This window comes from Melopsittacus undulatus, chromosome 5, assembly GCF_012275295.1.
Source record: "Melopsittacus undulatus isolate bMelUnd1 chromosome 5, bMelUnd1.mat.Z, whole genome shotgun sequence".
Classification (NCBI taxonomy): domain Eukaryota; kingdom Metazoa; phylum Chordata; class Aves; order Psittaciformes; family Psittaculidae; genus Melopsittacus; species Melopsittacus undulatus.
In genome coordinates this window covers 54367653-54485383 of record NC_047531.1, presented here as the reverse complement: position 1 = coordinate 54485383, position 117731 = coordinate 54367653, and the positions used below count along the sequence as shown (strand labels likewise).

The window sequence follows — 117731 nt, the reverse complement described above, 5'->3', positions numbered from 1 at the left end:
GGTATTAATCTGCAGGTGGGCACAATGTTGCAGAAAAATTACCCCCCCATAATATAAAGAGGAAAATTTACTGCATTACTTGTTAGTTCCTCTGTGGAAGGAGTTGCAACAAGGATTTTGTTATAGTTTCTAGTTTTATTTCTCTTTGCAAACACAGTAAACAAACCAGGATTTGAAATAAGTACAGATGAACCACAGAAAATATCGATTCCCTCTCCATTTACACAATTTTTTCTACCTATTTTATGATTATTTTTCCCCTGTGATTAACTGTTTTCCAAAACCTTTATTTTCCTCATTAAACACAATGCAGCGCCCTCTACATGGAGACAAAAATAACAGACTTTACCCTAAACTGTACTTTAATAAGAAATCACAACTATAAAATTCAAATTATAGGAAATCTGTAATTGCAGCTCCTACTGAATTCTTTTATATCAGCAACTTTAATAAGCACTGATATTTCTGCTTGGTAGCAACTTGTCCAAGAGTCCATCAAGTCCAGGGCTGGTAAGTAAAGCGATAGGCGTTGCCTCCTCTGGCTCTCCCTAAAGAGGATGACTAATACTGCCTCATTACCACGGAAGTGTTCTTGGAACTGTATGAGTTTCCTGACCTGAGAGAAACGGCACACTGGCCTTTGGTAAACATAATACTTGGAGCTTGTTTTCTTTAAATAAATAGCCCTGGAGGGTCCTGTGGTGTGTCAAATGAACAAGCAGAGGGATCCTTGTGATTGTGACTGTTTTGTCTTGGAGTCACTCACTGTCTGTCTCCTTGGCTCTGTGTGCTAGGAAGCCATGGTAATATTAAGCCTCATCAGACCCAGTTCATTTGGCAAATCAGGATGCAGCCCACTGAGCTTATTTGCTCGAGGTCTACCCCCTGTCTGTGTTGTTAGTTCCTGTTTCTCAAAAACATAATGCTGTGGTGTCATGTGCAGGATATCCTACCTGCTGTCTATCTTAAACTGTTACTATTTCTCTGTACTACAGCTTCTAACCGTCAGAATCTTATCAAGAGAATTAATTAAGAATTTTAGCCACCAAATCCCAATCTATTTTTGTTTGCTGTCAGAAAGCATCTCCTTACGGAACAGAGTCATAACTAAGAATGCAGAGCAAGACTTGGCTGTAGATAGATTTCTAGGTCCCAAAACCTCTTCACATTAATTTCACTGAATACTACCCTGCTTAACATGAAGTTTACAGAGGTTTCTAAATTTATTTTTTGCATTTGCAATATTAAAATAGCCATGGTTCAAGAAACAGAAATTATCTTGGGAGCAGAATGTGGGACTACCCTCTTTTTCTTTGGCCTCACCTAGCCTCATGTTCTCTTCTGTGCTGCCTACTCTGCTATCCTGGAGCCAGGCACTCATAGTAGTCTTGCTCGGGGAACATATGGAAATTAATGCTCTCTTAGGTCCACTAGACAGTGAACTTGCATTTCCGACTTTGTGAGCTTATGTTCTAAAGCAAGTCTGGATGTATGTACTCTCATTTGAACATGTTTCAACATAATATACCCACCTAGTTTTTCCAAACTCTGGGTCAGAGTCCCTGCTTCAGGGAAATGGTTTTCGGACTCCTATTGCTACTGTACTGCTTCCCACAGCACGAAATTCAATGAATGATTCCACAATGGAAGAAGATAAGATTTCAACCATAATTTTGTTTAGACCTATTACCTAGCTATGTAGAAATACTTGCTTTACCTGTCCTGCCTTACTCGCATATTGCTTAGCTTGCAAAAAGGAATCCAAGCCTCTTACGTCAAGGCTTTGGGACACAGCATTTACAAAAGACCTTTCTTATCTATGTCATATTTTGAAATTCTATTTCTGACTAGCACTTAGGCTGGTCCTATTAACTGAATGATCTTTAGTGGCTGAAGTGCATCTTGTAGTTCTGTTTCTCATGAAAAGTCTTGCATCTGTGCACTCCAAGACAACTCTTACCTGCAAAGCATAGCAGGTAAGATATCAAGTGTGCACTCCAGAACTGCAACCTTGACTTCAACTAAAAAGCTTAAGATACACTTGAGGTACCCATTAATATAATACACAGGCTGTGATGTTGTAAATCACATGTGCTTGATTATTTCCAATTTAAACTTAAGATTGTGCCAAATATAATACAAAAAGCAGCATGCATAAGAAAACATATATTATGAAAAGAAAAAATGCTCATCTTGGCATAAGATTTTATCTTTAAAACACCACAGGAGAGAGCCCAAATTAAATTTTAGATCTAGTATTTAAAATACTAGAAGTAGAAGATACAAGCTCAATTCCTCCTTGAATGCCTGCAAGTTCTGGCTGGGGTAAAGTTCTCTTTGTTTTCTATTTACAGTACATCAGCTAGCAGCTAATCAAGTATTCATTTTGTTGTCCAATAAAAACTTACTATCTTGATAGCAGACAGGAAATTATTGCCTTTATTCCCAGAACCTTGGTCTTTAAATGTAAAAGGTCTTCACCTCAAAGTTGGACTGCAAACCACTGGAGTGGTGAAAATCATTAACTGAAGCAGCTGTTTCTTATTCCAAGAAGTCTGGCCATCCCGGTTGCAGGGGTGAAGGATCACTGTTGTACAGCAGTTTAGAATGATGCAAAGGTTATTTCACCTCCAGCTAAAGCTTTTACCTCTATTGGTCTTGTCAGAAATGCTGATGTCTCTCCAACTCCAAAGTACTCGGGCTCTGTTACTGACTGATGAACTGTGTGATTGCTGTGTTTGCTTGTGGCTCCCACCCTCTGTGCCCTGTCCTTTCCTTAACTTGAAATCTACTTTCAGTTCTGCAAACATGTTTTATAAGAAGATGTGTGACACCCCATATATTCAATGAATTTAGATGCCTAGCATCCCTATGGACAGAGTGAGAGAATAAAAGGAGCTCTCAGTTGTTTAGTTCAATCGTACTGTCCAGCAAATTTGCATCCCTGCTGCAGGATTATTTTGTTTTCATCAGAGACTGGACTAGGCACAGGTAACAACCAACTTGTGGATTCCTGTCAGCAGTGTGACCTTCTTAAAACCAGATGAAGTGTGCAGGAGAGCTCACTTTGCCAACTCTGCAGAATCCCTTCACTATGGATTTGAAACCCCTAATTCCTGTTTCTTCTGTGAAAAAAACAATCAAAAAAACCCACTCCCCCTCCCAAACAAACAAAAACCAAAACCAAACAAAAAACAAAAAAAAACAATAACAACAAAAAAAAACCAAACCACACACACACAAAAAACCAAACAACAACAACAAAAACCATCAACAACAAAAAGCACCCAAAACCCCAAGGTTTGGAATCTGTCAGATTCTAAAATTTGCATAGAACATCCAAACAAAGGGTCATTCTGTCAATGGATTTCATAAACTTATCTTGGCTTCTAATGGTGTTCACTGTGCAAATGTCTGGTATAAGTACTACGACAAAGTGTTAAATCTGTGATGAGGTTGCTCTGGAGAACACAAAAACACCATTCAATTTGGCTTCACATAAAATCAGGCTCTGCCAGGCCCATATAGTCATTGTATTGCATGGCTCCAGAAGGTGACATTACCAAGGAACAATTTACAGAACTATTTTGCTAAATGTGCAATAACAAACAGTGTGACTACATATACAGGGCAAATGCTGTGTTACATACTTGATATATTTCAGTATAGTAATCAAATATTTATTTCTCTAGACAAATACGATGGCAAGGAAATATGCTTTACTAAGGTGCTATTTTGTGGCCATCTTGTCTGGCATAAATGAGTTAAATGGTAAATGACTTCTCCGCTGCTGTCAGTATGTCAGTATAAAGAGACTCCAGCTGTCTGAGCAAACATGGAAGCAGATGATGATGCAAAACTAGAAAGAAATTCATATAATGGAGGAGAAAGACTGGAAATTTTATTCTCCTGGCTTTCTAACATAGGAAACATAGTGAAATTAGATTAGAAGATGACAAATTTAAAACTGACACCAAATTGTTTTTTTGCACTATGCATAATTAGATCATGAAATTTACTGTCACAGGATGTAATTGAAGTCAACACTGTAGCATGATGGGCAAAATACCTATTATATGGTAAATAAAGCAATCTAGTTTCCAGTAGCATAAACCATAAGAAATATTAAACTGTCTACATCAGGTCATACAGCAATATCAAAAATATTTAATATACAGTTTTGGAATCAGAAAATCTTATTACTGCATTTTTATATTTTCCCCAGAGGGCTGATGTTGGACAGTCTTAGAGATGAAATTTTGAGGTAGATTGATATCAGGTCAGATTCAGTGTGGCAGTTCCTGTTTCCTGTCAATTAACTCTTAGTAAATAACCAGTGTGATGACTACTGCCTTTTATCAGATCTTTCTGTTCCACGTTTGGTACAATATAAGTTGGCCATGAAAGTTACAGTTAAAGCTACACATGGCCACTGCTTGTTAAAACGTTTATTACTTTGTCACAGTCGCCAGCTGGGCTGAGGCAAGTGCTGGTGTTTGTAAGCTGGTGCAGGACATGACACTTCATAGCAGAGGGATTTCCATCTCTCATTTTTCAACTAGAAATGTAAAATGTATTAAGCTTTGCATTCTGCTGTTTCTTAGCCTCGTATCTTCTTCAGTACCTTCTTGTTTTCCTTCATTGATTCTCTTCCTCCACCTGCACTTTGTATCTCCCTTTGGGTATCCAGCTCTAAATAGGCCTTTCCACATCTCTGCAGTGCAGGCTAGCTTATCTCCACTTGGTTCAGCATCTGATATTTTCTCTGTGTGCTTCCTGAAGTATTATACTGATAAAATTCTAAGAACAGACATAGTGGGACAGACTAAAGTTTGAGCACACACAGTGCTTCTGCACGACACTTTCCAACTACTGTCAGCTCATAAACATCCAGAGCTAGATTTGATTCCTGCATAGCTATTTATTTACATGCAGTACATTTCTCTTCCTTAAATTTGTCCAAATACTGTCTGAATCAATTTAAACTTTTACTGTCTACAACATCCTTTGGCAAGGAGGTAAACAGGTCACCAACCCACCCATGAGGGGCTACTGTCTTTGTTCTGTTCTGTCCTGTCCTGGCTCCTAGTTTCATTAGATACTTCCAAAATACTTGTATTGGAAGGGAGAGTAAACAAAACTGAGACTTTTCTTCCCACTCCAGGCTGCTAATGATTATACAGATGTCTAATCCTCTCCAGTCCCCAGCATTTCTTTTGCTAGGAGTGATGACTACTAGTTACTTAGTTGGTTTTGGTGTTGAAGCACACTTTTCATCATCCTTGTTGTCCTTCTTTGACTCTTTTCCAGCTCTACATTATTTCTGAGATGTCCCAGTTCTGGTCTAAATTAAAATATAAACCAGGTTGCACTTGCTCCATTTCACAGTGGTGTCCATGGGGTTGTATGGCAAAATGAAAGGAGCAGGAGAAAAGAGATTTGAACAGAGAAATAAGCTGGTGTTATCTACCTACTTTGGCTGTCTGCAGCTTCTATTCCTGTGCAAATGGAATTCTTTCTTTTCTTTTCCTTCCAGCGACTCAGTGAAGGAGATGAGGCTCCACACTACACAAAGAATGGCAAACCATTTAGAAAGAGTATTTTCTGTGTCAGATGTACAATGCAGGGAGCATTCACTGCTTTCCCTGAAGCTGGAGAGGCAGATGCCAAATGGCATCTTTGTATTAATGAACTCTGAGAGCCATTGGCTGCAGCACAATGAAAGCTGACAGGTGAAACCACTGGCTAAGTGTGCCAGAGTGGCAATGACAATAACCCCTCACCAACACATAATTCAGGACCTTCTTCGCAAAGTTTTACATGCATTAACTGTTTCTGTCTGTGATGAATAACCTAATTTTTTAATGTTTCAATTTGCTTAGCCATCTTTATGCTTTTATCACAAAATATTTGTCCTCTGATAAGCAGTATGACATTTCCTGGGTAAGAATGAGAAACCTTGTAATAAAGAAATACAGATAAGAACATACTTCTTTTGCATGTTCTTTTTGTCAACAATTGAAGGTTTCAAGACATAAAGATTGGCAAAGCCTAATCTATATAGAACAAGAATACAAATTCTAATGCCATCTAGAACTTGAAACTTTTGGAAATGTTTTCACTCCGATGGCTTACAGGAACGGACAAAGCCAGAATTCAATTCAGGGCTACATGCATTCAAGGGAAGGACATTTAAATATCAGACAGCTTCGTGCTACAAACTCTCATCACAAGTCATTCTCCTATGAGAGTTTTCTTCTTTCTGTATAATGCACCCCACCAAAGAGCAAACAGGATAAATGGTACCGTTTAAAAAGTTGTGTTGTTTTGTTAATTTATTTATTTTGCTTTGTGACACCAGTTGCTGACAAGGTCTAGCAATTTGCCATTCAGCATCCTTCCTTGCCATATTCAGGCAGCCACGCCGACATCCCCACATCTGGCAAAGTAGTGGCAAGGGCAGTGAGGGCACACGTTTCGTTCTTTCCTGCTCCTCAAGTGTTAACAAAACATAGTGCCTCGAATAAACATGACTACTCCGTGCTGCTTGCTGAACACAGCTACCTAAGGCAGCTACGCCCGGGGGGCGATGATCATGGGTTGCCTGTGGCATCTCAATCCGGAGGCTGCGCCATTACTGGGGATCCCTGGAGATGATCAGCTTTATCTGTCCGTACCGACGGATAGAATAAACCCTGGGAATGGCGACTACGCTGCCTGAGCATCGAACACCTTCATCCCACGGGCGCTAGCTAAGGATCAACTCTTCCCCGTGCGGGTGGAGCCGATGCACGTTGACGATTGACGGTTGATGGCCGCCGCCCCAGAGGGCGCCCGCGCGCGCCCTCACCCCGCACTACAACTCCCGTGATGCCTGGCAAAGGAGGTGCTGCTCCCGGCGGGCGCGCAGAGGCTGCTGGGGGCCGGGCCGTGCGCGGGGGCCAGCGCCAATGGCGGTAGGCGGAGGGGGCGGCTGACGGGAACCGTTTGCCCGTCGCGCTCATTCATCGCCGACGCCTTTCTCGACCCTTGCCCTCCCCCGCCGCTATGGAGGCGCTGATCCCCGTCATTAACAAGCTGCAGGATGTGTTCAACACAGTGGGGGCCGACATTATCCAGCTGCCGCAGATCGTGGTGGTGGGCACGCAGGTGAGGCAAGGCGGGGCAGGCCAGGCCGGGGTGGGGGAGCAGGAGCGAGAGGCAAGGGCCTTCGTCACTCTGAGGGCAAAGTCGAGGCGTCCATCGCGCCTCCGGTGTTGCTGACCTGAGGTTGCCCCTGCCAAGGGCATGGGGGGACGCGGGCAGCCGAGGGCGGGCGGGACGCCTACGGCTGCCCGCACCTCTCCTCCTTCTACCCCCCATTTGCTCGTTGGCTTCTCCTGCGTCCTCACCATTTGTAACGGTGACTATTTGTAATTGCAACCTTTCCCACCTCCCTCCCTCCCCTTCTCACTTCTCCGTAGCGGTTTGAACGGCGGAGGGGCTTTGACGGCTGCCGGGATGGCCTACCCCCCTCCTCCCCCGTGGCCCCGCGTCTGCTCCTTACAGTGGGTGGGCCCGCTGCCGGCCCTGGGCTCCTGCGTGACCGCCGTCGCTAGTCGTTGGCTTTCCTTCTCTGGCAGCCGCCGTGAAGTGAGGGCTGGATAAAAGGGATGTGGGTACAGAACGGCATCTTGCAGGCGTGGATCGTTTTACCTTTCTGGGAGTTCTACAGCAGTTTGGACCTCCTTGTCCTAGCTGCTGGTAGGGGATGAAGGTTAGAGGCAAAGCCAGACTTGGTTGGCTGTAACATTTACCGTCTGTGCTGCTCAGCCCGATAGTGCTGCTGCTGGGCTCGAAGATAGCTCAGACTCTTTTAGATCTATGTCAGTGGGATGCCCGTCTTTAGCAAGGCTTTTGGCAGCAGAGCATGTGTGACCAGAACTGCAGCAGTCATAACGGAATCGAAACCAAAAAGTTAAACACAACTAAAACTTAGTTGTGACTAACTGAAGTTAATGGATCTCTCTTTTTGTTTCTGTGGAATTAACAGTGTTTTTTGAATGTGTACTATTACTTGACAGTAGCATGCCTGCCTAAGTAATGCCAACTACTCTCCACCCAGGGATCTGATTATATTACTTAAACCACATGAGCTGTAGAATAGAGTAGGTTTTCTAAAAGCCAGCTATAGTGTCAAACTGGTTGTGAGGCAACCAGGTGTCATTCTGTTTTATCAGTATAAATTGGATAAAGTAATTCACTTTATACCAGCCGCTTTATAAAATAGATTAAAATACTTGCATTGATGTGAGAGACTTTGTACTGGTAAGCTCTGTTAGGTATTTGCTAACAGGAGTTGATCACTTTAGAAAGACATTAAAAATCATACAAGCAAGCTTATTTAAATTCTGCAACAGAAAGTGCAAGGCAGGGGTGTGACATTTAAGAAAATGTTTTTGTTTCACTATATGAAATGCATTGAAATGGTATTTTTTAAAAAAAAACAATCATCCTTTTAAACAACTTTATAGTAGTTAACTCTCAGCATCTACTGTACGTAATATGAGAAGTTAAGACACACCTTTCACTTCAGTAGTCAATACCATCAGTATTAAGATGTATTCAGTGCTGTATACAGCATATTCATAAAACCCCTTGAATTAGTATGGTATTTCTTAGCATGCCAAAACAAAGTCCTTTATAGACTCTGGGAAAATATGTAGCAATATATCTAGCAAGCTGTATCTTGTGAGTGTTTTTTGTTTTGTTTTTAGTCGGGGTTGTTGGAAGAAATAAGTGCCTTTATTGACATAGTAGTTCTGTAGATGGTTATTTTATGCAATCAGTCTTAAAAGAATTTAAATAAAATGTTATTATTTCGTTCATTTGAAGTTAGTTTATTTGTAGACCAGATTTTTTGAGAGGTCTCACATACGGCCTTGGAGCTGATCGTTTTGCTGCTGGTAGTTTGCTTCCATGTTTTTTTGAAATATGCCTTGAAACATGTGTTTCTTGGAGGTAGTTTTGGCTAAGTGCTATATGGTCTTTAAGTTCGTTCATACCATTGTTTTGTCTCTAGCCTACTGGCATATGCAGTCTTTACTTTTTCTTCCTTAAATCATCTGCACAAATAATTTTGAATTTTGCACTTACATTTTTCTCTGTAGGAAACAAATGCTGCCATTTAAGATTTCTGTATCTCTCTGTTAATTAATTTATATTTGGTTTTGTGTTTTTTATTTCCCTTCCAGTCTGTCTGTTGCTTTTCTTAAATAACCTTTTTTACATATTCAGCAAGGAGAAGAAAAATGCTTTTTAAAATAGCTTTGCTGGTTTTTTTTCTCACCTGTCTTCTGTGTCTCTTTTCTACCCTTTTATTGGTTTGTGTTCGTGTCTTTCTCCAGTTCTCATTTACTTCTGTGCATCAAGTTAATTCTATTCTAGAGTATGTAGAACTAGAAACTGCCTATAATTCTTCATTTAGCTTTGAATGTTTTCTGTTTCTCATGTCCTCTTTGTCCCTCCTCTGTTATTTCAGGATTCATTTCCTACTGTCTTTTTATTGTGAGCAGTTGAAGTGGCCTCACACTTCTAGTGGTATTCCTATGACTCAGTCATATGAGAATTCCTTCTCATTCTCCACATAAATATCATGTAAGTTATTCCTGTATCCTAGTACAGGGTCTGTTAAAAAATTGAAGACTTCGATGCTAATAGAACTAAGAGAGCACTCTCACACTCCCAGCTTTTCATCTCTATTTCAGAGAGGGTTTTTTTGCCATTCCCAGTTAGGTGTTCTGTTGTTCCCCTTTCACCTACCTTCCCCTGCCTCATTCAGTATTTTACTTCAATTTTTAGAACACAGAGGAGTACTGTATAACCAATATTTAATAATACTGTAATAGCCAGCTTTCTGATGTTTTATACAAATGCTTTATGATCTGTGCTTGTAAGGAATAGCAAGGTGGTATTGAAATGCCTCAACCAAAACCATTAAAACTATGATAAAAGTAAGCAAGGTGAAGAAAAAAAAGCTTGATTAGCATGGCCTTTTGTATGTTAAGGGCACATAGATACTATTACAAAAATGAAATCCCCAAGCTATGAAAGTGGACATGAATTTTAGAATATATATAAAAAAAAACCCCAACAAAATATCTATCTGCCTAGAGATGTATAAAAATGAATTGTCTTTATCTTTTTCAGGTCATTAATTCTTGAATTTGTTTTGGTTTTTTAGAAGTCATAGACCTACTTATATACAAACTTTAGTGTCAGTTTTGTAGTAAGGTTCTTCCAATACTGACATTATAAAGACAAGTTGTGGGCTTTATCTGCACTTGGAAGTGTTGATTCTAGTAGAGACATCAGGTTAAATTGATATAGCAACTAATGAACTTCAAAATGAGAATTTTAAATGACCTTCCAGGTTAATGCTTATATAGACTTTTGCTCAGTCTTCAGATAATACTATTTTTGAAATTTAAATTGGGAAGGTGTAGTTCATAGTATTTAACATAGACTGTTCTGTTGGATGTTTCCATCCAAAATAGCTGTTGTTAGCCTCTGTGGTTTGCTCACAGATGAGCATTACATTTATTTCTTTATTTGCTGTTTGGCATATCATGTTTGATGTTTCAACAACCAATTTTTGTTGCCAAAGAGGAAGGTTTCTTGATCTAACAGCCTGAGCATTTGAATATGTATAACTGTATATTCTGTTAGGCTAAACAGTTAAGAAGGTAAAATGCATGTTAAGAAGTTGACAGCTATGGCAACCGAATGTATGGTCCTAGGTTCTGTCATGAGGAAGAGAATCCGGTGGATACTGTATCAAAGCATCCAGTTTGAGAGAGACTAGCACTGTGGTCTTAAACTTCAGGTTCTCTACAGAGCTTCTGTGATCTTTCTCTGCCAGGCAATATCAAGGGAACCAAAATTTAAGCCACTTCACGTTACTCACTTAATGTAGCCTACATTGTGGTGGCAAAAAGTCAGTTTTAAGTGAAAGAAACTTCAGCTTGTATCAAGCAACAGGAAAACCCTGTGCCAAGCCGAACTTAGGAACATCTTCCTCCCCAAGACATTTGTAAAAGGGTATGTGACTAGAGTATAGCTTCAGTGCTGGCTGTGCTGGCTGAGGACAGCTTGGTTTTTCACCTAAATGTTTTTTAACTTCCTGGTTTGTTTTTTCGTTTGTTTTGATATATGACGTTCACTATATCTGGTTTTGGGCGCAACTCTTTTCCATTTTACCATCCCTTGCTCCTGTCGAATTGTGCCCTGGCTGTTCTGGTGTGTGTTTCGGACAAGCAGCAAAGTGAGTCTGACATTTATTAGCTGTTTACAATTACCAGATGTAATATAAATTTTGCTGCTAAAGTTACATAGTATGAACAGTGTTTGGCAATGTGCAGTTTCTTTTCTCTCCCAGTTTTTGAACAAATGTAGTGTCTGGGCCCTGAAGGTTTCTGTGGTTGGCATCTTTAAATCAAGATACTGATTTTGTTTGCAAATGCCCAGTTATTTTGGAAGAATGGAGAACTGTAGAAGAACTGGAGAATTTTCATCCCTACTGCCCCCCCTCCCCCCCCCCCCCCCCCCCCCCCCCCAGTTTTGTATGCTTCCTGCCAGGGTCCTGTTCTTATGATAGGCAATTGTTTTTCCTGGAAAACCTGTATTTTAATTAGAACAGATTGATCTTATATCTTATCCATGGAGGACAATGCAAAGGAAACATTTTCAGGAAAATGAAGGGGAAGAGCATTCAGGCAGACTGCCCTGGCAAATGTGTTTTAGCATCTGGAGAGAAAATGGCTTGTAGTGGTTCTTTGAGCAGATTTGCTCATATAGCAGTCAGAAAGTTGACTTTTTTTTTTTTAAAATCTCTGTTGTTTGTAACTTTTTCATTTTAAAGGTACAGTTTGGCTTTGTTTTGAATAATTTTACTGAAAAAGTAGTGAAAGTAGCAGTATAAGCAATAAGAGGTCAGTCTACATGGCTTTGAAATATGTGACTTCAGATATCATAGTTGCATGATCTAACATAGGGAAGTTCTATACTTGTTGTTTCTAATTACATGAGGTATTTTTTTCTTAAGTGAATTACTGGAAGACTTCAGGATTTGATGCTTTGAGAAAGAATTTGCCAATCTTTTATCTATTTGCTGTTGTTTGATGTGTATCTACGTTTAGATATGGTATAAATAGAGGATTCCTGAAGAAGTTTGACTGAGCTATGCAAATTACGGCTTTTCTTACTGCTTGTGCATAAGCTGTCTTTTGTGGAGGGAGTTCCTGTGGCTTCAAGTTTCTTCCTCACTCTTTCAGGGAAGCTCTCTATTCCAGTGAATGGGGAATGGCCTGCAAGAGCAGCAGTCTTTCTGATCCAGTCAAGGTCTTTCATGGAGAAAATGTATTTTGCTAAAGCCAGCAACACATTATGCTGGTTTCCCTGCTTTCTCAAGGTGAAGTCAGCCTCGTCTGCATCTTTTTAGAAGTATAATTTTGTTTCAAAGAAGGTATTACAATGATTTGTTTTGCCTGCATGTAACTTCAAAATTCCCTTCTGATTAGTAAATACATTTTCAGATTTGTTTTGTGTTTAGAACCAGCTTAGCATGGTTCACATAGTTCACATAGGAAAATTTTTCCACAATCGCTATTCCAATCAAAGCAGTTCCCTTGTGGAACTGCTCTGGAATTGCATGTGTGCTGATTTTTTTATTTCAGAATAATTGATGTTTGCAAAACCTGGAAAGAGAAAAACCGTAAAATTTGCTGTTCTTTAGTTATAGCATGCTGAATTCTTTCAGGATAGTTACTGCAGAGAACTTCTTTTCAAAGCACCTATCTGGCTAATATTTCTGAGGAGATCCCAGCAAAAATGCATTAACTTGTATTTTCCAATAAAATAATTAAAATTTAGTAAACTGTGTATGTATGTATTGCTAAGAGCATGATTTAGCCATCAGGGCTTTTACAATTCTTGTATGGCAGAAACTGCAAAATTGCAACCATTCTGCCTTGGTTGTCAAAATAGATGCATTGCTTTTTGTAAGAGAATTTTTCAGGAATTACTGTGTCTGAGAAATTTTTCCTACTTCACAATTCGTTACTGTCATTCTTAAAGGTTTGTTATTGTTCTGCCACTGAAAAAGACATAGGGAATACTGATACCACTGCCTCCTTATTTTCTTGTGCTCTCCTGAGTACATCTGTATTGTGTTGTAGGAGTTCTTTTCAGTTTTTCCTGTTTGATCAGATAATAAAATAATAATCAGTTTGGCCTATCAAAAGCAAGAAACAAAGTTTATACCCTTTTAAACCAGTTTTCTCACTGGACATTCACCAGTACTTTATTGGACAGATTTCTTTATGAAGGCTTTTTCCACAGATGATTTATTTTACATTGGCTCCACAAAACGGTTAAGAAGTCTAAAGATAGACAGAGGGAAGTCAGCAGATTGTTGTAAGATGACTTGGAATTTGTTGCAGCCAGTATAAGGCCCTTATAATTTTGATAACACTTGAAATATGCAACAATCAAGATTCTGAGCAAAGGACTGTAAAAATCTCATGATTCTTGTGCATCAGTAAGAATCCAGGTGAGTCTTCTATTTATGCCTTCTTGCTGCATGAACCTCTTAAGAATAAGAGCAGACTTTGGCTTATTCTCTGAGCTAAGTAGCAGGATACAGTGAGTTATAGGACAATGAAGCTCAAGAGATCTGACATGCCTTTAAGGATAATCTCATTGGAGCACAAAACAGTAGTCCATACAGATGCTCAGGAAAATGAGTAATCATGTAAGGAGAGCATTGTGGAGGGAACCCCTGACTGAGCACCAACACAGAAGACTTGTGCAGGAGATAGAAGTGAGGACAAGCTGCTCGAGGATATAAAAGCATGGGCTGCATATGCAAAGATGGTATTCAGGCTAACGTTCCACCAAAGTTGAAACTGGTGGGGGACATCAAAAGCAACAAGAATAACTGTGTATGTGGTGCTGGAAGTTCAAGAGGAAAAGAGTAATAAGGAAAATACAGGCTTGCTGCGATGTGATGGCTGATTTAGTGACAGTGAATATGGATAAGGTTGAGGCATGTGGTGCTTTTTTTTTTTGCCTTGATCTTCATCAGCAGGGTCTTCTAGGCCCTTGTACTTACAGATGGGACTCAAAGTAGAAGATAACTATCAACAGAAAGGTGATGGAACAACTTATTTTTGACACCATCTCTAGACATATCAAGGATGAGGGGGTCATTAAGAGCAGCCAACATGGTTTTACCATGGGGAAGTCATGTTTGACCAACCTTACAGCCTTCTATGAGGAAGTAACTAGGAGGGATGATGGTAGAGCGGTAGATGTGGTTTTTCTTGATTTCAGTAAGGCATTTGATACTGTCTCCCACAGCATCCTCATAGATAAGCTAAGGAAGTGTGGGCTTGATGATCAGGTAGTGAGGTGGATCAAGAACTGCTTGAAAGGAAGAAAGCAGAGAGTTGTGATCAATGGGGCAGAATCTAGCTGGAGGTCTGTGACTAGTGGAGTCCCTCAGGGGTTGGTGCTGGGACCAGTGCTGTTTAATATTTTCATCAACGACCTGGATGAGGGAACTGAGTGTACCCTCAGCAAGTTTGCCAATGACACTAAAGTGGAAGGAGTGGCTGACACACCAGAAGGCTGTGTTGCCATTCAGCAAGACCTGGGCAGGCTGGAGAGTTGGGCAGGGAGAAACTTGATGAAATTCAACAAGGGCAAGTGTAGAGTCTTGCATCTGGGGAAGAACAACCCCATGTACCAGTACAGGCTGGGGGTTGACCTGCTGGAAAGGAGTGAAGGGGAAAGGGACCTGGAGGTCCTGGTGGATAGGAGGATATCCATGAGCCAGCAATGTGCCCTTGTGGCCAAAAAGGCAAATGGCATCCTAGGGTGCATTAGAAAGGCTGTGGTTAGTAGGGCAAGAGAGGTTCTCCTCCCCCTCTACTCTGCCTTGGTGAGGCTGCATCTGGAATATTGCGTCCAGTTCTGGGCCCCTCAGTTCAAGAAGGACAGGGAATTGCTTGAAAGAGTCCAGCGCAGAGCCACAAAGATGATGAAGGGAGTGGAACACCTCCCTTATGAGGAGAGGCTGAGGGAGCTGGGTCTCTTTAGCTTGGAGGAGACTGAGGGGTGACCTCATCAGTGTTTACAGATATGTAAAGGGTGGGTGTCAGGATGATGGAGCTAGGCTTTTTTTCAGTGATATCCAGTGATAGGACAAGGGGCACTGGGTGTAAACTGGAGCATAGGAAGTTCCACGTTAACATCAGGAAGAACTACTTTACTGTAAGAGTGACAGAGCACTGGAACAGGTTGCCTAGGGGGGTTGTGGAGTCTTCTACATTGGAGATATTCAAGGGCCGCCTGGACATGTTCCTGTGTGATGTACTCTAGGTTACCCTGCTCTTGCAGGGGGTTGGACTAGATGATCTTTCGAGGTCCCTTCCAACCCTTGGGATTCTGTGAATAGTGGAAGCAGATTGGGTCAGGGTTCTCTTGGATATGAAGAAGGCATCTTTGCATGCTGTTGGGTATGGGGTGCAGGTCTTCTAAAATTAGGAATGCAAATGAAGACTTGGAAAAAAGAGTAAGAAAGATAAGTAAATGTTTGGGACAAACGGGAATGGTTCTTCATAGTGTTACTTAAGTTTTCAATACAAACTCTCTTCAATTTGGCCTATCAATAACTCTGAAGTGTTTTTAAAGTAACATATCTTTCTGTTAATGAAGCTGGACAATTTTAAAGTCATGTGCTGTGTCTGCTTCTGTCATGCATTGCCGCTGAATTCCTGAAAAATGTGGTTAGCAGTACAGCAAGTTGCAAAACAAATTTTCTCATGAGGATTAGCTTAATGGATGGGAACATATGCCTTTTGACACTCAATAAGTGCACAAGGTTGAAATATACAGGAACAAGTAAAGAAGAAATGAAGGATAGGGAAGCATAAGCAAGATCATCGGGACTGTTAAAACGTTAGCGATGCTGGCTTTTTGGAGTGGATCACAGTTCTTACTGAGTTCAGCTTTTCAATTTGAGAGAGTAACTGCATAGTTGTTTCTGTGTTGTTCTGCCCTTCATCCTTGATTATTGTAGATTAACCTGAAGATGGTGTTGGCAATGATGAAAATATAACTTAAGGATGCAGTGCAAAAGCTGATGAGATTTACATCATATATATGTCAGAGTGTCTTGAAATAAAACATCTAAGCCTCGGTGTGCCTCATTTCTTACTGTCTTGGTACTTCTGGGAAAAATGATTTTACCATTCATCAGACTCAGGTGAGTTATCTGTGAGACTGAACATGGTCAACAGAGCAGAGTAACGTTAAACACTCAACAGTGGAAGTTTGGTACAATGGTTAAAGAATCAACAAAGATAGATGCTCCTGTATTTGCCCTTTTTTTCTGTGCAATCTTATAAAGTTCCTCTGAATATCATAGCTTTTAGATATTTCAAATAAGGGTCAAGTGTTAGGGTCCAGAGGAAAATGTAACTGACCTGCCATAAGAAGTTAGAATTTGTTAACGCTTTTCTGCACCCATCGTAGAAACAGTTTATGGATTTCAGTCCATGGGTAAAATTGTGATGAGCCATTCCCATGACAAAAGATGACAAAACAAGTGTGATGCTGCTGCAGACTTATTCCTAAAAATTCTGTAGTACCTCTGGTCATCAGTATTAGTCTCTGTCTAAATTTGCTGCATGAATGACTGGCTGAACTGAATTTATATTCTGAACAGACCCATATACTTCACTTCCTCCTACTGGCAGAAAAGCACAAGCTTTGTGTTTATTGCTTTCCTTACCACTTCCCAGGTGGTTCTTGGTAATGGATGTGTATGGGGCCCAGGTTAAGGAGTGCGTCATTAGACAGTGTATTATGTTCCAAGAACAGATTATTTAATAGGGAACATAATGCAATTTGAAACAAATTTCCTGATGTGTGGAGTTCTGTGGTGTTTTATCTAATGCATGACATCATATTTGCAAAGGATCCCTATCGTTCTTTTTACATCCAAAGATAACTGTGAGAATGGTGTAAGACATAGCTTTTTAGTTCTATACATGGTTTTGTGTGTGCCCATCTCAGCTTCCTCCAATACTGCTGTTTTGGAAAGATGAAACAGTGAGCAGTAGTGTGCAACACATGGTGCCATGAATTTTGGTTTCCTGTCTTGTTGAGGTTTTTGGTGAGGACTTCAGCTATTTAATACTAACTCTTCTTTACTTGAATTATATGCTCAGAAGAAGCCATTTCCTCTGAGTCTCACTTCAAGCCCTTTTTAAGACTGTTTGTTCTACCCATGAGTAAGAAATCTGGCTCAAGAGATGTTAACAATATTTTTTATAAGTGAAACCCTGGTGGGTTTGCTTTTTTTTTTTTTTCTCTCTCAGTGCCACTGATGAACTCTTAACCATGTCTGATGTTTTTGCATAGGCATTCCACGTGTTTTAAATTATGAAGTTTGTTAAGAAATGGTTTGTTGTTTGTCACTCTGAAATAAATGTTTTTTTTTTTCACATTCTGTAATATTAGTAATTCTTGAGAAGTTTGCTACAATGGCAGTTCTTGCAAGGAGTATTCCAGAGCTAGTCTATGCTTTGGCCAGATTGTTCTTCAGTGACTTTTAGGTAAGATTTCAGTGCCCAATATCCTGTCATAAGCTCCTTGCATGGAAGGTGCCCAAAGTTCATTGGAGAAGATCAGGTGAATAAGAAAATTATTAAAGAGAGGTTTTTGAAGCAAAAAATCTTCATAAGGTGGCATTTCTGTTTCCTGTGACCCCATCCTCCCTGCTTACTCGAAATAGTTGATCTCACTGCTGTAAAATTTGACTTAGATTTGCTTTGAAAAATATCCACAATCTGCATTGGTTTGTTAGTCACCTCTTGGGACAAATGATATTCTGTGCCATAAAGCATAGTTACACAATGAAATGTTAGAAGAAGATTTTCATTTGCTGTTGTTCAAGCTTTCTAGGGGTTTGACCTTGTATTTTAATATTTGTTTTTTGCTTCTGCATTTAAGTTCTATTTTAATAGGTTCCAATTCTCTCATGTTCCTATTTTGTCTTATGACACTGTTAGATATGTGCTGTTTGATATTGCTGTGTTGCTTAATTTCTGCTGATCTATTTTTCATTTTTAGAAAAGTCACCTATGATGTCATCAAATGTATAATATTTAAAATATATTTAACACTGCTTTTTATGGTATGCTACATTATGTACACATTTTATGATTTACTTGAAGGCTAGAATCTGTTCTTTCAGAACTGGAAAGCTGAATTGAGCTTGTAGAGCAGTAATGCACATTCAAGCTGTCAGAAGCACCTGTTGGGATTTTTTGTTTCGTTGCAGTTTTTAAGAGAATTGTTTGGTAGAATCCTTATTATAGAAACAGTTCCTGGCTGATGGCAATGATTGTCAGAGCAGGTTTTCCCATGGCATGCCCATGCTGACTGTCCAGCTGAAGGAAACTGTAAAAGATTAATACAGTTCTGTTAAGAAGACAAAATCTTCATTGGTCAAACTTTCAAAGCATTAGGGTGACATATCTGGGTCTGTTGTTGGCTTATGGTTAGTTTTATCATGGTAGTAGTTTTGAATCACATTTAAAACCTATATATTCACAGCTGCTTATTGGACCATATAGTCCAATTCTGCGTTTTATACAAAAATTCTACAGAAGAACATTTTAAATGTAAGACTAATTTCGCAGCTTTGTAAGTATTTCATAACTTCTTACAGTTTCTTATTACGTAGACAGATATTTGCAGTCAATTTAGTTGTAAATACTTCTATGTAGACAAAGTTGGAGAGACAGTATAAAACAATGTTTATATATATATAGCATATCAAACACTGCACTTATGAAGCTGATTTAATACATTATATCAGAAAAAAGCAAACTGAAAGGAATGTAAGATTGCAATAGCTTAATGTACTCAAGTGTACATAGTTAATATCTTCTTATATAATACTCTTGTTTAGTATTAATATGGCTAGTCCATGTTAATACTAACAGAAAGTTAAATTTCTTAGTCTGCAGAGTGAAGTGTTACTGCAGGATGTTAGAAAGTGACATAGTAGAAGACACAGAACTTCTTTGTGAGCATTAGTAAGAAAATGTTTTGTTTTCTAGAAGTGTTTCTGTAGAGATTAATATTTGGGGTAGAAAATGTTCAACAGGATATTACTTTTTTCTGAAGCCTATTATATGTTAAATTTAGTCTTAAGAGATAGAAAATGCATGAGTTTACATGGCTTCTAAGTGTCCCATGGCTTTTTAAGTATCCCAGTTGTGTTTAGACAGTTACTGGTTTGTAGCTGACTTTTGTCCTTCAATGCCTATGCAGTGTGATACCGCTGTTATATGCAGCAAGTCTGTATAGCAGGCACTGTATAGCAGAGGACTGTGGACCGCTGTTTGCAGGGGTGATGAAAGCAAGCTAAAACTAGAATATTACAGCATTTTGATGTTTAAGAAAATCATGTAGCTGTATTCCAATTTTCAGAGCAGTGGAAAGAGTTCTGTGTTGGAAAGTCTTGTGGGGAGGGATCTGCTCCCACGAGGTACTGGAGTTGTCACCCGGAGACCCCTTATTCTGCAGCTGGTGCACGTTTCCCCAGAGGATGGTCGGAAAACAGCTGGAGATGAAAATGGTAAGTATGATCCAAGAGTGTGTTTTGCCTTGTAGGAAAGGGACTTTGAATCTTTCTTGTTCATTTGACTGAAAAATCAGTTGAAAAAAATGGCTCTTGTCACATCTGTTCTGTCCATTTAGAAGTGTCATTTAGAAGTCAAAATCTGGATGTTCAAAATATCTTTAATGTTTTAAGTTTTTCTATTCTTAGGAAACACTTGAGAAAAGCATACCAAAGAAAGCATTTCAGTTATGATTTTGATTATCTAGATTGTAGAGAACATGATTTTCTTGTATGTGTTTTTCTTCCCCTCCTCTTTTGCTGTATAAATAAGGTTTTTCCTTGAGAAGATGAGTATGTGACTTCTTAAAAGGAGGTTAGGAATTACATAATTTCTGAACAGCGGTGGTAGAAGAAGAAAGGAAAACAATTGTAGTAGAAGCAGACGAATTTTAATGGGCATGTTCTGTAGTGTACAGATGCTACCTTACTGAGCTGCACTGAGGTTCCAAGCACATGAAGAACTGCACACAAAATGTTCTGAAGTGGTTTACTTTGAAACTTACCTCTAGCAGATCAAGAAAGTAATCTCACTTGTCCCTTGGGAGTTTAAATACTCGTTCTATACAAACTAGTGCATTTGATGTGAAGAGCAGTGGAGTCATAGCCACCTCGTGATTGTAAGATAAATCTTACCTTTTTCATGTAGGCAGTAAAAAGTGCACAGGCTTTTGATGGTGTGGTAAACTTGGGGCTATAATTATTCTCATTGTATTCAAATTTTTGTTAATGTATTTTTAGCGATAGTAAGTCAAGGTATCAGTAGTTCTTTACAGTATTTCTTTTAATGTAATCATAGAATGATAGAATAGTTAGGATTGGGAAGGACCTTAAGATCATTTATTTCCACCCCCCTTGCCATGGGTAGGGACACCTTACACTAGACCATGTCACCCAAGGCTCTGTCCTGGCCTTGGACACTGCCAGGGATGGAGCATTTACCACTTCTTTAGGCAACCTTGTTCCAGTGCCTCACCACCTTCACAGTAGGAAAGTTCTTATATCTAACCTGAACTTCCCCTGTTTAAGTTTTAACCTGTTACCTCTTGTCCTATCGCTACACTCCCTAATTAAGAGTCTCTCCTCAAGCATCCCTGTAGGCCCCCTTCATATAGTGGAAGGCTGCTATGAGGTTTCGATGTAGCTTCTCTTCTCCAGGCTGAACTACCCTAACTTTCTCAACTTGTCTGCATATGGGAGGTGCTCCAGCCCTCTTATCATCTTTGTGGCCCTCCTTTGGACTTGTTCCAACAGCTCCTTGCCCTTCTTATGTTGAGGACACCAGAACTGCACACAGTACTCCAAGTGGGGTCTCAGGAGAGCAGAGCACAGGGGCAGGATCACCTTCTTTGACCTGCTGGTCACACTCCTTTTGATGCAGCCCAGGATACGGTTGGCTTTCTGGGCTGCGAGTGCACACTGAAGCCAGCTCGTGTTAAGTTTCTCATCAACCAATACCCGGCAGGGCTGCTCTAAATCTCTTCTCCGCACAACATGTAGCTGTGCCTGGGGTTGCTCCGACCCAGCTGAAGGACCTTGCACTTTGCATTGTTGAACTTCATGAGGTTGGCACTGGCCCACCTCTCAAGCATGTCACAGTCCCTCTTCATTCCATCTCTTCCCTCCAGCATATCAACTGAACCATGTATCTTAGTGCCATCAGCATCCCAATGTCCATGTTGCCAACAAAGATATTGAACAGGCTCTTTCCCAACACCCAAGACCGCTTGTTACTGGTCTCCAGCTGGACATTGAACTGTTGACAGCAACTTTGTGTGCTGCCATCTAGCCAATTTATTATCCACCTAATGGTCCATCCATCAAATTTGTATCTCTACAGTTTAGAGACAAGGATGTCATGTGGAACAGTGTCAAATACTTTGTACAAGTCCAGGTACTACACAATGTTAACTGCTTTGCCCCTATCCTAGTGTTCTGTAGCCCCACCGTAGAAGACCACCAAATTGGTAAGGCACGATTTGCCCTTAGAGAGCCAGGCTGGCTGTCACCAGCCACCTTACTGTTTTTCATGTGTCTTAGCATGAGTCCCAGGAGAATCTTCTCCATGGTCCTATCAGGCAGAGAAGTAAGATTGACTGGTCTATAGTTTCCCGAGTCTTCCATTTTCCCCTTCTTGAAAATGGGCATTATGTTTCCCTTTTTCCAGTCACTGGGGACTTCTCCTGACTGCCATGGTGTTTAAAATATGACGGACAGTGGCTTAGCAACTTCATTCGCCAGCTCCTTTAGGACCCATGGATGGATTTCATCAGATCCCATGGACTTGTGCTTGTTCAGGTTCCTAAGATGCTCTCCAAGCCAGTCCTCCCCTACAGTGGGCCTAAGGTCTTCATTCTGGCAGTAGTATTTATAGCCTTTGGTTTCTGAAGAGCAGTTACTAATATTGTGCAGTTTAAAGCTCCAATTTGCATTCTTGCAACAATCAGTGAACACAATTTGGGTTTATAATAATTAAAAACTTCTAGTGTCTAATCCAGGGTGTGCTGGTTTGTGAAAAACTGTAGGAAAACTCAGGTTGGAAATGGTCTCTAGTCCAACCTCCTCCTCAAAAAAAGGCTAACTCTGAACTCAAGGCGAGTTTGCCTGGGGCTTTATCCAGTTGGGTCTTGAAAGCATCCAAGGGTGGTGAATTCAGAAAGTCTCTGGGCAACCTTTTAGAATGACACATTTGATCTCTTTAAATGTGGTTTTACATTACTTGTATTGTGCAGTGTACAGCTTCCAGTACTTTTCAGAATGCTTTGATTCTGAGTTGTTGGGTAAAACATGATTTTGTTCTGTAACTTCACAGGTATAAAAGATAGTTTCATAATCAAAACATTCTGAGTCAAGGCTTAGCCTTTCTCTTGTGGGTTGCATTTGATCTGGTGTTTCAGATTTTAAATCTAAAATGGGACAATATGATTGCATAATAAATTAATTTAACTTGATATTTGAGGCCCATTTAGACCTTTTTTGGGTATGTGTGGGGGGGAAATCAATTTTTAATACATGCATGTTACAATTTCTTGATGTTCCTTTGAGAGAGCTTGTTTGCTAAGAACAGACAAACCTTTGTGACTTACCAGTTGCATTTGAAATGTCTCTCTCCTGCCTTCAAAATCCAAGTAAATCACAGTCTAAATGGTTTTGTCACTGATCTGGTTTAGCATATGTGCAGATCTGAGATGGGATCAGGTAGCTTGGAAAGCAAAAAGATGGCAACCCCTTATTTGGGCAATGCTTTCTGGCATTGTAATAAATCACTGTACTGCTACAGATCATAATTGTGTTATGAGGTGCATGTTGAGGTAGGGTTGAATGCGTTTAGGATTTCTCGGAGGGAAATCCATGGTCTTGCAGAAAAAGTTTTTCTCTGCAGGAGGGTTTTCTTCTTTACCAACTGAATATTGGACTAGAGAGTATCTAGTCTTGGCCACTGTTTCCTGAATGTGCTGGCAAGGAACTCTCTGTATGCACAGATAGTTCTTTTGCAACTGCCTCTATTTTATCATTTCTGTTTTGTGATTTGTGACCTTTTCCCATCGTAATGCTTGCTCTAGGTATGTACTAGTATTACATATGAATATGTCCATGTAAAAATAGTGGTTGTTACAAGCTTAAATTTTACCTCTGTCTGAGTGTTTGCTTCCAGAAAGCTTCCTGGTTTTTAGTGCAACGCTTGAGCAAGAATTGCAGCCAGGCATCTGAATTAACTTAGGATTTTCTAACATGCAACACTGAGGAACAGCAGATACGATCTTTAAAGTCATTGATGAGCTGTGTGATACCCTTTTGCAGTGGTCACTGCAAGAAAATAAAGATAAAAAATATTTCTGTTAAGTGTGAAATGCTGTGTTTTCCTAATATGATAGTTCAGACTGAGATGTATGTGGTATCATATGAAGGAAATGTTCTAATTATGCTTTTGCTGTTTATTAGTCTCCAGTGATTCATCACATACGGCGTGTTGGTGGTGTTACCACAGTATGGTGTTATCTGATCAGATTGCAAGGGAAGTGTCTGGTCTCATGAATTATTAAATTGGTATTGTAGCTAAGACCTATTGTGGTAGCTTATCCATTTGTTAGGAAATGGAAAAGAAGTTGGAACATATGAATGGTCCATTAGTAAATGTTTATAGGTTCTTTTTTTTTTTTGTCCCAAGATGGGAAGCTAAACGTTCAAAACTGAACAGATAGAATTGATATGGAACACAGGAATAATGAACAGAGATCTGTTGCTTGATAAATCAACACTGCTTTGTCAGCTTTTTGCTCTCTACTTCCAACAGGAGTCTCTTGTGCCTAGCTCCTAAACAATGAGAGCTTCATTGCTCTTAGCTTCATAGAAGCACAGCAGGAGAAGAGCTTTCACTCAAGAGCTTGCCATCTAGTTATCATCAAGGATAGAAAAAATGGTGCAACATACAGAAGGGGTTGGAAGATGTGCATGTTTTTTTCACAAGTTGGATAATTTTCTGTGTGTGTGTCTGTTCAGAGCTAGGAAGAGATGAGATGCTGGGGGAGATGGGGTTGGGGAAAATAGTTTAGATGGTAGTCTTCTGTGTCCAAGAGCTGTGAAGATATGGGAATTAGAATGCTACGGTTAGGGTTAGGGTTTGGGTTAGGTTAGGAAAACAGCTAAGATTCTTCATGGTTTGTTGATTTTGTTCTTTTTAGTATTTGGAAAGTTCTCATTCCCATTTGCAAGAAATCCTTTATGACTCCGAACAGCTTCTTTGTGCTCCCATTGTGTATGAAGAACATTTCCACTGGTTTAGGGAGAAGAGGTACATAGGTAACTGAAGTTAGTTAGCATTGTACAGTATTTGAGCTTCTTAAAGGTGCATTCCAGTATAGGAGATATAGGAGTAAGAATTTGGTGGAAGGCAGTCTTGAGAAAAATACATAATCTAGCACGTGTTGCCCAGAGAAGCTGTGTCTTCCTCATCTCTGGCAGTGTTGAAGGCCAGGTTGTACATGGCCTTTAGCAACCTCGTCTAGTGGAAGGTGTCCCTGCCCCTGGCAGGGGAGTTGGACCTAGATGATCTTTAAGATCCCTTCCAACCTGAACTATTCCTTGGTTCTATAAAGCTTTTAGGTCTCACTCAAAGATATAAAAAGCCAGAAAGCAAATGGACTGTTGCTTTATTCAGGAGATGTTTTTTTGAAAGGCAGTATCCATTTTTAACAGCCACTGTTTAAATAATTTCTTATAATCTGTAATACTTAATTTTATAATGACCACAATGTCATTTCTGCACACTTTTTATCTAGCATTGACTCTTGAATGTAACAGGTGCTTACTTCAACTGAAGCTTTGCCATAAAGAAAGTAACATAATGTGGGGAAGGTTGATATACCAGGGAAACTACAGTGATTAAAAAAAAGTTCTACATATTAACTAGAATACTGGGTTTTTCAGTGTAGCTTATTTAAAATATTTCCTCCTTGCCTTGCACATTCTTGCAGTTGGAGTAATGCAAATCCTTCCTCCTTTCCTAAAAACTCTTTTGCATTAAATTCAAGCTAGTGGGTAATTTTTCTCAGATATTAAAGGGGTTTCTGTATAGACTTCCTCAGAAGCATGGGGCAAGAGTTTCCCCAGTGTATAAAGTGAAATTTGTTAAAACTTATACGTGGACCAGATGAGATTCTTTTTTTGTTGTTGTGTACACTTCAGCAGACTGCATTTATTCCTTCAATTTTTTTTCCCTTCTCTTTATGTGCACCAAGGCTGAGGTTAAGACTAAGCCATTTATTTATGGCTTCACTCTTCTCTTGTGTTACCGATAGCAAAGAAAACATGTGGCTTATTAAAGCTTATAAAATGTTGAGTCTCCTTTGATCCATAGATATTAACAAGTTAAAACACAATGCTTCTGATTACTTTTTTTTATATGTATTTTAAAATATTAACAGGTTATACTGAACCAAAGCATTTCTTTATACATAGAACTAAGTCTAGTACTTAGCTGCACATTCCAATACCACCAGCAACCCGGTAGAAGAGAAATTCATGAGCCTACCTCACAAGTGTGTCAAGGTCCCTCTGAATGGCATTCTTTCCCTCCAGTGTATCAACAGAACCACACAGTTTGGTGTCATCATCAGACTTGCTGAAGGGGTACTCAGTCCCACTATCCATGTCACCGACAAAGATGTTGAACAAGACCAGTCCCAATACCAGTCCCTGAGGTACATACTCATTACTGGTCTCCAGCTGGACACTGAACCGTTGACCACAACTCTTTGAGTGCGACCATCCAGCCAGTTCTTTATCCACCGAGTGGTCCACCTATCAAATTGATGTCTCTCCAATTTAGAGACAAGGATGTTGTGTGGGACTGTGTCAAACGCTTTGCACAAGTTCAGGTAGATGACATCAGCTGCTCTACCCCTGTCCATCAGTTCTGTAGCCCCATCATATAAGACCACCAACTTGGTCATTCAGGATTTCCCCTTAATGAAGCCATGCTGGCTGTCACCAAGCACCTTGTTGTTTCTTATGTGCCTTAGCATGCCTTCCAGGAGAATCTGCTCCAAGATTTTGCCAGGTAGAGGTGAGACTGACTGTAATTGCCCTGGTCATCCAGTTTCCCCTTCTTGAAAATATGGGTTACATTTCCCTTTTTCCAGTCATCGGAAACTTCACCTGACTGCCATGATTTTTCAAATATGATGGTCAGTGGCTTAGCAACTTCATTTGCCAGGTCCTTCAGGACCCATGGATGGACTTCGTCAGGTCCCATGGACTTGTGTACATTCAGATTCTTAAGATGGTCTCGAACCAGATCCTCTCCTACAGTGGGGCCAAGGTCTTCATTCTCACAGTACCTGTGGCTGCCTTCCAAGACTTTGGTGGTGTGGTCAGAGCCTTTGCCAGTGAAGACTGAGGCAAAGAAGTCATTCAGAACCTCAGCTTTCTCCAAATCCTGTGTAGCCAGTTCTCCCAATAGCTTCCGGAAAGGGCCCACGTCATCCCTAATCTGTCTTTTATTCATTGCGTACCTATAGAATTGCTTCCTGTTATCCTTAGCATCCCTAGCCAAGTTTAATTCTAACTGGGCCTTAGCTTTCCTAACATGATCTCTAGCTTCCTGAACAACATTCCTTTATTCTTCCCAGGCCACCTGTCCTTGCTTCCACCATTTATAAGCCTCTTTTTTTCCCTCTAAGCTTCCTCCTTTCCTCAGCAGCTCCTTATCCATCCAAGGAGGTCTCCTGGCTCTCCTGCTGCACTTCCTTCTAGCTGGGATGCAACTGCAGTAGGTGATCCTTGAATATCAGCCAACAGTCTTGGGCCCCCACTGCCTTCTAGGGCAGTAATTTAAGACTAAACCAGTGTGTCCTAGCAGGATACATCTCCCTCTGAGGGACATAACAGCAGAGTGCTTGGTCTTTATCTTTTAAATTTAATGGTGACAATATCTTTCTGTATCTCTTCCTGGCTTTATGCCTGTCTTTATTATATTTTATTTTTAAAAGGGGATGAGCAGTGCAGTCTTGAAGATACTGTAGTTAATTGAAGATACTGTAGTTAATTCCTGTATGCGCATTTTGCTTTATTTTCTCTGAACTATAAATAAACTAAACCTGTTTAATAACCTGGAATTAATGAGCCCTTTCATTTTGCACTTACTTTGGAGGCTGGTATGTAATTTTGCGTATTTACCAATAAAGACAAGCAAATGCTGATTCCCAGCAATGGTTTCTTCATAGCCCAGGTGCCTGCAGAATAAAAAGGATAAAAGTAGTATGTTTTTTCAATTTTTTTTTTTCCTTAATGGACTCAGTCCATCTAAATCATCAACCTTCCATTGATGATAAACTTTTAACTTACTCACCTGAGCAGGATATTAAAATAACTACCCAGATGTCCCGGATTTTCTAAACTGATGAAATGATTGCTGCTGTGTTACTTACATTTTGTGCCGAACAGGCACATGCCAAAAGTGTCTTCACCCATTTGTTTTGATTCTTGCGTTTCCATGGTTCTGTACTGCCATAACATAAAAAGAGTTGTAAACTCATCAACCTTTCAGTAAAAAATTTGGATTTTTTTTTTGGTAACATGATTTCCATAAAGAATTTAAGAAAATTAGAAATTGAGAAGGGTGATAGCTGATGTTGTCTCTTCTCAAATCTGTCTCAGAACTGCCACGATATTGTTTTTTTTTAAAACTGAGCATTAGAAAGATTAATGCAAAGCCTCACGTTTCTTTCCTGTACAGTACTGTTACTTCCAGTGACAAGAAAGTATAAGTAAACATTTTTATTGTTCTTGCCATGAGTAAATGATGAGGGACATACTCCACCAAGAGAGTTCAGCTTTGCAGAACCTAATTGGTGCTGTTTCTTGTGCTCTGATAAAAATGCTGTGAGCTGTTGGAATTAGATTAACAGCAATAATAACATTACCATTAAGTAAACTTTGTTGTATAGAGTATCTGAATAATATGCATAATTTATCAGTGTTTTAGTTAAGATCTTATTTCTGTGCTTATTGTTAATATGCTACACATTCTCATCGATAGTAGAATACCATGCACATCTGTCTGCATGCCTTTGTGATCTTTGTAATACAGTCTGGTAAAGTTAATAAAATGCTATATTAAATCTGATTAAAAATTTTAAACATCATTCAATGCTGTTTCTCTTTAACTGCAGACCCTGCTACATGGAAAAATCCAAGACACCTTTCTAAAGGTTGCCTTTATCAACTTGCTTTTTTTCCCTATGCATAAAGTGCATGCTTATTATATACACTAATCACATACATATCATGGCACTTTATTGTTGTTTACACTTTTACTTTTACACTTTGGCTACTGTGTTGATTGATTATTTTGCTGAGTCTTGTAATCTGGTTGATTTTTAGTTTTCTGATATTGTTGCATTAGAATGAGATGATTTTCGCTTCTGTGCTGTTGCTGCTTCATAGAATTTCCTGCACTTTTAATTCCCAAATCCTTAAAAAAATTTACTGATCAGCATCTTGAAATTCAACTTGAGTGGAAAAATGTTTTGCAAGATTACTTGATTACTTTACAAGATTACTAGGTAAACTGTGTGTTTGCCAAGTGGCCGCATTTCTTGTAGGTTATTCTTCTAGAGCAGATTGCTGTACTGGGGAGCAGAGCTGAAATAACCACAAACTGAAAATTTTAAATGGAATTTATCACTACTATTTGGAAACCTAGTTGTGGAAGTGTCAGTATCTCACAGTGTGACTCAGACTGCTGCCTGTGCTACCAAGCAGGAACTGGTGAAACTTTGCTGTTTCTGGGGCTTCTCTTGAATAGCCCCAAGTCATTCTGGACATCCAGGTGACTGGCAAGAGTTAAGATGTTTGGTCCTTGACAGATTTGGGAAGAGACATGTTCTCCTAAGACTACATTGCTATGCAGAGTTCTTACGTATTTTCTGTTTGCTTGGTTTTCATTCTACAGGTGTTTCTAACTTTTTCTTTCAGCTGTAATTTGATCTCACTTGCATGGTAAAGGAAAAGATGCTAAAAAGCTAGTGTTTATTTCAGGTTTTTTAGCTACTGCTGATAATTCTTTTGTTTTCTGTTGCGAGCTGATATTTAATGGACTAGACCATTTCTGAAAAATAGTAGGATAGCTTATGACTGGCTCAGTCACAATTGAGAAGATGGACTTGGGCAAGAGAGGCAAATTGAAGAGATGCAATGTTTACATAAGGAGAATCATAAATGTATGCAATCATACTTCAGAATCATACAGTAATAAGCGGAATTATAAATGTATGAGCTATTTAACATCTAAATGTGAAAAGCAGACTAATTTTTCACTTGCTGCTTGGGGGAAAAATCATATTGTAGTTTTCAACAAACAAGTTCTTGGAAAAATGAAATTGAAAGATCCTCAAGTATCCTCATGTATCAATTATTTGTTTTCAGAGATAGATGCTGCAGAGTGGGGTAAATTTCTTCACACCAAAAATAAGGTACGTTTACTCTGATGATGGAGTAGTAGTGTCATAAATATACTATCATATATATACTTAATTACATACCTTTTTCCTTGACTTTCCCCAGAAGGAGGTTCTTTTGCCTGCTATACTATATGCCAGAATATTGAAGGTTTTCTGGTTTGCTTTTTATGATTAGAAAACTTCTGAAAACATACTTTTAAATTCAAGATGGAAAGTTTATTAATGGTTGTCTGTAGTGAGGGTTGTTGATTCTGCCAAGTTATTTATCTTAATCCTTTTTGTGCTATTTTGTTAGTTTTTTTTCTTTTTCGTGTGTTGACAAAATTACAAAGGACATTGTAAAGACAAGGAAGTATATAATCACAAGTCATTTCAGTCGTTTGAAGAACTGGCTACTTCAGATATTTGTCAGAAAGCTATGACAAGGAAGGAAGAGCCTAATGATCATCAGGGGGGAGAAACAGATGAGATGACCTAGTACTTCAGTAAGAGAGTCAAAGCTTAAATCTTTATTCCAAGAAATTAATCTTTTTGATGGCAAATGAATTTATTACTTTAAAATGGTTTCCTTGCCTTCTAGAGAGTACTAGTAATTGAAGGAAGTCTAGAGAGGAATGCAGAAGGAGCCTGTGCAAGGCTAGCTCTATGATAACATATTTTGAATTGGTGCAAGGAGAATAGTTTTGCAAGAGTGGAAAAAATTTTAGATGAAACTGCCCTTGTTCTTCCTGCTCTTGTATCCTGAACCTCTTCTTTTCTCTATGTTGTTTATTAACTTCAGAGGATCGCAACTAGATTTGATGTGGAATTAAGTGTTTGAAATTCTCTGTAAGTCAACACTATTTTATACATTGTCTGACATCAGTGGGTTATTAACTGCATCTCACAGTATTAATCAACAGATTAAATACGAAGATTACAAATTCTGTAGTTTTTTTAGCGCTTTACTGCTGTTAGCATTAGTTTAGGGTCTAATAGTCTTTTTCTCGCCTCTTGTGTACTGAGCTACAGAGTGTCTCTTGGAGAAGAGAGCATTATTTTGCAATTGGCTAAGTGGATGCTGTCTTTGATTCTTAAAAAATCTTTCTCTTACATACTTCAGATCTATACAGATTTTGATGAAATTCGTCAGGAAATAGAAAATGAAACAGAGAGGATTTCAGGAAATAATAAGGTAAATGTTGCGCTGCCTGTCATTGTCTTGTTGTAGATTCTCTTGCTGCTTAAACCTTTATTCAACAGTTTTGGCAGCTGGAAGTCAAAATCATTGAACTATTCTAATGAAGAACACAGTATTGCTTGCTGTTTGAGATTTTTATTTTTTTTTCACTAGGTTTGTAAGGTAAATGACTTCAACTAAAAGAAAATGCAAAGAATTGCTACTGCTTTACTTCAGAGCTTCCTTAATAATAGTGCAAAAATGAAACTTTGGGTTAAACTTGCTTTCATTTTCCACATACATAGCTTTACATGTAATTAGAAAATTGAGTATTCTGTTCTTGCATATCTATATAGTCACTGAAATATGATAAGCATTTATGCATTATATTGAGGAGGAAAACAAAGCTGCTTCCAGAGATGAAGGAATTGTGCAGATGCAACTGTCTTTTTCTTCACCATATTGTTGTAATGTGTATGATGGAAGAATTCTAGTATGAAACAACAGGTTTTGGCTTTCTGAATGGTGCATTTACATAATCCACTACAGTGATCAAATTTTACTGTTTCTAGGGGATCAGTCCTGAACCTATTCATCTTAAGATTTTTTCATCTAATGTTGTAAATCTGACTCTTGTGGATTTACCAGGAATGACAAAGGTAAGATGCAGAATGCTTCTCTTTTCACTGTGAACAGTGTATTTTGAAACAAAGAGTATATGTTCATACTTTGGCGTTATTCTGTATTATTGAAGTTTTCCTCAGGTTAAGTAGTTGGTTATATAAATTTGAGATGTCACCATCTTCTGGTGTAAGATTTTGGTTTCTGGTGCTCTTTGCTGTTGTAAAAGGTAGATTTGCTTAAGTTCTTCCTTTTCCTATATATAGCTGAGGGATTGGGAGCATTGTGCGGACTGCATGTTGTTTTAGTGGAAGAGGTAGCATTGGAAGTTTCGAAGTTGCACCTGCAGATATAGATGGGTTGCTGACAAATTTGAAAATGTTTTCCCTATTGCTTTTCCATAACTTGCTATGTATAGTTTGCATAAGAAGTTGTGTAAAGTAAGGATAACTAGAAGAAATATTCGAGTTGTGTTTATTCAGGTTTTAGACCAAGTAATCTTCTGTGGCATGAAGATGAAAAGATGACTTCCTGCCTTGCCTGTGCACATATACACCCTACTCTGCTAGTTGTGCAGGTGGTTCTTGGGTCCTGGTAGTTCTTAACTGAATAAGTTAGTTAATAAATTCTTAACAACAGTATTGAATAATTTGAACTGATTCTTATTTCTTTAAGGGTGGTTTTGATTTGTATACCTTTCAAGATCTTTCTTTTCTTTTGTGTTTGTCTGTGAAGGGGGAAGGAAAGGGCTGTAAAACACATGGTATAGGATATAAATTTTCACTGAGTGGTCTCTCACAGGCATAAATATACAATTTTTGAACAGTTCTGCATTGGTTTTTTTGTTTTTGTTTTTTCTCCTCTAGGTACCTGTTGGTGATCAGCCTAAGGATATTGAACTTCAAATAAGAGAGCTAATCCTTCAATTCATCAGCAACCCAAATTCAATTATTTTGGCAGTCACAGCTGCTAACACAGACATGGCGACTTCAGAAGCACTTAAAATTGCACGGGAGGTAGATCCAGATGGTAAGTAGTAAGAAAAACTGGATCCTGTAATTCAACTTCTTTTTTTAATTAAGTCGTAAAACTGAAGTTGTTTGAGCAAAAAGTAGTAAGCAAAACAAATGTCATTGCCTTTCCTAGAAAACGCAGTTATTCTGTTTACCTAGGGACTTCCTGCTGAATTCTCTGCAACTTGGAGAACACTGTGATGAATTAATATCAAATGGATTTCTGGCTTACAAACAAGTATTTTAGTAGTCACAGGCCAGATAACTATTTTAGTAGTCATAGGAACCACTTCTGTTTCCAGAGCAGCAAAATGGCATTACAGAATGTTGGGAGGTTTGAGATATATGTTTGGTTGGTTGGTTTTTGGTTTTTTTTTTGTTTGTTTTTTTGTTGTTTTATTTTTAGTAGTTTACATCAGTCTGTTAGGATGAATTCATGCTTTAGTGTCCAAGGTTTTTTCTTTTACTAGAGAATAGGCCATCCTGTAACTAATAATTGACTGACTAGCTGTTAGTCTAGTGTCTTTTACTAAGAGTTAATTTGCCCCTGTAAAAATGATCAGCTGTGACTTCTGGATCACTTCCCAAAATTCTAAACTGTAAATGTCTGGAGTGGCAGCTCATGTTGCAGGTTCTGTTGGAATAGTGGTATGTAGTGAGAACCTGAACTACTATAGTGGGTAGACTTTCTGATTTGTATTCATGTGAAAGTTTCAGGACCCAAGAGCCTTCTGTTTTTCTAGAGGTAATGGTTTATTTTTACATCCTAAAAGTGTGTTATATTTTAAAGAAAAAGTTCGTTCCATATTTTTGTCAGACCCAAAAGCCTAGGAAGTATCAAGGTCCCAGACAAATCCTCTGTCCATTTTAACCTCCATGTAGATGTGCAATATTTACCTGTTTAGTGTATTCAGGTCACATTTTCCTCCATAGTGTCCAATATGAGGCTTAGTTTTAATTCAGAAAACATTCAGTCACATATTCAATAAAATATGTTTCATTAGCAAAATTAAATCCCCTAAAGCTTCTTTAGTGGATGGATTCCAAGGAATGGAATCCATTCGGTCTCTTGGAGCTTTAAGCCTGTGTGTATGATGCACTGTGCTGGAAGTGGGCCTAAAACGTTTTCTCCTTTAGCAGCTTCTCCAGTGGGTAGTTGTATTTCAAATACAGTTCCAAACAGGCTGCCATTTTGTCTGGTCCTATGTACATGCTAGAAATGTGTTCAGTCTACTCAGACTTGAGTCCCCTGCTTGCCTTACTTAGTCTTCTCTGCAAGTTCTTCACAACACCTGTAACCTCACGTAGTATGCAAAAATGTTTGTTGTAGTCAGTAACGACTGTAATTTCAAACTGCGTGGTGCCTAAACCTTTTTCTTTACCAGGTATGTGAGGAGAGTAGTACTGGATAAATACTTTCTTATACACCTGTTAATAAGGGGCTCCAAAGACAAATACTGCATGTTCAAACCAGTCTCTGCTGGTTTGTAGTACTAAACTTTATGCAGCGAAAGAGCTTTTTGAATACTGAGTTTTAGCTACCCTGATCAAGACAAAACTTTGGAGTTTTCCTTTTTGTAGGTCGAAGAACCCTTGCTGTTATTACAAAGTTGGATCTCATGGATGCTGGCACTGATGCTATGGATGTGCTCATGGGAAGGGTGATTCCAGTCAAACTTGGTATCATTGGAGTAGTGAACAGGTTGGTCTAGCACATTAATGTTATTTTTTAGATCATGTTAATATGAAATGATGCTTTCAGCCTTTTTTAACCGTGAATATGGTTTTAAGAATAAGATGGTTTGATATTGAAACATACTTAAGAATAGGCAAGCAAGAATTTTGTTGCCCACTTACCAAAATCCTGTCTGTCCTTATTCCACTCCACCAGCAGCTAATTTAGAAAGGATTAGGGATGCTGCCTCTAAAAGAACTGTAGTGTCACCACTTCTTTCCACTCTTGGTCTTTAGCTTGACGGATCCTTGTGGTCAGCTGTTCACATTAGCAGTGATCCACTACAGATCTTGTGTATATTAGCGTTAACTACATATAGAATCATAGAATAGTTAGGGTTGGGAAGGACCTTAACATCATCTAGTTCCAGCCCCCCTGCCATGAGCAGATACACCTCACTAAAGTGTGTCACCAAAGACTCTGTCCAGCCTGGCCTTGAACACTGCTAGGGATGGAGCATTTACCACTTCTTTGGGCAAACTGTTCCCTATCTCACTACCCTCACAGTAAAGAACTTCTTCCTTATATCTAACCTGAACTTCCCCTGTTTTAAGTTTAAATCCGTTCCCCCTTATCCTATCATGGCAGTCCCTAATGAGAGAGGGCTCCAGCATCCTTGTAGGGCCCTTCAGATACGGGGTCTCCACACAGCCTTCTCTCCTCCAGGCTGAACTTCTTATGAGAGCAGAGTAGAGGGGTAGGATCACTTCCTTTGACCTGCTGGTCACGTGTCTTTTGATGCAGCCCAATATATGTATAGCTATCATACTGTTCACTTTAATTTTTTTCATTAGCTAGGTTGAATCTCATGTAGTTTTAATAAAAGCCTTGCTTAGTCTGTGTACAGCTGCTGCCCATACTGATTTGTTGACTATTCTGCATGGAACAACAAATAAAACCATTTGTTATCTCAGGAAGACGAGTTATGTGTGGAGACCAAAAAGCAACTGTTGTCCTGCTTAGACAAGCAAAAGTGTAAATTATTTTTACTTTGCATCTATTAATTAGTGTATAACTCTCCCTTTTAACTTAAGGAGTCAGTTGGATATTAACAATAAGAAGAGTGTAGCTGATTCTATTCGTGATGAGTATGGTTTTCTTCAAAAGAAGTATCCTTCCCTAGCCAATCGAAATGGAACCAAGTATCTTGCTAGAACACTGAACAGGTATCACATATTACATAAAGTAAAATTAATGTGCTTTTAAAGATACTCTCATATATTGGTGTGTTAGAAATATGTTTCCTTTCTCTTTTGGTAGTGTACAGTGATACATTAAGGAAAACTTGATTTCTGAATTTACTGTAATTTTCTGGAGTAAATGTTTTTCCTTTGGTGATTATATTCTGTCTTTTCTCTGTTTTAATGGAGGTTATAAAGCTGAAATTTTTCCTCCCTTCTAATGAGGGACTGTTTTTAATTTTTAGGCTGCTGATGCATCATATCAGAGATTGCTTGCCAGAACTGAAAACCAGGATCAATGTTTTAGCTGCTCAGTACCAGTCTCTACTGAACAGCTATGGAGAACCTGTTGAAGACAAAAGTGCCACTTTATTGCAGCTTATTACCAAATTTGCCACAGAGTATTGTAACACTATTGAAGGAACAGCAAAATACATAGAGACTTCAGAGCTGTAAGTACTAAGTGGTTTTCTAGAATATTGACTGAGCAGGATATAGTGGCTCTTAATGGCTTTCAGTGGCAATATTACTATACTAGAACATAGCATACTCAAAAAAGTTTGATTCCAAACTGTTTGCAATGAGAACTGCTTTCTTGTTTGCTACTTCAGTTGTTATTTTATAATTTCAGATGTGGTGGAGCAAGAATCTGTTACATTTTTCATGAGACTTTTGGAAGAACTTTAGAATCTGTTGACCCACTTGGTGGCCTTAACACAATTGATATTCTGACTGCCATTAGAAATGCCACTGTGAGTGTTCTTCTGTATTTCTAAGTGTTGTTACTGTACCTTGGCTTTGAAGATAAGGTTTCAACAAATTCATGCTTCTTCAGTCCTATGAATTAATGATCTCAGCTGAGTGAGTTAATATGAAGAGACAGAATCCTGCTTATTGATATTTTAAGTGGAAAAATTACCATATCCAAATTTTCAGCCATTATCTTACACATGGAATAAGTTTAAAGCAAATGCTTATTCTTACAGGCTGAAAGCTCATGGCCAACTTTGGCAACCCAATACTAAAGCTCTTATGTGTTGCAGAAATGGCGATGGAAGACTGCCTCAGTTATTTTGCATTAAGCAGTTTTGTTAATTATGAAGATTCAGCCTGAGATGTATGGGCTAGGTCAAGTTCAGATCTTTTAATTCTGTGTAAAGACGCAGCTCTTCAGTGGTTGAGTGTTCATGGGACAGATTTGATGTCTTGTGAATATTGGAATTGGTTTTGCTAAGGATTAACAGAGTACATTCACTTTTAAATTCTGTAGTATATAGGATGTTAACATCTTAAACCTTGACTTAGGATGTCAAACACTTATGCCTGCTTTTGTACTGTGTCCTTTTAGGCATGGACAGACAGGTTTCTGCATGGTCAGTAATTACTCTAAATTTAGTGTTTGGTACTCTGCGGCAGTGATCTGTGTGCATGCTTTTATCCTTTTGTAAATGTAAAATGTAAAACAGCATTTAGTAACATAAGAAATGTCTTATTTTATGTGACATGTGTTTCTAAAGCTCATTAAATAAAAAAAAAGTAAATTTCTGGTAAAAAATATTTTACCTATAGCTAAGCATTGGTCTGCATGGTCATAAATTAAATTATCCCAAACACTGTAAATCATTGACATAGTATTATGATTATACTTAACAGAAAACCCACCTATCTTGCAATAAGAATTATATGCTCAGGACTGTCAAACTTAGGAAGAGGATGCCTTTGCCTTTATGATTAGTAAGTTCATTTAAACTTGGATCCACAAATGTGGAAGGAATTGTCATAGTTTTAAGGCTAGAATGACATTAGCAGGTACAAAGCTTCAAGATTCTATAAGGATGCTGCCTGATCATTATTTAATACAGAGTTTGTCTTAAAGGTAATAACTATTATTTTATAGTTTTTGTATTTAATTATTCTTGTAACTTATTTTACATATAAGACCTTTCCTGAGTGTTCTTTTGGGTGCAAGCACCGTGATGTGATTTATTCTGGGCTTCATCAGCTATAACTACTTAAAAATACATACTAGTTTAATACAGGATTTCACAGCTTTTTCCCTCCTTATGAACTAGGGTCCCCGTCCTGCCTTGTTTGTTCCTGAAGTCTCATTTGAATTGCTGGTAAAAAGGCAAATCAAACGTTTAGAAGAACCTAGCTTGCGCTGTGTGGAGCTAGTTCATGAAGAAATGCAGAGGATTATTCAGCATTGTAGTAATTACAGTACACAGGTAAAAAATGTGGCTAGAATTATGTTGTAAGTATTGGGCTTTTTTTCTCCCCACTTCCCTAAAAAGTTCTGGAAGTTTCATCACTAATTTTTTGTTTTGTTTTTAGGAATTATTGAGGTTTCCTAAATTGCACGATGCCATAGTTGAAGTAGTGACTTGTCTTCTGCGTAGAAGGCTCCCTGTCACAAATGAAATGGTAATTTGCCGTCTACTATAACTTTGCTGGAAGAAGTGTGTTTTCTGGAGTCTTTCTTCATGCTTCTGTTTCCTCTGTAATGTCAGGAACCCAAATCATTAAAGAAGACTTACCTTTCTTGAATAGCTAGGTATTTAATATCTACATGGTTTGAAATTTCCCCTATATTAAAAGTTAGATATATAAAAAAGCTAAGGGATGGAGGGAAGCCTCTTTATCTTACTGTCCTCTATGTTTCAATTTGCCAAGAAGAATGCTGTTAAAACTTGGATTTAACATCTCCTAGTCTTTCTGATGTGGGTATATTTCCCTCCTTTGTAACAAAAGCTATGCATTTACTGTAGAGTTCAGGATGCAATGATGAAAATTAATTTATAGTCCTTACTCTGTGTGCTTAGGAGATAAATCAACAGAAAACGTTGATTTTTCCTTATAATGCCTTTTAGCTAGTGAATACAAAAGCTTCAGCTTCTGAGTTTGAATAAATATGTTTTAATATGGAAGTCTGCTTTAGGCTGTTTGTTGGGGATGAAACAAAGTGTTTTATTTATTGACTATGCTTGCTGTGAAAAGCAGATTTTTTTTTTTCTATGCTCGTTATCCCCCATATTGAGACGTCTCTCACCAGGTCAGATGTTATGTGGCTTGTGGCTGAAGGTTGAACAGCTAACTCACTTCATTACTATAAAGCTTATTAAATTGCTATAAATTGTTCTGTTTATTGCTGGAGAGGGGTTAGCTCGACAAAGCAAACTAGTTAAACTGATGTAACATGCAAAACAGCTGAAGGTCTGAATGCATTGTGATGAATGAATGAATTCCCTTCTAGCCTTTTGTATCAGAACTTTAATGTCTTTGGGGCAGCAAGAATGGTCTTTTGCTACAGACAGTTTAACTATACTTTCTAAGATTGTAGGTCATTGCTCTTCACTAGCATTAGATATACTCACAGAATTTTTGAACTCTGAATCACATTGCATTGCAGGTTCATAATCTAGTGGCCATTGAGTTAGCTTATATCAATACCAAACATCCAGACTTTGCTGATGCCTGTGGGTTAATGAATAACAACATAGAGGTAAGAAAATATGTTCTCTTACGAAGTCTTTAGACTCCTTTAAGTGAGGGCCTAAATAATCGGTAAAAGAACAAATGCTTCAGTTCATTTCAGTGAAACATGGTTCTGCATTTTCAAGTATAAAAATGTGATGCATTACAAATATGGTGTATAGTCTTGTGACCTGTTGATTTGTTAGGTTTCTATTACATATTACATTCAATAACCGTGTTGATATTTCACTGAAAAAAAAATCTGTATTTCTGTCTGGAAAACAAGATGGGCACTTTAATTGCATATTGGCTATTAAATGAAATTTTGGGAAGAGAAACCTTAAATAGACAGCTGTGAAATACTCTGTAATGTTGAGGTAAGTGCATTTTGTTTCTGACAGAATGCATTAATAGTTACAATGTGCCTCTCATTTGTGAAATGATACCGCAGATATTTTTTCCTCTATTCAGGCTCTTGAATCTGTCTTGACACGCTTCAGTCTCCCTAAAACAATTATCTCCATTAATCTCCCATAAGCCGTTTACAAATTTAGCAATATTTCTTTTTTACATGCTCAGTTTTGAGAATACTTGTTGCTGTTATCATCCTAGAGAAGCAGTTGTTCTACACCTGATCTGAAATTCTTTCTTGCAGTATTTGATCTAAGAGCTCACTAATATTCTTCTGTTCCCCTGCTTATCCAACACATTCTTTCATAGTACTGTTTTTTTGGGTTTTTTTTAATGCTTATGTTATAATTTCTGCTCCTTAGTTTTAACATTTAACTTTTTTCTATATGTAAATTTTGTATTGACTGGGTATGAAATTGAATTAGCTTTGATAGACTGTTCTTGAATTGAATTCAGAAACAACATGTATGCAAAATGCCGTGAGTTCAGAAATTAGGACACTGTGAGGTTGGACCATATGAGATTATTGTATTATCTTGTGTTATTTAAACTGGTTCCTTCCTAACATTTTTCTGAACTGGACATTGAAATTTTTGAAGAAACAAAGCACATAAAGCATCTTATCCTTCTTTAGTACGCAGCTAATTCTTAATTTCAAGAAAAATCAGACCTTTGTCCTGATTGCTTCACATTCTGTTTTGCTATAAAGTGAATTCTGCCTCCTCCTTCTTCCTTTCGGGTTAATCATAGTTAACCCTGATGACAACAGAATAACATCCTTTTAGAATACTGTGGAGATTTAAAGCTTAATAATGGCTGTAGGGCCTGTGGTGAGCCAAACTGTGTAGCTTTGATCTTATTTTTTTAAAGGCTGTAGTTTTTTGCATAGAATCATAGAGCATAGAATCATAAATAGTTAGGGTTGGAAAGGACCTTAAGATCATCTAGTTCCAAGGATATGATTGGCTTTTTCTGGGCTGCAAGTGCACACTGTTGTATGTTGCACTGTTGCAACAGCATGTTGCAAAAAGTTTTGCAAGAATTTTTATATTAAGAATTTAATTTTGACCAGGTAATCAGAGGATTTTTATCCAAATAACAGAGTTTTTCATAAGATCATAGTATGACTATGTGACAGTGGAGGAGATGAAATTACTAGTGTTGTCTCTAAAATGTAAGTCATGTAAAATATGAATCTTATGTATGTGTTGATACAGAGCAATACATAATTGAGGTCTTGCTGGATTGTTTTTAAAGGAACAAAGGCGTAACAGATTAGCCCGGGAATTGCCTTCTGCTGTGCCACGAGACAAGGTAAGTAGATGTTGGGTTTATTTATTAATTTAAAGTTTAATGTATTCCCCTTTGATCCAGTCGAAGTATTGGAAACTTTGATATGCTACCCTGATAAGTTTTGGCAGCTTCCAGGTATTGTCTTTCTTCTTTCCGTTGCATAAGATAGAAATGGAATGTTATTTTTTCTTCTTTGAAAGATTCAGGTTTTGGCAGGTTTCAAGTCTAGGATTTCTGATGACTTGGGTCTAAATTTACATTAATGTTACACTTGCTTGAATGTCATCTAAGGTAAGGTTTAAGATGCCAGCAGATGTTAAAGAGGGAGTCAAGGCTTGCATGCTTATATTTATGGCCAAAACACTGATTTTGGAAGATAAATTATTTACAATATTCAGTGTGCCACATAGTGACTTGGTGGTTGTTTTGTTGGTTTTTTTTAAGTTTCTCTTAAAACTGCAATTTATTGCAGTCTTGTTTTCTTTAGAAGATGGTGGAGTTGGCATTTTCAGTTGATCATCATAAACAAGTCATGTATTCTGTATCTGGAGCTTGCTTAGTTTTACCAGTTTTTGGGATTATTTCAGTGACAAATAAGTATGTGGATCGAAGAACCAAGTGTCATGGGAAAGATTGCTTGGCTGTAGACCTCAGTGGTCTGACAATCAGCTGGAATTTTAGACGGTTAGGTATTTAATATTATGTGACGTATTTAGAATCTAAATAAACATAATATACTCTAAGGTCCTTACAGTTTGTAAAAGGAGTTACGACAGCCAACAGAAATTGGTTCATTAAATTTGTTAGCTTAAAAAGTGAGGCAAAGTCACAGGATAAATCTAGTATTACTGCTTTTGATCAGTAGAAGCCAGCTGATGGATGAATTAGGAATTCAAGGTAGCTACCTAAAGATTGTTTTCAGTGCTCTTTTCTTGCTTTTTATGGACTTCATATTTATATCATCAGTGTAGGAGCTGAAATTAAATTGAAGGCTAAATGAATTGAAAGTCTAGTAGCTCTTTTGTCTTGGAGATGCTTTTCTTGGGTTTTCTTTTTTCTGCTTGTATTAATGTTTTGCTTTCAAATTCAACCTATTACCTTTTCCAGATTTTTAAAGATGCTCGTAGGTAAAAGTGTGTGAAATTTGCTAGGTAGATTTGGTGTTCAGTTGAATTTTATTTTTTTTCTCCCCTTCCTGCATATTTTACCTCCCTTAGTCTGCTAAGGCTCCAGGTGTATTGACACCTGCTTCCCAGGAGACTGTTACTGCTGCTTCTGCTGAGGCTGATGGCAAGGTCTGTCTCAATTTTTTTTCCTATAAGCACTGCATGCACATTTCTGTTGTGCACCACATATAGTATGGAAAGCAGTTTGTATTTAGTGCTCTGTCACTGATACAGTATGCCCTATGGAGTATAGACTGCTTGGCATTACTGATTTTAGTACGTGCAGTGGCAAGATGTGCCATTAGGTGGCAAAGTCACTGATTTCTGAACTCTTGGTTGCAATATATTGTGGTGTAAGTACATGGCATGATTTGCCTCAAACTGTAGTCAATGGATTGTTTGGTGCAACAGTATTCTAATCAGAAGTGTTCAGCATGATTGTTAAACTGCATGTTTTTAATGTGTTGACAGTTAAAGAACAAGAACAGAAGTTAAAAATGTGAGTTTCCTGCTTCCTGCAGCGAATCTTTGTAGGCTTTGTTCAAACTGAACCTCCTTTTTGTTGTTGGGCAGTCCCTGGTTTACTTATATTTGTGAAATGTGTTTTGTAGTGGTTTTTTTTACACTTTAGATGTGCTGTCTCTCATGTTAAAATAACAGGAAATTACTGTAAAGATTTTTTTTCTAATTGCTTTCACTTGGAGTCAGAAAAGATGAGTAGTCACAAGTTTGGGTATTAGGAGTTCCAAGAGGTCTCGGGCTTTCTTCATTATTGCATAAACACATTCAGCTTCTAGTGCAAAGCTGCCATTTCTGTCCTGAACAAAGGTTAAAGTCAAAATCCTGTGAGTAGTAAAATTTTAACTGTTACTTTTGTCCTAGTATAGGGGTTCTGATAAGCTGCAAAATTAAGGAGAAATCAAGAGCTACTGTGAGGATACTGTTGTGACTTATGTTGCAGGAGGCTGGCAAATTTAGTTAAATTTATGTTTCCCAGAATAACTGTCCTTTACTAGGTAGTACATATTCGCCACTTTGTCTTGTGAAAGATCGTGGCTTCATTTCTGAAACTACTTTGGAGACAGAGGAGGCTACACAGTAATACTGAACGAGAGTGGCATAGGGATTTTTGCCATTTTGAGTATCTGTCTTGCAATCAGAAATAGTGTAATGGAGTTTTCCTTCTAGTGGTTCCCTCTTACTAGCAGAGGTTGATTTGAATTCTTACAGTGTATTTTTTACACTGCTTCTGAACAGCCGCACAATTTTAATTAAATGTTGATGTGCACAGTTTAGCAGGATTTCCTCCCAATATGCAGCTGTTGGTGCTCTGAAACAAGGCATAAGTAGTAGTTCAGAGCCTTGAATGACCTTGAATGTATAATAAAGCACAGTAGTAAATAGAACATATGTGAAGCTTATGGAAAGGTACACAATAAAAATTACCTCTATTCCATATCAAAATAAACTGGAGGTTTTAGTTGTTGTTGTTTTGTATGTTTGGAGATATTTTAAAATTTTGGTTTTGTTTGGTTTTGTTTGTGAAGTTTTGGGTTGGGTTTTTTTGTTCTTTTTTTTTTTTTTTGTAATAATACTGATTTATCCTGTGGTGGATGCCATCTTCTAACAATCCTTTCATCCAGTGATTCATGATGGTGAAGAGTTGGGTGTTACATCCTTTTATCAGGAGATCAGCGAATCATTCTTTTCCTGGTATATTCCAGAAACTTTCATCTTCCAGAGGACAGGGATTTTTTTTATTATTTTTTTTTAATTTGATCTGGTTTGGTACACAAAAAAAAAACCCTTCTGGAAACTGAGGTCTGGGAGCACAAATATGGTCATAACTGTAGTACCTGAAAGCATAAATGTGCATAGAATTTCTATTTTTTTTTAGCTGTTATTGCAGGAACCTTCAGTTTAAATAAAATACCAAATCACTGTGGTGACCTTCAAAAATTACTTTCAGAAGGATCCTGATAGTGTACATTCTATTACCCCAAGGATGGGTGGTAAAAGGTGAAAGATTTAGGAAGACCATTCCATATTTCAGAATAGATTTATAGACCCTTAAAATGCTGGGGAGCTTCTCTACATGAAGGTTTTTCATACTGTTATGAGGAAGAATATGAGTTTTAGAAGCCATCTTCTCACTGGTACTTTGTGTCAGCTGTAAGCAGCAAAGGGAAAATAAAGGTGAATAATATGAAGAATAGAATTAAGGGAATATACATATGAAAATTTCATTTTTAGTGAGTCTTATCTATAGCTTAATAATAGATTTGATTAGACAGTGCTTTGTAGTTCCCAAGTCCTAACTCTCCAATGTTTCTTGATTGTGCTGTTTGTGCAGGCTGCTTCTGGAATGGGAGATACCTCTCAGGAGCCTGGAACAGGCAACTGGAGAGGAATGCTGAAATCAAAAGCAGAAGAGGCACCGGCAGAGGAAAAATCTAAGCCAGCTGCAGCCCTACCTGCTAGTCCTCAAAAAGGACATGCTGTAAACCTATTAGATGTGGTGAGTTATGAACTTTGTAGTTCAGGCTCAGGAAGGAAAACACCTGACATGCAGATCTTGTAACTTTGCTACTAATATGTATATCTTTGTAAATAATTACCACTATAGCTCCAGCCAGTCTCTCTGCTTTCCTTCTTGGCCAATCCTTTTATCTTTCCCCCCCGCTCCAGTTTCAGCTTATGATTTGGGATAACTGGCTTCCTTTCACAAATTTCTGTGCAAGTGAACTTGTCTAAACTGCTGTTTGTACAGGAACAAATCTCAGGTCATGTCTCAGTTCAAATTCCTGCTTTGTTTTTTCTGAAGTTGGCATTTTTATATTAGAGGAGAGGAATCATTAAAGACAAAAACCACTTAAGTTTAAAATAGATGTTGATCTTTTAAGTGTTTGGAGAACTTAGTTGCTTTAGTGAGCTTTTAAAAAACGGCAGTGGTGCCTTCTGGACTTTGTTCCACAGATCTGGATTTTGAAATGTCTCTAACTTTATCACTGAAGAATCAGAGCTTTGTTAGAAGACAGGTTACATCTATCAGACTGAAAGAGCTTATTTTAGACTCCACAGTTTGAGTTTTATTTACTTATGCAAATGAACAGAATTAGTAAACTGAGGTTTTTAATTTTTTATATAGCCTGTACCTGTTGCACGCAAGCTTTCTGCCCGGGAGCAGCGAGATTGTGAAGTGATTGAACGACTTATTAAATCTTACTTCCTAATAGTCAGGAAGAACATTCAGGACAGGTAAAACAAAACTTCCTGGAAATGTTTAAGCCATACAAATGTTGTGGTATCTCAAGAGTCATGTATATAATCTAGTTATTTTATCATGTTCTTATGTCTATAAGCAGAGAGAAAATACAAATTTGTTTTTTTAGAAGGGGCAGCTGTAGTAGAACTTGACCATTCTCAGAATTAAGTCTGAAGAAGCACTTACTTCCTCAAATGGCTTGCTCTGTGTTATATTAAGTAAGTAAAAGGTTAATTATTTAGCAGATACCTAATTTTCTGGAGGATACTGCAATTCACATGGATGATTTGCAGCAAAAGAAGAGAATGAGCTCTACGTGCTGTGTAGCCGTGACAGAACTTAGCTTTGCCATCCTGGTATTTCAAAGGCAAAGATCAGATAGGAACTACTGTGGCTAAGCCTTTTAGTACTTTATTATAAGGATGGAAATAACGTAAAAGTATCGTTTTTGCTGTGTGCAACTATGGAAAATGCCTTTAAAGTTTTGTTTAACAATTGTCATACTTTTTCAATGAAGAATGAAAGCTTCACTGGGCTTGTGTGTATGTGTATAAAAATATGGGAAATTTGGGGGGAAATACAGGAATCTGTAAACTAGGTTTAGAGCAGATTTGTGAGGCTATAGAAGTCTTATTCTATCCAGCAAGCTAATATTCTCCTCAATATAATTTTGAGTATTGCATGACAGGGGTTTAATTTTGACACACATGATCCTTGTCAAGTTAATTCTGCAGTGACAGCTGCAGCACTCTGAGCAAAAACTCTTGATTTGGGCATGAAAATTACTTTGATATAGATCTAGGGCTATGGACACTTGAGAAGAGCGATGTGGTCGCTACACTTAATGAGTCAGTCCTGGTTATATGTCAACTCCCAGTCCACTCTACTTGCAAAATACTGCTGCTAAGAATTACAACAACAAGGTTGTAAAAACTAACATGTTTTATTTTTCTGTTGGGAGCAACTTTACTGTCAGTCTGATGAAATAACCTGATGTTGTGGTTTAAACCCAGCCAGTAACTCAGAACCATGCAGCTGCTCACTCACTGACCCCCTTTTCTGCTTCCTCCATGCGGGATGGGGGAGAAAATCAAAAGAATGTAAATCCCAAGGGTTGAGATAAGAGTAGTCCAGTAACTAAAATATAATGTAAAATTACAACTACTACTGATAATGGCAAGGGAAATAATGAGGGGAAAGAATATAAAACTAAAAAGGGAGAGGTAAAAAACAATAAACAAAAATGATGCACAATTGCTCACCACCTGCTGACTGATACCCAGCCTGACAGTGATCTGTCCCTTCCGGGTGACTCCTCCCAGTTTATACATTGGGCGTGATGTGCTGTGGTATGGAAAATACCCGTTTGGCTAGTTTGGGTCAGGTGTCCTGCCTCTGCTTCCTCCTGGCTTCTTGTGCCCCTAAGGAGAAAAATAACTTGTAGCAGAACCTAAAACATCTGAGCTGCACTAACTCATTGTTTGATCCTGTGTTAAATACCCTGAAATTTTGGTACTGCATTAGTATGATGATTTGATTTTTTGCCAGTATTTATGTAAACATTTCCCCAACTCCTTCAGAAAAATACTGCTATACATATCAGAACTCCCAAAGAAAATCAGGTTCTGCTGCATGCAATACTTCGAATTCTTTTAAGGAAGCTTAGTGGCATGGAAATCAAAGCTGAGACAGTGGCTTCTTTCAGGTATCTTAGCCTGACATGGAGCTTAAGTGTTGCTCTACAGATTTTGTAGTATTTTTCTGCGGGATTATTGCTGCCTGCATCCATTCCAGACAAATACGTTTTTCACACTCACTCTCCAGCTGCAGTTTTAAATTGCTCTTGTGTTATGCTCTCAGATATCAGAGATAATGTGGCCCAGTGTTTGAACTTGAGTGATCCTGTTTCCAGTTCATCTGCTAAGTAAGATCAAATACATTAATTCTTTCTTTGCCTCTCTCCTTTGTCATTCACACAGTAAAACTGATTTTAGGGTTGAAATACTTAGCTTTTTGTCATGCCTAGCACAGTGGAGACTCTGGTTGGTCTCTAGTGAGCAAAGTAATTTATTCTGATTTTTTACACAATATATATCCATGGTCTTTACAATGCAGCTATACTATTTGGAAGGCATTCAACAGTTCTTAAATTGTATATGATACTATAATTACTTGAGAGAGGGGTTTTTATTTATGATGGTGGTAAATTCCTGATAATTTGAGCCAAGATTGTGTGTAGCTACTTGCTCACACTGTGCATTCTTCGATCTAGGCCAGAGCTGGTTTTGAATAATCCTTTCTGAAGAAACAATCTTTTTGTGCTTGTAGTGTGCCAAAAGCAGTGATGCATTTTCTGGTGAACCATGTGAAAGATACTCTTCAGAGTGAGCTGGTAGGCCAGCTATATAAATCCTTGTTGCTGGATGACCTTCTGACGGAATCTGAGGACATGGCACAGCGCAGGAAAGAGGCAGCTGACATGCTAAAGGTATTTAAAAAGATCAGGAACTTATGGGAATAGTTAATTAAGTTGAAGCCACATAAATGTGAGATTTTTTTGAAGACTTGCTTTCCTTTTTTCTTTACTGCTTTTAAAGTATGCCACTATATTACTTCTCTCTTAGAATTAAAAGCAATATGTGACCAGAAAGTGTCATGTAGGTTGAGTACTTCAGAAGAGGTGACTTAAACTATATTTTGGGTAGAAAGCAGAAGCTCTAATCTGCTGTTATTATCAATTTTATACATTTGGTTTTAATAATTTGCCTTTAATTTTATAATTTCCAGCAGTTCTCTATTGGAGAATGTCATGGTTTAAACCAATTCCGCACAGCTCGTTCACTCACTCCCCCCCTTGCTCCCCTGACTCTCGGAGAGTTAGGAAGGAGAATCCAAAGAATGTAGCCCCGACGGATTGAGATAAGCACAGTTTAATAGCTAAGGCACAACACAAATCACTACTGCTACTACTACAACAAATAATAATGATAAAGCCAGTAACAAGTGAAGAGAATACAACACCTCACCCCACCCTGCCCAACCAAGCACCGACCGATACCTCCTCCATCCCCCCAGAGCTCCAGCCCTTCCGGGTCTCTCCCGGTTACATCCTGGGTATGACGTGCTATGGTATGGAATACCTCTTTGGCTAGCCTGGGTCAGGTGTCCTGTCTCTCCTTCCTCCCAGCCTCCCTCCTCCCTGGCAGAGCATGAGCTCAGAAAAAGGCCTTGGACAAACCAAACATTTGAGCAGTAACTCAAAACATACTTGCTATCAGCAACCGTTCTCAGCCTGAAAGTCAAAACACAGCACTGCACCAGCTACCAAGAAGGAGAAAAATGACTGCTACTGCTCAAACCAGGACAGGGAATTAAGCTTACAGTATTTTAAGTGCTGTTCATGTATATGCTTCACACAGAGCCTGCTGGCCAATGGCTGGTATATCTAGACAGCACCCCATAATATGAACAGTGGAATGTTGGGACTCACTTTTGATGACCCTGTGTGCTTCTGTAAGACAGTGCATTTGTAACATGCCTGTGTTACAGAACTGGGTTCTTCATTGTTCATTTGTGTGGTGTATCAGTTTCTGCATCATCTGCATCAGAAATAAGCTGTTTTGCACTGAACTGCAGAGAAAATCGTCCTTCTGCCATTTCAGCTCACTGAAGGAGCGAGAGGTGCTTCTCTCTCACATGCAGTGCTTCCAGACTGCGTGTGTTTGAGGGATTTGGGTATTCTGAGAATATTGCTTGCCCAAGACCACCTGCAGGAAGTTTTGCTATATAAGATCAATGTCTGAGTGAAGGCAGGTCTCTGTTAGTAGTGTTTTAAACTGTGATGTTCACAGGACCAAACTCAGACCAGATTTATCCAACTTGAAGTAATACTTTAAATAATATTAATATTAGTTGGTATTCTAAGCTTTTTCAATTTGCAAAGTTTAGCAGGCTTGACTGTAATGAATACATCAGAATGCTGAACATGATACAAAATACACACACTTTCTCTTATTCTGAGAAAGGTTTAAAGCTTTAAACCTCTGTGCAGTGAAAAAGTCTACCTTTCTTGCGGATTTACATAGAAATACAGAATGTTAAGACAAACAGGTGTTGACGGTACACCGAGTATGTAGAAGTTGCTCGAAACGATGATGAGTTCTAAGTGACAAAGTTGTTGAAAGATGACAGTGAGTTCTAAGTGGAAGATCAGTTCTCAATTTTTAATTATTACCTAAGGAAATTTTTTAATGAGACCTGTTTTATTATGTTTTGCTTTGTAGTTTTTTCTACATGCATACTCTTTTGCAGATAGAAGGCTTCAGAGTTAGCTATTAATCAGTGTTGTTGCAGGTACCACTCATTTCATAATGAAAATTATTTGCTTTGATTTTTAACATTGCACTCCCAAGACTGCTGCTGTTACCTCTGAGAAATCTCTTTGTAAAAACTGACTTTGTTTTTTTCTGTCTTTGTGTGCAGGCCCTGCAGCGAGCCAGTCAAATCATTGCAGAGATTCGTGAGACACATCTGTGGTGAAGACTGTACTAGCCACACTGTTTATATGCATTGGAGGTTATATTGACTTGAAAATTGCTAGGCATGGTATACGGAGTAGAATTTTATTTATGAACTCTTCATCTGTGTACTGCAACTGTGTAAATCTGCTCATGTAAAGACAGCTGGTTTGATTTGCAAACAGAAAAATATGCTGTATCTTGCAAGATAAGTTGTATTTAATCTACGTAATAAATGGCTCTAAGTGTTTCCTTACCAGCTTTCTGGAGCAAATTAAAGCAGACCAAGTCTACTGTTTCAGTGACAGTCTCATTTGAACTTGGGGAAAAAACATTAAAGTTCCAGTGCCTGACTTGCTAAACAGGTTGCCTGTGGTTAAGATGGATGGTGTAGTCTTGTGGCATAGTTTTAAGATGCTTTTACAATAGAAGTTTAAATACTGTGAAGAGAGCACAGAGTATTTTCTTTCATGACTATATTGCATGCATTATGACAGATTGAGGTATCAATTTTATAGCACAGTAGAGATGTCTACCGTATTAATATGTGTGTGTCCCCATTTTTTTTTCCTCAAATGTTAAAACTGCAGACAAAACTTGGAACTTCATTAATGGAGTATTGTGTAGGAAGGATTAGCCTGGAGCTTGCGAACAACAGAAGCCTACTAAAATGTAGGTGCAAAGTTACTTCATGTGCACTGGATCTTGTGTATGAATGTTGGGGATTATAATCGCGTTCAAGAACACCTTCCCCTTTCTCCCCCGGGACCAAGCCCACGGACTGTCCAATAGTAAATTTGTTCTGTCAGAGTTGAAAAATAAAAGTGGATTTCAAAACTGTAACAGGATAATAAGTGTTTCTTTAAAAAATAGATTTAAGTTGGCCAAGGAGAAGGGGAGCCCCACAACTTCTTCCAAATTTTGGAATGTATGACAGAAAGTCTGTTGTATTGGAGTATTTATAACAGAGATCATAGTTACTTGTGAGGAAATACTACTGTGCTGTAAGGAGCATGCTTTTTTTCCCCCTTTTTGAGGACAATCCTAAAATGAGGGAATTTTATGTTGGAAATTAAGTTGATGAGTTATGTTCTTCTGATTATAATTTATACAGCTAAATATTGATCACACTAGCCTTTACAAAGTAAACATTTTTAATTTTTATGAATAAAAATTTATTTAAAATCCAGTCAGCAAACTTGCATGTACTTTTCAAGTAGATTCACTTTTGTACAAAAAGTGAAAATGTTTACTATGGTGTTGCCAATATTTTAACACAACTTGCATGAAAAATAGGAAGCAAAAGGATTTGAGTCTGACAGATGCAAGTTTTGGACACTTTATGCATGACCCTAAGAGCAACCTGTGCAGAACACAAAAATATATTCTTTAAACAGCCTAAAAAGTCATGATGTATGCATTACAAGTAATGAATACAAAGGAAGTAATTTAAAATTCTTGCATTGTATCCTGTGATGGTAGTTCTCAAATTTAGGAAAAATGTGTCTGTAATGAAGTGCAAGCCACTTTTCAAATCAATTCTGGTGAACAGCAAAAGCTCTTAATAATGTTGTCAAAAGCAGTACATTTCTGTTTGGAATTCACATGACACCTCTCTTCCTTTTACTTTTGACATGGAAGAAGTATGTTTGCAACAAGGTAGAGCCATCCACAGATGAACTACCTAAGTTTTAACTCTCAAAATTCAGTCAAGAGGCTCTTGTGACGAAATACTCTGACATGTTGTGTTTTGAAATGCTGCTGCATAAAGCAAATTAATTCATTTATTTAAAAACACCCTGTAACTTGTAACTGGATCTGTAATCTTGTGAAACTTCCAGTGTAAATTTGTTTTGAAAAGTTATGACTTTTTTGTTTCACAGACCCTATCAATTCGGTAATGTTTGAGTGGCAAGAAATGAACTTGATTTGAAATCCTTAATTCAAGTCTTTAAAAATCCATCCTGTAACAATCCTGATATTAAATAGGTAATACACAAAATTAATTATCCCGGAAATAAAGTTTTGAACTGACTTTTAGTTCACGTGGCAGGACGTACATGGTCTTACAAATTAATGGCATAACTAGCTATATTTGTACAGCCTTATGTATGTTTGCATTTGCCCTGGTGCAATTCTACATTGTTAGTTCTTGTATAGTTGCAGAACTAATAGTGTAGACAGGCTTCTAGTGACTATTAATGATTTTTAAACAGCTTGTCTGGTATTTAGTGAAAATACTTCTGTTACTGCCACCATTAAAAGAAATTATGGGAAAAACACGGAAAAAAAAAACCCAAAACATAATGAAGACAGTGGTTGAAAAAAATCTCAGATTAGGTTGATGGTTTACAAATGTTTGCAAGTCCACCTTACTTAGTTTAAACTTGAAATATTTTTTGTCATCAATGCACAAATTTTAGCTACCTTAACTTGCTGTCCGGTGAAATACATAATCATGGGGGAAAAAAGCCACTGTCGCTAAGTTTAGATAAGTAAATGTTTGACATTAATACCTGACCTGTCTGTGGTATTACTGTAACTAAAACTTAGTATCCCTCTGTGAACAGAGTTTGACAATAAATTACTTGGGGGTTTTCAGTAGTCAGTTCAAATTTCACTTAGAGGAATAGATGGGTAAGAGGGAGTGGCTGTGTGCTGCTTCAAACTTGCCTAACAAAACTGATATAAAACTTGCCTTACTCTGTGGAGGACTCTTTGAAAGATGCCAGACTGGATATTGTAAACTCAGGTCCCTGTTTTATGGAATACAAGCAGGGTAAACAACTTGTCAGCCTGCTTTGCCCCTGTTGGTAACCTGAATTGAATTATCTTGAGATTTTGGGATTTGGTTTTGTTGGGGTTTTGCTTTTTTGTTACAGTTAAATTGTTCAGCTATGAGAGCAAATGCTAGCTAGTGCTTTCTGTAGATACTAAAGATCTCAAAAGCATGTGCTCTTTATCTTGTTGCCAAGAACTCTGCTTTGAGTGAGAGCTGGATGATTCTTCAGTTTACAACAGAACAGACCACCTGAATATGGTTTTATATCCTGTAACACCTAAACTGGTGAAGGTGCTTTCATGTTCTCATAGCTCCCTTGCTGCATGCCCTCTCAGTGCTTACCTCTTCATTGCTAGCTGCAAGAATGTTAAATTCAAGTCCTCCAGGTTTTGTTATCCCCAGGTACTGCACTAATGTTGTTTTGCTTGTTTTTTATTTTTAGTACCTGGCCTAAATAATGACTTCTTCTACTTCCAAATCACATATTTGTAGACATGTTAAATACTTTACTACTGGTTTACATTTGAACAACCAATGTGTCTCTGATTACCTGAACAGGCCTGCTTTGGAGTATACATGAAATGAGACTAGGCTAATAAAGAATACCCAGATTTTTTGGTCATCCTTAATTCTCGTCTTAAGTGTTCTGTTCTGATGGCCCTGTACAGTCATAAAGAGTAGTGGTTGTATCAAGCTGTTTCTTTGTAAAATCAGGGAAGGGTTTGAATTGCTAGGAGCTGATCAAGAGGAAGCACAGGCTAAATTGCCTTGAGTTTGTGGATCTTACGAACGATCTTGTATGCAAATAATTTAATTCCCTTTTTTATTTTGTATTTGTAAAAATAAATAAAATCCTTTTAATGCTTCAACAAAGTGGGCACTAATGCTTTTTTAAAAAAGCTGAAATGTGGTGATATTTGTATATCTGCACCATTTAGAGATGAAAGAAGAAAGGCATGAGAGAGATCAGATGCAAAACATTTTTACTAGGAATTTATTTTCTGCATCCATAAAGTAGCTGTCAAATCTGATTTTTATTTCTCTGGAGGCTAATGTGAGAGTGTACCAGTATATTTAGTTCCTAGGTGCATATTTCTGTATTGCTATAATGCTTCTGCCATTCAAGGAACAAGGCTGCTCTATGAAGGGGATGACCTTAATTCTCCCTTCCCCTCTTCTACCCTTTGTTGTGACTTTTTTCCTCCATGTTTTTTCTAGAATAGTTCTGATTATTACTGCAGCTTAAGACAAAGTCAGAAGCAACACAGACTGGTTCCATGAGCTACCTTTTTTTTAGGGTGGGAATAATTCAACTACTTTTCATTGTTCTTTATACAACAGTGATTAGATAGAGGTACCTCATTAACAAGCAGATAAGTGGGATCTAGAAACAGATATTAATACTAATAACTCCATGTGGTAAGCTACTGAAAGTACTACCATATTACAGTTCAATCATCTGAAGAAACTGATATATAAGCAGGAAGCCACTATATAATTTATTACTATTGAAATCTTGAGTAACAATGTAAATAAAGCCAACATCAAGTTGATCAAGTAAAAAAAAACCCCAAAAAAACAAAAACCAAACAAACTCAACAGACAACTCACAAAATAAAACCTACCTAAAAAAACAACATAACTTCCCACCCAATTATAGAATGTCTATTCTAATTTCCTCATTCTTCTTGTAGGTTGGGGTGGTTTTTAAACCAGCTGAAATACTGTGACTTTACTCATCACCAGCTCTTACATTGAGTGACAACATTCAGGTGTGCAAGATTAAGGCCTCTCCCCTTGTGACTGTGAAACAGCATTGTCTAGTTCATGGACCAGGAAATTACTCTCCTTAGCCCAAGAGCAAGGATTACCCTAAACCTTGAAAACAACACTGCAGTCAAGACCCAAAGCCATGAGTCACTTCATAAATCAGACTGATGGTTTGTGCTGGGGCAGAAAGGGTCCCTTACTAAAAATGCAGTCAGTTAACCAGTTCTGTGCAATTCAAGTATGGGCTTGTAGTTACCAAATAATCTTGGGTAACTACATCTGGGCTGTGTTGTTCAGGTGACCTGCCTCCGACTATTATGGCACCTGTACTGCCTGAACAAACCAATACCAAACCCCCACCAGCGGAATTTAGCAAGACATGGTACTCCATGCTTATTTCAGTCCAGGTGTGTAAGCATCTGTAATGTCAGGTAACAGAAACGGGCACGGGGAGTGTGCTGAGGAGTGTTTTGGAGCAATTCTACCTTGATGTGTAGATGTTGCTATTCTATGAACTCTTTGAAGTACAGTCTCACTTTCATGGTGTCTTTACAAGAAAATGAGGAAGCTACAATTCTTAATGTTGGCTAGGCCATAAGCAGTAGGATTGCTTTTGGCTCTTTTATGAGCCAAAAAGTGCAGCTTCTGCACACTGCCCTATCCGAAAGGTCTGACTTATTTTAATTGCAAAAGCATTATAGCTTCCCTCACATTTCCTAGTCCAGATACACTTGTGCTCCTGTTCACCCACTCCTAGGCAGCTAAAACTGAACAGCTTTCATATACGTGCTTCAAATCTTAATAGTATAATATACTATCTTGCAACCAACCATAGAGCCCGCCAAACTAGTACCGAGGCATACCTTCGACAAAGATTCTAGATAGCACAGATGCATCCTGGTAATTCACAGGACTGAAGAAGCAGAATGAGTGTTACCCACGTTGTAAAGTCACACTAAGCACACAGAACACACAGAGGGATTCATCTGGTTGATTTAAATTTTGAAAGGCTTTATACTCTTACATTTCAAAAAGTGAATTTGCTCTGCATTACTACATTAGGGCTAAAAAGCTTTTACACAATGTGCTCCCGTACATAACCAAGAATGAGACTACATAATGGGTCTTAAATCATTCTGCTCATTTATTGTGAATATCCTGCAGTTTCCTTCAAATCAAACTTGGTCAGAAAAGAACATTGCTCGTAGATTGGTTGTCCTTACCCACTTACATGGATTTCTCTGCTAGGGTGACGTCAAATTTGGACAGCAGCATACCATCCTCCATAAGAAGTACTGGTTTTGAGAATATACTTTTGCTCATCTTGCTGTAGAGTCCCCAGCCACTGTTCTCCTACAACACAAAAGGTTGTTAAAGGAGGCAAAGGGCATCTTCATCTTTGGACTTTGAGATTAATCTTTTCATCTTGTGCCTGTCCTCTTACAAACAGTTCTTTGAGTAAGGCAGAGTATCTAAAAATATCTTCAGTGGTTTAACTTAGCTGCCTTTATTGAAACTCTGTTGATGTATTCTAAAAATGAAACTACGGTAACAGGCAATTTGTGAGCTGTGTCCTAATGCACAGTATAGAAACATCTTCAAGCAACAGAGTCGAAATGATCTGTCATTTTATGGAGCTATTTCGTTGTCACAACTTCAGCCATCTTATAATGTAGTAATTTTTCTTTCCAATCCTAAGCAACGATACTCCATTCTTGAGAATATGCTGTCCAAGAATAAGAACAGTCTCAGGATCAGTTACGCGAATCCCATTTATTGAAACTCCACCATGTGTAATTTTCTGGTACCTAAAAAAAATCCAAACAGGGAAACTGGTAATTGCAAGATGAACTGTAACAAGCAAGTTGTAAATTATTGTTAAGTACTGAAAGTTCAGATAAGGGCTTTTTCATTTGATCTATTACACGGTAAATATTAATTATCTTGCACTTACTTTCAGTCCAGGTCAGGAGTGACTGAAATTAATCTTAGTCTTTACGACTCCCATTCTTACTGAGAGGTATAAGGAGACAGGCTGTTATCTCAGACTGTGCCTTCATCAGGGGTAGATTTTACATCTAAGATACATGAGGCTGCATTATCCTACTTTTACTTCAAAATGGAATAAGGCTACCTGCTCCCCTCTTTTTAATGCTGGTATGTAGATTGCTAGCTTATTTCTACTTGACTTGGCTGTTCTCATCTTTTGTTTAACTGCTGAAAGCATACCCCTGTTAACTTGCTCAAGTGAGGTATTGCCAGAGAGCACAGGTGATAACTTACCCACTAGGTCCATCTGCAATGGCATTTGCTTTGCGACACAGGTCAAGAACATTCATTCCAGGTTCAAGCATCAATTCAGCTGAAGGAGCTTGTTTAAAAAGTTCTTGTAACTCTTGGTCAGACATAGCTTCCAATGCCTCCACACTGCTGTGATAAAGGGCCTTAGTGCACCTGTGAGAACAAAGTCATTCAAAATACAGGGCTAGTCTTATCTTAACACAAAGAGCTACTCAGCTCATCAGATTCCTTTCCCCAGCTTGCTTTGAGGGTCCACATAGTAACAGGGGTACTTTAAGTGTCATAATCTGCTGCTCTGCAATTTTTTTATATAATGTTACTGTATTTTTAAGTCTACAGAACTATAATTTTTTTTTCTAACAGCTGAGCAACAACTAGCCACATGAAAATAGTCCTTGAAAAGCTATGGATAATTACCATTGAATAAATCTAAAAGAAAACTGCTTGACAAATCAAACTTCACCTCTTAGCAGATTCTAGCCCTTCTCTACCATGAACCAGCTTTGTAACTTCTGCAGCAAGTCGTTTCTGAGGGCCCCATTTTTCAGGTTCTTTAGCATGCATTTCCATAATGTGGTCAATCTCCTCGAGAGGAATGAAGGTGAAGAGTTTCAGGTATCTATGAGCAGGGAAAAAAATATTTTGTCTATATAGCCACAATTAAAACATTTCCTGCCTTTGTCATTCAAGCTTCATTAACTAAACTAAAATGATTCTTAGTCAATTTAAGAAAACTATTACAAATGTTCTGTCTTTTCAAACAACTCTTTCATTTTGCTCACATACTTCCGCTTACTGGCATAGCTCATGTTTAGTTTAATATTCTGCCTAAGGTTATGTCTTCAAACATAAGACAGTGTGAAATGCTTTTATGAAGCTTAGAATGCAATCAACAACTTGGTTTTCTCTTGAAATGTTTACATGACTTATGCAATTGCGTGTCAACTAACAAGGCTTTAGATTATATTCTTACCAGTTGCACAACACACTAATGCAAAATACAACACCCAGCCTGTGGGACAGAAGTATGTGATGTATTGCAAGTATCTCAGCAGGAATATTATTTAAGGTGATCAAGAATTTAAAGGTGTGTATCTAACCATACTGTTCACTACAAAGTTCATTTTAACGGCCTTGCAGTACCATGAAATGCAGTGTATTAAAAAAGGTATTGGTACAGAGTCCGAATGCATGAAATATTGTAACATTAAACACCCACATACCCTTCTTTTCAGTCTGAAAAGTGCTGTGGATTCAGAACCAAAGTCAGAAATACCAGCCAATAAACCTTTAGGAAAGGTAACTGAGTTACGAGACATGTCACAATATGAAACATCTCTGAGGTTTATAAAGACACAGATTTGACAGTGATACTGAAGTTAAAAGCAGATTTAAAAGAGAGCATATAGCGACTTACTAAAGTTTACGTAATGCCCTGAATAAAGCTGTTGGTTTTTTATTTTCAGCCATGTCCCTGGCACACCAGCATCAGTGAAGGAAACTCAGATGGTAAAACGGTATTTCTCACATTTTCCCTACCCTTTCCTGTTCTTATATGATTTAAATATTTTTACACGTTCTTTGGCAGTAAGAATGCAAGTTATGTGTGGTTGACTTGGATTCAGAAACACCGTAAGACCATGTTTAGCTCATTGGAGTTGCTCTGCCTTAAATAATGACAGTTCAGAATTTTGTCTTTTTACATTCTACTGCTTTAAACAGTAGTTGGATATCCTTCCAAAGTTTTGGTGTAGTCTCATCTTCCTTACAGATCAATCCACTTGCCATTATAATTGTAAGCAGAAATCTTTGCTTCCACATTCTGAAATGGGAAAGCTGAGCAATTAACTTCAATGAAACTGTCAAACATTAAGTAGAGTCAGGATCATGCAAATTGTTCCTATCTGCAATTTTTAAGATCCACTAAAATTTCCATGCAAGCTATGAAACAGCCTTAGGGTTCCACCATGTTAGTACTACTGGTCATTTATGTAATAAGCACTCCTCCCATCATCTAAATGGTTTTAATTAATGCTAGTGTGAGTTATGGTACATGGACAGAAAAAGATGTTACGTTTCTCCACAAGTGGTCAAAACTACATGACATTTTTACCACAGTCACACTCCTAGGACTCTTCATCAGGGACTAGCAATGGGACAAGGGGTAATGGGTTTAAACTTATATCTAACCTGAACTTCCCCTGTTTAAGGAAGAAGTTCTTTACTGTGAGGGTGGTGACACACTGGAACAAGTTGCCCAAATAAGTGGTGAATGCTCCATCCCCGGCAATGTTCAAGACCAGGCTGGACAGAGCCTTGGGTGACACAGTCTAGGGTGAGGCATCCCTGCCCATGGCAAGGGGGCTGGAACTATATGATCTTAAGATCCTTTCCAACCCAAACCATTCTGCCATTCTATGATCCTACTAAACTGTAGCCTAGAATGCTGACTACTAGCTGTCCATTCTGGTCTTCTCCTTTCCCTTATTTTGTACTTTCAGTGTCTTTAAACTGATCCCTGAAAACCTCTACCTTACGAATTCCTTGAACACTATCCTGTATACTCCCTGCTGTGAGCTTAGAATGGTATAATGTTTTTCCCTTTTTACCTGAACTACAACCACAGTCTGACTGTCTCTTAGGCGTGTTTTTATCTAGATCAGCAATCTTCAAAGCAGGGTGCCAGCACCCCAAAAGGTACGCAAGATGATCCAACAGGGTGCTGGAAGAAAATATTACAGCTTCAGCAGTAGATTTATATAATCTATAAATAAACAAACATACATGTACTGAGAGTGAATGCTCAGAATTATTTTACTGATAGGGGCACACAGAATCATAGAACAGTTAAGGTTGGAAAGGACCTTAAGATCATCTAGTTCCAGACACCTCACACTAAACCATATCAGCCAAGGCTTCATCCAACCTGGCCCTGAACACTGCCAGGGATGAAGCATTCACAACCTCCCTGGGCAACCCATTCCAGTGCCTCACCACTCTAACAGTAATAAATTTCTTCCTTATATGCAATCTAAACCTCCCCTGTTTAAATTTTAACCCATTACCCTTTGTCCTATCACTACAGTCCCTAATGAATAGTCCCTCACCAGCATCCCTGTTTTGATCCCCTGATCAGAAGTCTAGTGATCACTGATTTAGAGCCAATATAATCATAATTATGAACATACTGGCTTTTCCTTAACAAGACACTATTTAAATTTGATTAGGGATATGCACTTTTCCATGTGATGTGGTTCTAGAAGCTGAACTTTACATGTTTGTTTATAACCAGTTAAGTAGCTTCTTGCTATCTTAATGTAGTGTTTCTGAATACCTTGTACTAAGTAAAACCTTGCGATAATTAATATCTATTAAGCTGAAGCTGCTTATTAATCAGTAGGAGAGATTTCACTAAATACTGTGATGTTACAGTACTGAAATGAACATACCTCATAAAAATCACTCCACTGGCAGAACAAAGTGCTTGCTTGTTAATCCACATTCTCATTTTATGATGCATATGATAGCATATAGAGGCAAGTTCCACTATCCTATATACTTAAGAACCAGTCATGCCTGTTTAGTTAATGAATGTATAGTTATAATTAACATTTACGTCTACATGGACCTTGTGTTTCACATATCCAAATGAAACAGTTACAAAGAACAGTTAGGATCAGCTTTTAGGAACAATGATCAAAAAAACCCAAAAACCTACTTACTTTTCAACTATATTATCTTGTTGTCTGACAAAAAACTGGTATAGCTCAAATGGAGAAGTCTTATCTCTGTTCAGCCAAACTGCATTGCCGGCAGTCTTTCCCAGTTTATCTCCAGTAGTATTGGTAATAAGAGGTACAGTAATTCCAAACACATCTGTCCCTGTCATCCTGAGAAAGAGAAGAGTAACCGCATGTTGTAAAAACACTTACAAAAATAAAATCTCCTCTTGGTAAAGATTACTAAAATACAAACATCCTGTGAGATTCTATCCTGTATACAAACAGTTAAATAAGATGAAGTGTGAAGGGCAAATGATGCCACAATATGGTGAAGAGTGATTTAGGAAAAACAAACAAACAAATCATTGAATTTAAAAATACACATTCTTTTGTGTGTAACAAAGTTTATGTACCTAAGTAATTTCATGAACAACAGCACTAGCAAATTAAGATACGCTGTACCTTCTGTTTTCTGCTCTAAGCACTAACTGAGGCTGCCTGCATGACTGGGACACTTGTAAGGCTTTTCTTGTGTTGATTCTCTTGTCTTGTAATAGTCCAGCATGTGATGAAGTAGAAGCACTGTGTCCGATTGTTACCCATACTCACTGATTTGCTTGTGTACTTCTGCCAATTTTTCTGAAACTTACACCAAGTTTGGTGGATAAGCAAAAGCTCAGCATCATCAGGTTTTGTTAAGAAGAAATGCAACTATTTTTACCAATCCACTACTGCTCTACCTTGGTGCGACTGCACTAAAATGTGTTTGTGCACAGAAGACTTGTCTCAATATTGTCCCTTGTTTAGGATACTTCATTTTGGTTCTCTGATTAATTAATAAAAGAACCCATTCTTTTGGTTAAAAAATCAATAACATTTCATGGAGAAGTCTTAAAACCATGGCCAAAACATCCATATCTGCCAGTCTTATCATCAGGACAATTCATTATTCTTTTCATATCCACATTTTATGCAATGCCAACTCTTGGAGCGGCAACTTCTGCTCCTCGTGCTGTAGAGATTTTCAATAAGAAGCTGTGTGGTTTAGGGTGCCTGATAGATACACCATCGCTGCAGTTGTGATGTAGATGATGTTGCACAGAGGTCAGACACCTGCTGGGTGCCCTGACCCTGCCTCTGAGCTAGGACACCTGATGCCCTCACCCTGCAGTGACACGACGCCTGACAGACGCCCCGTCCCTGCACGGAGCTGGAGCCCCCACAGCGCCCCAGGTAGGATGGGATGCCGGAGCCTCGCCTGCGATGCCCGCCCGCCACCCCTCCGTACTTGGTGACGAGCTCGTAGCCGGACATGATGTTGCCCATCTGGTCGGCACCGCCCAGCTGGACGCGGCAGCCGTGGTGCAGGTGGAGGTGCAGGAAGTCGTAGGCCTGCAGCGCGGGGTACAGGAACTCGGCGAGGCTCATACCGTCGGGGCTGCGCAGCCGCGCCTGACAGCTCTGCCGGCTCAGCAGCGTGCCCATGCGGAGCCGTCCGCCGGCACCGCCAAGGAAGTCGAGCAGCGGCTCCCGGTCGAGCCAGCAGGAATTGTCCAGCAACACAGCGCGGCCCAGCGACCTCCCGCCCGCCGCCGCCGCCCAGAACAGCTCCCGGTGGTTCTGGAACAGCCGCTCCAGCCCAGCGCGCAAAGACCGCGCGTGTGCGCGCACCCGCTCCGCCGGCAGCGGCTCCCGCGCCCGCTCCCTGCCGCTGGGGTCGCCGAGACGTGCCGTGGCCCCACCCACCACGGCGATGACGGTGTGCCCGGCACGCTGGAAGTGGAGCAGCCCCATGACGGCCAGCAAGTGCCCGACGTGCAGCGAGTCGGCCGTAGGGTCGAAGCCACAGTAAGCAGTGAGGGGCGGACGGCCCGGCTCCAGCAGCTCCAGCAGCTGCTCCTCCGCGCTCTGCGCCGGGAACACCTCCTGGAACAGCCCACGCTCGCACTGCGCCGCCAGCAGCCCGCCGGCACCAGGCGCCCGCCGCGGCTGCTCGTGGGCTCGCCGCCGGAGACTGAAGGAGAGCTGCTGCGGGGCCTGGCGCAGGCCGCCCCACAACCCCGCCGCTCGGCCCCACCGCTGCCGTAGGACCGTGGGCGCCGCCATCTTGCCCCGGGACCGCTGGGAGTGGGCGGAGCGGAGGCGATGGGAGGGCCGGACCCGGCTCGCCCGAGGGGAGGAGTTTCTTGCACCGCCCCGGGGAGCCGGGGTCCTGGGTGTGTCAATGAATACCCCGTCAGCGATGCTGGCCTGTGTGGTGCTGGTGGGTGTCCTTCGGGATATTAAAGTTGTAAACGGAAACGGTATGGGTTGGGTCTTCTGTCATGGTTTGTTTGTTTTTTTTTTCCAACCCGTAAACCCGAAATAGCGGGATTTTAAGTTGCTTTCAGGCTAAAACACGTGTTGGAAATCAGGCTTTCGGCTTTGAGTGAGAATGGGTACCAAATGCTTAAATTGGTAGCAGTGTGGCTTCAGCACTCACAAAATCCAGAATTCATGCACTTTAAAACCCCGAGTGTTTAAAATGTCTTGGTGGGATTTAATAGGAAATTGGGTTCACTGTCTTCACAATGTGTTTTATTTGCCCATAAACTTCCACATTCTTCCCAGTGTCTTTTAGTTAAGTAAATCTCTTCTGGTATGGCAGCACCTAAGAGGGCTTGCACCCCTTATATACCGCTTCCAGCAGTTGCCAGCTCAAGGAAAGCAGTGTTCATTCACTGTGTTTCTTTGCTAGCGTTTTACAGAATCATTCATTCCTTCTGCTTCAGTTTACCCAAACAATTAATCTACTTCTATTTAGTGACAGTAGTAAAAGATGCTAGAAATTTTTTTACACTTGGTATGCTTTGATGCTTCCTTAAAGCACTGTGGTAGGAGAAAGTCACGAGTAGTTAAAAATGGTGTGAAGAGCATGATTGAGAATGGAAAATAATATTGTTTAGGGAAACTCAGTCTTTGCTGTAACAAGTCATTCCAATCTTGGACAGCCCTTCTTTGTATATTGATTACATGGGAAAGTATTGGCAAACTGTATATCTGCATGCCATAAAAATATTGGCAGGGTGGGTCAAGGGCCGTGTCAGAAGTGAAAACAGAGGGTATACAAGACTATGACTCACACGAGAGAAGTATACAAGTAGTAGTTCATTAAGGACAATGACAAAAGTGAAACAGAGAGTGTACAGGACTATGACTCACAGGAGAGTAGTATAAAAGTAGTAGGTTCACCACTTGAAAGTTGTTGGAATCGAAGACTTAACTACTGACAAGCGCAGAGGTAAGTGAAGTACAGAATCATTATGTTATACCACACTGGGGATAAACATGATGGAAAAAAATGAGGGTTTGGTGGAAAATAACAGAAGCAAAAAAGAAAACCCAGAAAAGGCTGTTAAGGATCAGTGAGCTAAATCCTGAAGTGCTGAGGTATCTGTCAGTGGGAAATAATGGTTGGGCTAGTGGTGTTCTGTAAGAATGGGAGCAGGTGCTGTGAAATACTGTAATTGGACTGGTAGTTGTGTGCTTCACAGGGCTGGTACGAATTGTTTTTGTTTTTCTGAAGATTTATTGTGCTGGCAAAAAAAAATGAGATTGGCAATACAAGATAATAGTTTCTTTTATGTTTTATTTGCTTTTATATGGGGTGAGGGATGTTTATTATTTTTTAAATGTGAATAAAGACAACTTACATGTTCATATACACAAACGTACATGTATATCCTCTTCACTGCAGCACTTTTGCTTCAAAAGTAGGTTAAAAGGAAGACTTTTTTTAACTTGGAAAACGAGACCTTCTGGAGCTGAGGACATGGAGGATGGTTTGTATCTCTGCTCCAGTTAATCATCTCAATATAGCTGACTGAAACAGACACATCTCTTCAGCTTCAGAGAGAATACAAAAACAGGACATCACAACTGAAGTTTGACTGCTTCTTTGTACATAGAATGAGCAGCAGCAGGAGTTTAATCACAGCCCAGAGCTCTTCTTTCAGTATTAATATCTTTGGGATGTATTAGTTTTGTAATTTCTGTCATTGTATGTATTACTTTATGGCTGTTAATCAGCAAAGTGTTCCTTAGCAATAAGTGGTGTGCTCCTTAGGCAACGCCACCACAAGCTTTTGTCTGTGTCACTTTTATTTTCTGACAGGTAATCTATATGTGCAGTACATTAAAAGAAATAATTCTGTATTCTTTATGGAAATACTCTGCCTTCATTCCTTATATTACTGAAAGTGCAGTAATCAAACAGTGTTTTTTCTGTAGCCTGACCATGTTTGAATTTGCCTACTAATTATGACCTCTTTATTTGGACCTGTTCAGAGAGTCATCCATGCATACGCTTAGAAAAGAAAGATTTGTGCATGTTTCTAGCTCGTCTTTTGGAGGAGTCTCCGGAGTGTCATGCCCCATCTGATGAGGTATGTAACAGGGTATCATTCCTAGGAAGTATTTTTACTGCTTATTTTACTGAGAGATGGCCTTTAAAACATCTAATGGCATTCATCAAACAAAACATTCATGAACATCTATTGTGTAATTGCCACTTTTACGGTGCAGTGAATCTGATTAAGTTATCCAATCTAGTCTTGTGTTTTGAAAGTTACTGCTAGTAAGCCATGCTATTAAAGTTTTCATGGAAATCTGATTAAGTTGCATAAAGATACTGGATTCCTAAGAATTGATTAATACCAATTTTTCTATTTCCCTGTGTCATACTGCTGAAGCATACTGACATGTCCTAATTGTTCATGAATACTGTAATGAAATCATAGAATCATAGAAATACGGAATCATAGAAATGGAAGGGGATTGCTGGGAAAAGTGGCACTGTCATGTGGTTGCTTTTCCTGCCTGAAAGATGGAGATAAATGATGTTCAGTTTTTACATGTAAGGACATTATGAAGAGCATTTGTGTTTACCTCTGACTTAAAGTAGTAAAACATTTTATGAGGCAGTTGTTGGCCTCCCTCTGTCCTTCCTGTGGGTACTGAACCAGATTCAGTTTCTGTCCCTGATGGTCCTGGGGATGCACCTAGTTTCAGTGATTTAACCAGAGCTGTCATTGCTTTTGGGAATGGCACAAAGCATGTGAAACACCCAGCTAAAAGAAGACTCATATATTCAAATTGGCAGTCTTGTCAATAGCTGTAATGGTACTAGACAGCATGGACAGTGGTAATGTGTTTCCTCTTTGGGGATGTTACTAACTCAGGGAGTACAATTCTTTGACTGTCTCTGAAAACATTTTAGTACTTTATCCATTTATATTATGAGAATAGAACCTATCACACATAGTAGCAAGACCAGCATGCAACTCTACCTTTTGTGTGCCAGACTTTTTCAATGTTGTGAGTCCTACTCAGATTCATCTCAGCAGAGCTGTAGACTGTGAACTCATTTGCATAAGGATCAGTTTAGGGATAGCATTTGTTAGGTGAGAGAAAACAGAAACCTTAGTGCTAACTGCAGCTGTAGCAGCAGTCGCTTGTTAAGCAGAGCTCTTTTAACCCTTTCCTCATAGGATGAGAGTGACGGACTTTGCAGATCAGGCTTGGATGGTGATAGCCATTTTGATCCCAGACACTCTAAGAGCCATTGCACTTTTCTAAAAGAAAAAACAAACTCCATTTTATCATTTATTCATTTTCTCATTTCCACAATTAAAATGCACCCTGGCTTAATTTTAGTTGTGAATATGAAAATATTAAATATTTTATCTTCAACTCCATATGCTGATTGGCATGTATAGAAAGTTTTTCCTATTCCAAGTCATCTGAGAATGGTTTATAAAACTATCGATAAAATACTACACAGGAATCAAATTATCAGGTAACAGTAACAGTGGTGGCTACACTCCTGCAAACTTTAATAACTACTTTTTAAATATTACTGAATTTATAAAGAGTTGATCTGATAGGGGACCGAATAATAACAACCAGCTTTGAATGTAAAACACTGGAATCATAAAAATGGGCTGAAGTAATCTAATCCATTTCCTTGCTGTGAAGCAGATTTAAGTCAAATTATACCACCCATATCATATACTTGTCTAACCTGATCTTCAGACTTTTCTAGGAGCCATTGCTCAACCTTCTTAGGTGAAGCTTCAGTCTTTCTCTTAGATTTTTCTTGTATTTCGGTTTTGGGGTTTGTGCTTCAGACCGAGTAACTACAGTTGTGTGATTCCTCTAAACGCCTATTGTGCGAGGAGGTCAATAGTAACTTTGTATGTTGCTGGTCTGTTGAACTGTAGTTCACAATAGTCTCCTGACTCTTGTGGCTATCAGATGTTTTCTGTATCATGTTTGCTTGTGCAGTTTATGTTTCCAAAGCAGGATCTTGTTTTGTTTGGTTTTAGTTTCAACTTGTCCTTGTGTGACTTTTCCGTATTCTTATTTGCTCTCCTTTCCTGTTGTGTAATGTAACTGCCTCCTTTCACTTTCTTCCTGTGATTTTATATATACCCTTTTCTTTTTGCCTTTGGTATCCCTTGCTAGTGAAAGCATCTGTATTTTTTCGATAATTTAGTCTTTCTATTTTTACCTGTATCTGCTATACTATTCCTTTATTCTTATTCTTCACATTGCCTTTACTTCCTTCCTTATTTTCTGATTCTACTTTTGGTAAAGATCTGTTGTTACAACCAAAGTGGTCTCATGGTGTTACTGACTTTTCCCTTACATCAGGATATTTTACTGCTGATTGTCTTCAACTAAGTCAGACTCTCATAGTCCTTGGAATACTTTTCCAAGAGATTTCCTAAAAGTTGCTTAAATTTGCTGGTATATATCTCTCTGAAATCATTATCATAATTCTATTTTTACAACATCCTTTCTTATGTATAACATCATCATATTTTTTATTGGAATTACTTTTCATTTTTAGATTTTTGGTGATTTCTTCTGTGTTACAATAAAATGTAAAGTATCTGCTTTCTCACTCATTGCTGTAATAAAAATAGGCTGCAGTATGCTCCCATAGCTGCAGGTATGTCCTGAACATATTACTTTTTTAGCTGCTATTTACAGAATTCAATCTTCCATTATCAAAAGGTCCTTAAATACATCAGAAAATTGCTTTAAGGATTAAAATAAACAAACAAAAAAAGGCACTTTAGCTTTTACCTTTTGGTCAGGTGGTCAGTAATAAATCTCTGCAGATATCTCTATTTTCTTCATTCTTGCTTTGCTTAATGCTATTATTTATTTAGGAAATTTACAGAAATGCATGTTCACAGTCTTCTTGAAAGATGTTAGTGAATCCAAAAGCTGCTATTCTTTTCTGAAAAATATCACAAGGTATTCAGTTCTCATGCAGATATCTATCAGGGCAGGTGGAGCAGGCCTTCATGTGGTGAGGGGCTCCCTGCAGCTGTTACTGAAATTCAGCACTGCTGAATCTGTAGATGATCACCTGAAGTAGGTTATTCCAACTGCTTCTGTGATAGAGGAGGCAAAACCCCATTATCTAAGAACTGAATAATTTGGCCTAATTTTGAAGTTGGCCCTGCTTTGAGTGGGGAGGTGGATTAGATAACCTCCATGACGTGGACAGTGGGACTGAGTGCACCCTCAGCAAGTTTGCCAATGACACCAAGCTGTGTGGTTCTGTTGATACGCTAGAGGGAAGGAATGCCATCCAGAGGGACCTTGACACGCTTGTGAGGTGGGCTGATGCCAACCTCATGAAGTTTAACCATGACAAGTGCAAGGTCCTACACCTGGGTCAGGGCAATCCCAGGCACAGCTACAGGCAAAAAGGAAATTTAGTGCAGCCCTGCAGAGAAGAACTTGGGAGTGTTGGTGGATGAGAAAATGAACATGAGCCAGCTTCAGTGTGCGCTCACAGCCCAGAAAGCCAGCTGTATTCTGGGCTGCATCAAAAGGAGCGTGACCAGCAGATCAAAGGAGGTGATCCTGCCCCTCTACTCTGCTCTCATGAGACCTCACTTGGAGTATTGTGTGCAGTTCTGGTGTCCTCAGCATAAAAAGGACATGGAACTGTTGGAACAAGTCCAGAGGAGGGCCACGAGGATGATCAGGGGACTGGAGCACCTCCTGTATGAAGAGAGGCTGAGAATGTTGGGGCTGTTCACTCTGTAGTGGATCCATCAGACTTGGGGGGGGGGGGGGGACTGTATCTAGAGACGTTATTAACTTTAATACCAATGTGTTTTTCTCTTTTTTCCTACCACAGCTAATACAGGTTTATGAAGAACCTACTTTTATATGTGTGTGTGTGTATGCTTGGACAAATTTGGCTAAGAGAAACAAATAATTCTGAGAGTGTTTTGGAAATCTAGAGTTTGATCTTTCTGATTGATTTCAGTTTTGGTTTGATGTGTCTCTTAAATGGAATTTTCTTGAGAAGAAGTGTGAATAAAAAATCAATTAATACTAGTTTTACATTAACTTTTCATAAAGGGAAGTTGTCACCTAAAGATGGTGGGACTAAAGTCTAAAGTGCAGTTAAATGCAGTGCAATGTTTCAGAACTTAGAGAATATTTTTGAATCTGCATGCTTGTAAAATAAAATCTGCTGTGAAAAATCAGCTGCCTTTCCCCCCCCCCCCCCCCCCCCCCCCCTCCTTCAGTTCAATAAGACCGGGATTGTAATATGTGAATCAGACAAAGTTCACAAAATGGTAGCTATGAGTTTCTCCAAACCTGGGCTGCATGCTGTACAACATATCATTCTGTGTCTTCCCGTTTCTCTGCGTGACCACACTGTGTATTTGTCAAGGAAACCATGCTCAGCTTGTACGACTTTCCTCATTCAAGGTATAAAATACATTCTTAATCAATCTATCTGTGTTAACTACAGTTTTAACTGAGTAAAAAGTTTATAAGTGACCCAGCTAAACATCATGCCTAGGAAAATGTGCTACATGGCTCAGTTCAGTAGTGATGTAATTCTTTTTTTATGTGGATAGTCTCTTAAAATAAGTGAGACTGCTTGCATGGGAAAGGACTCGCAAACTGTGGGAATGAAAGTTAGGTACTTACGTTAATGAAAGTAAGGTACTGATTGTCCATATTCAAATTGAGATTTGGAATGAATATACAACTATTATAGTGCAGTGGTTTAAGCCTGTGGGTAACAAGATAGGCTTTGGACTCTAGTGCCTACACAGAATTGCAATGCAATAGAAAATTGGCCCACTGTTTCAACCAAAAAACATGTGAACTTAAAGTCCCACCCAACTGTATGGCACCTTTTGTGACTTTCAGTGCTTGTCTCTAGGTTCAGTTTCTTCAGTCTATTACTGGCCAATAGCTCCTGAAAAAAAGGGAGATGATTCAGTGGTTAAAGAAGATTCTCAGCAAGCTGATCGTTTGCTTCTCGGAAGTCATATAAGTAGCAGTGTGCTCTTACCCACAACAAGCTTTGAAACTGTGAAAATGATTGCAAAAAAAGCACGATGCAAAGGACAGGCAAACAGCAAATCTAAGTCGTCCAGTTATCAAACTGAAGACTTTGAAAATTATCATTCCCTGTTTAGCATAGATAAAGACATGTGTGTCAAACGGATGAAAAATGCTTTACGTTGCTATGATTTTTTATTGGAATGTCCCCAACTTGAGAAAAAAGAACCAAAGGAAAATGTTCATCGACATGCATTGCAGCTTTGTTATTTTTTAGCATCAAGATCTGGTAAGTTATGGTCAAAGTATATAAAGAATAGTAACAAAATATAAAAAAAGGGTTACTGTCTATCTCTTTTTTACTATTGCCATTGAGTCATTCAGCTACTTCGAACAGAAAGTATTTCACAACATATCCCTGGCGGTGTTCATGGCCAGGTTGGACAGAGCCTTGGGTAACATAGTTTTGTGTGAGGTATCCCTGCCCATGGCAGGGGGTTTGGAAATAGATGATGTTAAGGTCTGTTCCAACCCTAACTATTCTATGATTCTATGATATGTGGATATCAGAGGAATTGGCACGATTTCCTAACATAACTGCTCAAATGTTTTCTATTAATATATTTGTTACACCAAAGTTTAATGTTATTGTTTATAATGTTTGTTGTAATACTGAGCTAAACCTAAAGTAGAAGATGGAAGCACATGTTATGGAAACATAGAAAAGAATGTTTCATCGCTTAATCCATTTTGAAGGGGGGAAAGAATATTATATATTGATAGATTTAAACATTTTTAGTATATTGTTAATGTAACTTGGTGAGCTTACAGCAAATCTCATAAATGGAATTTTATAACCTTTTATATTGTGTTATTAAGATTTTGTATCAAGCTAATACTTACATTTACTAATCAAAGAATAAGTGTACCTTGAGTCGGATTTTAAGTTGTAGTGTTCTTCTGAAATCTGACATTTGTTGTACTTGATAGTAGTTATGCCTTGTGTTACTGTTTAAGGTTATCTGTCTAGAATTGGGTAATGTATCTGCATGGAGGGATTCTTTCAACATATAACCAGTCACTTAATGACCATGCGTTAATGTTCTACATGTTAATCTGTGGAGATATGTTTTAAAGTATGAAAGAAGTATGTTTTTAAGTGACCTAAAAATCTTTCTCTGTTCTAAAAGATGATCCAAACCGAGGTGTGGGGTGTACACTCTATAGTCAGGATGGATATTTTGTAAGTACATTGAATTCTCCAACACTTGTAAAATTTCTATTCTGTGCTCAAAGAGGTGCAGTTTATTTGATTCAGTGTAGGTATCTGCAGTGTAGATGCCTATTTCTGAGATATTTGCCCTGGCTGTCTTTCATAGCTGGTGGAGGTTTAGAGTGCCTTTCATCCTAATCTGGAGTCTGGAATAGGCCAGGTAGACTTGGTTAGACTTTCTTGAATATAAAGGGAATCTAGTTCAGATGTAGATACGTAAAGAAGTTAAGTGAGATTAATTTATTTCATGAACACCTTCCCCCATAATAAATATGCTTATAGTAATGATAATATTTAATCATTTAACTAAAAAAAAAAAAATCTGTAAAGCCCATTAAAAAGGAGGAGCCTAAATTTCTTGCACAGGTAGAGAGACAAAAAGATGGTGATGAAATTGATGGAGAACAATGAGCTCACTCTGCAAAAGCAGAATTAGATTCTGACTGTGTTGAAAGGGATAACATAATGGGGTGGTGAGATGCTTGTGGCAAAGTGTTAAATCTGATTAAAATCTTATATAAATAGCTGTAAAAACTTAGAAGTTAGATGTACCTAGAAATATATAGAGTGCATATATCTAGATTTTAAAGCTGTATTAGTAGGTGATTAAAATGTTTGGAAGGATGTCAGATTTTTATTATTTCTTTCTTTTTTTTTTCAGTTTGGAGCAGGGTATAATGGATATCCCATTGGCATATTATATGCAAACTTGCCCTTTAAAGGGAGAAAAAATCGAAGGACTGAACTTGCAAAATCGGAAGTTGTTCTCCATGCTGAAGCAAATACTCTCCTGTACAGGTTATTGTTACAAATCTAGTAATGAATGACTTCACAGGCATTCTTTATTACCATAGATGTGAATAGTGTGCAGTGTAAGTCAGTGACTAATCATGGATTTTCTCTTTGTCCTTTCCAACTGTTCTTCACCCATTAATCCAATTTAAAGATGATTTTTAGCTTTGCAGAAAATGAGTTAATTTTGCAAATACATATATTTTTCAGATCAAAGTCTAAAATAGAAGAGAGCGATATACTTTACTGCACCAAACCTCCCTGTCATGACTGTCAGAACCTTTTGAAGGATATGAAAATCAAGACAATTCATTGTGTAAAAGAATCATCCAAACAAAGTGAAGAGGTATGCTTATGTAATTTTATTTATTTATTGTCATAGTGTAATTACATGTTTGAGGAAAGTGTGGTGAGTTTATTAATAGCTGACTTACAGAAAAATACATCAGTTCTTACCCTTCTGTAGAGGAGAGGAATTATACCAGGTCATCACCTACATAATGTTTAATTCTTTATACTCATCACAGCTGGAATTTTATGGCATGCTTTCTGCACTGGAGATCTTTACACTTCGATACTTCTGAAGTCAAAAAAGGAACAAGTTACATATTTTAAGATCTCACACTGGGGAAGTCTATATTCCTGTTCAAACTATATGTCAGAGCTCTGAATGCATCTGGCTGTGTCTGAACTTTTATGGTGATGAGCCCTTGATATGTGTCTTGGTTGAAGGACTTGGAACATAGATACCGAACGGAGCTGTGGTATTCTTCATTAATGAAGAATAAAATATTCTCCAGTATGAAGGGGTACCTCTATCCTGCATTGCACACACTTTTTATCCCTCAGGGTAAATGCAACATCTTTCTTTCTAAGTCTCACATTCACATATTTGAAGCATCTGATGAGTTCAGCTTTACTGCTCACAGGTCTGTGCCAGACAACATATATTCAGATTCATCACAAGTTATCACCCTTGTGATGAATCTGAAGTGGAAGGAAGAATTATTTTCTGAGTTTGCAAAGGAGTATTATTCCTTTCAGGGAAGTCCAACAGTTGCTTAGTAGGATTTAATCAGATGTGATTTAAATCAAATGATTTGTGAATGCCTTTGAAGAAATCTATCTGAAAGACAATGTCTCAGTGTTGGTTCAGGCTCAAGTATCCAGTTAATTCTCATATTCTAGATTAAATTCTACCCCTATAAAGACAACCATGGCCAAGGTATTAAAAATCTTCTTTGCCTTGTTTTCTGCTGGCAAGATTTGCACTCAGGAATCTCATGTCCCTGAGACTGGTGGGAAGATGTGGAACAATGAAGGTAATAGAGTAGAATCTGATTATAGAATATTTAAAGAAGTTGAATGTGCACAAGAACATGTGACCTGCTAATAAGATGACTGTAAGTAGTTAGCATGGTTTTATGAAGGAGAAAATATGCCTGACTAATCTGGCATCCTTTTCTGATGAGATGACCAACTGGATGTGTATAGAGCAGTAGATGGTTTTCATCTTGAATTTAACAATTGCAACAGCATGTCCCACAGCATCCTAATAGACAAACTGGTGAAGAATGAACTAGATAAGTGGACTCTGAGGTGGATTGACAGCTACCTGAGGTGAGGTAATGGTTGTAATGCTGTGTTCAGTTCTGGCCTTTCCAGTACAAGAAAGATAAGGACATATGACTGCAAGTCCTACTAAAGGCCATGAGGACAATTAAGTAATGAGACCATTTCTCCTATGAGAAGATGCTGAGGGAGGTGAGGCTGACCAGCCAGGAGAAGAGAAAGTTCAGGTGGGATCTTATCCATGTGTATACCTGATCGGAAGGTGTAAAGAAGACAGAGCCAGAACTTTCTCAGTGGTTGGACAGGAGGCACTGGGCACAATTTGAAATACAGGGAATTTCACTGAAATGTAAGAAAAAGCCTTTTTGCTGTGAGGGCGATGAGCCCTGGAACACGTTGCCCAGACAGGTTAGAGCCCCCATCTTCTGAGATACTCAAAACCTGAGTGGACATGACCCCAACAGATCTGCAAATCTGTTCAAAAAGTTCACCCTGTCTTGAGGTCTCTGGACTGGAGACCTCCAGAGGTGGCTTCCGATCTCAGTGATTCTGTGAGTGCCTGGTTTATTTGTTTGCTTCTCTTTTTTTTTGGTTTAGGATCATCTAAATGATTTAAAGAAAAACTTTGACTATCATGAGGTAAGTTTGAATGTTGAAGATTAGACTCAGGGTGGTATTACTAAAAGATAAATAAAAATAATCAAGCAGGTAGAAGGCATATCAGAAGTGGAAGCAGATAATGTAGAAAAGTATTGCTTCACTTTCAAGATACATCTGATGGAATTTAAGCAATCTGAGTTGGGAAAAGAGAGAACTGGGACACACAAAACTACTGATGAACTGGATAAATATTTAGAGGAGAGTAGGACATGTAGCTGACTTTTATCTCCCTGTAGAGAACAAAAGCATTAGAACTGGAACAGACAAGAATGACTTCAAGGACCCATGTATGTCCAGTTGTCCAAGAAATCTTCGTGTTAGATTGATTAATAGCTGTTACAAATATAACGGCAGATATGAGCAGATAAATTGTGGAATGTATGAACTAAATGTTCACATTTGCTTTAAATACCTTTTTTGTTTTTTTTCTTTTTATTCCAGTGGAAACAGTGTGAAACTCAATTTATGGCAGGTATGGTTAAGATTAATTTCCTCCTTCTTTTTACCATTTCATTTGGCTTCTTTTGGTATTAGTTGGTGTTTAAATTTAGGAGTATGGTATGTTGCTAAGTATTTTTCTTTAAAGCCCTTTTTGCAGGATGTAATGACTACATCAGAATCTGTTCATAAATGGCATATAATTACTGTAAATTGAATTGAGTTACCCTTAAATTAGTTCTGCTTGTTCCAACCTTCATTTTGAGCTATACATTATAAGTATCTGTACCCTGCAGATTCCATTTCTGCCATAGTACTTCTGAATATGCAGAAGACAGAATTATACAGAAATATCACCCTTTTGGTCTGTAAGTGGCCAGACCCTGTAACTGGTTACAGTTGAAGATACAGAGGAATGACATAACAAGTTTCTGTGGTTATGGTTTCTGCTCTTTTGCTAAGTCATTATTTTTTTTCCCCCAAAATGACTAATCGGCATCCTTCACAATAGTTTCCTTATTTCATGCCTTTTCATGAATTTATTCCAGCCTTACATGGATATATCCAAATCTGTGGAGGTATTGGGCTTGACTCTTCTCCACATGCCACTGGCTTTATGCCATTTAGAGAGTCAGGTCACCTACCACAGAATAATGTTATCAATATTGAAATTTTCTTTAGTAACTTACAATCTTACTTAGAGAACCAGTAAAAAGTAACAGAAGTTTTCTACGAACACCACACATTTTGAGAATACACAAAATCCTTTATACTTCTTGCTTGGTTTAAGGAAAAACAAAGTTAATAACTGAGGTAGAAATTTGAAATCTTAATGATGTATAAGCTGAAGCACCGTTGCTCTTACTAAGGGAGAAAGATTTGAAATAAACATTTGAAACAAAACTAAATTAGAAGATAGAATCTCCAAAAACATTGCTGACCACATCTTCATGGAATGTGAAGATACAATGGACAAGTGAACTGGGGAGAACTATGTAGTTGAAGAGGAGTAAGTGTTGGGGGTCGAGCATGGGCGCTTTAACAGGCTTACAGCAAGCTGTGAGAAAGTGAACCTCTGACCCCAGGCTAAAAGAAGAAGCGTCGAGATCAGCAAAACAGGAATGCAATAACAAGATGCCAGAAGCATGATGTAACGCTAAGCTGAAGCGAAGGTGTGAAACCAATCAGGAGAGGCAAAGTGGAGCGTGTACCTCTCGTGGGCAAAGTGAAGCAGCCAATCAAGTAATGCGTGATCGCGTGTAAGACAGTATATTAAGAGCAGCCTTGTAATCAATAAACGGAGCATTTTGTGAATCTACATCGTATCGGTGTTTTCTCCCCTCCACCTGGCCGCGGCAAGTAAGGGATAGATTACTTTAAAATTGAAGAGAAAGTGTGTATTTGTAGTAGAATGAAATCAAACTGATGGGAAGAACAAGAACCAGGAAGATGACAGTATGGCAGAAATGAACAAGCAGAGACTCAGTATCAAAGACAAGAAGAGGCAGTCTTGAGTCTGAGAGAAAAGGGAGAGAGAAGGCAGTGTAAGTATTGTCCATTCTGTATGTGAGGAAAACATTATGCATTTGGATGTCAAAAAGACAAAATTCAAACTTTAAAAAGATACCTAACAACAAAAACACAACCCATCCTCTTGTCACCACCACCACTGGGCAGCCGTATTTATTTCTACATGAAATTCAGTTAACTGTTTTATATTTGTGCAATTCCCATTCATCTTAATAGATTGTTTCTGAATAAAGTATCAGAGTCCAGCCTGACTGTCAAATATTTTCCTGAATCAATTGTGACTTCTGAGATGCCCATCTCACAATGGGTAGTGTGGCAGTGTTGATAATAAGAGGGGGAGGGGTGATAAACTTCTAAACTTCATGCAATCTCTTTTTATGTGCTATTTCAAATCCAAACTTTTGTGTTTTCCAGTACTCAGTGATTCAGAAGACAGTGAAGGAGCAGAAGGAATGAGTGATGAAGGCAAAGTGAAATAAATTCAGTAAACTCTTCACTAATCATCATAGTTTTTGGTTTCCCTAATTTAATTTAATTAAACAGGGTTGAATAAATGTAATTGTCCTGAAAGTAGTGAGCTGGATATTACACAGCACAGAGAGCTGATGTGCAAACTTCTGACATATCTCTCTGGCAACGTTTGTCTTAATTTTAATTTTACTTTCAGTAAAAGTAATTGTATCCATTTTTTACCAGTCTTACCAAATGTTATTGAAATCTTAACCAAAAAAAAGCATAAAAAGGGAAAGTTTTTCAGCCGTGATAGTTGAAATATTTTGAAGAAGAGTATGACATAGGGCAAGAGAATTGGTCTTTCCAAACTGGCTAGATCTCCTAGACTATGTCTCCTAGACTAAGATTGCACATTGGATATTCACATACTGTTTCTTTCCTCTTGAAGTCAGTAGAAATCATTGCCTGTGACAGAAGAGTAGATAGCATTAAAAACAACAACAACAACCCCCCCCAAAAAACAAAATCAAAGAAACAAAACAGGAAAAAAAGGAGATCCAGCATAGCTCTGACACATTATTAAGAAACAGTTCTTTAGTTAAACATGCATGGAAATTATAACCCTTTTCCCCAACTTTCCACCTAGGACCAGAGAGCTAAATAATTATCCTTTCTATCTCATTACCAGTAATTATTTACTAATTGTGTGACATTGCCTATTTTTTCTGCAGGATTGTTTTGATTAGCTTTTCTGTCCACTGTTTCTTTCTAGGTCCTCCCATTCCTCACCTGAAGAAAGAAGACCTGTGCATCTTTCTAGCACTACATATGGAAAATTTACCAAGTGAATCCCTGGAATCTGTGAGTTACTTCAACTCAAGCATATTCATTGTTACCAAGGCTGAAAAGGGCCATATTGTCAAATAGGATCTTGATTTAAAAATTACTGACTTGGTGTTCTGGACAAAGTGAACTCAATTTGGAGAATTTTTACTTAATCCAATTTATTGCCGATAAATACAAACTTCTGTTTACTGAATTGGGTATTGAAGAAAAAAAGAGAACAGAAAGAGTTAAATACTAAAGTAAACATTTATCTCAGCTTGACCTAAACACCTACCCTCCCACTTTCCTAGTCTCGACTTCCATTGTTTTTACCCCATGTTACTCTCAGTGAGGTGGTGGGTGTTGCAGGAGATTGGAGCTGTGTATGTGATGGCTTGTCTGCAGCTCTTCTGTACTTCTTCCTAGTTTGCTCTTCCATGCTTCCTACTGGCCATGCCCTGGCATAAATTGTCTGGCTGTGGTTCCTCAGGAGTGTCTGTTCCCCAGTGTGGGTTGCTTGTGGGCCACAGAGCTGCAGTTAGGATTTTAACCTATTGTATGCTTATACTCTGGATTTTTAGTAAATCAAAGCTGTTTGAAGCTTTGAAGTTACATAGATGTCTGGTGGTTCCCACCATGAGTATCCTTTGAATAGTGTTGTCATTTGTTTGATGCTACGCCTTGTCACTCCTTTCTCCTGTTTTGGTAGTCTGCAGTAGGCCAGTTATTTGAATATCCATCTCCCTGCTTTTTTTTCATGATGTTACACACACTTACAGACTTTCCAAAGGTCTGTCTACCTCTTAACCCTTTCTGGACTCCAGTGAAAGTATTTGCCCTGTTGATCTAGAATACAACAATTGAGTTAGGTGCTGTAGACACACCAAAACTGTCTGAAAATCCACAAGAATTTTCTAGACTGCTTTATCCCTACCCATTCTTTTTCCTGCCATTCTTTTTCCGTGAGATCCTTTGATTGCTTTATCTTTATGTACACATAATCTGGGTGGACTTTCATTCACTGAATGGTTATACTTTCATTTGTATACCTGTACATTTCTTTGTGTCTGTATATGCAGCATTACAGAACTGGAATTGTCATCTGTGAACCAAGCAAACCCAAAAGGATTACTGCCCTGGGCTGCTCAACAGGGGAACTTCATGCTGTGACAAAAGTGTTGTTAAGGTTTCCTAATGCACTGAAAGGCTGTGAAGTTTACATGTCTCGGAAACCTTGTAATTATTGTGCAAAATTGCTGGTTCAAGGTCAGTATCAAAACTGAAATATCTCCTAGACTAAGACTGCACATGTGTCTTACTTATAGGCTAGTAAACTAGTCACACCAGTTATTTCTCTTCTTCTTCATTTGCTTCCGTTTTGATCTCTGCATTTTTCCTCAGCTGGTTCTTGTATGAATCATTCAGGTTCCTGTCAGAAGCTGATGTAGCTAAATATCTCATACAATAGGTAGCTGTGATTATTAGAGAACATTAAGATGTGATTAATAATGTCATTGTACAAATTGTTGGTATTTACGTTCATGGATCATGAAGGAATAGTACAAATCATTAATGAAAAAAAGAGCCATCAGAGCTTGTTAAATGAGAAAAAAAATATAAAGGAGACAAAAATATATGTTTTATAAATATATGTTATATATGGCAGGGGGGTTGGAACTAGATGATCTTAAGGTCCTTTCCAACCCTAACTATCCTATGATTCTATGATTCTATGATATACATAAATATATGTTATATATGATATAAATTTTTTTCCTCTACAACAACTTCAGTAACTTCCTGTATCTTTTCAAAACAATCACCTTGCTTTGGAAATCTTTACAATTTGGTAAGCATAAGTAGAGATAAAAGTTAAATCACCTGGAAAAAAATATGAAGTATTCAATTGTTTAGTAAGTTTCCCTTTTGACTCTGAAAATAATGTGATAATAAAAAACATTTTAATATTATTTTACTAATGTGAGGAAAAGTTGCAGCTTGCTTAAGTATATTCTATACCACTTTATGTTTGTTAGTGGAAAACACAACTGCTAGTATATTTCATATTTAATATTAATCTTACATATCTGTTTTCTTTATTCAGCACAAGTCTCACATGTGTATTACTGGCCAAATTTTGAAATTAAAATGGCAAACTCAAAGCATGATCTGGTAAAACATGCTAATGCCATCTTTACAGAAAGCAATGTTGTTGCAGCAGTATATGTACCAACAATAGCCAGCCAAAGAAAGATGGAAATACTTAATTCAAATGAAAAAGCATCTTCTAATGATGATTTAGTTCCAGTTTCATCTATATTTGATGAGAAAACTACTGGGGATATTTTAAAAGAATTTAACTTGGAACACCTGAAGGATGACCAACTGAAAAAATACAAAGAAAATCTTACTACAGCAAAGAACTGTTTTAAATCTCTTGCAAGTTGCAAAGATGAAAAAATAAAAATCTTGGAAGAGAAGGAATCCACTGTAAAGAATAATCCTAAATACACCCATGCTTTACAGCTCTGTGATTTGTTAGCATCCAGAAGCGGTAAGTAAATTGATATTACTAAATTTAGTTCCTTAATTTACTCAGTGTGGAAAAATTCTACACAATTGTTAGTCATATTCCTGGAGACGTAATATACTGAGCAACACCCCCTACCACCATCTTTAATTGATTACACTGCTTTCTGTTAAGTAATTAATGAAACGTTAGAATTAATGAAACTCTGGACATGAGTAAGAATGTCATACTCTTTGACCTGCAGGTTTGTTGTAATATCACAGTGTTGTGTGAATTTATAATTGCGATTATTTGACTGTTTATTCTCAGACAATAATAATGGAGTGGGGACAGTGATTTTCAAGGAAGACAACATTGTAAGTAAAGGTTTATGTGGTTTAGGAAATTGTGCTTTTCTTCTAAAAATGTCTGAACTGTTCATAGGAAAATGTATTTCTGGAAACAAAGACCATTTTTCCTTTGGGGAAAAAAAAGAATTCGTGATTTTCTGAAACTCCACATTTCATACAAATATATGATTGAGATCTATAATCAACCACTTTGAAATGGAGATCTCCATAAACCTTATCAAACAGCATCACATTAGAACTCTCCCTGAAGTTATTAACAATTTGAGATCTATAATTAATCAATTTGAAATGGAGATCTGCATAAACATACCAAAAATCACATTAGAACTCTCCCTGAAGTTATTAACAACCTTTAGGAGTTGGATTAGGCTGTAAATAGCTAAAGGTCTCAGAACAACATTACTTTGTATGTTGTTTCTTTCTAGGTTGCTGTAGGCTACAGCGGATATCCAAAAGGGGCAATGAATAGTTTATTTTGCAAGAAGGCAAGTGCTGATTTTTACCAGCATGCAATTGTATGTGCAGAAGCTAATGCAATTATTATGAGGTAGGAACTCATTAAATATTTTGAAAGAATTAAACAAAAGAAGTCTTGGTGTTGGGTGCTTAATGAAGTAATAGTTCTCTGACTAATCTAGCATGGTAATTTTAAAGTGCAGTAAAGAGAAGTAATGCTACATAGCATGGAAAGGAATATAGTCTTATAAGCCACTGAATACAGTTATTTTTGCAGAGATCTTGGTCCATGTGATCTTATATTCTAATACAGGCATTCAACTTATGTGACAGAGCCTCAGAGGTTTCTGCTAGTCCCATGACTTTGACCCTATGTAAGCCTAGTTCCTGTGGGCAGTCATGGGCAGGGGTCTTCATACATGCTGAGAATGGGAGTAGCCAGTAGTAGAGCTATTGCTTCTGTGTGGGCTCTTGTATTACTTAGCCGTTGGAAATGCAGAGCATTACAGCTGGGTGATCAACTTGAACTGTGTCCATTCACACATGCAGACTAAGTTTTATGAAGTTTCCTGCCCATGGGAAATTTCTCTCCAGACTGACAGTGGTGTTGCAAAAGCTTGTGCACAGGTCCAAGACACATCCCTCTTCTGTCTGCTCAGTGGGCAGTGTGTTGACTGAATGCTCTGTTGTCACCTACTCAGTTATGCAGGTGATTATGGTTTGGTGGTGAAATGATTCCTGGATATGCATTTCATAAACACTGTGTCTGTCTTTATAGTGCTGTGAGTACACAAAGAATAGGTAGATCCATTTCCTCAGTTGGCAAGCTCATGGTACGAACTACAAGTATTTGCTTGTCATAGGCTGGAGATCCCTTACTCACTTCTCTTGGCCAATCACAAAATCCCAGAATCACAGAATCCCGAGGGTTGGAAGGGACCTCAAAAGATCATCTAGTCCAACCCCCCTGCAAGAGCAGGGTAACCTAGAGTACATCACACAGGAACTTGTCCAGGCGGGCCTTGAATATCTCCAACGTAGGAGACTCCACAAGCCCCCTGGGCAACCTGTTCCAGTTCTCTGTCACTCTTAAAGTAAATAAGTTCTTCCTTATGTTCACATGGAACCTCCTATGCTCCAGTTTACACCCATTGCCCCTTGTCCTATCACTGGATATCACTGAAAAAAGCCTAGCTCCATCATCCTGACACCCACACGTTACATATTTGTAATGATTGAAGAGAAAATAAGAGAAGAACCCACTCTAGATTCCAAGAGAAATAACTCCTTCTGCAAGCACACCTTGTTTGTAATTGTGACACTATTGGGTTTTTTTCAGTTCTGAGAGAGACCTGTGTAATGCTGAACTCATCACTACACGTGAACCCTGCCTTGACTGTCTGAAACTCATCCGAGCAAAGAATATAGCAAAGGTCATTTGGCCTCTCCGAGACAGAAATGTAGGTGATATTAGGGATGGTTAAAATCCATGTGTTGTGGTTCCTTTGTCTTGTCCCTTCCCTGAGGACATCTTCCTAAAAACCTTGTACTTTCCCTTTGATGGAGAGGAATTGCACACTCTTCACCCTTTCAGGATTCTGCATTGCCAGCTTTTTTGCAGCACTGAAGGTGGGGTGTGTGCCCAGGGGATGAGTGCCAGGAGAAGGACACTTATCAGGGGAATATAGATAGTAGAGGTGGCTGCTCCCACTCTGAAGGGGAAGAAGATGGGGATGAAAGGTCATGCGCACAATCTGTCGTTCATCTCCTTCAGCAAGTGGGGAAGGTCAGCATATAGCCTTTTGGAGCTTCAACAGGCCCATCCTGCCCTCCTTCATGCCAAAATGGTCTCTGCCCTCCTATCTTGGGATAGGATAGGTGAATACCTACCTGTTATCCACCTACTGACTGTGGCAGTTCCTCCCTCTTTGTGGAGCCACATACTCTTTCTGAACAGGTCATGCTCTGCTAAAGGCATGTGTATGTCTTCCTAGAAATCCAGGGTCTACAAGCTTGCCTGTGTTACAGTCTAAATACCTTAACAGGGACAGCTACATTCAAGATAGTAGCAAGTACTTTATAAATGTTGTTAAAATCTTTGTCATTCTTAGAAGTTATGTGTGAAAGTGATAATACAAGGGGGGAACAGGAAAATACTATACAGAATGAGAAAAAAATATTCACTATCCAAATAATACTGATAAGAAGAGAATATCTAGTTGTTGCACGTTAGAAACAAAAAAAATAGACATTATCTTGTAAAGGGTCTGGTGATGCTCTCCCATGCACCACTTTCACACAAATTAAGTTGCTATTCTGTAACACATCTAACTGTTACTGAAAGCAGTGATGATGGAAAGTTACTACTTGCTGTGGATTCAGGTAAATGTCTAGCTTAGAAGTGGATGTTGAGTGCTGGTAGCACTAATGTAGGCAATTACAAGTGTTTCCTTATTCATCACCAAATCTAAGCTAAGAATAATACTTTTTTTGGTAAGGGCATATTTAATGCTTTTATTGAGACTGGCTAGATGAGAACAGGGTTGGATGTAAAATACCCAGCATGACATGTATGCCATTATAGGGTAAGAAGCCTCTTATGTGCATTTGCCCAAGAACTGTGATGCCAAATAAGTAGTGCAAGGTAGGTAGTGTCACATCTTGCACTCTTCTGAATTCATAATTTCCTGAAGCTGCAAAATTCTCACTAGCAGCACAGGATACTTGGTGGTCTGTGAGCCAGAAAGCATGAGAACTTCTCAACAAAGTGGCATTCAATATAAAACCATGGAAATGCATTTAATTAAAAAAATGCATTTAATTCAAAGACTTTCTTTTCCAACAAGGAAGTGATGTTCCATTTCAAGAAGTCAAACAGAGTTGCTGCAGAAAATCAAAGTCTGAATATATATATCACTGGACATAAATTGTGTCACAATGTTGAATTTACATTAACACAGCTGTATTTCATAGAGTGCATTGGGACTACTGGTTTTCATTCTTGCAAAGAATTATCTCAGTGGATGTGTGCACACAGGTCTCTGTAGAACTGAGATAATACAGTTTTATTGAGATGAGATGGAGTTAGTGGAGTTCTTTTTTCCTATATCAAAACATAGCTCACTAACACAAATTATTTTTAATGAGCTTGATTTTTAAAGGCTTTTCAGCACACTATTAGTGTACATCTTAGATGATTTAATTTATAAAAAATAAAAGACTGCCAGACAATACAAAAGAAACACAAAATCAGAAAATTGTCTTAGAAAGTTTTCCATACTGTTTAATGGTGTGTAATGGTTATACATTTGTCACTTACTGTGTTGTTTTCTATCAGCAATCCAGAGGATTAACTGAAGATCCTTCAGGTAATGATGTCCAAATGAGATGACAGCAAATATGAAAAGGACAAGTCATATTAACTTTCAGCTACAATTATTATGGCTCTGAAATATGACCATCCCAAAGGAGAAGTGGAAGAAAATAAATGGAGTGAGGTCTTGACATGTGCTAAATGTGAGACCAAGACAGACACAGTCTGTTGAAAAAGAGACAGTTTACACCAACTTGGAAGCACAAAAGATACAGCAATTGCATCAAATTACTTCTTTGAAATCTTTGGGATGCTGCATCTTGTTAGCATCCTCCCCCTTTGCAATGAACTAGTTATTTAGTTACAGAGCTCATTTTTGCCAGTTGTTCCTTATTCATGTCTCCTGCACTTCTGTTTTAATTTCAGAGGGATGATCTGTGGCTCCTGCCAACGGTGAATCAATATGAAGCTCCACAACATCAACATGAGCTTTAGGATCAAATTCCCTCAGTACATTCAGTGGTGTTGGAATAATAACCTTGTAATGGCAGTTGCTCTGGTTGTTCCAAGCCCATTCCAGAAGGGCTATTCCCATACCAATACACCTGCCACCTCTTTTCTCATTATTGCTTCTGCTGTGCTCCACCAGGATTTGTTTCTGTCTGTGGCTTAGGGGTAGAAAAAGCATTTGCTTCTAATGTACCTCTAAGGAGTAGTCATGCCTAACTCTGTGATGTTTGTAGCCATGAAGGCAGTGGTTATTTTCTGTAGTTCTCATTCCCTCTGGAGGAGGTTTTCTTCTCTTGGATTAGTCAGATCATTTGAAATGAAGAATTTTCCTTTACTGTGGTTTCCCATCCTTACTCACTTTCATAATTATTTTCATTTAATTTAATTTTATGTTATTTTAGTTTATATTTTATGTAATTTTATTTTTTATTTTATTCTTGTTTTCTGAATATATCTTTTTTTTTGTCCCATCATCTTTATTCAACTGAAAAATAATTAATTCCCTGTTTCCTTATTTCTCTCTGCCCAGGGGTATTTAGTGCTTATGTGTCCTTTCCTCTTCCTTCTCCTCTTTTTCTGTGGTGTAATATATTGTCTAAATTTGTTTCTTATTCATGGACCTCTTTATATGTGTTCTGAGAGGTGCATGCTTGTTTTTAATTGGTCTTTGTGGCATGTTGATCATGTTTTAGACTTAAATTTGATGTCCGTCCTTGAAACACCAGACCAATTAATGTGCACTATGCTTTTGTATTTTTCCAGCCTAAATCATTTTGCTATAAATGAGCCAGGGGTTTGCAGACTGTGTTGCTGACAGCTGCTTTTGTCCTTGCCTTTAGAGTCCCTCAACTGCAGTTTCAATACTGTGATTTTCTAGGACAATCCCAAACCCAGAATCAATTGTGCAAATCCTCTTGATTTTTATAATATCATAGTAAAAATGCTATTATATGTGGCTTGTTACTTTTCAGCAATTATTCCTTTTATACATCCTCTTTAGAGTGAGATCATCAAAGTGTTTTGCATGGGATTAAATTGAAGGTTATGTCATTAAAAAAAAATAAACTTGTTTGCAGTTTCAGCATATGACCTCTGACTGTGTTCCCTCTGCAGATGAAAAGAGCACACCATCACAAACCAAATGGCAAGGCCTATGCCATGATAGTACTTGCTACTCATGTTAGATTGGATGCTGCTATGACTGGGAATATGTTTGTTTTCCTCACACAATGTACACGCAAGTCTTGGGCAAACCTCTATTCTTCATTTCCTCTGTTAGCTGGTCTGAAAACAGGAGCAGGCTCTGTGCTTAGTGCTTAGTGTGGAAATGGAGAAGGCAGCAGCAAAAAAGGATTTTGAAACAGCATGGTAATGTGTGCATGTGTGTGTGTATGCATGCAACAAAGACCTGAAGAGTGGACATAATTTCCAAGGACATGCCACTTATACGATGTAGGTATGAATAAGCCATGCTACAGGCATCTTTTAAGAGCACTTTTACAGAGCTAAATGCTGTATGTAAAAATAACATGATAGTATAATAAGTCAAAAATCTCTCCATTCTCCACAATCAATCATGCACAAGCTCAATTTCAGAGTAAGAGGAAGTCTTGGGAAGAAAGCTGTGCATCTCCTATTTTAACTGCAACAGCTTTCCTTGGATGGTGCAGAAACCCATGAAGCCATAAGAAAAGTAATCCCCATTGCAATTCCATCACAGTGTGATGTTTTAGGTGCATGCCCTTCACTCCTGGCAAAGATGGAGTGTTGTGGTTTAAACCAAGCCGCACAGCTCATGCACTCACTCCCCCCCTTGCTCCCTCAACTCCCGGAGAGTTAGGAAGGAGAATCCAAAGAATGTAGCTCCCACGGGTTGAGGTAAGAATAGTTTAATAACTAAGGTATAACACAAATCACTACTGCTACTACTACTACAAATAATAATGATAAAGGAAATAACAAGTGAAGAGAATACAACGCCTCACCAGCCACCAACCCATAACTCACCCCACCCTGTCCGACCGAGCACCAACTGATACCTCCTCCAACCCCCCAGAGTACTCCAGCCCCTCCGAGTAACTCTTGGTTACATCCTGGGTATGACGTGCTATGGTATGGAATACCTCTTTGGCTAGCCTGGGTCAGGTGTCCTGTCTCTCCTTCCTCCCAGCCTCCCTCCTTCCCTGGCAGAGCATGAGGCTCAGAAAAGGCCTTGGACAAACCAAACACCCGAGCAGTAACTCAAAACATACTTGCTATCAGCAACCGTTCCCAGCCTGAAAGTCAAAACACAGCACTGCACCAGCTACCAAGAAGGAGAAAAATGACTGCTACTGCTGAACCCAGAACATGGAGCAAGAGCTCATGTAGCAGAAGTTTACAAAGGGTGCTAGACTGCTCAAAGGACTCATTTTTTTTTTCAGCCAGTGCTGTTGGGCGACATCTAACTCACTGCATAATACTAGAACTTACCTGTCAGTGACTATGCTTGTACTTATCAGATGCTGGCCTTTTTAATCACTGAAATACATTTTTATGGGCATAATTTTAAAAAGTGCCATGCTATGTTTATAACACAGAAATATAAATAATCAGACAATGTGTATGTATGCACATGGTATCTTTTTTTCTGCCACAAAGCTTACAATTGCTATCACTTGCTAACAAAATATCTGCCTATGGCATTACTGAGAACATTCTCATGGCTATTCCACTACCCTGCCATATTCTAACTATCAAATTATTTGTTCTAAGAACCATTCTCTTAAAAAAGTAAGAGAAAGCCTAGGGTGGTCTCTCTTGGCTGTATCATGGGATACCAGTAATGTAATCAGGAAAGGTAGGACATATTCAGGAGTTTATCCTACTAGAAAAAAAGGCTAAGCCTAAGCAGAAGAAATGTGGGTACATGTATATAAAGAAGATTAAGGTGCTTAGCCTTTTTATTATAAATCATCAAGCTTTGTGCGTGATCGTCTTCTTATTAATCATAAAGCAATTTAACTTAGCCTTGTAAGAAAATTATGTTTGCAGCATTTGGCAAGCATTTGCACAAAAATACAAAACTGATAGTAAAGGCTTAGCCTTCCTTGTGATAAATAGCATAGCCTCAAAAGGATAATTATTTTCATGGCAACATGCTTGGATAAATAATGTCAACTAGAACAAGAAATAACAAGAGCTAATAATGAGAATAAGAATGTAATTTTTTATTTATTTATTTTTCAATAGAGTTGTTCAAGGATGAGTCCTTTATCCCTGCTGTCTGATTTTGGGTTCTGGATGGTGCTGACACTGAAAGGAAGGAGGAAACAATTCTGCTTTCAGATTATAAAAAACATATGTGAAAGCTAAAACTCCCTCTGTTTGCCAGTGCAGGTATATAAGCACCTTAGTGATTTGAAGGAAATTACTTGGAGAGTTCAGGGAACTGCTACGTGAAATTAAAGTGGATCCAAAAGGTTAGTATGAAAAGCCTCTGGGGACACTGGTGAGCATCTAAACAATTCCATGGTCAATCACTGATGCTGCTTCCACCTGTGTTTTCCTACTTTTCACTGGGTCCACTGATCCTTTGCCTTTGCTTATTCTAAACTAGATGTGGACATATCAAGTTATAACCACTACAGTATTGTGGGATCTAATTCTCAAAACAAGGTAACATTTCCTGTAAACCGTAATTGTCTCCATAGCAATTGAGTTTCAAATCACTCAGAGGCCTTGAAAACTATTACAAGAATTTCCCAGAAGAATTACATAATTGGATTAACTTAGAAGTTACTTATTAGTGGCAACATTGCCTTTTGTTTCCCACCAGGAAGAATGCTGTGCTGAGGGAAGACTGTCACATCACAACTGGGGTGGTTCCACAAGTTTTCACCTAGATTCGAGTCCTATTCTTCTTGCACAGGAAAGCCTCATTCCATTTAAAAGTATAATTATTAAATGTAACTAAATTTAAAATTCTGCTTTGATTTGAGCCAGCATTTATTAGCTTGTTTCGCATCACACAAAATTCCTTCTCTTTTCTCTCCTCCCAACAAAATGAAGTTATACGTGCATTAGCCACGAGGTGGCAATATAAGAACTTGATATCCTCAATTTCGCAGGTATTCGTAGCATTCACGCAGGTTTGGCTTTGGGGAATAGACTAAGTAAATATATTTGAGGTGTTATTGCAGAGTCTGACTCTGCCTGCCAGTGTACTATGTGTTCCGCATCTGCATAATTGACTTAATGCAAAAGCCAAGAAAGACCTAGCCGATTTTCTGGATCAATAATTTATGCCTTTTATGTGACTAATAATAGATGTGTGTATATAAGTGGTCCAGTAGTCAATGAGAAATATTATACTAAGAATACAGCTGCTGTTAGAAGCAAAATATCTTAGGTAAGGGGATGCACTGGTGACAAACAGCTGTCCTACTCTGAGTCCTCTTCTGGCTTGACCTTCCTGAGGTCCAAAGGAGCCTGGACACCTCATACTTGTGAATTTCCCAGAAAGCTGATTGCTTTGCTCCATTAAAGTCTGCTTCTGTCACTCAGGTTTTTTATTCACTTTCTAGTATGGTTGATGCTTGTTTTCTTGCATTATAAGAGCATTCGACAGTGAATCAAAAGCAGTGTCAGGTGGAGATAGTTGATTTCCAGCCTTTTTCTTCCTTTCTTGCAATTAAAAGTATTTGTGTTGTTTGCAGGCATAGGGAAAGTATTAACATCTCTGTTTTCTACACTTACTTTCAAGGACTACTCTTCCACCCACTGCATTGGAGAAAGTGTTTGAAGACATTTTTATTTTGAAGTTACTCCTTTCAGTAGAAGCCAAAACTACAGCTTTTCAGAAGGTGATTGTGATTTTCTTGTGGGTTTTTGTTTGTTCTTCCCATTCAAATAAGATAGACGAAAAAAAATCTAGCTTAAGAAATGGATTATGGACTTGCCAGGTTTACCACAGCATTATTTGGACACAGGGAAGGTATTATGGATGTATTAATATGGATTGTTATTTTGCACAAAGTGATAACAGCCTGCTGCTGCCTTCTCTTGACATGGTACAAGTTTTCTTCTGAGCACTTTATGGGAAATCCTGTTTTCAATTAGATGATACATTGTGAAGTCAGCGTGTTAGCAAATATATCTTTCAAATACATGCAAGTCTGTGGTTTAGTAGCTAAATAGCAGTGTAAAGGACAGGAACACATTAAGGAGTATTGAAAAAGTAACTTTAGAGATGTGAACTTCTATTGGAAGGATTTGAGACAAAATTCTGCCTGTGAGCTAGGTGTCAGGCTGTCAAATCAGCTGTGGGCACATGTTCCGAGACTGCTGTGTATTTCAAATAACATACAGCTACTTCTGCAAGCCCGTTGGTGGCCCGTGTCAGTTCAAACTTCTTGCCGGAACAGGAGCATTGGCACACGTGTGCCCTTGTCCTCTGAGAATTTGAAATTCACAGTTTCTAAGGCTTGAAGGAAACAGTTGGCTGATTCTCTGGATTGACTCTGCACAACACTGGCCATGAGGTTTAACAGTTAACACAAATGGGGATCTGTATTTGGCAGGGACACATACTTTTGAAAGGCACCTGGACTGTGGTGTATCTCTAACATCGAGCTGCCTGCTTAGACAGTTGATAAACAAACTTCATCTTTGAAGCTGATAACAGTAGATTTCTTCTGGAAAATGTGCGTAATCCCTCAAGCCTCTTCTGTTTCTGGATATTGTTTGCATGCACATTTCAGCTTCCTTGTTTACACACTGCACAGGCTGCAGCCACACAAACCTCAGGCTGTGCTCCTGGCAGATTACATAAAATAAGCTTTAAAAAGCTGGCTGGCGTTTGAAGCAATGAAAGTGAGCTTTGGGATATGATGTTTGAGAAACTGGGTGGCTACTGCTTTTCCTTCACAGCTTTTTCCAGTCATTCACCAGTTTGTGGGTGAGGTGTTACATATAAACCCTGATGTAATTTCTCAGAGATGACATGTTATTGGCTGTACAAGCAGAAAGCTAACTCAAGTCTGTGTCAATTGTAATTGATAAGATAGTATTTCTGTCCACCTAAATGAAGAAGATATATTCATGCTTTTATTAATCCATCGTGTTTGGACATTACCCTGACTGTAACTGTACAGAATAGCATGCATATATGGGGAAAGAGAATTGAAAAGGGAAGAGAAGAACATGACCACTAGCCTAAAAGTACAGCACTAACAAGAGAAACTACACATCATATATTTTTCTTCTAGAAAAATAAAACCATTGTTGGAAATGCCGAGTGTTCTGTATTGTAAGTTCTTCTCTGTGAATGAGTATTTTTAGTGTACTAATTGTCTATTAACTATTATTGTCTTCCCTAAATTTTGGTGTTTATTAACATGGATAGGATGTGGAAAAAGCAGAGAAAAGGATGTTATGTTAGATATATATGTTTTATATTTATGTTATATATGTTATGTTATATATATTTAACATATATGTTAATTGCTTATTCAGATCCAACCACAGAAAACTATACTGAAATACTTCTGCTTATCTTGCCAGGAACAACCATAAAATCTTCTTGGACTGTACCAAGGTTTTTTCAGTGGGGCTTGGGATGCAGCTTGGGCAGTGGGAACAGAGTGCTTTCAATGCTCTATTCAGAGCAGCAAATTACTTCTACCTGTGTTTCTCCAATTTTCAGCCTGCCTGTTCTGCATTTGTTGAGCTGGGAAACAACTTTCAATGAACTCAGTTTTAATTGACCTTAGATAGAAACATCCAAATAAATCCCACTGAAACTTGTGTTTATCAGTCATCAGACGATGTCATGTGGCTTTGGCTTGGCACGTTAAAGCATTCAGTGATACGCGGTGAGAGTATCTTCTTTAAGATATGCTATAGATGGTAAAATACTGCTTACTCTCTCCAACTCCCTTTTCCCTTCTTTCTTTTGCACCTCAAAACGTTGTTTTCAAACTCTAAGCAAACTAGAGTTTTCAAGCTGAATAAACTTTAACTATCAATAGCATGTCTCCGTATTTCCAAGAGACACCTAGAACATTTTGCTGCACTTGGCAGTTCCATGTAATGTGATGATTCTATGTCATTCCTTACTATGCAGTTTGTTTTCTTCTGTGTATCTTGGTATGGATACTGAAAGTTTGTTGTACTGCACATGTCTGTTTCTAATTTAATATCTATTAAAATATATATTATTCTGATATATATTTAATATATATCTAAACAAAGAGCAGGAGCCTGGTGACCATTTAAGCAAGTGATGAAACATGTTATTCCCTGATGTGGACAACAGTGTCAGCTTTCCTTCCAGGTTGGTGGTTATTTTCCTTATACTGCATCATGTATATAAATAGCTGTCATTGATGTTCACAGATGATTAATTTGATGGCTTTGTGGTCTGAAGGGTAATAATTTACATTCCTGCTCCACTTCTGAAAGGGAGATGTTTGCTCTTTCTTCTCAGGAGTTGCTAAACAATATACTCTGTTCAGGCTATTCATACCCTCTGTATTGCTACATGATAAGGGGAAAATAAGGAATGGGATTCCACCTGAAATATTTTAGCTTAGTAGCAGTTCCCCCAACAGGTCACAGGCTTCTCCATACATATGATAAGGCAAGCTGCAAATACTGATATAAGAGAAAAATGTTCATTTTTCACAATGGGGGGGAATTCCCAACCAAAATCCGTTATGGATCTATATTAAGCTCAGTGTTGCTTGAAATACCTATCAACATTGTGGAAAAGTAGGTGGTTAGCGAATGGTTGGTGATGAGAAGATGGTAGGAGCTCCCAAAGACATTTCAGGATGCTCTAGTCTAATCACACTTTGAGATTTGCTGTGTATTAAGGTGCTCTTGTATCTAATCTTTCTTGTCAGGCGTCATGGAGATATCAGAATGGAGGACTGAATGGAATTCAGGAGGAGAAGAAACACTGGGCTTGTGAACAAACTCAGGAGCTTTGTCAACAGTGTCACACTGCTCATTTACCAGGTATTACATGTGGAGAGATGCCTAGCCTTTTTGTCCTGGGTTAGACACTGACTTTTAATATGATCATGGTTTTTGATGTTTCTAGATCCATCAGGGAAGATTTTCATATGCTAGGAAGTTTCACTCGTAAAGACCACTGTGCAGCCAGAGGACTTTGGTATGTCCACGAATGCCAGCAACTGAGCAGTGAATATGCAGAAACAAAATACAGCCCACGTAGGTAGGTAACACTCAGGAGTTAAGTTAAGCCCTCACTGCCTTGCCCAGTCTCCCCTGTAGCCTCCCCACCCTGTCCAAGGTCCAGGACCCTGTTTCATCTCAGCCTGTCCTGGCTACATTACAGGGTGCTTCTGCCCAGCCCTGTCTCCAGCCCCATCTCCTTTTGCTCCTGATGGGACACCCTGGTGCACGTTCACCCCTTGATGTACTCTGTGGGACAGAGACCCTGGATGATGTCTGTTGGGTAAAGGGTTGCCCTCACCCCCTGCTTGTCCCCTCTCTGGGCTCCTCACAGAGCTGGGCAGCCTGAATGTGGCATTATGGGACATGCACAGGAAAGGCAGGTCCATTAATGAAACACAGGATGTCTAGAGATGTTGGGTGTCTCAGAGAGGTGCATTTTATTTTCTGGTTGCCTGAAAAGTGCCTACCTTCATCTGCCACTCTTTGTATGAACCTGTTCCTAAATCTCATTCCTAGTCCTTAAGTTGCAGCCCTTTTTCATCTGTCTGAAGTTAAACACGAGATCAGCTTTATTGCAGCTGGGGTTATTAACTCTGTAAGGACACGTCAGCAATTTTATCTGATATTGGTAAAACCTGATAGACCATGAAGTTTTTAAGAAGCAGTGGGTTTTGCTGGCTGCAAGTTGCAGTGTCTGGGTGAAGTGCGTGTCAGCCCAGAAGTCTTTTTAGCTATGAAGTTGGCCAGATCAAGCCAGCAGAGACTAAAGAGCAGCCAGGAATACAAGCTTCTTAGTGATGATTCAATCCAAGCCATAAAGTCTCCCATAATGTGAGGAATGAACTCCTGGAGGTGATGGCTGCCAAAGGTGTTGTATCGATCTATTGCTCACTCTATCAGGTAATAGCATGGCCATGGTCCCACATGTCCCAGAACAGTAAAGTGGTGGGTTTTGGCACATTATTTCATTTCCCTTTGCCAATTCAGTGCTACACAGCAGCTGCAGGCTGGGAATCCATGGAAATTGACTCTGCTCAGTCATGATTTAGGTAACAGAGACTTAAAACATTTCCTTAACCTGTTGAAACAGATCTGGTACTGGACAATCCTCCTTCTTTCTGTGGGACTCCAGTGACATGAAAGCCAAGCAAACAGTGGCTCTATATATCCCTATCTGCAATAGTTTAATTATCCTTGCAAGTAAGGAGACTCAAAGTTTCTCAGTATAATACTTTTTTAGTCTGGAGAGAAGGAGGCAGAGGGGAGACCTTATCACTTTCTACAGCTACCTGAAAGCAGGATGTAGTGAGTTGGAAGTCTGTTTCTTCTCCCACGTAGCAAATGACAGGACAAGAAGCAATGGCCTCAAGCTATGCCGGGGGAGGTTTAGATCATAAAATCATAGAATGGTTTGAGTTGGAAAGGACCTTACATCTAGTTCCAGCCCTCTGCCATAGGCAGGAACATCTTCCAATAGACCAGATTGCTCAAAGCCCCATCCAATCTAGATATAAGGAAAAATTTCTTCACTGAAAGGGCTGTCAAGCACTGCAATGGGCTGCCCATGAGAAGTGGTTGCATCACCACCCCTGGAGGTATTTAAAAGATGTGTAGATGTGGTACTTAGGAACATGGTCTAGTGGTGGACTTGGCAGCATCAGGTTTACAGTTGGACTCAATGATCTTAAGGGTCTTTTCTAACCTAAATGATTCTATGCTTCTATGATTATGGCCTACTACAGGGTATTGTTAGGTGTTTACATTGCTTAACTTTAACATTAAAGTGCACAGGAGGTTTTGGAGCCCAGCGTAAATCCTGACTGCCAAATAGAAAGGAGGAAGTCCAGGTGCAGCTATGAGTGCACTTTAATTTTTTTTGTGTGTATGAACCTCAAATAACCCTGAGGAATTCACTTTTCAATCTTTGCCACGAGCATATGAAACCCCATGTTTTCTATAAATAGCAATTTCACTAACAATGGTAGGTAAAGGAGCCTCTTGCATGTATGGCTTTGGTATTGTGGTTACACACAACCAGTGGATCATTAGCAGTTATTAGCTATAATCGTGATTACTATATAACCTTTTAGCTTGTATCTGTACACGTATATATGGAGGTATTTTAAAAAATAAACATACACATACATAAATATAATCCTCAACCCCTTTTAAAATTCACTGAAGCTCACATGAGGAAGGAAAAGCAAAGCATAGGGAAATTAACCCCACTGTTGGAGACTTTCCCAGATGGTTAAGACCAGTGTAGCTGGCTCATTGCTACCAGTATTCCAAAGAATTGGATCATGGCCTAGTGACATCTGTTTGGTCAAATGCATTTGATTAAATAGGTAGAGCACAGGTAACTTCAGAAGCCAACTTTCAAAATAAACCAAATCAAACTAAAAATCTCAGAAGCCTAATGCCTGCCCACAGCACAGGCTGCTACAATGGTCCCTGAAGTGCTACAGAAAGGTTGGTAATCCAGAGCAACTGCCATTACCTCCAAAATATATTGAGATATTTCCTAGGGACTGACAAATGTTGTAAGTCCACTATTGCACTTACTGAGAGTAATTGCGTTTGGTTCTTTGGAGCTCTCTACCCCATATCTCTAGTCACAACAGCCTCAGAAAAGCCTTCTCTTCCCATATACACAAAATGGAGGTGTTCAGAGCTGTGTGTCCTCTGTAAAGTATTGTTTCATCTTAAACTGATGACAAGTCCTAGGAACAAACAAAATCAGAGCTGGGGAACTGGGAAAGTGCAGAAGAATCAAGCCAGGTGAAGAAAAGCAGTTAGGGGAATGATACTTCTGAGAAACTTTCTTTACCTGAGAGAATAAAGAAAAGTCATCTTTGCCCAGCCAGGATATCTTCAACCTTTTGTCACAGTTGTATTTCCACTGTGTGGCTAATGTCCTGTGGTGAAAAGAAAACCCCAAACAAGCCAATGTTGAAATACAAAGGGAAACCTTTCTCTTCACTGGGCCCCTGACTGGTTGCCTAGGTAAGATAACATCTGTGTCTCAGAGTAAATAAGCATCCCTCCTGCTTTCTTCTTGAAGCCAAACTTCAATGTGGATTTGAATGACAGCTAGCAAAAGAGAATCAAAAAGTATATTAGTAAATTATCAAGATAGAAAGGATATAAAGACAGACATCCAAATATAACTGGCAAATCCATAAAATGCAGTCAAAATTATTAGCCTATAAATAAGTTATGGAAACTTTAGTGACACACCAGCTCAAAATACCATGTAGCAGCTACTGGGACAAGGCACATGCTTTGCTGTGAATTGTGCCTGTTCCCCATGTGCTACATGATACAGATATTTTATCACTAACTTTTCTATTTAATTTATTTTATTTGAAGCAAGTAAGTCACTATACTTTGAAGGCAGCATATTTATTTTTTTTCATAAGCCTTTTTGCTTTTTACTCTTTGCTCATGTGTATTACTCGCTCTTTCCAGTTTCCAACAGTTCCCATGTCAGCACCTTCCTTTTATATTGCTTATTATTTCTGTTTGCTGCCTGGTACACAGTAGCATGGTCTACATTTCATCTTTTAGTGTTTACATAAAGGATAATGACAACTATGTGCAAATACTGTGGAGAAAGCTAACTTGCCAGTCAGCAATACTTTGGGGTGGAAAAAGACTTCGGGTGTGGAGGGTTTTGCTGCAGAAATGAAGATATCATTTCACCTGGCTAGCCATAATATGCAATAAATAGCAGCAGTACAGATTCAGGACCCCTGGAGAGCCCCCATGCTGCCTGAGGACACGCGGAGGATGATTGTAGCCCAAGCAGTTGCTGCTGGTTCAGTTGAGACCCCTCAGGGCTTGTTGGAGGCTCCTGCTGTTGGTCAGGTGCTTTGTGGTGCTGGGATGTGGCCACCCTAATCCTTCCCACCGTGGTGTCCCCCCCAGTCCTGCAGAGGGGGTGGGTGGTGGGCTCCAGGCTGCCCTCGCCATCCATTGTTGGTCCTGCTGTCCCAGACGTGCTGCTGGGGAGTAAGAGGGGTGATGCTTCAGAGCTGTGGTCCTGGTAGGCTGGGTGGCCATCTCTGGCCAAGGCAGAGCTTCAGCCTGTCTTTGGGAATACCGCATGCTGCAGAAGCAGAGGCCCAGGTTCATTATTTATGTTGGGGGATTTTTTTGCCTACTCCCTCCCCTCCCCCCGCCCCAATTGAGGAGTTGTACCAGGAATTAATTGAGCTTTGGCATGTGTAATTTCCACTGTGTTTATAATGGGTTTCCTTTGTGCTGAGCAGCTTGATTTTTGTTTGGTTGTTTAGTATCACCTGATCTGTTGCATTGTGATGAATGATTAATCTTTACCAGTTGTGTTATTAAGCAGTTCCTACAAAGTACAAATTCAAAAGTCTGCACTTCCTGTTCTCCCTCAATGGAAAGCAACATGGGCACATGTTGTGTTTCATTTCTAATTACGCATGTTAGGGTGAATTATGTGCTATTACTCAAAATAAATTACTCTTTGATGTAAGCTCAGCATATGAATGGCTGGTTATAATTATACCAAGTTGAAACAGAATTTAGTACTATTGTGCCTACTCCAAAATAATTGCATGTTTTATAGTATAATCAAATCAGCAATTTTCCATTGTTTCTCAGTTCAATGTGGACATTATGAAAGAATTCTTTCTTTTGTAGATTTGAGCTAAAAATTCAAGTTGTATGTGAATGGCATTGACAGAGTCAGAGGAAAGGTGATCCTTTCTAGTTTGCTGTCTCTGATTTCCACATCCCTTCAAAGGGAGCAGCCACTGGGTGACTCACTGCACTGTCATTTCAGTTCATTTCACTTTTGTGAACATGCTGAGTTCCCAGTACACGTGCTGGTATTTATTATAGGAAGTGTCTTAGCTGCTCTGTGGAGTAAGATAAAACAGGGCTGTATACTATTTGGGGTGTAGGGAAGGGAGAATTGAAGGAGAGATAGACATTCTGTTTTTAGAAGGGTTAGAACTAGATGACCTTTATAGAATCATAGAATAGTTAGGGTTGGAAAGGACCTTAAGATCATTTAGTTCCAACCCCTCTGCCACGGGCAGGGACACCTCACACTAAACCATATCACCCAAGGCTTCGTCCAACCTGGCCTTGAACACTGCCAGGGATGGAGCATTCACAACTTCCCTGGGCAACCCATTCCAGTGCCTCTCATCCTTACAGTAAAGAACTTCCTTATCTAAACCTCCCCTGTTTAAGTTTTAACCCATTACCCCTTGTCTTGTCACTAAAGTCCCTGATGAAGAGTCCCTCCCCAGCATCCCTGTAGGCCCTCTTCAGATACTGGAAGGCTGCTATGAGGTCTCCACGCAGCCTTCTCTTCTCCAGGATGAACAGCCCCAACTTTCTCAGCCTGTATTCATATGGGAGGTGCTCCAGTCCCCTGATCATCCTCGTGGCCCTCCTCTGGACTTGTTCCAACAGTTCCATGTCCTTTTTATGTTGAGGACACCAGAACTGCACACAATACTCCAAGTGAGGTCTCACGAGAGCAGAGTAGAGGGGCAGGATCACCTCCTTTGACCTGCTGGTCACAATCCTTTTGATGCAGCCCAGGATATGGTTGGCTTCCTGGGCTGTAAGCGCACACTGAAGCTGGCTCATGTTCAGTTTCTCACTGACCAACACCCCCAAGTCCTTCTCCGCAGGGCTGCTCTGAATCTGTTCTCTGCCCAACCTGTAGCTGTGCCTGGGATTGCTCCCACCCAGGTGTAGGACCTTGCACTTGTCATGGTTAAACTTCATGAGGTTGGCATCAGCCCACCTCACAAGCATGTCAAGGTCCCTCTGGATGGCATTCCTTCCCTCCAGCGTATGAACCAAAACACACAGCTTGGTGTCATCGGCAAACTTGCTGAGGGTGCACTCAATCCCATTGTCCATGTCACCAACAAAGATGTTAAACAAGACCGGTCCCAACACCGATCCCTGAGGGACACCACTCGTTACTGGTCTCCAGCCAGACATTGAACTGTTGACCACAACTCTTTGAGTGCAGCCATCTAGCCAGTTCTTTTATCCACAGAGTGGTCCACCTATCAAATTGATGTCTCTCCAATTTTTGGTTCCTTCCAAACCAAACCAGTCTGTGATTATACGATTCAGTCATTTAAAGATCCTGTGGATGTTCCTGGGGTTGTTTTGGTGGTAAATACTAATCCTCTGCCACACTGGATGCATGCCAAACATCTGCTTTCACTGCAAATGTAGGACTTTTTAAACGAAAGGACTAAACATATTCCCAGTGTCAGATCTTAACCTAATGGAGTTTGGTTATTTTGGTTAATCTGTAGCTAGCAGACATATTGTGCTGGACAGAATTTGTTATCAGCTGTAGTTACAGGCAACTCCAAGCTTGCATGAGGCCGTGAGGCTCTTCAGCATTTGAAGTTCTGCTACTGGGCTGCCTGTTTTACATGAGCATGTGTGCGTGTGTGCCTCATTTTGGATTTTATTACTGGTGGTAAATATGTTTCAGGAGTGAAATATGTCTTGTCAGGAGAAATCTGGAAGTGCTTTCTCAGGAGAAAAACAATTAGAAAGGTTAATGTAATCCACTCAGTAAAAGACTTTAAATTCATTTTCTTGGAGAGGTGAAGCAGATGCTTTGTTCACAAAACTGTAATTTAAATTAGCCTGGGGAGGGAAGGGGTGTGTGTCTCCCATTACCTTTTCGCAAAACAGGAAAAGTGGCAAATTAAATATATATATAAATATTAGAGTTTGCTTTCATGTGTTTATAGTGACCCATGCAAGCCACAGTCATTTTACCACATGCTTTACTTCACGCAGACCTTAGAATAAAAATCAGAATTGTATCTTTTCTATATTAAAACAATAGATCTCCTTGGATAGGCTGTGTAGGAATCGTGAAACCCCTGACCTGCAGGTCAGCTCCTTACAGAAAATATAGATCAGATTTGGGAAAAATTGCACATTGAGGTAAACAGACTGAGCCAACGGGTTGCACGAGGACAAGAAGGCCTTGCCCATTTTTTGTAGAGAGGTTTTCAGGACAGGTTGTATGCGCACACAGGATTGTAAAAAGCCTCATCCCACTCTTTTTGGGTTTTAAAACTACCCGTGCTAGGCCATGAGAAGCTGAAGCTTGCTGGAGTCCAGCGCAGCAGCAGCCTTTCTGTTGTTTGATAATGCCAGGGCAGTATGCCCGCTTCTATCAAGTTTACTCTGGCACACCAACAAGTAATACTCACCTGACACAGATTACATCTGTGACTCTCACTCAGCACCTGCTTGTGCCTATCTGCCCAAAATTTTGGCTGCACATCCAACATGCAGACTTCCTCACAGAACGTTATAACCCAGATGTTTCAGCCAGAAGAGGCAGATAATAGCCCTTAGTGGGAAAAAAAAAAAATCAATTAAAAATATCAAAGCTAGATAAATCTGTTGCTGGGCTGCATATAAAACCAGACCTAATCTCCCATCAATTTTCTAAACATTGACTGTGCAGATCATGTTTCCTCCTGTAATCCAGGGAGGAAACAGATTTTACAGATCAAAAAATCTTGTTCAGTAATTGGTGAGAGTGTGTCTTGAACCTGTTGTGACCCTGCTATCGGTGCTAATATGGGATGAATTGCTAGACTGAGAGATGCACAAAAATGATTAAAATGGGAAATGTTGAGTTCTGTGCACTTCCTCCCTTTGAGGTTAGCGGTTCTATCGATCATCTCAGTTACAATATGTTTGTTATCTCTGCAAATAACTTTTCACTACTGAAATTGTAGCCATCCCTCTGCTGGGATTAAGGCAGAAATTTGCAAGGAACAGAGGTAACTTTGGGGCTAAGATAAGAAAAACTGTCCCCCAAGAAATCACTTGAGGGGAATTAATGCTGCTCAGTGTGTTTCTTGATCATTGCTTGAGCCAAGATCTCATCTGTTTTCTCAGGCTGATGGGACAGCAATATAAAACTTCTGCATTTTATTCCCTTGTTCTATACGCTCTAATTTATTACTTCCCCTTTGTCTGGCTAAACTGAAAGATATATGATATAGGACAAGGTACTTGGCACAAATACAGGAATGCAGTTCAGTCTGAAGCACAGAGAAAACAACTGCCTAGGCAGTTTCCTTAATGGAATGTGAGGTTTTCCTTTTATCACTTCACCTAGGTCATCTGTCTGGGTGACCTCCGTGAGTAGTATTCGTTAAGCACAATAAATGCATTCCCTTCAGGTATGCTGGGGAAGGGCCCAGCCTCAAGCTCTCCTCTCAGTTGTGAAGTGCTAATAAGGCAGCTGCCCAGTGCTTTCCACTGTTTCCTGCTTGCATTTTTTTTACAGCATTCCTGGTATCTGAAATGCAATTTATCTTTTGCCTCTATCCAGCTGAAGACATTACAGCACTTGTGCTGGGTAGTGATGCTCTCCCTGGTGATTCTGTTTAGCTTCCCTTTTCCATGGTTTGGACCCAAGTGAGCTTTCCTCAGGTTGCCTTTTTTCTCCCTTCTCCCCCAAGCTGTCCCCCATGGAGAATGGGAATCTTCTTCTATAAACTTGATCTGGGGTACCTAGCCATGGTCTGGCTGGCTAAGGGGCCTTTACCCAGTTCATGCTGGCTGTAGTTATTTCTTTCCTTTGCCTGTCATTTTTCTCTTTTCAGAATCAAAGTTTACATACTCCATATTAATCAAAATATCCCCAAATTGTGTGTAACTGAAAGGAAAGGTAGCCTATGCCACTCATTTGTTATCTCCTCACTTAACAAGTAGTTCTGGGAAAGGGAGTCTCCACATAAAGAGTTGTTATCTTTCTAAAGTCCATCAAAAAGTTTCAGAAACCAGTTTCTTGCCTTTTAGGATGTTTGGCACACAGCTTGGTGCCAGCAGCCTGAATCTGTACTAGAAAATGTACTGAAGTCCAGCTCAGACTGTTCCTATGCAGTCATTCACAAAAATATATGAAAAATGGAGGCAAACAACAGGCTGGAACAGGTCTGCTGAATTTGAAATGACAATGTCAAGATGTTTTCCAGGTACCTGGCAAAAAGAAAACTAAAAACCCCACCATAATCAAAACAAAAAAACCCCACATTTCCCCAGAAACAACATAAAAAAGACAGAAGAGATGTCAATAGATTTTGTACCACTGAAATGCTTTGGCTGGGGCACCTCCACAGGCTATGAGTGGCCATAAGCTACTGCTCATCTGGGAGAGCACTAAGGAGTCCAGGGCTGCCAGACCAGCATCTTGTCTTGGGTCTTCAGGGTTACAAAATGCAACCAGATTTTTCTCTTGAGCTAAAATGTACCCTCCTGCAAAGAGGGCCGTTGGCTTCAGTTAACTCACCTACAATACATGAACCTGGAATTGCATCTTCCTGTCCCATATCCCTCATCATCCTGCTTTTATTTTCTGATCTCTCCTATCTTCCTCCCTCTTTTTCACCCCATACTGGTTTTCCTGGCCAACGTGACTCTTGCAAAACTGCCTCAAGACACTAAAACCATGCCTTTCAAAGTCTAATTGTTGGTATGTGGGAGAGGATTTGTAGTTAAACTGCTTTTACTTCCTCAGCAATAATATCACAAGCTGAATAGAGTACCAGGGTCAAAAGTGTCTTTTTTTCTGGCTTAATTTCTTCCTCTCCTCATTTGTACATGCTTGTTTTGGAGGAAGCAGGAGCATGTTCCAACAGCAGCATTTCTGGCCCTGATAGCTTTTTGTGCTCAATACCGTTTGAAAGGTCTGTCAAACTGTCACAGAGGAGTTTCACCTATCAAAGGTGTTGTATAGCAAAAAGGAATAACAGTGTTTGGCTAAAAATGCATTTACCCCACTAAGCCAAATGCATTTTTTCCCTTTTCTATTTTTAGTGATAGTTTTCAAGCTGCAATAGTCATACTTGCACAGGAAACTGCAGACTTACAGTTCTTAACTTTAGATCAGTAAACACTGATTTTATTGTCATCATTCCTCGTGCTTTACTTGGACACCTTCTTATCAGAATCAGAGGCCCTGTGAGATCCCAGAACAATACTCTCACTTTATTATGTGGTTGCCTGTCAGGTTTTATTTCCTAAATATGTTTCAAGTTACATCCACACCCTAAATGCCTTTAATAATTTGATTCTGTTATGTCAAGACTACTAACTTTGATGTCAAAACACTCTTGGGATCAGCTCACATTCACTAAAACTGCCTTATGTGGTTATATGTCTTCTTGCAAAATTCCTGGAAAAATGATGACTGTGTTGGTGATTGGGAAAGCACACACGAGTCCACCCCACTGAAGAAACTAAGACTTACTCAGGGAAGGGTGGGGTTTGCAGTCCTTTGTTAACCAGCAGATTTCATGAGAAGCAGTCTGTTACCACTGGAAATTTGCTGTCCAGCAGCACAGGAATTCTGATTAGTTGCTCATGGCAAATTGCTCCTGGCAGCATTTGTCTTACACCTTCATGAGAAAGGCTCACTGGAATAGGACCTTGACTGCCCACTCCCTCCTGCCAGTACTCTGGAAGTGATTAGTTTTGTTCTGTTTTGTTACCTTGGACCTGAATATTTATAGCACCATCTGTGAAGAGAAGTTGGCTGGTCCTATCACGCTGCTTCACAGAGGAACATGCTACTATGTGCTCAGTGGGCTTCTAGGGCACTTGAGCTGCAGCTCAAGGCTCTCCCACCCCTGGGGTGTGTTTCCTCTGAGATCACTGGTGACTTTTGTGTGTGTCTGGTCTTTTTTGTGTTCTCCACTTCCCTCTGCTTTTGGTAATACAAAAAGAATGAAAAAGCTGGAAGTAGGAAAATACCTAGTTCAGTCCAAAATACTTCCCCCCACAAAAAAAAAGAGATGCTTTTTTCTTTTCTTGTAGATCTTAATTGAAAACTTTTACAGGGTTTCTGAAATGGTGGTTTCTCATCCTATGCTATTGAGATGTAGTTTATAAGAGAAACCACCACACTTCTTCTTCCAAGGCAAATAGTTAATATTACTGGTGATCCACTGCAGCAGCAGTGTAGGAGTGCATGCCCAGCAAGCAGGGAAAATAGTGCAGGGTTGTGTGGAACTGGGGGTACACAATGCTCAGCTGGGAAGGAAGGCACCCCTTTCCCCCCTGCCTGGCATGCTGGGGATTGGGAGCTGCAGCCCAGGCTTGCGAGTGCCTCTTTGGTGTGCAGTACTCTGAGCACCTGTCACATGCAGTGTCCATCTGTGGGTGACCTTGGAGATTACTTCTAATCAGATCTCCGGTCAAGGACAGCAGAGCAGCCCTTGGAGCTGTGCCTCCCCTGCAAGGTGACTTCTGGGGAGACAAAGCACAGCAGAGCCCGGCTGTGCTCTTATCCACCCTCAGCCTGTACACCCGGCTTTGCTGCAGCCATGCTGTTGTCTCTGCAATGACAGGTAAGGCAGCAACAGGCGCAACGTCCAAGCGCCAGGGTTGAGTCCTTTTATCAGTGACTCTACTGAAAATCATTGCCGCTCCTGATCAGCCTGCCAGGTCTGGCAGTAAAGACAGTGCCAAGTGAGTCACTAAGTGCTCCTATCCAAGATAGCACTTCCCAGGCAGAGCCAACACCTTCCTTCCCTTCGCTGCTTTGAGCAAACCCAATGGGCTGGTCCCTGCCGCAATGAAGGGCTGCGCAGGGCATAGGCTGGGGCTGGCAGGAGGGGGCCGTGCGCTCCTGCTGCTGAGGGGGGTTTCCTTTAAAGCCGTGAATTCCTAGGGATGTGTTGGTTTGCCATACGTAAGCTGTGCTGCAGTAAAGCACAGGAGAGACCTTCAGTGGAAATTATCTGTGAAAAACCCGAGCAATCCCATTTAAACTGAAATGAGGATGGGTGCGGCTTTCCTGCCTAGAGTTCAGCTGGCCGGCTGTAAATGAAACAGCTCCGGCAGCCTTTTATTCCTGCAAGTAATCAGACACCACTCCTCAAGTGTAGATAAACTGTGGCTCTGCTCACGGTGCCAAATCCCAGCTACAGACAAAGGACCCAGGGGAGTGAAACCGTGTTAGTCAATTCCTTGCTCAGTTCATAGAGCACAGAACAAACATGTAAATATGGTTCCACCCAAGCTTTTATCTCCTCTGTGCTCAGGCAGGCATGGAGTGAGGAGAGCACCCCTTATTCCCACCTCACATCGGGAATGGCTGACGCCTGCGCAGCTGGCCTTTTCCTGTGTCTTGCTCTAAGGCTTGTTCAAAAAGATTGAGGGGGCACCAGGGAAGTATGGTAACACGAAATACTTAGTGGTATTTAGGTACACAGCCTGATACACAACCCTTTCTTTTAATAAAGTTCCAATAGTTGGTCCCTGTTACTCCACAGAAATTATCCTAGTGACCTGGCACTATCTAATGAGGTCTTTCCTTGAAAAGGTCAACTTGGACTTGGGCACCTTCACTTTGCTCAATCCTCAAAATACTGAATTAGCTCCTTCACTAAATCCTGGTGGCTCTTATGGGATGATTGCTCTGACTAGGGACTGGCAATACATGGATAACCTGTAGCTGAGGTGCTGTACCCTCTTGGGGGTCTGATGATGCACCTTTTCACGATGCAAGTCTTCAGATAAACCAGAGGAGAAGATTGCTTTGGCCAGCAGTTCAGAACCAAAGCTTTAAGTTACCAGGTAATATTCAAACAGCACGTAATGCATGCTTCTGCAGCTCTTCCAGGATTAATGAAATAATGGGCTATGATATATATCTTTATGGCTTGTTTAGTGGTTGTTCTCCTGACTCAGTGGGCAATCTAAGCAAATGCTTCCTGAAATTAATTACTTTGGGGGCAATTAACATCATCCATGATCATGAAACAATGCAAGCAGCGAGGCTTCTGGTTTTTCTCATCTCCCTAAGGAGGAAATACAGGTCTGGGACCTGAGTCAAATAGCTTCAAGCAAGAAGAGACTTGAAAAGGATAACTCCTCCTGTCTTCTGAAGGAAAGTGGGAAGAAGAAGCTCTTTCCAGACTTATATATAAAGTTTATGACCTGTCTCACTGCATGGACAGAGCATAATGGTGTTGTATGACGGGCATGCATACAAACATTGAGATACACTTTTCCTGGAGTGCTTCCCTTTCTATTTGCTAACACTGTGATTCTTGGGACCTGGCTCACCCTGTCAGCCCTTGAAAGCCTTGACCTACAGGTGTGGCACCACAAACTGTCCAGGGATGAGACTGGCTGCTAGAGACCTCACTGAAAGGCATATATAAATCAATTGCATGAAATAATAGTGAGAAAGAGGATAGCTGAGAAATCCAGTTACTGTCATTGTGATGTTGATTTTTCCTGAGGACTGCAGCAAAAATCTTACTCCTTTGATGAGTACAGTGCCTGGCAGGTCATGCATGACAGAGCCATATCCAAGGCTGGTGACAAGCCAGATCTAAATGTGCCAGGGCATCCATAGGCAGAGCCTCAGCCTGGCCCTGGATGTGTGTGCCTGCCCTGGCCTAATGCCACACATGCCTGACACCCACGTAAACTGTCTGGAGAGCTACACAGGCTCAAAGGAGCCACAGCAAAGAAGGTGAAAAACAGAGAATGAGCAGCCCTGCAGAGAAGGACTTGGAGGTGCTGGTCGATGAGAAAATGAACATGAGCCAGCTTCAGTGTGCACTCACAGCCCAGAAGGTCAACCGTATTCTGGGCTGCATCAAAAGAAGCGTGACCAGCAGGTCAAAGGAGGTGATCCTGCCCCTCTACTCTGCTCTTGTGAGACCTCACTTGGAGTACTGTGTGCAGTTCTGGTGTCCTCAACATAAAAAGGACATGGAACTGTTGGAACAAGTCCAGAGGAGGGCCACGAGGATGATCAGGGAACTGGAGCACCTCCTGTACGAAGACAGGCGGAGAAGGTCAGGGCTGTTCAGCGTGGAGAAGGCTGCATGGAGACCTCATAGCAGCCTTCCAGTATCTGAAGGGGGCCTACAGGGATGCTGGTGAGGGACTATTCATTAGGGACTGTAGTGACAGGACAAGGGGTAATGGGTTAAAACTTAAACAGGGGAGGTTTAGATTGGATATAAGGAAGTTCTTTACTGTTAGGGTGGTGAGGTGCTGGAATGGGTTGCCCAGGGAAGTTATGAATGCTCCATCCCTGGCAGTGTTCAAGGCCAGGTTGGATGAAGCCTTGGGTGATATGGTTTAGTGTGAGGTGTTCCTGCCCATGGCAGGGGGTTTGGAACTGGATGATCTTAAGGTACTTTCCAACCCTAACTGTTCTATGATTCTATGATTCTCTATGATTCTATGTATTGAATAAATGCTGAAATTGATGCAAGAGAAGATAAAGTATAGTCATGAGGGAGGTAAAGCAACCATTTAAGTTTGTTTAAATTATTGTGAAACCCCACTCAGAGCCAGCAATGACATCCAGATTGAAACAGGATTTCCCTGTCCTGTAGGATGCTGCTGTGGCTCCCTGCCTTTACTTTGTTGTCCGCAGTAAATGTCCTCCAATGCAAATGCAAGTTTGGACTTCTAAGTGCTCCATAAAACTGCTGAATGGTCATGTGTTGAACAACTTCATTAAGGAGGCATTGCAAATACTTGCCATTCCCAACTCGATTTAAAACTAGTCAGCAACCAGGTCAGACTGGAGAGATGTTCTTTACAAAGAGAGTCAAAGTACAATTAACTGATGGTTCATACTACCTTGAGGCAATCACTCTTTGGTTTCATCCATTTCTTTTTTCTCTTTCAGTTCAATTCAAAGGCAATTAAATATCACCTTAATTCACAGGTCATCTTTTTGCTTGATGTCAGTCTTCTGTTGAGCTTTTGTGAAGATCCAGAGGTGTCTACTTTCCTACCCTTGCTTGGGATTAATTTCAGTGGCAGAAAAATTATTCAATTTTGGGTGACAGAAGCTGCTGTGAGATCTGGAATTTAGAGCATTGCTTTATTTTTGTGAAAAGGTGAGAAAGAGCTTAGGCATTTGACTTGGCCAATTCTAATACTGCACTGAGACTAACAAGAAAGCAGTTAGGCTGCTGAAATGAATACAGGTCAAACTTCTTAGATGGCTACATGGCTGGACATGCTACAGGCCTTGCTGAACAATTTTCTTCATTTGCCTCTTTAGTTTAGGAGTGGAAGAGAACATACAGCACAGGTGAAATAAGAGTATGAAGAATTATTTTATTAACAGAAACATGAAGGTGAGAATTCTGTGTGAAAGAAAACATATTATCCTAAGAAGAAATCTGAGCAGATCTCAGCTTCTGTGAAACAGTTTCTACAGAGCTATAAAACTATGGAGCTGAGATACAACATGTTGTGCTCTGTCTGAAATCCTGGTCATTTTAATTAAGCTGTCTTCTTCCATTCTGGCCATGAAATGTAGAATGTTCTGTTCTACATGAAATGCAGTTTTCTTGAATGCTTAGAAGATGTTTTTAGTGTTGTAAAGGAGCTGCATTTGCACAAAGCCTTAAATGCTCTGTGCAGTTTGCAGTCAGGATCTCCAGACAGTTCCTAAAAAAGCAGTTGGATTCCGTCCTCCTGGCAGACAGATCTGGCTTTCTGTTCCCAAGGGAGAGCAATGTGGTAGCAGCACTGGTGGGTTATCACCCCTGTGGGTAATGAAATGCCACACTGACATTTCACTCACAGGCGCAGGTGCAGATTTCTGTACTGAGGCTGCCTATAAAGACAGTGTCGCTTTTAGGCAACCTCCCCACCAAACACTCACATGTACACCTTGCGGGAAAGCTGTTGCTAGCTGTCTGGAGAGCCAGAGGGTTGCTCTGAGACACTGGTGCAGCCAGTGTAAAACTTTTTCCCTCATGGAAATGTTCAAAACTGGCCTACAAGAGCAGCAGCTTCTTCAACATTTCACATGTTTAAAGAATCAATTTTCTTGTACGTTTTTTCTGATTCTGGCAGAAATATGTTTTGGAAGGCTATGCTTTCAGGTGTGATTATTGTTATCATTATGAGAAGGGTATTCTGAAATGCAGTTTGTTTCTAACAAGGGATTCCTTGATGAAACCAGTCCAGAAAAAACAGCTGTTCTAGTTTACCTGAACTGTTTACCTTTCTAATTCTCCTTTGCAACATGAGTGAGAAATAGGGTCTTGTTGTTTTTCTGTATTTGTATTCTTTTAGGTGCCAGGTGAAATTTGCAAGGCTGGTAGGCAGATAAATCATTGCTAGTCTTGTCCATGCAGCATGCATTTCAAAGTAATATTGTAATTAGGCCCCGTTCTCACTTTTCTACAGTCAACTATTGGCTTGGGACTTCACTTTGTGGTCATAAATACATTACTGTTTTAATGATAATGTGCAAAACGAAGCAGAAGCTTATATCTAAACTTGGCACCTAAATGCCTCCTTCCAGGATTGTGGGTGTGGGTTGCCAAAGTAAGTTCTCTTCAGGGTTTATCTTTGCATCTGGCCCTCTCTTGGCATGGGATAGGCCTGTGCAGTATGAAATGAAGTTACAACTTCATTTCAACAACATCAGCACAATGTTGAAATGTAATAAATTAAAGCCTCTAGCCAAATGAAACTTGTAATTGGTATGTCACTTTCAAGTGAGAATGGCTCAGGCAGGTTCAGTGTTCTGCCCGAGTTGCAGAACTGCTGTAATTATCCTGTGTGGTTTTTAACACTGCTGAGAAAAATAAAGTGCTCTAATTTTCAGAACTATAATCTGCTGCTAGTATGCAGCTGGCATCTAAGTGTTTCAACCAGCTGAAGTGCTCGTGAGCAGTAATGCAGGGTCAAAAATTGCTATTGCCAACACAGGCTGAGTTACTTGTAAAGTACTGTGAATTCTTGTGAACACAGACTTTAGAGTGCCATTAAGACTGTAATTCAATTTCAAGATTAAGCTCTTCCTCTCTGTTCCAGTGTACAGCATATGCTGGAAACATGAGAGGACAGATTAAAAAAATGTAGTTTTACTGCTGGTCCTTTCTAATTTTCAATGCCTGACATTCCTCAGGACATTCTTCTTATAAGCAATGGCATAAATTTGTATAGATACACACAAACACAGACAAGTATATATAGAGAGACACATTGGAATTTGGTGTGCCTGAATAGATTTCACACCTTCCTAGAAACAATCTAGCTGATATGAAAGCTCTCTTGGCAAAAGGGTGCCCTTGAGCTAGCATATTGCAAGAGGAAGCTCCTACAATAAGTATGTGTGGGAGTTGCTGAATATATTTAATCTACATTTGTCTGTTGGAAATGATAAATCTAAAAAGAAAAATAAAGTTGATTGATTGGTGGTTATTTGACCTTGAAGGTGGAGTAACACCCACCAGCTCCTGAATCTGCTGTACTTACAGCAGCCCAAATGCTCATGAACACAGGTAGTGCTTCTTGAAGCATAGATGCTCTTTGTTGTTGATGATCAAGTTTGTTTAATAGCTGTCAAAACTTATTTATCAGGAAAGAGCAAAAGAAAGCCCTTCAACTGAAACAGGCACTTTCAAACCATGTCAATATATGTATAACCAATGTTTCAAATAAATAATTGCCATCTTTCAAAGGCAGCAGAGCACTTCTAAGCTTCACTCTCTCACAAATATCTTCAGGTATTCAGTGGCCCACGATAGACCAGGGATACAGAAATCATGGAAATTGTAGTCAATCTGAACTGTAAAAAAAGTGGTGTTAAATTATAGATTTATCCATATCCTTGTATCCTTTCTGATCTCTTGAAAAATTTCCCCAGGTCTTTGGTCACATGGCTGAGATGCAATCATGTAGATTTCCTAATCTTAGTCTGAGGCTGAGTCTGGGCTGCAGGACTGTCTGCATCAGCCGGTTTATACAACTGAGGTCAGGCATACTGAGCTGCAGCATGGATGGATTACTTACACATTTGGAAAATCTAATTCATTTTTTTTAGTAGAAAAAATTATGTTATGGAAAAAAAAACCCTAAACCAAAATTAATACATTTCTCTGTTATCTAATGCTTTTTCAGTCTATATCTGTAAGTTACGTAGACCTTCCCCCTCTTATTTCTTTCTACAAAGATGAAAGGTTGATGTAAAGCCTTGCACCCATATGTGCTTTATGCTCAGGAGGGCTCCACAGTGCCTGTTGCTGCTACAGGATATTGGTAAAGAGCAGTTCCCCACCAAAGTGATGTATCTACCGAAACAAGAGAGAACTGTTAAATAAAATTTAAACAAAAAAAAATTATTTTAAAAAAAGCACAACAGATTTACAAGTTAATTTATGGTCATAGAACTGCACACTTTTTCGTTAAAATATTTGATTGATATTTTATTACTGCCTCCAGCTCCACAGGGATAAGTGAATATTGCCAGGAATGATGATGGTTTTGTTTCTAATCTGTTTCACTGCTCTGAAACACTGAGTTGCTACGGATATTCCCATTGTCCTAAAGAAGAGATCTGGTAGTACCTTTGACCTTTATTTATTTTTTTTTTTGTGGCATACAGCCCTGTACATTCATTTCACAAACATGTGGGCTCCTAGCAGACACTGAGAAAATTCTACAGTAGTCCCTTCAATAAGCTTTTTCAAAGGATTAAAAAGCAATATCAAAACCAACAAACTCCTGCACGAGTACTTTGCTGAGGAAGTGACATGGATTGTCACTGGAAAGTAACTCAAGGTGCATATTTTAGGGTAGAATGAAGCTATGTCCTTGTGTGTTTGAGATGGCAAAGATGAGATTAATTCACCCTCTGCTATTCTAGACCATGCCAGAGAAGACTGGTTGTTTTGAAGGTCACTTAGTTCATAGCAGATTTTACTAGTGCCAAGAGCGTTTAATTGATTTGACAGATGAGCAACAATAAACAGATGATTAACTTTGGGCACAGGAATCCAGTAAACTCTTCAAGAACAGGTAAAACTTGTTAGTCTTTTCCTGCAGTACATTCTGAACCATGATACTGATACAGAGAATGAAATTTGAACATAGTTTTCACGTTGTTATTTCCTCTGTACTTTCATATGTAAGGGTAGTTCTATTCCTAAGTGGCATCACATGATTTTTAATTAAGGTTCCTACATTCTTTAGGAATAAAAATTCAGATTTTTATATATTACTCTTGGTGGCAACTAGGCTTCTGAGGGCCTCAAACACATTACAAGGAAAACTGAATGGTAAGGTTTTCCTACATGACAAGGTCTTTGGTGGTTCCTAAACCACTTACCTCCACATACTTACTCAATTACCTTCTACATGGACTCAGTGCCTGGGCTCTGCAGAATAGTGTGCATCTCAGTTTTGTATCGACAGGACTAACACCTCTATTAGTAATTACTGCTAACTATTTCATACATTTTCACAGAACTATAATTGAGGCTGATCAATACAGCATAATTGCTAAGACATGGGGGTTTTGGCAGATATTACTTAAATTTTACATCAACTAAGAAAGAAACACAGGATTTATCTTGTGAACAAACTATCTCCAGCTTCATTACTGCTGTTAAAATAGAATATTACTGTAGCAATCTGCTTTGGAGGCATAACAAGGAAATTATTTCAGTATGAAGTTCTTTCATATGATTTTGGGTTGTTCTATCCTGAGCTACGACATCTATTCCTTCCTTTCTCTTTGTTCAGCATTTACTGACAGATGCAGTACAACTTTACCCATGTCTTAACTACTACCCACATGCCCAGGTCTTTTCCTATTCCTCTTACCTAAATAGGTACTAGGTTTCTAAATATATTTAAAAATGGAGGCTCAATCTCCATGGACACTTCTTTAACCACCACTTGTTTATACCTAACATCTCTAACTGACAGCTGCTAATAAATAAATAGGTGAACTAATAAATAATCTCTAACTTATTATATTAGTTACAAAAGAAGCTCGAAAAATCAAATGAAGGTGATTTCTACAGTATGTTATTGTTTTTCTCCCCTTTCTTCCCTGATTTTAGTCTGTAAGAGAAAAAAACCCCACAATTACAAGAATGAAGACCCATAAACCAAAATTAGTCTATACATCCAAGTTTTAGCATTCTAAGGAATTATAACCTTTAATTTTTTTACCTGCTGAACACGGTTCTTAACATTAATGTAGTAACCGTAACGAGAAAAACAGTTGCCACATTAGGCAAACATTTACATGGAGGGCCCAAGATTTGTATCTGTCTGGAAGCCATCGATTGATTATAGCTGGTGAAAACAGCTAATGAACAAGGTTAGGTTTCCTCCTTATCTGAGACCTTTCTCACAACTGACTGAGTGGCTCGTTCATCAAGTAGGCAAGACTCCAAGTCCTTTAAGAGATCAGACTGCTTCTTGATGTGGGGCTCACATATAAGGCCCTGATTAGTGAGCTGATTAAAGGAATTTCCAAAGCTGGTCTGGTCTGACTTATGGTGACTATTAGAGCTGTAATGTGAGACTTATACTGAAAGGAGATGACAAAAGCATAAAAGTACTGTAAAGGAAGCTGTCAGCATTGTGAAAAATCAAAGCTCAAGCAAAAATATCCTGAAAATAGGTGTGGGAAAGTTCTTTTGTAGTGACAATTTTAAGTCCCTCTTCAGGAAAGTCTGTAAGCTAATGTTCTTTTTTTTCCCTCAATACGTAATTTTCCTTTCAGCTAAGTGTTGTATGAAATTTCATGGGGGCAGAACTCTTGGCTTGATTAGAACAACACAGGAATACAGAAGCATTCAAGACCTGTAAAACACTATCTGCTTTGATGTGAATCTTAACTTTGTGCTAGGGAATAATCAAAGTATTTTCTCTATGCTATTAGAAGGTCAAAGCATCTTGTCATTGGCCAAAACAAATTAGTGCTAGTGTTAGTTGGAAAAAATGTTGCCCTGATCTGCTTCTTGTAGCTAGTCAGGGCTACATGGAACTTAAATCCCCAACTGGTGCATGAGATTGCTTTCAACTGGAAAATATTTCCTAATCTTCAGCTAAAGTTAGCTTGAAGAATTGAGTTTTTCTTTCTATCCCCACAGACCTAAGCTGGTTTGTTATTCTTTCACATTATAGAATCATAAAACCAGAGAATAGTTTGGGTTGGAAAAGACCTTAAACTCATCCAGTTTCAACCACCTGCCATGGGGGGTTCCTTCCACTAGACCAGCTTGCTCAGACCCCATCTGACCTGTCCTTATGTCAAGAAGCTTTCAAATTCCTGTAAAGATTATATGGTACTAAAGGGGCACAAAACCAAAAGTGCCACTAAAATGTCATCTACTGTCAGCAGCTGTCTTGGTTGCACTGGAGATGTTACCATTTGCACTGTGCACATAGTAGGAAATAGTGTTACCATGCTGTTTTTTTTCTAGCCAAGTCTTCACAGGTGGCAAGGGTGGAAGTGTCTCTGACCTTTTTAGGTAGCCATTTTTAGCATGGCTTCACTGTCTGATAAGTTTTTTGCTAATGCCCAATCTGAATCTCCCAAACCTCAGCATGATGCTGATGCCCTGTTGCCCCTTGCTTCACCACCTATCACTACTGTGACAAGTTTGGTTCTGTCATCTCTGGAACTTATTTTCAAGTACTTATAGGTTGCTTTATATCCTTGCTTTGCCTTCTCTTAATCAGGACAAACAAGCCCATTTCCTTCAACCTCTTCTTACAGTTTATGTGCTCTGTTTCTTACTGCCTTGGTAGATCTCTGCTGGATCCTCTCCAGCTTCTTGGTATCCCTCTTCTTGATCTAGGAGGGTTCAAGTCACAGGACTCCAATGTGGTGTTACTCCCTGTCAAACCAGGGTAACAAATTCCCTTGATCTGCTGGCCATGCTTCTCCAAACATAGCCCATTGTGCCATTTCTCCAATCCACAATGTAAGTGTGCTATTGATTCAATTTTCACTTGATTTCCATTGTAACTCCCAAGGTCTCCTGCTCAGCTGGTCAATCGCAGCTCACCTTGATGTCTGGGGTTATTCCACACCCAGTACAGAGATCTGCAGTGCTTGAACACTGAAATCTCGACACAGTGCTTGAGTCTGTGTGTCAAGGTGAGGACGTCCCTGTCATAGATCCTAACACAGGTTAGTCTTGTTTCCATTCCTGGGGAAGGTCAGAGTTTTACTAGGAAACTTGTTTTTGCAAAACTTATAGCCTGTTTCTCTTGAATAATACTCATAACCAAACCTGAAGGTATTGTCACACTTTTTCAGGGTTTTTTACAATATTTCTGGATGGCAAAATCACTAGTATCTCCTCTAGTAAGCCCTGACCAAATCCTCTCTCTAGTGCAGGCACCAGCAGCAGCACTGTGGCAGTGAGAGCAGCATGCCTGTGTTTTGAAGAGACCAGCACGAATACATATTAAAAGAAATGGAATGTTTGCCCTGGACAGTGATAAGTTCATTTAATGTACATGGAAGAGCTGGCCACCTGTAATGATACATGCATAATGTATAATGTCTATAATAACAGGGGTAGATGCTGTACCCAAACATGCCTGTCTGTGGAACACCAATGGAAGAACAGGATGGCAAAGCTCCTGAGCCCCCCAGACTAATTGTGATTAGGCATTTAAAAGCTATAGGCCAGTGACTGTGAAGGATTTTAAAATGGTTTAAAGTGCTGGAGGTGGGAGGAAGTTACAGCTTCATTTACAGAAAGCTTTCAACAGAACTTAAAATGTCCAGGTGTTGTGATTTGTTTTACAATCTAAGGCTGTTTATGTCAAACTACAAGCTTGGCTTTCACAGGACTACTCCTCCCACACCCTCAAAATCCCTTAGAGTAGAATGCTCTTTATGGGGACAGGTCTCTCATATAAGGAGACTTTAAAAAAGACTCGAAACAGTCTTCATCCTATGCAACGTCTATAGCAGATGCAATTCTAAGTCTGGCGCAAAGAATTAGGTGCTGCAGAGCACAGGTGTGAGAAAGCTGTTGTATTTCCTTACCTGCAAATTGCAAGGGTCAGAGCTATAAAGAGAAGCATTCATAGGTTTGAAAAAGTCACAGTGGGAAGGAGAAACTGGCAAGTGATGCTGTACAGGGATGGTCTGCTAAGTTCAGCCATGTGTGAAAGCCAGTGACAGTTAAATGGCCTTGCATCCAGAGGGAATGTGAGCATGCAGAGCTTTTAGATATCACTTTACAGAGAAATACTGGAGCTGGGGTATACCCACAAACCATCACCTCAGACATTATGGTACAGTTTCTGAGATGTATGTTTGGGGAAATATGGGACTCCAGCCACTAGAACAGTATTACTGATGATGGTCCCTGTCAGAGCTCTTCAGGGAATAATAAACAGGCATAAGACATTTGTCACGGCTCTCTTGTTCCTTCAGAAAGTATCTTGCTTATGAACAGTTTTGGTGAGCTAGGCTGCATCTCTTGATGCATCCCTTTCCAGTGAAATGGCAGGCTGGAAAGGAATGCTGGAAGCCTCAGAAACCTCTTACCACCAACAGTGAGATATCCCTTATTTTAGGGGTATCCCTTACAGGGCCCATATTCTTAAATTTCTTCTCCCCATCCCGGAGGATTCTTTGTGTATGGACACACTGCAAAACACTAATGCGTGTATATGTCTGTGTGTCCATGGGTTTTTCCTGCATTGTCATAACCTTAACCCTCCCCACCTGGGGAGAGCTTGTACACCCATGAGCAACCACTGTATTAACACAGCTACTGTTGAAATGAAGAAGGACCCAAACAGATGTATCTCACTTTGTTTTGGCAAGAAAATCCTGCAGCCACATTTGCAATATCCTTTGTTTTGGGACCCTCCCTTCTCTCCACCCTGTGCTGACTTTTCTGTGTCTGGGAGTGTTTTTGGGTTTTATGGAGCTAAGCAATGTTATTATATTATGTTATTATGCTTATAAGCAATATGTTACTCTGACTTCACTACTCAATTTACAGGAGGTGGAACTACTTTGATGTGGGAGCAGAGATGGAACTGCTGGACTCTTTCTCATCTCAACTTTGTCAGTGAGATGTCACCTTCAGGGATTATCTTCTAAGCCAAAGCAAAAATGATCTGTACTTTATAGCATGTGTGCAGTTTTCAGGAAGCCTGGTGCGCAGAGTCCTTCCCAAAAAAACATTAACTAATTTATCTTGGAAGGGGGTGGGGGAAAAATAATATTTTCCTTAGTTCAGCAGAAGAGCTATTGCTATGGCACAGAAAGAAGAAAACATATTGGGAAGGTCTCTTACAAAAACCCTCCTTTTGTTTTCCTCTTTGACTTCCTCTTTTTGCCCTGAAAAAGCTGTTGTTAAGTGACACAAATGTGAAAATAAAACTGTCCCACTCCAGTACAGATGCCTCTGCTTAAAGGACAAGAGCAGAAGTCAGTGTAAACTACGGGATATTTGCTGTCCTTTTTGTGAAGGCAGCAGGTCATGCAGGGGCTTTGCTTGCAGCCAGAGCTGCATGTCCCCAGTATCCTAGGGACTGTCCAGGGTGAAGGAAAGAAACATTGCCAGTGGTGCTGTTAGCAGTCACGAGAGTGTCTTCTTGCCCAAACCACAGGGCCATGAGCATTTAACAAGAATTTGATATTTAACAATAATTGTTTTAAGAGATTTCTCTGGCTTGAAATGTTACACTGATTTTTATTTATTTTTTTACATGTGTGTCTACAGAGAAAAAAATTCTAGCCAAGGCCCTACAGCCAGTCTGCATGAGTGGAAACAGTGACAGAGCAAGATACACATCTGTCACTGGTGGTTGGTATAAACACGCGAGAGATCAGGGACCACTGTCCAGGGCTACACCTTATTTACCTTTGATTTCTTTCCTGCCTGGGAATCAACTAACTGCTGTTTGTGGACTTTAATGAAGAACCTGAGAGCAGACATGTTACTTTCCAAGGCTTTTGCCAACCGCAGTTAACACAACTGTTTAATCAATACTGCTAAGTGATTTTTTCCAGAGAGAATGCCCACATGATGGGTAGAAAGCAGCCTGTGTGCTGCTCAGAGACCTCCCAGGCTGCCATGTTGTGCCCACCCTAGATTAGTTCAAACAATCCTTCTTTACTGAAGCCACAGGCCATGTGTCTGCTCCCTAAAGGCTCCCCGTGGCCATTCCCACTGTGTGCCGTCCTGACCTGCGCTGGTGCAGCAGGTACTGGAGGGGAGCAAGCCTGACATGCACCATCTGTCTGGCTGACAGCATTGCTTTTGCTGTGGCAGTGGAGAGAAAAAAGGGGCCTATTCATGATCATAAGCAGATGGGTAAAGCCTTGCATGGCCCGGGGGTGGGCCAGGGGTGGTTGCTGTGAGGCGGGTAGCTCTCTGGCCCTGTGAAAAAAGTACCTTTACACTGAAAAAAAACACACATAATAGCAACAGTAGGGCCCAACTTTTAAATCTATAAACACTTTTTTTAGGTAAGAGTACCTCAGGTTCACATATTTTCTCTCTCTTAATGCCAATTTAACAAACCT

The 117731-nt window shown here is 39.4% G+C and overlaps 2 protein-coding genes across 4 annotated transcripts; one reads left to right on the top strand and one right to left on the bottom strand.

Annotated features, from left to right (window-relative positions):
* Positions 1–6922: 6922 nt before the first annotated feature.
* Positions 6923–51567, top strand: DNM1L (dynamin 1 like). 3 transcript variants are annotated; one of them, XM_005144391.3, is made up of 19 exons: positions 6923–7149; positions 19546–19693; positions 29663–29709; positions 30800–30871; positions 31429–31515; positions 32344–32506; positions 34072–34192; positions 35260–35391; positions 35652–35858; positions 36038–36158; positions 37479–37634; positions 37741–37830; positions 38816–38908; positions 40549–40605; positions 41802–41879; positions 44104–44268; positions 44899–45008; positions 47344–47503; positions 49498–51567. In XM_005144391.3, the coding sequence occupies exons 1-19, from the start codon at positions 7048–7050 to the stop codon at positions 49552–49554; spliced, it is 2166 nt and encodes a 721-aa protein (XP_005144448.1). In that variant the 5' UTR covers positions 6923–7047; the 3' UTR covers positions 49555–51567. The 3 variants fall into 3 exon arrangements, with proteins under 3 accessions (XP_005144448.1, XP_005144450.1, XP_030900762.1); XM_005144393.3 differs by lacking the exon at positions 41802–41879 and having other exon boundaries at positions 49498–50375; XM_031044902.2 differs by lacking the exon at positions 19546–19693 and having other exon boundaries at positions 7028–7149.
* A 3504-nt stretch (positions 51568–55071) lies between these two features.
* Positions 55072–63807, bottom strand: YARS2 (tyrosyl-tRNA synthetase 2). Its single transcript, XM_031044936.2, has 6 exons — positions 63800–63807; positions 61396–62379; positions 60108–60275; positions 56849–57004; positions 56368–56538; positions 55072–55892 (listed from the first exon to the last, which is right to left on the bottom strand). The coding sequence occupies exons 1-6, from the start codon at positions 63805–63807 to the stop codon at positions 55733–55735; spliced, it is 1647 nt and encodes a 548-aa protein (XP_030900796.2). The 3' UTR covers positions 55072–55732.
* Between the last annotated feature and the right edge of the window lie 53924 nt (positions 63808–117731).

Excerpts from the sequence above, each read along its gene's own strand:
- DNM1L (XM_005144391.3), top strand. The coding sequence starts at position 7,048 with ATGGAGGCGCTGATCCCCGTCATTAACAAGCTGCAGGATGTGTTCAAC. Across the intron at positions 19,694-29,662 it reads AACAGCTGGAGATGAAAATG|AGATAGATGCTGCAGAGTGG; the intron begins GTAAGTATGATC and ends ATTTGTTTTCAG. Across the intron at positions 41,880-44,103 it reads CTGCTGAGGCTGATGGCAAG|GCTGCTTCTGGAATGGGAGA; the intron begins GTCTGTCTCAAT and ends CTGTTTGTGCAG.
- YARS2 (XM_031044936.2), bottom strand. Across the intron at positions 60,276-61,395 it reads GGCTACGAGCTCGTCACCAA|GATGACAGGGACAGATGTGT; the intron begins GTACGGAGGGGT and ends TCTCTTTCTCAG. Across the intron at positions 55,893-56,367 it reads ATTGCAGATGGACCTAGTGG|GTACCAGAAAATTACACATG; the intron begins GTAAGTTATCAC and ends GATTTTTTTTAG.